Genomic DNA, 144,179 nt, shown 5'->3' on the forward strand with positions numbered 1-144,179 from the left:
GTGCTTTAATGCAGAGTTGACTGGTTAGCTCTGAAGTAAGCACCCCCGTCTACATGTGTGGCTCTATTAGGCTGGAATAAATTAGGGTGACCAGAACAGAGGACATTATGGTTTTCTGCAACTCTGTCCTCTATTGATACAAAACCTGGATGCCTTTAATGTCCTCTATTTTTCTCTTCAAAAGAAAAATAGAGGACATAAAGGCATCCAGGTTTCATATCAATAGAGGACAACCGAACTGTCCTCTTATGATGGCCACACTAAAATTAACTCACTCTGCCATAAGATAGTGCCTGACACTATGGCAGAGTTATTTACTCTGTCACAATGCATGTGTAGATGGTGATTGGGGCTGGCTGGGGCACAAGGGTGCTATAGTGCAAGGGCTGCCTGCCAGCGAGCCCCACACTAGCACCCTTGTGCCCCAGCCAGCCCCTCCACAACACGTGATGCTGGAGCAGAGCAGCTCTGAGCTGGCAGACTGACCCATGGTGCTCCCTGCCAGTCAGGGCTGCTCTGCCCGGGCTCAATGTGCTGTAATCACAGGTGCACATGTAAACACTGCGCCCGGGAGCAGTAAACTCCAGCATGAACTGCAGTTTGGTCACAAAAATGAGTGATTAAAAAAACAACCCTGCAATGAGTGTATCTTTTAATTGTTTATTGTATAATATAAAACTACAAAAGTAAGACTGCTCATTTCCATGTACATTTGTCCAATTGTTTTGATTACAGCCCATACCTACATGTGAATACAGTAATCTGGTTTCAGATGTATATGTCTGTAATATTGCATAGAAAAGGCACAGCTCTAAGGTCTGTGGGGGGGAGGGAGGGGGAGAAATACAGCCTTCTTTTTGACAATAACAAGCCCTGTTCAACAACCATGCACTGAACATGTCACACTATTTACACCTTTTCTAGAATCTCTGCCTTTTCAGACACTAGTATGGATTACACTTATCCCTCCCAACTTGTAGGTGGTGATTTTTTTCTTTCTTTTTTATTTTATTTTCTTTAAAAGGTTCCAGGACTTGCATTAGGCTTATTTTCAGCAAGAGAGAGAGCAAGCTTAAAAAGAGCTAACTTCTAAGAAATGTTCAGTCCCATTAACATAATCACTGAAAGCAACTTTCACAGAAGCAGGATGCTGAAGCCTGTTTGGAAAAGAAAAACAAATCAACGTTCACAACACTTTGGAGTGAATTAGACCGTTTGTCAGACAGGACTCTCTGCAATTTGCTCTCTTAGTTTCTGAAAAAAAAGTGTAAACTTTGGGTTCACAACATTGAGTTTTAAATCATCTGGGCTATTAACATGCAACAGGGAGAAACCGGCTGCAGCGCAAGGTAGTTTGTTCTCACAATGGTCATTTCAGAAGTGGTTCTTATTTTCTAACTTGCAGCAGGGAATGCGAATAGATCATACTCTGGATTTTTGTTGAACACTATCTTTCTTTGCAATGTTTCTTCTTTTCAAAGGAAGTGCTTCTTCCTTCACATCCAAGGCTGTACAGTCCACTAAGGCTCTGAGAAGCGACTGTATTAGCGGGCGCCCCAATCTTGCAGTCCCTATTGCAAGCCCAGGTCCAGCAGAGTACAACGTGAGTTGCATACAAACTAGGACTGCCTGATCGGGCCTGGTAAGCAATACGTTTAAGCCCATGCAATTAACACGTTGCACTTGGAAAGTGCATTTACAACTGCTACGCTGTATCTTACCATGCGCAAAGGTGGCACTGGTTCCACTCTGTTTCCTAGGGAAAGAGTACCGTCCTGCAAATGTACTCATTCATGCAGCCCCAGGGGCTTCGGTGGGGCTCCTTGCATACGTGGAGATTGCTTGTGTATCTACAAAATCAGCCCCCAGAGGAAGAGGTGGATCAAATCAAGTGTGCTCCCAGCAGACTTCCCAGGGTCGAATGGGAGTCAGTCCCCATTAGAAGGAACTGACACGTCAGGAGGCTGATAGCAATGGCTGATTCTGCATACTGAACTATTCTTCATCCATACCTCTTGAATATTTCACAAACCTGACCCATATTAGAACAAAGAGGCGAGGGGGGAAAGGAGGGGAGGAAATCATGTGAACCATGCGTATCCCGAATCAAACCCAAATCATTCTCTCTGAATGTAGCTCCCATCCCCTTTTCATACAGATTTACATTCCTACAAGAGAATACATTCCTACCATACATTCTGTACATGTTACAATCCAGATGTTGTTAGCTTCACAATAAAATAAATATATTTACAAAGGAAAAAAAAGGAATAAATAACTTATGAAAAAAAACAACAAAAAAAATCACTTCAAATCCAAAGCTCTTTCATTCTGCTCCCATCTTGTCATTTCATTGCACATCAGTGTCAATATACATCCTCTGGCATACCTCTTGCATAAAGAATACTTAACCTGACTGTTATTCTACAACCGTTGCAAAGATCACACTACTGACAGAAAGTTGCTGCAAAGAGAGTGAGATTCCAGCAAGCATTTCCATCTACAGAGGAAGAGGTTACAGCTCAGAATAAGAATTCCTGACCTTTTGCCTAATTTTACACGTTAGGTGCATCTCTGTGCTATCAATTGCCTTCAAGTACTATAAGACTGACTTCAGCACCAAGGATACACAGATTTCTTGACTGGTAAAACATATTTTGAAATTCTCTCTTCTATTTTGCAAATACCAAGAGACTTCAAAATTAACCCTTTTAGAGCTACGGTTCACTGCTCCAAAAATGGCGCTTATTTGAACTGTTGCCTAACATATGGTATCGGTTTAAACACACCATTAAATAATAAAAAAAAAAGGGGGGGGGGCATTTCTAAGTTATTGTAAATCAGTTTTGCACAATGGTAAATCAATATACTTACCAAATTATTGTTCTGGGGGGAAGAATTAAAACAAAAAAAATTAACATGCTTGTGTGGCTATGTGATTTTTGCACACGCACACCCCCCCCCACCCCCCTCACGGGCCATAATTTTCCTGGTTCCTCCAGTTCTAAAAGTTGCAGAGTCTGTGGCAGGGTTATCATCACAGAGAAATAAGGCTGGAAGGGACCTCAAGAGGTCATCTAGTATTCTCTTACAAGGTATGGAAACTGCAGGATGAACAATAACCACAAGTTCCTGAATGCAAAAAAATGGAACAATTATTCCTTACGCCTCCCCCTGTTAAAAATGGCCCCCCAATTCTACACTTGGTTGATGGCATTCTGTGCGAAATAGTAAATACTATTACAGTCCTTGCAAGCAAACAACTGCAAGTTCATCAACATTTTGTTGCTTCATTGAGTTAGTCTTTAAAAACAAACTGAAGCTGGCTGATTAATTAGAATCCAAAGCATTCCATAATTGTACACAACACATTTCATTCATATTAGCAGTTCCTTCATTGCAATATCTGAAATTCATTGCTTTGTATTGCATTTGTATGCATTATTCATTTACTAGTAAATATATATGGCCTGTTTTAAAGTGCCAATTTATAAAGCTGCCTCCTTAAAAGGCAGATAAGACCCAATTTTATTCATGACAAGAAGTGAGCAGAACTGGCTGAATATTGCCAAATGACATAAAACATAATTTAAAATTTCTTAAATAAATATAAAAGATATTCCTAAAGAAGCCATAGGCATGTTGACAATATAGGTTGTAACCTGCACTCAACAGCTAAAGTACCATTGGAAAACTAAAATGCCATAGCAACTTCAGCAACAGGCATGATACATTGCAAATCGTTTTTAAATTAAATGTACACCACAATGAGTTAAAAAAATGCTATTGGTGCAGTAATGAGAAGACTTCTCAGGTGTTACAGGGGAAGGAAACATGCATAGAAAGCTGTGTCTGTATATTCATTGTATAACAGGTCTATAAAGTGTAAAGCAGGTAACACAGTTGATACAAGAAACCAACCCTACAGGAGATGCCAAGTGATGTAATGCAACTGGCTCCAGTTTCAACAGCAATGGATATTAAAATTAAGTCCATCCAGTGCAGATAAGAGATGAGCTTCACTGCAGTAATACTGAACTTGCCTTTTTCAGCACTTATCAACACAGTGGGGGGAAAAATGCTCCAAGAAAGGGCAAGTGGAATCTTGAATGCAAATGAATTGGAGCAAAGAGCATGGATGCTGCTCTCCAATAAAAACTGCAAAATCATTTTTGTAACCGGTGTGTGTGTTTCCCCTTAAACTTGTTTGCAGTCATTTCTGCTGAGGAGTCGCAGGACTGCTAAAATGCTTACGCAGTTCAAGGAACAAAGAAAACATGATGTTCCAAATAAAACTTTCTTAAAAGGAACAGACATTTGCTTGGCATACTGGCATTAAGATTAAGCTCCCAGTAGCCTTGATCTCACAAGACACCACTTCCAATGAAGTTTCACAACTATTTCCTGCCAACTGTTTAACATAGGTGTTGGAACAGACATGGCTCTAAGTTTTAGAAATCACAGTAGTGCACAGGTGGTTACAGCAGGGAGCAAACATTTGTGAAACTTGTGAAACAGCCCTCGGCCCTTTCTCAAAGCACTTTTGTTTGCATTCAGGAGACCAACTGCAGGTTTATTTGATCCAATTTTCTCTTTGCACCATACACATATAAAACATTACAACTCTGTATAAAAGTACAAGTGGTTCTTGTACATCTGAATTATGCAGGAACTATGTGAGCAAATCCTATCAAAATAGCTATTTTTTGTGTGTATAAACAGCATTTGTTTTTAGAAAAAACAATATCATAAACTGCAGAATCTGTACAAAAATATAAAATAAATTTGGGCAGCAGTTTCTAAACAGCCATGTAAATGCAACACTTAAAGAGGAATAGTTAATGCCTCCAAAAGGCTGAATTGCTAAATCAACCTATACAGGGCTAAAATGGTACTGAGATTATCTAAATAATAAAATTTTTACCTCTTGCAATAAAACTTATAGAAAAAATAGACAAATATGCACATGCAATTTACAGCTTTTCCCAACATAATCCTTGTGCTTAGCTTTTACAATTTAATTTTTTTGTTGTAATAACATAGTAATATTGTCTACAATACGTATTCTTTCCTACACCAGGGTATTCGGTCTTCCTTGAGGAACCACTTTAAAAAAAAAAAAAAAAATACATTAAAAGTGGTCATACGTGGATGAAGGCACTCCAACTCTGCTTGAAGCAAAATCTACTGTGATTTTTTTCTTTTAAAAAAAGGCAAGCAAGGACGCATGCACAGTGCTGTGAATCGGGGGCAGCAGGGTAGGTCAGTGGGTGGGCAGGGACTGTGAAAATACTACCAAGTGAATATACTGGTACAGAAAGTCACTGTTTTAAGACCCAACAAGCACCTCCATTATGTGATCCAGTTCTGTGAGGTCCATTTTGAAAGGCTGATTTGGGGTTACTGGTTGACTGCTATAAGGGGCTAGAGTTTTTAGAAGATCATCTGCTGAGACGGGAGCCATTTTTGAGGCAGTCCCTGTAGCAGACGTGCAAGGGTCAAAATCATACATAGAAGTATCAATGTCAGCAAACAGAATATCATCCAAGGTCAAGTCTGTGAGGAAACCTGTGGAAGTTGTTATCTCAAAATTGCCAGGTAGGGAGTCCATTAGTTTTGATTCATTTGTTCTGCTCTCCTGGACTCCCTCGGGTTTTTGAATGTTAGACTCGCAGGAGTTATCTTTAGAGTCCTCTGCTGCTGCTTCTGCTGCTGCTACGACTGCCTCGGTAGAGGTAGGTGTTGGACAGAGCTCCTCAATTTCATCCAAGGCTGAGGAGAAACTGTCCTTTACAGGTTGGATAGCTGGAGGTGGTAGTTTTGTAGGACCATCATGTTGGACAGTCTGGGAAGTGCAAAAAGTGTCATCCTCAAGCAAAGAGGCTGGGGTGAGGCAAGACTCCAATGGTGTAGTGCTTACAAAGTCAGTGGGGTGAATTGACGGAGAGGCAAGGTGGCTGAACGCGGGCTGGGCCTCTCTGAAGTTGTCACCGAGAGGGTCAGTAGGCTGAGAAGTGGTGATGAACACAGGCCTCAAGCTGCCTTCTTGTTTGAGTTCCTCCTGGATTCGTCTCAACATGTTGTTAATTAAAACAGTCTTTTGCAAGCTTGGCTCTGTTAATGGCCTGTGGTTATAAAGTTTCATAAGGGAAATGTTGAAGATAGTCTGGCGCTGTAAGGTGTAAGACACCTTAGATGGACCGTCAGTAGGAGACACCACTTTGCCTTCCAGCCCATCTTCATGCTCGTCAAACTTCCGCTTTCCTCCTTTCCCCAACATATATCTGGAAAAGAGGAGGGGAAGTCATTAAAAAAAGAGCACCAAGTGAAAACATTTATCTTACAGCAAAATGCCTGCCTGTCTTCACACAGACATCTCAGTTTTCACATACTAGCTGCTCAACATAACAGCAAGGCAGACGGATCTTATTCAGACCGCATTGGTGCTGTTTCATACCAGTAAAACTCCATTTGCATCACTGAAATTTCTCCTGATTTACAATGGTGTGATAAGAAATGAAAGTGGGGTAAAGAGAACACCAACCCTAACACCACCAGGCTGCAACTGAAAATAAAATTGAATTTTAAGTTCTAGGTATGACTACAACAGCAACTAGCAGTCAAAACTCTGTAGTGTCTTGCACTCTGGCTTGTGTTAAATGTATGCTTTCATATATCTATACATAAATGGACAATGCTTGGTACAGGTGCTGTATTAACAATTTACTTGAATTTCCTGACCTTTGCATTTATGTTCCCAACAGTAATGCTGTAGTAGTCTGGGAAGTTTTGTACTAAATTTCCCAGATTATTTTAAACTGGGGAGGGGGCGAGGAGTGGACCCAAGCAACTGTACACTGAAAGAAAATCCTGCCTTAAGCCTGTAGATTTAACTCTCTGGCATTCCAGATACATGCAGAGCGGTTGTGGACTCTCTATCCTTGGAGGATTTTTGGCCTGGCTAGACAAAGCCTTGGCAGGAATGATCTAGTTGGGGTTGGTCCTGCTTTGAGCAGGGGGTTGGACAAGATGACCTTGTCCAACCCCCTTGAAGGCATCAGAAAAGCCAATGGCACTTTATCGTGCATCAGCAGATGCATGATGAATAGATCCAAAGAGGTGATACTTCCCCTCTATCAGGCGCTGGTCAGACCGCAGTTGGAGTACTGCGTGCAATTCTGGGCACCGCACTTCAAGAGGGATGCAGATAACCTGGAGAGGGTCCAGAGAAGGGCCACTCGTATGGTTAAGGGCTTGCAGACCAAGCCCTATGAGGAGAGACTGGGGCACCTGGACCTCTTCAGCCTCCACAAGAGAAGGTTGAGAGGCGACCTTGTGGCTGCCTATAAGTTCATCACAGGGGCACAGAAGGGAATTGGTGAGGTTTTATTCACCAAGGCGCCCCTGGGGGTTACAAGAAATAATGGTCACAAGCTAGCAGAGAGCAGGTTTAGACTGGACATTAGGAAGAACTTCTTCACAGTTAGAGTGGCCAAGGTCTGGAACGGGCTCCCAAGGGAGGTGGTGCTCTCCCCTACCCTGGGGGTCTTCAAGAGGAGGTTGGATATGCATCTAGCCAGGGTCATCTGAACCCAGCACTCTTTCCTGCCTATGCAGGGGGTCAGACTCGATGATCTATTGAGGTCCCTTCCGACCCTAACATCTATGAATCTATAAACCTCCTGAAGTCCTTTTCAACCCTCATTTTCAATTATTCTATATAGGAGCCTGTGGTTTTATTTAAATGATTAAATGTGAAAAAAGCTACCAGAGCAGGAAATGCAGTTATAACAATAATCTCACATCTCAAAAGCAGACACATTCTGGATGAAGCTAAAACTTTCCAGTTGTTCATTCCACCCTCTTGCCAATGGCAATTTCTAGAGCACAATCCCCTGTTTAGCATGGCTAAAGAGCATGGCTGAAGAGCGACGGCCAAGATTTGCGAGAAGACCAGTCACTCTCGATCTCTTACTTTTGAGATGCTTTAAAACAATCCAATTGTCCAAAAAAAATAAATAAATAATAATTAATTAATTAATTACCAAAAAAAAAAAAAAAAAAATCGCTGAGCCCCTGCCTTCTGATAATTAGGCAAATCCAGCATCTGGAAGCCACTTGAATAATGTAGCCTGTGTCTGCCAGAGTATTTATCTCTAGATACTTCAGCATCTCAAACAGGCAATGGCAAATATATAGATAAGATAGTCACCATGTCAATATGAGCACTGCTGTGGCCAGAGAGCTAGTCTGTACCACTTCCAAGCTCTGAGTGAGAAGCATTTCATGCCCACATGTGGCAGACAACCAGAACCACAGCTGATGTGTCTACCTGTTTGTATCACTGTGCTTTCAAGCCTGAGTTTCTGAAAGGTGCTGAAAGTCAGTAAGACTCAGATGCCTAAACCTAATGCTGAATAGTCATGACACCTAAATCCTTTGGATGGTCTCAGCCTTGAATTTCCACTTCGTATTAACCACTGGAGCCTACACTACTTTGTGTTACTTTCAGCCCAACAACAGAAAATATTTCCTAGCAATGCTGTCATTAGTTCTTTATTCAACTGCATCTTGCTTATTTGAAGTAATACTAACTGCCTTTGTTTCAGTAGATTGATAACCGACCACTGTCTGGGTATCTTTATCAATAGAAAAGCAATATCCCAAAGCAGTTTCTTCAATGAGGAACACATCCATGTCAAGCTTTAAAGGCACTTCTGAGATACCAGTAAAAGTGTTTTTGGTGTGTTTTTTTAAGTGGTCAACATGAACATAAATGCTTTAGATAAACAGTAAGAAAGGAAACAAGGAATTTTATCAAGCTTTCTCCTGAATATAAATCATTGTGCTAAGAAAAATAAAACCTGGTGTTCTTCTGGCCCAGACGTTCTCTTCCAGAAAGTTAATGAACACCTGAAAAAGGCTTTGAAGTGCTCCTCAAACTAGCTAGACTAGTACAAGTACAACCAGACTACTGTCAGCAATACTCATGTGGCAGAAAAATTACCACACCAGAGATGCGTAGCACTAAAGCCAGTGAACAAATTCTCAGGTTGTGACAATCAATGCCCCATACTATACACTGGCATGAATAACCAGGGGTCAAGGAACAAAAAAAAGTCACCTCCCTCTTAACAATGCACATCTTCCATAAGTTCTGAAAGCAAACGCAGAGTTTATTTTGTCTGGGTTTTATTGGAGTCTTAATTAACTCAGAAGAACAGATTCCAATCCCTGCTGCAGAATGTGTTTTTCTGCTACAGATGGCCTCCAGATATTCTTTCAGTGCTTGTGAGATTTCGGTCTCTCTGTCATTCCCCCACCCCCGCCATTAGGCTGCATGGAGCAAATTTACTAGACGAGATGTTTTATCGTATCTAATCTAAGCTGGAGAGAATAGAGGCCATTAGTACACTTCACTCGCCTGTCCCATGGGCTCCATCAATACAGCCTGGGGTAATCCTACAGGAGGGAAGAACTATGCTGCTTGCTGCATGTCATTCCCAACACACCAGCTCCTTGTGGAGAGAGGGGGAACCATGCAAACTCAGAGGGGGCAAGCGTATGGGTCCCTGGGGGGAGAGAAAGGGAGTGGGGGAAGCCAGATCAGCACAGAAAAGCCTCCGATAGGCTCCCATCATCCAGAAGCAGCACACTTCACACCCAGAAGCTGTGCAGCCACTGGCTCCCTGCCACACTTCCCCACTTGCTGGGATAGGGGGAGGGGGATTAAGCAGAACATGCAGAGCGGCAAACTCCCCAGGGACCCACCATTGTTTTACATGGGGATAACAATGCAGGGATTGGAGTTTGCCTTTCTCTTTCTGTAAGAGCACCAGCCTCTAACTGACAACAGATCTCGGGAGCGAAGGGCAAGAGAGAAAGGCAAAAAAGACAGCCCTATGGTGCAGCAATGAGCTTCCTGCCCACTCGCCTCCCTCCAGCAAGTTCAGCTGGAGGGTTTTTTCCTGGGAGGCTGGGCCAAGCACTGCTTCCCCAATCCAACATCACCACAGCTGCTGGGGCAGAAGAGGGAAGGGGCCTGGGGGGATATTTTTTCCCTTCAACAACAGTAATGGGATTGTTGAAGCCTCGCAAGTGTCTCATTTAAGTAGGACCAGCTCAGCCCTTCCTCTAGTTTTGCCTTTTCTATTAAAGAACATATTTAAGAAGGGGTGAAAATTTCAGTCTGCACAATAAAACCGAGTGATAGATGAGATCAGCTCAACATGCACAGCAGGGAAATCACAACAGAAGTCTAAATAGATTTTTAACCCCAAACCCGACTCCTCTCATACAATATTTACTGTGCAGCCAGAAGTGTCGGAGAGACGAAACCAGCTGTCCTCACTGGAGCACGATTCCCAGCTCACCTAATGGGAGTGAGGCCTGAGGAACACTGCCCTGCACGTGCCTGCTCACTAACTGGTTGTGCATCCTACACACCAACTGATATCACCAATATGACCTTTCTCCTTATCCCCGTACTTGTTCCAGAAGCAGTTCGAAAAGCAAAAAGGCTATAGAGGTCCAGCCAACGGTGCCAAGAATGCTGCAACACGTTTCTGAAGTTCACTTAACATAAAGCCTGAAACCAGTTTAGGGAAGTTAATCCTTTTTAGAAATAAATACCAAACCCAGATCTTTGAGTAATATTTTTTTTTCTCTTAAATAGAAGCGGGGGGAACAAACACAGAGGAACTGAGGAACCAGTAGGCTATAATCCAAGTTTCTTGGCTGGCTACCAAGAATCCCTGTGCCTGGAATCTCGGGTGAACGAGAACTCTGAAATTTAGCACTACCCCATGGAAGTCTGCTTTTTCTCTGCTCCCTAGTGCCAATTTCATGGAATGTGCTCACGCTCAATTGCTCCGCCCTTTTTCTTAATTTTATTTTTACATATTCTGTAGTAGCATGCTTTCTTTCCCTTCAAATGGAAAAGCCAGGAACAAAAAGGCAAGGCTAACAGACACAGGGTATATCAAATATGTATCCTTAAGCTTGGCAGTTTTAGAAACTGTGTTGTTTTTTCATAGCTTGTGGACTAAGAAAAGTGTTAAAAGTCTTCTCCTATGGAGAAGGGTTTGAAATTAGAAAGTATTTATTGTACAAAACAAACCCTTCTTCCCACTAACCAGAAAGCAGGCAGTTTGGGTGGCTGACCAGCAAGTTACTGTTTATTTATTTTTTTCCCCCCCAGTTTTGCTGGCTGATCTGGTTCCTACATTCAAGAACAAGAACTGTGGGACCTGAATCAGGTTTTTAAAATTGACCAACAGTAATGACAGGCTCATCACCAGTAAACAAAATGAGAACTCCTATACACTGTTTTCCAGGAAGCTCAAAAATGACTCAAGGCTTCCTGCACACATGACTGTCTAGCTTTCATGTATCGTGCAGGCTCTGTGTAGTTCAGTTCAAACAGAGTGATAGTGGGGTCCTTTTTAAAGGCCGATCAGGTAACTCATCTTTTCACTTACTACTTTACAAACATACTCCTGTCTGTCCCCCTCTTTATCAAGCAAGTCTAAATCTGCAAAGCAGGTACTTGGAGTCCAAATAGAAGGGTTCCTATATACCTTTGACAAGGGGGCTAGAATGAACACCATTAAAACATTAACTTTCTAAGACCTTGTTTTCTCTTGGCACAAAAGAGATGTTTTTGTTCTGCATAGTACAAAAATGAGTTGGCGATTTCATCCCAGTATCTGAGAGTTCAGTATTGTGCATCTTGTCTTGTTAAGGTGTTGACCAATTTAGGAGTTATTTGGGCAGTTTGTACTACCTCAGAAAGTTGCTCCAACTTAATCCTACTCATCCTGGTCTGATGGGGAGTGTAACTTACATCCTACTCATCTGAGATGTCTGATGGGGAGTGTAACTTACAGAGCAGGTTAAGCAAAGGGCAAAAATGAATATAACACAGAATATATTCCTACCTTCCAAATGAAAGAAGCCTTGGTGGGATGCAATAAACAGCTCCTGGGATAGGACTCACAGCTGTGACAAGTCCAGCAGGGTACTGCTTTATGACAACTCCCTAACTTATTAAGTTTATTATGGACTAGCCTACAATGACCTCAGGACCTCTTCTACAAGTATGTATATCCCATTTCTAGTCATCCTTTTCAATCTATTTCTTTAGCTATGCGTTATATCGAGCCCAGGGCTTGTGTTTGTCAGGGTCCCGTTTGCTATGGCTGGGTGCATAACTGAACTGGGTTTAAAGAGAGATAAAGCAAAATTGAGTAATTCATTCAGAGTAGAAAAATGACTTTGAGATTTTCCAGATTTCACCCACAAAGCAAACTGTTTTGGCTCCAGATTTGGAAGACCAGACACAAGAGCCTCTCATTCCATTCTGGTTCACGAAGACTTAATTATTTTCTAGCCCTCTAACCATTAGCATGACTAGGAAATACAAGAGCAATGTTGGTGTCATTTGATGTGTAGATTGTTTGTTTTAAAATTAAAAAGAAGAACATGATGTTTATCCATTTTTCTGCACTTCATTGTACATGCACTTATTGGCTCTGCCTTCTCCTCAGCTCTGGCAGCTTTGGATGGTTTCACAGAAAAGAAACCAACCAAAGGTGGTTCTCTAAAGCTAACAGTAAGATGATCAGCATGAGCAGGAAAGGTTGTACAATGTCTGCCTACAAGATTTCTGGTCCTGGTTAGAGAAACAAGCCCTTTACTTTCCAGGGAACAAAGACCCACACATACACATCATTGAAAAACTACTTTTCAATCCTGCTTACAGTGGTATTTCCTATTACTAGTCCCTCTGCTGAAGTCTTTATTGACTAAATTCATAACAATGTGTGTGTGGGAAGAAAGAGGGAAGAAGGGAGTTGGGTCATTTTGTCCCTAGATAGAATAGGAAGCAGTTCTATGTCCAGTTTAGTTTTAAATATATTTTATGCATAGGTACATTTCTTGAAAGTTTATTCCAGAGGTTAGAAAGCATTGCTGCTAAATGAGAAGCCAGGAATAGCTTGTCAAAAAAGCAGTTTAGCACCACAAGACAGAGTGCCCATACAGAATTCACAGAACTGGATAAATCCAAGAAGCCACATCCCTACTTCTTTCATCTATGCCAAGGATTCTCAACCAGGATGCCATGAGGTGCTGCTCAATATTAGCAATGTCAGGTGTGCAAACATCTACAAGAGATCCATAAGATAAACCCTGAGATTTCAAACAAGAATCCAGAGTGTCAAAAACATTCCACCCAGTATGGTCCTTCTGAATTCTGTGCAACAGAAAAAAGCTCTATTATTTTTCTGTAGTCAAAAACTGAATGAAAGTTAAGAACTGGCATTTTCCAAGCCATGCCCCGAGTCTAATGAGAGGTGACCTGAGTCTAAAAGGGGTGAGAAGGACTGATTTACACCACCCCATTTTAAAGGCCAAATGGTCTGAGACCCTGTTGGAGAACAAACACCGTTTTGTTTTGTTTTTCTAAAAGGCCCTCGCATCAGCCTCAGCCATCCACAGGCAACAAGCTGTCCCTGCAGATCCGGAGTTTGAAGGAAATAAGAATCTAGGAGGGGCTGCTGTGTGAAGTGTAGCTTAAAGTAGAGCTGGCAATGGCTGCTTCCTGATTGAAATCCTGGGTAACTGAAACCATAGCACTTAAATAAAAATTAAGGGGGGGGGGGGGGGGAACAAAACAAAACAGCACAAAACACAACACCGCATTATTTCACTTTCTTTTTCCTGGAAAATATTAAAGCTCAAACACAGCTGAGCAGAAAGAGAATCCAGGGTAATATGCCCATTTATCTCTGAAACCATGGCTTTTCCGACCCTCATGTGTAACCATGCCTCTGCTCGGCTCCTCCGAGATTGTATCCTGTATGTTTTTCAGGCACTTCCTGCATTGCCTGTCACATGAAATATTTTCCTTTCCCTCCCCTGCAATACCATGTCTCCGAGGACCAAATTTAGGTTCCAATAAAGCCAATGGGAGGTTGATTACCGACTTCAGAGAGGCCAGGATTTGATATGGACTGCCCAAAAACCATAATGAAAAGATATGTCATGCCAGCTGGCAACATTACGGCCCCAAATCTCTAGACCAGAGGTAGGCACCTGACAGGTGCCAAAATGTGGCACATGAAAGCATTTTGCTTGGCACGCACACCTTGGGGCAGACACTAGAGAAGAGACCAGGGTTGCACTGCCACAGCCAGGATCGGGCCCCCTGCAGCTCCTCCTCCGTCTGCCCCTGGCACTCCAACATCTTACAAATTGAAGTTGCAGGTGTTTTTGGCACTGCCCAAAAACATTGCCAACCCCTGCTCTAAACCCACCTGAGCTGCATTCAATACAAGGACTAGAAGCCATTTCTATACTTACAACTCCCACACAGGGCTGGTCAGAACAACCTAAGGACTAACTGTAAATTATAGCCAGTCACCTGTGACTTCAAGGGAGACAGTGGCACCCTTCAACCTGCCTCTGCCCTGGTCAGTCTAGCAAGGGCATGGGAGATAGAAACTGAAAGCTATATGGCACCTTTAAGCTACCCGAGAGCACCCACCAGCTGTGTGCCCTCAGAACAGGGTCTAGGATCTGACCCTTAATATTCCTGACAGACTCAAAGTCAACATCTGGTGGTGCTAGTCCTTGAGTACCTGCTGGTTGGAAAACTGAATTGGCCTATGTAGAGCAACTCTCCAACCCCCTCCAGGAGCAATGGATCCCCTTTTCTGCAATGACTTGAAGCTGGAAAAGGAAGAGTAATTCCCAGAGGTCGAGAAAGAGGTTGCTCTGCTCTGGCTGGGGAAAATGAATGCCAGTCTAGTGTCCATTTTAAAAAGTCTGAAGGGAAGTTACGAAATAGGACTGTTTGGTTTTAGCCCCAAATATCTGACAAAATAAACTGAGTTAATAAAAAATAGAGAGAGAAAAATACCTCACTTAGAAAACCTAAACCCAAAGCTCCCCGAACACATGCGCACACAGGCATGTGCACACCCTCATTTAAAGATTTGCGTTTGTTGGTACAATGGAGCCTTTAGATCGTGGTATAGCAGTGTCATGGTAGGAAGCCAGTACAGCATGTTCTGCACGACTAGATTTGATATGCTGCAGCTGGCTCAGGATTTGGACGTTAGCTGCTTTTGCAAGGCTTCTTGGTGCACGATTCTGATCTCTCATCTGTAGATTTCATATGAGCCTGACCCAGCTGACTCCCAAGGAGTTACTCTTGATTTGCAATCTTGCTGTTGAAAAATCAAGCCCAAGGATGATGTACAAGTGGAGGGTACAAGAAAAGACAGAAAACTGGAAGAGGTGTTCAGAAAGGGACAGTCTGAAGGCTCCTCTCAGCTCAGGTAACTAAACTCTCTCACTTACAGGGTTTGTTCTTTCCAAACACCAGCAGTTATTTTTACATGCATTCTGGGTTTGTTTGTTTTTTTAGTGGAATCATTTTTAAAGCAGCTTTTACAAAACTCTCTTTTGAATGCTAGAAAACCTCAGCCTCCTGCGCAGCTCTCCCCTGTCTGAGAGCACAGGGAATCATTTCGGCTTCGCCAGCCTGCTCTCCAAAGCCCTCAGTGCCAGCAAGGCTAGTGAATGGCAGGCATTTCCGGCACATATTTTATATGAACCTAGGCTGCCCATTTGCTTTTGGGGAAGGATTAAAATCAGGTCCAACTCTAAAACTGGGAAAGCCAATAAAATTCACCCCATGGAGGCCAACCGGGACCAGAACATTCAGAGGGGCAAAGCACCCGCACTCCTGCCACAGACATGAATGGTGGTGGTAGGCGTTTAGCCACTGAAAACCCAGCTGTGTTAATTCAGACATGGCAATACAGATTTATACCCTAAACTTGAGGCACCCAACTTTGAACATTCAGGCTTAACTGATGGAGCCCAGGTACCCAGTAAATGAAACAACAGTTACGTTCAAAATAAACTGAAGCCAACCCAAAAACCACAAGGGGAAATTTTCAGTAGCTGTCCTAAGTAGGTTTTAGTGTAGGAGCAGCATAGTGAAGGCTACAGCAATTGCAGATGGGACACCAGAGGAAGTTTAGAGTCTCAGCTGAAGAATGCTCAGAGCTACCTGGGTGGCTTTACTTGATGCCCAAAAACACATCCTGGTATTCTGAGGTCCCTACAGAAACATCCATGCTAATTGGAAAGTAAGGTGAAGCCTTTCCCTAACAAATAAGCAATGCAATTATAAAGCAAGTCAATAGTGTAAAGCCAGCTAACGTGTTCCAGCGATATTTTGTAACTGTAATCTGATACTACTGTTTCCATCCTCGTGCCTCGCCTGCACTCCCTTGTTGCATACTGTACTATTTGAGGCCCAGAGGGCAAAGCAAGCTCTTGCTGTTTGTTAATGATCAGAAACTGCATTTCGACTGAAAGCTGCATGCGTGCCGCCCACTCCACTTTCTCGATAGTTTCTTAAACTTGAAGACTACTGAAACCGAAGCAGGCAGTATACTTCTTGAAATACTGAAGCAAGCAGAAACAACAAAATGAAAACACAAAACCCACCCTCCTCCCGATTTAAAACTCCAACAAGTTTTTACTGGGTTAAAAAAAAAAGTAAGAAAGAAAAAGAAAAAGCCACATTCTAACTCAGTCTCTTTACTTACAGTCTGCTAACTCTTTCAGGAAGCATACGCTTCTATTAAATTAAAAACAGTTTCTAACGCTGTCAGTTTACTAAGTATAACCTTTTCTCTTGGAAGAAGAGAACCTCAATGTTTTTGACAAACAGCACCCAGCAAACAGAACTGTCAGATAAAGCAGGAATGGGCTCCAATAAATATCAGTTAGAATAAACTGCTAGCTTGTTAAATAATCATTTCAAAGGAGAAACAAGTTTTGTAGATCATAGCACTGTTATTAAGAGCGTTTATATTAGAACTTCTGTGAAGTTCTCTCACACTAATACAAGTTTAAATTGGACTTATTAAACCATTAAAAAGTACCCTAAAAATTGGAAGGTCTTGGCAACTACATAGCTGCTACACGGAATGCAGTCTGGGTATTTTTCATATGCCCTCTTAAGTAGAAATCAAAATCCAATAGCACAGACAGGATAGGACAGGTGAGTGAATTAGAAAGAGGACCTTCTCCTCCTTGATACAAAAGGACAAATGATGTGTTCTTAGAATACAGGATGAGTTTGCACAAAACAGTTACTGAAACAAGATAGCATTCACTTATGGGGAAGCATTCAAACCTGTTCCTTTCCAGGCAAGAATGAACTTTGGGGGGCAGCGTGCATTTGGTTTATGCCAGAGGCCACAGCTAGCCAAACTGTCACTACTCCCAATTTCAACTTTGGGCACAGAACTTCCCTTTTGCCTCCTTGCAACAGTGACCAAAGGCATCAGTCAGGTGTGACCAGGCTCACAGGACTCCAGTCTGTCCCTTTTTGGTCTTGTTTACCCAATGTGTGGGAGAGGTGAGGAGGGGTGTCACCATGCAGAAAGAAGCACCCTGTCATTCCTGGCACTGGCTCAACCCCACTCACCAAAACACTAGTGTTTGTGGATCCCACTTGATCACTGACATCATTTAGACCTGTTCTGAGTGAGATCAGACAAGCCTGTGTTACAGAGTCAGGCTACCAGTGCACTAGTATTGGGGGAAAGGCAAGGAGAGGGAGGGCCAGGACACACACAAAGCTTTAATCCCATGTCACCTTTGTCCAGACTCCTTACTACTCTCTTCCATAGAACAGCTGCGCCACTCTATGCCAATGACTGTCAACCACCGTGCTGTGGCACTCTGGGGTACCTGGAGATCCTTTCAAGGTGTGGCACTCCAATGCACCGTCTGCACTGTTAGGCATGCAAACAGGATTTACAAGACAAAGTGTGTGGCTTAAAGCTAAGGAGGTGTGTGCCTAGAGTCCAAAAAAAAAAAAAAACGTTGAGAAATCACTGCTCCGTACCAATGGTTCTCAACCTTGTCAGACTCCAGTCATCCTTGGAAAATGCCAGTTCTTAGCTGTCACTTGTTTTTTGACTACAGGAAAAAAACAGAGCAAGTCTTCAGTTGCAAAGAATTCAGAAAGCCTGTAACAAGGCAATATGTTTTGGCCACTATAGATTCTTAATTATTCTTATTCTGGGTTTATCTTGTGATCATGTTTAGGTATTTGGGCACCTAACATTGCTAAAACTGCAAAGCACCCTGCAGCACCCCTAAAAGGCATTCGGAGCACTCCAGGGTGCTACAGCATCCTGGCTGAGAACCACTGCTCTGGGCAAGCTATGCAGACAGAGGCCTTTGCTTCCAGAATCTGCCAAGCCAGCAGGGAGCACCTTAGATTAAGCAAGAGGGTTTTCTGTCCCCTGGCTGAATAAGGGTCAGTTTTACAACCCAAAGAGGGAGACACCAAGGTTATTCCAAAACTTAGGTCTCCACGTGGCAGCATTAAGGAAGTTGTCAGACCTGCCAAGCACGAGTCAAATTATATTATGCTGTGTACACATGGTTCAGACATATGGTACAGCAATTCTGCTGCCAATATCCAGTAACCTGCTGCCAATATCCAGTACCTCAGGGTCTATGGTCTGGAACCTTACACAGCTGATGAAGTAGAGAATCAGAACTGCAGTAACCACGCAGTCCTCAGGAATAGTTCACTTGCATGGATGTTAGGGAGTAAATCCATCTATTTGAACAAACCAACAAATGATGCTTGCTGTTACCTGAAGATATGCTATAGAGCCTAGTCAAGAGAGGCCTCTGGGGCTGAAGTTAGTCAAGAAGCCTCTATACCAGTGGTTTTCAACCTGTAGTCTGCAGACCCCTGGGAGCCCACAGACTACAGCTAAGGGGGGGACATGAAAGATGACTATGATCAGTCAAGAGTATGTGAATATCCACACTTACAAATCAAGGGGGCCGCACCTCTGATCGAAATTTCCAGAGGTCTGCAAATGAAAAAAAGTTGAAAACCACTGCCACAGACCATTCTTTCAGCAAGTCAGAGAATAAATGGGAGTCAATCCTTGATTTAGGCCCAAATCCTGCTAGTAGAACCACTGCACAGATTGCTCACTGAAATCAATGAGGCCCAGTGCAGGAGTCTGTTCACACATTTCTACCATGAAAAGTCAGGGCATAATCTCTTCAAGCAGCGAAGCAGCAACAATTAAGATGGCTGTGTACTGCTTTGGGGCCCAATACAGTGAAGAGCTGACTTCCCCCTGTTCCACTGGCTTCAGAGCCTGCTGGGAAGGGGCAGTTTAATTGTAATCTGAATACAAAGCCATCTGAAAGTGCTAGTAGAGACAGCAGTGCAAGTGACATGCACTAACAAATAAACATAAAGCCTTCACAGTCAAGAGAACCTGCAATGACAAGATGCCACCATCTAAAAGTGAAGGTGAAATATTACACACCTACCAACTTCTCTCTTCTTCTGCAATTTTGTTATTGTGCTAAACAATAGGTTGTTGCCGTGTTGTGTCATATTCAGCTGGTTAAACAAGATGTCTTTAGTGGCACATACATATCATGGTCTGGTTGATATATTTAGCATATTTAAGGCTCCAAAGTTTTCAGAGTCTCTTCTTTCCTGGATGCAGGCAATTCGCGTAAAGGTTAATGGGAGCTATGTGTGCATCAAAGGGAGAGTAGGCATTTCCACCCCCAGACCCCCTTGTGTATAACAGAAGACAGTTTTTCCTCAGGTATTCTATAATTGCTTGGATGGAGTTCTCGTTCTCAACCCTTTTTTAATGCCTTTTCCCCAAAGGGACCTTGTTTTCCCCCTCACGTTATAGACCCTTAATAAACACACTGGGAAAAAAACCCAACCCCAAAACAACATGCCACAGAGAACAGAGCTGTACAGGCTGCCAAAAAAGCACACTACTGCTCTGAAAACAGAGGACTGAATAAAATTACCACAGTTTAACTGAAAAGCAGCGACTAGACTTTTTTCCTAAAGAAAAGCACAATGAAAAATGCAAACTACATCTCAGCCACGGCAAATCATTCTAGCTAGTCTTGTAGGTTGTGTTTATTAACCAGTTTCTTGCCACTGAAAGTTAAGGGGGAAAAAACCTGAGCAAATTCACAGGAAGTGTTTCCATGGCATTCTTTATAAAGCAATTGTCCTTGTATATTTATGAGTCGTTTTTAGCTTTTTTTGATGTGAAGGTAATGAACACAGTACCAAGAACCTTAAACAGGCATGCCGCAAGGGAGTCCTCAGAATTGCTGGTTTTACAGCTTTTGTAGCCTGTAGGGGAGTGACAGGCTACACATCTGTAGCCTCTGTCCACAGAGCCTCTGTCTCTGTCCTCCTCTGTCACATCTGTCCAACTTGACTCCCCAGCCTGAATGAACAGGTACCTACACACAGCTGGGTCAGTTGAGGGCAACCCTGGGTGCAAGTCAAGCTCTCCAAGATGCCTTATCTGCTCTGCCAGGGTGCTCCAGTACACGTTATCAACTCAGAAGTAACTGGCAAGAACAGGTACCACTAATGGAGGACTCTTGATAAGTGCAAAAATGCACGGCTTCTTTATTAGGAATTCTCATACTACACAGGGAGAAATGTAGGCTTTATCAATTATTCCGAGGGGAAGATAAAGTTTTAACCTGTCCCCAGCACACGTAAGAGCAGGAAAATAGTGAAGATGTACCATGAAAGTTTGCTAAGACAGTTATGTGATGTTTGGTAAATGGACAACTGTTGGCTCTTTCAATCCAGCTTTCTAACGTTATGCAAGTGTTGAAATACAGCGCATGTTTTCCTGTTTCCTGAAGGAGACTTCTGAAAGCTGATAAAGGGAACCTTGGCTGGCACTGAACTACAGTGAACCCATAACTACGAGCAAGAGGCAGAGAGATTTAATTTTCACGGTATCTGATACCACAATCAAAACAACCAAGCAGACATAAAAAATAGTATAATTAAGAATATTAACCACTGAAGCTGCATAATTTGTAATGTCCAATAACTGAAATGCTAATATCCTCAAATCTGTCATGTTAGACTTGCAGTTTTAACCAACTGTCCTATTTTGCAGACATGCTTTTTAATCCCACAGCTCAGTTATCCATCTGTGTGTACATCTCATCTCAATTCCATATTTAAAAGACTGTGTGGCACAGTCAATTAACATAAAAAATTTAATTTAAACCAAGTACAGTAAGTACATTTGTGTTGGTGGAAAAGTCAATCTACATGTCATGACCCCCTCCCCAAAACTGATCAGAAAAGAATGAGGCATTCTAAACTGCATTCCTCCTTTAAACCAGACAAATCATACACCACAGCCAAGTTCTATATTAGCTTTCCTACAGTTACAGTGACCAGGGGGGAAAAAAAAATCTAACCCAAGGCAGCATGTGCATCATGTATGTCTTTTTGTGCTCATAACTGAGGGGAACAAACCAGACAACACATGGCTTCAAAAAAAAAGAAATATAATATTATCCCTCTTATTCATTCACAGTACTTTATGCAATAAACACTCTGATTAGAGGAAGGGTGTGTTTTTAAGAGGATAGTTATCTTAGAAGCACCGACTTCCCAAGCAGATAGAGGAGGAGTTTAACAGAGGCCATGCATGTAGTCACAGGAAGGGACAGAAGCAAAGTTATTGTACCCATGGGATGGTGAGGTATTAAAAGGCTCAGCTCAAAGTCCTTCTGACTGTAGTATTGCATGACATAACTTAGGTGACTTCTCCTGAGAAGGGGCAAAAGGATAAGGGTTGATTTGTAGCAAATCACACTATAATAAATGCTTAAATGTTATTGTCTCTCCCTCTCTCTCTCTCCCCCCACCCCTTTCAGGGCAATAAGGAAGAAAATGTTGCTACCACTCAAAACACTCAGTTGGAATTCACAGACAAGCCAAATCTCCTTTCATAATAAATTGACTTACACTAGTCAAATAAAAATGTTTATTTGCAAAAATACAAAATCTAATATAGAGGGGGGGAAAAAGATGAGTGCACACGCATGCTGAGGCAGGGTGGTAATTCCCTATAAATACATGAAAAATATGGAGTTTATGAAGACAGAAAAATGTTGCTGTATTTTATGAATTAATTTAAGAACTTCATTTTGCAGCTACCTGAAGTTAAGACAAAGCCGCCTCTAGGTATTTAAAACTAGTCAGACCTGCTGTAGCAGTTGCACAGTCTGTTTCAAATATGCCCTCGCAGTTCTTCCAACCCCCACCCCAACACATATCCGCATAGTTTACCTCCAACCATGGGCGTTTCTATAGCGCAGTTTACTCAACAGACTTATTGCCTCCCTGGCAAGGGAAAGAGTTTTAGAAGACCAATGTGAAAAGCTAATAAGAAAAAGCTAGTACATAGGAAGCAAATAGTGTGGTAAGTAGGAACCACCATTCTGCAGAAAGCCTGTTTGGATCCTAGGGCACAACTGTTTGCAGTAGATTGAAAATCCTGGATCAAAAGAAAAATGTTTTGTTTGTTACAGATAATCCTGGCAGGTATTAAATCTGAGCAAATGAAATCCTTTACTTAAATACTGCAGCACTGAATGCATACCAAATGGAGGGAAAGTCTAAATGATCCCATCCACATGTCCTTTGAAGAAAGACCAGTGTTACACTGTACTGCTTATTAATGGTATTGATTTTTAAATTAAAATTAAAATACCCTTTTCATATCCTAAATAAATCTTAAGGCGTTTCCTGCGCTGATACCCACTTTGAATGCAGAGGCTATAGGATCAAATCTAGCTCATTTTACTGATACAGGAAGAAGGCAAGTAGGATCCAACTCTTACTGATGACTCAGATTGTGACATCTGTCACTCAAAGCCATATAAAAACCACCCTCCAAAACGGGAAACTTCTCCCAGCCCCTATCCACCTTTATTCTCCAAAAATTCAGCTAGGTTGCAGACACGGATTTATAGGCATTACAAAACCAAAATTACACCCTCAGTTGTGAATGCACATAATGTCTGTGTGCTCTGTGCCTGCAGCAGAAGGCAGAATTTGGCCCTTTGTTTGGAGGGAGACTAGTACATGATCACGTAACTCAAGACTGCAGGCATGATTCCATTACACCAGGGTAAATCTGGAGTAACTCCAAAGACAAGGAGCTTCTGCACCGACTTCTCTGAGCTGCTGAGCAACAATCCACTCTGAGGTGGAGAAAGCAAAAGTTGCCTTTTCATTGGGGGCCTCTGTGGACCCCTCATCCAGTGGCCAGCTTGGCCTCCAAACTGGAGCTTTCGAACAGTTTTATAGCTGCTGACTTCATGCAGTGGCCTGAAGCCCCCAGACACCATTCCAGTTTTCCCCCAGGAATGTCCCCAGGCCAACTCCATACCACACAGGGAATCCCCTGTGCTGGTGGAATCTCCCTGCCCCAAATCAAAACCAGCTTTAGAGCTCCCTTAGGCCAAAGTGGCATAAAGCAGAGGATTTGGTCCACAGGCTTCAGCAAGTTACACTAGACTTACAATGGTGCAGAAGAGATCAGACTCTAGCCAGGTAACGTGCTTACGAGAACATTACTTCTTGTTTGCATTGTCACCAAACCTTCACATGGATCAGGGCCCCATTGTGCAAGGTGCTGCACAGAGAACAAAAGGGCTAGCCCTGCCCCAAAACACTTGCAACCGATAGGCTTCATGTTCACTTAGAAATTGGCTTCTCTCAACTTCTGAGCAACTAACTGCAACTTTGACAGAATTAACAGATTCTTCCCTTCTTCCCTCTGCCCCACTTCTGGTACATAGCTACCATTATCTTTTAGTTTTCACATTACTAATGATGAACAAATAAGGGGAAAAAATAAGTGAAAACCTCAGCCATGGCAAATATTAAAGGTGACTTAATTTACTAAAAAGTAAAACCTAAAACACATGAAAGGTCTCATTCCACCTATGGGAAGCAGGCACTTCTATTCAGCAGCAGCTAAATCTAGTTGCTATTCAATTTGTGTAGTTTTAAAACAACTTACTGGCATAAAATATAGGAGTGACTTCTATACAAAACAAGCAAAAAACAAAAGCCAGAAGCCACCCCTCATTCTTGGATTTGCAGATGCAGATGCCATTTTCTATAAACTACTAATTAGTGGGAGGATCAGCTACACTAGGATCTGCACCTATTGCCATTAGGCAATTTAAACTGGACCTTGCTCTCTCTTTTCTTCAGTGCATTCATGATCTTTGGACTCAGTAATCAGAGTCTGCTGTTTCTGGCACAGATTTTTTTTTTTTTTTTTTGCTAAAGAAACTGTTTCAGCTGGAGCTGTCTCCTCTTGTACCAGGACTACAAATATGAAGCAACTTACAAGAAAGCATAACTGCACTAAACAGACCTCATAATAAAGTAGTGGATTACCAGAGGATTTCTTTAAAAAGTGGTGGTGCATTTCTTTCCTCATAACATAAACTACTCTCAAACAAATAAAGGCAAAAAATGGTCACCCCTACTACAGAATGCCTACCTTGTGTTAACAACTCATTCTGAACTGTGCCAAAGTGTTGAGCATGAATGTGAAAAATATCAAAGCTCTAAGCTGTTTTTCAAATAAATGATTCACAGAAAAGAAAAGCAGCCGATTAATTGCCGGCAAAGCAATTTAACTAGATATTACATAAGATTTGCTGGATTTGATGGAGCTGAAACTTCACTAAAAGAAAACACCAACCTACAAAAAAGTTTGAATTTGCATGCTGATTGCTTTTGATACCTTATTTTCAATTGCTTGATGTCTTTTCAGACAGTCAGTTTCAATACCTGAGTCTTCTGGATTATTTATATTATTTTCCACAAAAAACCCTGTCAAACAGTCTCACCGTTTCATCTTCTCCGTAAATCAGGCTAAGAATAACAGGTGTGTAAGGAACACAATTACATTTCATAATAAATCAGCATATGTGTCTACTTAATGCTGTGTAGGACTGCTTTAAATAAGACAAACCTAAAGTACCTTCAGGCTAGCAAGTTTCTTCTGTTTGGTTTTTAATCAGCTTCAGAGTGAACAAGAAAGCAGCTTGACAAGGAAACGGTAGGAATATTATTAATAAGCTCAAAGAATAACTTCATTTCCTAAGCGTCCAATGCAGTTTCTACTGAGAACAATTGGGGGTTCTGCTACTGACTTAAATGGAAGTCATATCACTCTCTGAAGGAGGAAACTCGGCAGCTGTTACGTTATATGCTGCAATACTTGCCTGGACAATGGAAATGTTCCCTAGGATACATGCTCTAATGTACCTGTCTGGCACCACAAGCTGTTAATCCTCCTTCCATCTCTAATAAACAGTGATGGTGTTAATACTAGCTCATAAAGTTAATTCAGGTTCACAAGGTACCCATCATGCTTTACTATTAGGCAAATTTTCTCTTTTGACTTGGAACAGGAAAAGCTACTTGAAACTGGCCTACCTAATCAAATGCTTAATTTCTAAAGCCATATATGTATATTAAAAAGCAAGTTAATTAAGCAGGTACTTTATCATGTGAAAGACTTGCTAGCCCTGGAATGGAAAGCTAAGTAAGCATCACAACACTCCAGTCATTTTTACACCTTCCCCCAAGAGCTCAGAGCACTCAGTTCCAAGATGTACAACTTCAGGTGAGCACAGAGGGCTTATGCAGGTAAATCTGTGCGCGCGGAAAAGGAAACTATGAACCTGACTCTTCTGTCACTTTAACCCATGCAAATCAGAGGTAACTCTATTTACTTAATTGGAGATCCAGGAAAGTTAAACTGGTGCAAAGGAAGAATGGAGCCCTTTCCTTCCACCTTGTGAGCCTCAGAAGGATTCTGGGGAGGCCAAAGCCAAGTGGCCTGCAGTGACCATGGAAATGGACTTTGCTGAATCCAGCCCTAGATGAGAGGCAGATGGAGGCTCTTGTCTTGGACAATCCTAGACCTTTCTGAGGCATACAATGGCTCGCAGTTTTGGAGTGGCAGCTCTGCAAGGGCAGCCTATCACCCCTCAGGGCACAGGCAGGACTGGTGCAAAAAAGCAGTGTCTGTGCCTTCAGCTGCTCTGTAACTGGAGCTCCTACGGGGAGGAGCTCCTCTTGGGTCCCCTGGCACCCCCACGCTCTTCATCCCAATGCCACGGTGTACCACCTTTCGCCTGCCCGTGGGCGGGCATGGCAGCATCTCCTGGGCACCTCCAGCCTGCCACTTGCCCTATCTCTAGACAAGCTGCCTCCCCTCCTCTCCAGCTAGCTGGGAGCTCCTGCACTCCCCAGCCGAGGGGCACCAAAGAGACTCCAGCCCCTCTGAGAAGCTGAGAGCCCCCTGACAGAGCCTCAAAACACTTGCTTTCCTCCAGCCCCGCAGCAGCTAAGCTCCTCGCTGCTGCCTCCAAGAGGAGCCCAGTTCTGCTGTCTGACCCCCCACCCCCATTCCCACCCAAGCCAAAACAGCAGCAGCTGGCTGCTCCACGGCAAGCCATAGCCTCCCCCCCCACCCGCCCCGGTGCCAGTGGACACACTTGCAGCCTGCAGCAGGGCAAGGCGCGCCTCTCCGGCTCCCTCCGCACCCCCAGCCTTGCCCGTGCTGCCAGGCAGACTGCTGGGGGGGGCAACCCTGGGGGCAGCACGGTGTGCAGTGCACCCCCAACACAGACACACACCACACTGATACAGAGCCACACATACAACATGCACACACAAACACCCACCGGAGACCGACCCAGACACCACAGACAGACAGACCCCCCTCAACTGCGCGCTGTCCCTCGCCCCCCCCCGGCCGGGCACGGAGTTGCGCTCACCACATGCAGCTGCACCGGAGCCGCTACAGCGTGAGAGACCCCGCCGGGCGCCAGCTCCGGCTCTACGCCCGCTCCATGGCCGGGGCTGGGCAGGCTGGAGCCCGGGCGTCCGTCCGGCGGCGGCGCTCACGCAGCATCATACACGATACAATGGAGGTGGAGGTGGAGGCGGCGGGGGCGCGCGCGGCGAAGCGGTCCGTGCGCCCAGCGCTGGCCATGCACCCGAGTGACGCGGGGAGCGCCCCTGGCCCGGCCCTCAGCTCACGTCAAGGCCCCGCCCCGCCCCGCCCCGCTTGCCCCCGCGCCGGGGCGGGGCTCGGCCGGCGCCTTTGTCCCGGGGGACGCGGACCGGCAGTGGGGCAGCTGCAGGCGGGCGCCCTCCCCTCCTCTCCTCTCCTCTCCCCTGCCAACCCGCGCCGCGCCGCCCGCAGCTATGCCAGCTATGCCCGCGTGGGGCAGCGCCCCCGCCAGGTGCAGCCCGCCCGCTTGCGTAAGGCTGGGAGGGGGCGGGCGACACCGCCTCGTCCTGCCCGGCGCGGGGACCCCGGGACTCGCTCGCCTGCGCCCGCCTCCCTCCTTCCCCGCCACACGCACCCGGGGCAGGGACTTGCTGGGAGGGCAGGACGAGGGAAGCGGAGGTTAGACACGAGGAAAAACGTCCTCAACCTCCTAAGGGGGGAGTGAGGCGCTGGGACAGACTGCGGAGACCCCCTCGGCGGAGGGGTTAAGACCCGGTGGGGATGAGGATGGTCCTGCTTTGAGCGGTGGGTTGGAGGGGGATTACATCAGTGGGTCTCAACCTTTTTTTTTTTCTGTGCGCCAGGACCCATCTGTCAACTTCGCTTGCCAGTCCCGACCCCGTGCCCCCTCCCCAGTGTGTGGGGCATGGGGGCCCCCTAAGCAGCTCCTCACAGGCTAGTGCTCTGCCAGCTTGCAAGAGAAAAGCCACGTTTTTCTCCTTTAAGGAGAACCCATTTTTCAAAAGTTTGCCCATCCATGTTTCAAGTTTTTTCGGGACCCTTTCATATACTCATGTGGCTCGCTTTTGGGTCACCATGAGTACTGGACCAGATGACCTCCTGGGGGCCCTTCTAACCCTCATTTTCTAGGATTCCTGAACCCATTTTACAAAAGGAGACACTTCAGTGAGGTGAAGGCAACAGCAGGCAGCAGGGCTGGCAGGCATTCATTCTCCAGTGGCAGCCCAGCTCCAGTCCAGCCTTCCTGCCCCCCCCACCCCCCCCTTGGCTGGCCAGCTTTCCAAGAAAAGACTACTCTTCCTGCTTCCAGTAGCAGGGTAGGGGGGAAATGTTGGGCACCTTCATCCTCTCCCCCTCAGGCACAAAATTACTGTCTTACTTAGGAAATCAGTTTTGACAGGAATCTCTCTCCCCTCCACAGAAGCCTCGATTCTAATTTTGGCTTCCCAGACATAAACCCAGGCACAAAATTAGGCCACATGGATTGTGTTCTAGTGCCTTAAAGACTTGAGGGGGAGGAAAAGCTTTGAGCCATGTGTTATCTGAAAGGGAACAGTGTTATTATTTTAAGTTACCTAAATGATTGCATTTTAAAATGGAGTGCAATCCCAGGCAGTACTAGGAAATTTAACAGTTTGGCTGCAGCCCCAAAAAACATCTCAGATCATTTTGGCTTTTAATGGTCCGCCAAATTAGTTGTAACTGAGGGACAATAAAGCTTTAAGACTTAACAGAGGTGATTATTAGTCATTAATATCATGACACCTTTAGAAACTATGTTCAACATGTTCTGTAATGATTTGTAATTAATCAAATGGATAGTCTTATTACAATTAAATCCCATCTTCAAATCAGACTATTAAAAAAAAAAACCAAACCTGAAAAAAGGTATCATACTTTTGAAAAAAAAGTCCCAGAAGCTCTAAACCCCTGAAATCTAAGAAGTCAGGACATTTTCATAATCTATTTCTTATCACATTGATTACATTAGCGCAATGCTTTCATGAATGTTTAAATTACCATATAAAAGAAACGATATATTTTGTATTTTAAACTTCTCATCTTTGTTGTAGTTTTAGATTGGTGCTTTATTTGGCTATCTTAAAAAAATTTCCCCCCCACAGAGCATTGATGTTGGTCCAATTCTACAGGAGCTGTGTATTTTTGAGGCCTCAGCCTATCTTAAGCTCTGTTTCCCCTTCTGCTTTCATTATCAGCCACTCATTTTAGGACATACAAATTAAATAAGAGCTCTAATTGTATCTACTGTGATACAAAAGTTGCCCAGGCAAGATATGCAAAGCATTCGTGAACGCTTTATTGAATTTTGATAAGTGGCTTGTGAATTGATCAGAGGCTGGCAAAAATTTATAGTAGCCTTTCTGGTGACTGGATTCTTTCCGGCATATAGGGTACCAAAAGCAGGTCCTTCTGCATGCTTGAAGGAAACAAGTCCCTTCTTGAATTTAAAATACGAGTTTCATTTATTGCAGGCCTGAACTGTGCTGTAGAAGAGACTCTGGCAATTGTCAGTATTCTCCAAAGCCTCACAATTTTTACACACATTTTAAAATAAATATCATGCATGCTTTGTCTACTCAATTTTCAGGATATACTTTTCTCCCACTTACACCCATAGGCCACATCCAAACAAAGTGCAGATGTGCGGTATGTGACACCACAGAGGTGCCATACTGCACATGAAGGCATTCCCCACGCTGCTACTTTTGGGGGGGGGGGGGGAAGGGGAGGGCCAGCCTCCCCTACCCACCCAGGGTAACCTGCTGCACATCAGAGCATGCATGGCATGGGCGTTCCCCAGGGACAAGCACCAGCAGCACAAGGTGTGCCACTGCTACTTGTGCCCAGGGAAACACACGTTTGGACGCGACCATAGATACTTTCTGAATAACTGTGGATTTCAGTGGATTTGAATCAATATCTTTCCAAGTTGAATTTGATCCTCAAGTAACTGCAGTGTTGTTAAATCTAACTTATCTATTCGCTGTTGGAAATATATATTTGTCTAATGTCTTTCCTACAAAAAACCCAAGGCATATAGTTACTGGGTGCCTCCACAACTGCTGATACCCCTCCTACTACCAGGTGGTTAACGCCTTCTTTATAAAATGAGACCAGACTGATATGCATTGGATTTGTGTACATTTGAAATAATTCCACTGGGCCAAATTCTTAGCTATGCCAATGAAAATCTGGAGCAAATCCATTAGTTAGTGAATTTACTCCATACTGATGCATGGAGACTGGCATAACATGGCAGAATCTGGCCCTGAGTGCACTGTCTATGTTATGCATTCAGTCTGTAAAGGCCTGCATCATGGAATTCAAAGCCCACAATTAACTTACAGTTTCTGCACTTCAGGATGGACACTACTAACATTGTTACAGGCACAACCACAAATGTTTACTAAATAAGCAGCTGGGTTTGGTGCTGATATCTACACCTTGCATTTATGGAATATAGGGCCTGAGTCTGCATCATATTAATTTCAAACTGGTAAAATGCTACTGGACTTCGAAATTGCTCTCATTTTACACCGGTATAAACCACTTCTCCCTTTGCTAACTACTAAGGGTAACCTTGCTTAGTCTCTCTCTACAATAATTTTTTGGTCATGCTGTAATTCAGCTCTCCCTTCTATGGTGACTTTAGTACCATCTGCATCCATACACAGAAGTTAATCGGTTGACTACAGATCTTGCAACAAGGAGGCAGGGTACAAGACTGCACCTTACAGACTAACTACATAAGACATATACAGAGCAGCAGCTTTCAGGAATTTGAGTTTACTTCATGTATCGTATTTAGTTAGTCCATAGGGTGCATATCTGCCCTGCCCGCTGCCTGGCTTCAGACTAACGCAGATAACTACCTCTCTGATTTTGCAACAAGTCATGGTATGTAACATTGGGCACTTCCCTATACTTCAACACAACTGATGTTCTGTCCTGTCAGGACGCAAGTTACACTGGACAAGTCAGATGAGCATGCCGCTAGCCATTTCTCACGTAGCCCTGCATGCTATATAAATGGGGCCTCTTCAGGCCATGTAACCGAAAAAAACCTCCAAAAAACAAACTCTGCTGCTCCAAGATAGGTCTGACCCAAAAGTGCCTACAAGATCAAAAAGCAGTTTATCCAAACCTGTTGGGAAGTACAGAAACAACTTGCAACTGACCACATATTGATGTCCAGAGGAATTTGTTGACTGAGACTTTCAGAATCTGTAAGTATTCGGGAAATTTGACCTCTATGCTCCAAATTCTCCTAGGCACACAGTTTCTCCCTGAGGGCCACCTGCAATCATCTGCAACCCACCGCAGTTTGGAACGGTGCAAGCACAGCATGCCCTGAAGGTAATTCTACTAACCTGACCAACCACAGGATGCAGGGCATGACAATAAATCTAAGACTGTGTGAAGGGAGCTGAAGTGTGTTTTCTGCAACTAAGTTAAATAACACATTGCATACAATTGAGCAAGCAAGGTAGCCTAAACATAGCCTTACTCCATTGTCTGAAATAATAAACACTTCTGCAGAAAGGAATAGGGTGTCTTAGGCTTAAAATATTTGATAGCAAAGTATTACCATGATTATACCATCATAAAGCTCACCTTTGAACTCCCATTTGTAGACAATACTTGCCTGGGAGAGCTCTGTAGGAACAGGACCATCACTCGTATGCCATTCAGAATTCAGGTTGCTTTCTGTATGTTAAAGGGAAGATTTTTTGGTTTTCTCCAAGTAATGAATTAAATACATTGCAACCTGTCAGATGACATTTGAATATCAAGATGTGTGTCAATTAGGAAACAATAGCAACACTCAAGCTGGAATATGAGGTTGAACATCTACATCTTTTACATTTTCAAAAAGGAACAGTAAAAATAACAGGTTATGCTTTTAGCTCTGTTTTTATTTTTTTTTAAAAGGTAACCACTTTCAGTATTTTGTAAGATTTCACTAGGTATTATGTATTATGTAGTTACAAAGCACTGCTATACCTTTTGGCTCCCTCTCCAGATGCGTTCATACTAGTCTTAAGTTTTGTATGCACACATCATTAATGCTAACTGCTTAGCAGGCAACTATTCACAAATAGAAATCCCTGGGCTCATGAGACACTGAAGTGGTAATGGGGAAAACTAAAGAAAGACACATCTCTAAAGTATAGTGTCCCATTACTCTGGCACAAGCGCTGAATGCAGAGGTCACTACAGCAGCTGATACCAGGATGCCAGTGTATTAAGATCTATGCCAGTAAAAACTAGGGCTTTGCGCTGGTGCTTGGCACTTCCATTATGTTTCTGCGCTGGTGTATGTGCCTCAGTGCAGTTCAGCTAGTATGAATTTCCTAAAATATAGAAGGTATTTGTCAAAACCAGAGGACAAGGCTGGCCCTCTTGTGCTCCATTTCAACTTACATTTTTTCCTTAAATTTATTTTTTCCTTAATGTTTTTGGGAAATGAAGAAAAACAAATTCTCCAGAACACATAAAATTATTAATCATGAGCTCTTAGGTTTTTTTAAAGAAGAAAACAAGTGGGAAATTGTTGGAATAATTACAACCAAACACTGCCTTAAATTCTTATTCAGAATCGTTGTGTCCAGTTGGCCTCCTCTAGGTAAAATGAGATGCAAAGAAAGAAACAGGGAGACTTGTAAATCAATACTCTAAGCAAAATTAAACTCTGCTGTGTACTTGTGTTAAATAATTCCTGTAACTTCTAATCTAAGACCTGTTCTCATTGATATCAATAGGAAATTTCTACTGCCTTCAATAATGCAGGATCATACCTAGAAAAACCTAGCAAGAAGGACACCTGTACTGCAGGACAGGCTGCTAGAAAGTATCACAAGACGATGAATTCGTTGTCTGAAAATATTACATCCCAAATACATTTAGAAGATTAGTATTCTAATTGTTGTATCACATAACATATTCAAAAGTCACTGGGGTATCTGATTCTCACCTGGAAGTGGCACTTTGGATATTGTTCACTTGTCACCTATCATCAGGAAATGCAATGCACTATCCACAGAATAGTTTAACTATAGGTTTGCTGCAACTGTTATTCACAGAGACATTTCCCTCTCCTTAAAATTCCCAGTGCTCTTTCAGTCCTCTTGAGGCTACGGATGTGCAACATCCTCACTCCAACTAAAATAATCCATCCTCTACCAGCAGTTCTCTCTGCCCACCACCACTGATATCAGATCTTCCTGTCTTTACACACCCCTGCTCTCCCAAATCCCATTAAGGCCCTATCTCCCACAAGGCATGATTGATCTTCTATGCAGTCCATACTGCTCACACCAAGGTGTAGACAACACCAAGCTGCTCACCACGCCATCACCAAGATGTAGCCAACAGACCCTTAAAACACCTCAACAAAACTAAACCTCTTTTTCCCTCCCTAGAGCAAGCAAGCCTCATTTATTGAGCTGAATATGAAATCTGCTGCTATAACATGATGTGGTTATTCTCTCTCAGTTCACAGGATTTTGGACAATATTAAAAACACAAAGTTTAAGAAATGCTTCTTTTCTGTTTTTGAAAAAAAGGAAAGAAAAATCAATTCAGCAATGAGTCTAGGGGTAGGTCAACAGAAAAAAAAATCTTCAGAGAACATAACTGAAAACTCTGTTTTGCTATGGCAGAAGCAAAGAATATTTGCTAAAAACACAGGCATGGTAGAAAAACACCAAAGAAAGCAGTCAGTCTGTGGGGCCAATTAATAAGTGTAACTTCACTAAGGCTAGCCGGGTTGAGCCACTAACTATAGCTCTGCATTTAGACCTAGTGGATGCATCTACGTGTACAATCAGCATGCAGAAATAAACTCCAGAGCAGTTTGGGCTGGAGTTAATGGCTCCCCAGCACAGCGTATATATGTGCACCTGCGACTGCACCAGTTAGAGCCAGGGCAGAGAAGCCCCAGGCTGGCAGTGGTCCGGAGGTCAGCCCCAGGCTCCGGGTGATGGTGCCAGGCAACAGAGAAGCTGGCTGGGTCCTGAGGGTATTAGTGTGGGTCCAGCTGACAGCTAGCCCCCGCGCTGGAGCACCCTCATGCCCAGCCAGTAATGGTCATTGTCCTGGACAGTACTAGCCTACAGTGGAGTTAATTAAATTATTGTACCCGAATATGGGTGCACATGTAGATGGTGACACTCTACTGCGGAGCTAATTACTCAACTCCACAGTAAAGCACGTGTGTAGATGCACCCAGGGTGTGCTGAAAACATAATAGTGTTGGACTATATGAGAAAGCCACACACACACACACACACACACACACACACACACACACACACGTAAAAGGGTCATTGCTACTCAGGTCTGTTGATTCACTATCTACTTTTGGTTCAAAATCATAAGAAACTAACTTTGGTAACGCAGCTTACAATATTCTCTGCATGCAAATGGAAAGACAAATATGCACTAAAATCAGTTCAACAGTTCTGTAAGATGGATATATATGCTTTTTGTTCTGTAGATGTACTTCGCACCGTTTTTTAACCTATTTTGGTCTAGTCTACACAGGCAAGCCCCAACACATTATAACATAGTTAAGCCATTACCCTTAAATGGTGTTCAAAAGCCATAGATTTTGTAGCACTGATAGCACCAGATAAATAGCCATAAACAAGATTTTTCTAGCATGGTTCATAGGAAGAATGTTACTGCACAGATTTGCTAGCTTTAAGAGCAGCTTAAACATTATTACTAGTAGAATAGTTTTGGTTACAGTGATGATGGACAAAGTGTCAACGTAGACTTAAATGCAACGTGCTCTTGTTTAAATCTGCTACAAAGACAACATGGTGCGAGTGCCCAAGAATATATTGCACTCGCATGTGTGTGTGAACATGAGTACACATAAGCCTTCAGCAACTAATCCATCTCATGTATACTGCATTTTTCTTTCCTGATAATTGTCTCATATCACTGCCTTGGCAATTTATGTGACCGGGGATCCATTTGACCAGTCAAAAAGTTTGGTCAATTGACTGGTAAAATATCGATCAAAAATTGTAAAGAATTGCCAACAGGTCCAAGTAACACACAGAAAAAGCACAAGTTTTCCATTAAGAAATGTGTCAAAAAACAGTAAGAAAAACATATTTCTGTCAGGAAAACTATTTAAAAAATGTTGGGGTTATATATATATATTATTTATTTTATAAAATGGCTATAATCTTTGACCTGTCAAAAATATGCAGTCATTTGACAAGTCAATTAGCCAGCTTGCCAGCCCTAAACCTTTAATTTGAACATAGGGCTCGGCAACTTTTGAAAGTTTTACTTGACTTGATTAGAACACTAATCTTGAAAGTTTTACTCACAATGGAAAATTGTCAGATATCTGGTACTGCCCAGCAGCATGTTCACTGATATATATGTCCTTATTGCAATGTTTTATGGGCCTGATCCTACATTACTGAAGTCAGCAAAAATTTTGCCATTACATTGTTGAGAATAAAAACATTCCCATGGAAGAAAGTCTCTCTTCTACTATTAAGAATATCAAAAGTTATACCAGGTTAAGCTTCCACAGTGATTCTGAGGTTTTAACGTTTAATTAAAAATAGTGTCTATAGCTATATAGATGTACAGTTGCAAGTGGTGCCAGGCAAATAAAATATGGGAATTTTATTAATACAAATTAGCAACCATAAAATCCTTCTGTATCCACCCAGAAAAAAGAAAACAAACAAACAAACAAACCACACACAAAACATCTGTCCAGGTTAAATTATACCCTTCATTCAAACATGCAGTTATCTGAGGGTCTGATTTTAAGTAAACAGTGAGTGACCTATACAACTTCTCCTTTTACAAAAAGACCCAAAAAAACAGAAGTTGAATCTACAGCACCAAATTTAGAAGAAAAAAAAAAAAAGCTGGCAGCAAGTAGCACAAGAACATCAGATGTAGCATAAACTCCCACTTCCATTCTGTTTCATTGCAAATAAATGCACAGCATATAGAAACCAAATTCATTGAGTTAATGCAATAAACCATTTGCAAGTGTTTCATTCTCATTCCTTATTAAAAAAAAAAAGAAAGAAAATGTCCAATCTCTGACAGTAAAATGCAATGAAAACCTGTATGAGAACACAAAACATGACTGAAACATGTCAGGATTCTTCTACCTATTATGGCCTAGTAATGACTCATTTGACCTTGTTAGATTAACTGTGTTAGGGAGAGAGAATCAGCCAAATTCAGTAGTATATATGCAGTTAAATAAGACAGTGTAAGTGATATCTGTACTCCCAGAACTACTTAAAATCAGCATAAATATGTTAAAGACTAAATTATGGAGAGAAAAAAAAGATTATGTAGTTTAGAGATCCTCTATACAGATCTCTTAAGAATTTCTTCTTCTCCCTAACTTTAAGAGAAAGGGACCAACACTTCACTTACAGTAATAGCAATCAGAGAATAAGACTGAGGGCTCCACCAGTCACTATTCCTAAGATCACAGGTATTTCAGGCACGGCAGGCATACAATACAAAAGGGAAAGAAAGATGCAGAGAACCAAAAACTTATCCCAAAGGGCCCTGTACTCCTTTCTGCTCGTCTGTGCTAACTGACTGAGGTGAATCTGGGGAAGTGGCGTGAAGCAGCCTGGCTGTCCCCACCCTGCTTCATTCACAGCATGTGACTGGGGATTCGCAGGAAGGAAAGGCGATCCGTTGGAAGCAGGACAGCATAGCACTAGAAGGCAGCTGCTGCACGTGGTACACTCCTCTTTGAGCCCTGTGACTTTGAGCTGAAACCCACATAGCTTTCAAACAGTATTCGCTGCCCCCTTTCATTTTTCACCTGTGTTTGGGAAAGAATATAGAAACTTAAATGCATAAGGCAAAAAAGCCAATGACAAGGCAAGGCACTCATGCCAGGGGAGTCACAGAGCAAAGTCTCTTCAACTTCTCCTAGCATGGATTTTTCCAACCAAAAGGGATGATCAGACCCCTAAACCTTTGCTCTTTCATAAGCTCATCAACTATTTTTGTTTGCCTTTTGGTACAGTAACGTTACAAGTCAATTTCTACCCAAGAATATTTTTAGTGGGGAAATAAGATATGCCCTGTTAGGTGGTTGGGGGGTGGGGAGGTGCTGTTAATTGAATACCACAGACCAATTCTTTCTTAGCAAGGTGTTGGCTTGTAGGTAATGGATAGAGTAAACTTGGCCCTACAGGACCTTTTCTTCCTGGGACCATGTCACTCAGCACCTAGTTAATGCCCCAATGCAAGACAATCCATGTCCTATCCCACAGAACAGTGGATGTTCTAATTAGCCACACATCTACATACTCTGATATATACTCTATATAAATCCTCCTAAAAACTCCTGGATTCAGTGATATATGGAACTCCTTGCCACAGCATAGTCAATCCTTTACGTAGCTATGCTTTTTAAGTCCCTTTCTATGACCTTTTGCCTAAATATTTTGTCACTGTTCTCTTCTACAGATCAAATGTTCATCTCTGGTCACAGTGATACTGCTAGACACAGTGCAGACCTTGTAGTACTGATAATCTACCTCTCAATGTGGGCACATATGCCGACACACAGACACAGGTCAGTGGTCAAAAACCTCTTTCTCTGATGGCAGCTCCTCCACAGGGAAGCCATCTCTCAGCTGACCTACTGAGATTCAGAAAGTGCAAGTGCTGTATTTCTACCCTAAGTAGTTGTGCTGTCAATCGAAGTGCTGTCTCCAAAGAATGTCAGGTGGTACTCGCTGGTCCCTTAATGTTCCAGACAGCTTATTTATAATTGAAAAGGGAAACCTAGCAATTGTTGTTGTTTTATTTTTTTTAATGCACATTTGCTTTAAAAAAAAAAAAAAAAATTGTCTTCCACAAGATGTTCAGGTGAACACCCTTTAAAACTCCAACACATTTTATTTGCCTTTTGTTTGCTGCCTCTCTTGGCGTGGGAGGAATAATGAGAAGAAAATGCATTTGTTGTTTTGAACTTTTTATTGAGTGAAGCTTCATCTTAAATAAATTGAAGTAAAGGAATTTGCTTGAAATAAGCCTTAAAAAGTTTTAATCACACCATTTTTTGCTAGCTAGCAGTCATTCAGTAGCTAGGTGGTTCTAAATAAAGAACTCTAGTCAACAACAGGAAATAACTCCCACAGAAAAAAGGGCAGAATACAAACTCTCACCAACTCTTGTACACAGTTCACAACGGCCTTTTGTTCCATGCACATTAAGTCTAAAATTTTTACTTTTCAGAACATGTTCTTGCTCTTTCAAAGCAATTAAACCTTTTTCTTGCTGCAAAACAGTTTTCTTGCTCTCCTTCCTCCAAAAATAGGCACACTTAAGAATTAGGAAATGATAAACTATGCCTAATCTTTGACTTAATAGAGGAAGATGTGGCACAATTCAAATATTACAAAGAAGGTTTCTGAAAGGGACTAGTCATTTAGGATGCTTCAGTTTTTGGATTCTCAGCCTGCAATGTTTTAAAAGCACCTGATTTGCAAAGAGTGCTGAGCGAGCACCTGCCCTTTAAAAGTGAGGCATAACGAATCACGCACTCAGGCTGATATCCAGACTGATCCACTTTTAAATCATACTAAATACTATAGGCCCAACACTGTTCATGCTTCTGGGCATTTGCTCACTTTTGCATGATTGAAGTCAACAGGACGACATGTTTCCAACATCTGGCTCTACAATAGGACAAGTAACACCAGCAACGATACAAAGAAAGCACAGTCTATATGTTCTGGGGGAAAAAGGAACCATTTCCAAATTAAACACGGGATTCCTGTAAATCAGATTAGCCAGTCTGGATTGAGGAGCTACTCCTGCTTTCACTCCACAAATCAGACATGTACACAGGAATGAAAGCTTTTCACATTGACACTCACTATTCCTCCAGGTTCCCACTCAATCCAGGCTCCACTTCAGCCACTCTGTAAAACAACATAGACAAAGTGATCCTGTTTAAATGAGTCCACTGAAATAGAAGAGTTCTTTGTGAGGGACCAAGCGAAAGAAATCCAATTTAGCTTAGCCCAGTTATCCAATAGCAACAGTGGCCAGTATTGCTAAATAGAAGACCTTGGTTTGAGATCAGATGTTTCCAACCCTGCCTGGCATGGGGTGTGCTGCTCATCTAATGCTCAGTTACTTTAGGACAGAGTAAAGGAAGGATGGGCTCAGAAAGGAGACTCTTCACACATACACCTACACATGGAGATTACCACCAACGGATCTAGTATTTCAAAAAGGGGCCAAGAGAGGAGAGATGCGTGCAGATAGTGTGGCCAAATTTGCACATTGGACAACAGACTCTTACCTAATGTGGTTTGTACCTGGGGTGCCAGAATGGAGGCAGAGGACTCGAGACTTTGGCAGGACACTGATGCAAGAGAGATGTTGCTGGCAACATCCAGGTTATTCCTTCCTTGGCCTTGCAACTGCCAACATTTCATGTGGCAAGTGTCGGAGAAATTATTCACTTAAGCTCCCAACCTGGAAAGGGAACACCTGCAAATACTCCTGACCCCAACGGGGCTCGTTTCCCAGCTGAGACTCAAATAAGCAGGAGATGAGGGTGTGGTCTTTTCAGTTTATTCGGCCGAAGGTCCCCTGACATTAGAAAGGCAGAGGGGCCCCCGTTGCACTCTCACACACGTATTTATATTCTCTGGTTACATGATATTTCGCATGCGCAAAGCTTTAGCAGAAAATTACTAGTATTGCATGACTCTTCTTCAACCTGCAGGGTAAGACCAAATAAGGCACAGGTCTGCCGTTAAGCTTGTCTATCATGCTTAGTTACTATGGGGGAAGTTGTGGGCCCCTGAAGGTACAGGCTGTGCTTCCCGTATTGCCAAAGGAAACCCCTTTCTCTGTGCACAATTTCTAACACAAGTGAAGATCCAAAGCCCTAAATATGACAGTGGCTGCAGAGCCAGGGAAGGGTTAATCTAGATCGGGGTAGGCAACTTCCGGCATGTGTGCCAGAGCATGGCATGCAAAGGCATTTTGCTTCACACACACCTTGGGGAAGGGGCTGAGGCCACATTGCCACAAAGATCAGGCCGATCACAGCTCCTCCACTGTCCACCCCTGGCATGCCAACAAGTCAGGGTTGTGGGTGTTTTTGACACTCTGCCCAAAAACGTTACCAACCTGACATCTCCTCTCACTGCCGGCGGTGTCTCCACAGGAGGGGAGGTAGGATACTGAGGAGGGGACTCCTCAACCTATCTCCAATCTGTTCAGCTGGAGTCTCAACCCCCTGTGCCTCCATTCCTTTGCTTCTGAGGCTTATGTCCCATTCACTCACCTTTACTTATGCTATTGAAAAGAGGAATCAAGGGGGACACGACTCTGCTACTCCACCAATGCATATGGGTGAATTCAGCATAACAAGCTTCTTATTATAACAAATCTTAGGGCTATGAAAAAAGTACAGCCCAAAGTTGCAAGAGTTCCCTGCGTCTAGTCTCCAGTATCTAGGAAATGTATGCAACAATACACATCCAAAGCTATCAACTTCTATAGCATGAAAGAAAACTGGATCAACAATTCACACTTTAAAAAGTCTTTACTTTTTAATTTACTGAGTCTAATATTGTTTAGGTCTGGCTGTGGTATTTGCTGTGATCTGGGCATAAGCACACACCTTACTCAGTATAAATTGCGAGGGTATAATATTCTCAGCCTCCAAAAAGGAAGAAAAGTTTGCACTCCCTGGAAGACATTTTAGGCTAAAATTTCCTTTCAGAAGAGTTAGGGCATTTTTACATGTGCTTTGGAACATGGCACTCGGTCCTTTAATTAGCGAGTCATGCTAATTAAAAGCGCCCACGCGTCACATGCATCAGCATCCCCATGCTGAAAAAATGGTGGTGCGGCACCTTGAACTAAAACTCATCCAACATATTTTATTTCAAAGAGTCCCGCCGCCATTTTTTCAGCGTGGAGGTGCACAGGGACATGGATACACGTGACATAGAAGGCTGCCAGAGCACAATTTCCGTGTTCCAGCAGACTCAATTAAACGAGTCTGCTCTGACGCACTGGATTTCCAGCATGTCGGAGCAGGCTCCCCACATGTCTATAGGAGCCTCTAGACTGTAAACCCAACACATGACCTTCAAACACGCATGTGTATTATGGATGGAGGAGCTGACTCCACCACATTTATTCACATGCAGTGGTACTTTACTCTGTGAGAAATCCATTAGACTAGTCACAGAATAAGGTAGTACTTACTTATGAGAATGGCAGGATCAGACATTTAAAGACCCACTCCTGCAATCTAATCTTTACTCAATGACTAGTCCCATTTACATCCCCAGAACTACTCATGTAATTCAGAATAACAGAGATGAGCAAAGGTTGTAGCATTGGCACAAACATGAATATAGAGCTACTCCAAAAAATAAAATAAAAATAAAAACGAGAAAGAAAAAAGGAATGATCAACTGGCCCCAGTAGGTCTACTGTGCAAACATGTTGACAGTTTTAAAAGGTGTATGCAATCATGTATCAGCTCTCCCCAGGAAAGCATTTAGGCTTTTGGACATAGTTATAATTTGTTGTAACTATCTTTCTGGAATAAGATACTGTATAAAATTAGAAACCATTTTTCACAATTAAATATCTTAAACATTTCTCTGTCAAAATACCCAGTATGATTATACCACATTATAACCTAATCTCAACACAGATTTAATTTAAAAAATAAACTGTTTAAAGTAATACAACTTCAGGAAGCCAGTTTTGACCTGAAATCTTGCTCTTTATGTACGTGTTTTTTAAGGTTACCAAAAGACCAAATCAAGTTTACTTTTATTTTAAAAAATTACTCTCATACTGAAAATTCTGTACATCAAGGTTTAGCCCACAATGACATTTTATGGCAGTGTTGCAAATCCTTCCAAAAGCAGGTTTAGTAACAAAGGAGATGATACAGTCTTTGCTATGGTGGAGCAGCACTGATAGTCACTGCTGTAGGGACAGGTCTGCACTTCTGCACTTTCCAAAGGGGAAAAAAAAACCTGAACAAACAATTATCAAATAGAAAATGCACAAAAGTTTACAAGCTCTGAGTCTCTGGATGAAATACTATAAGTATTACAGTGGGTTATTTTTCTTTTGAAGAAGTACTATATTCCAGTGATATTTCAGCCCACATGCATTGACACATACAAGGTCTAAAATGGCTGTGATTCATCTTCAGCTCTAAGTCATGCTCACAAGTGATGTGGCATGCTATATGTGCCTTCAGAATGTGCGTAATTTAGCTTCATTTTCTCTGCCCCCACCTTGCATTAAGTGAAGTTCCCACAAAGCAGAGTCATCCACCTCCAACTCACCCTCCTACCTGCTTGGAGGATGCATGCTTGGAGGAAGATTTTGATGAATAAAATATGCATAATCTTTTTATATATATGATGATTATAAAGGTGCAGCGAGTTGTTAAAATGCTTTCTAACACCTTTCTGGAGCTGAAAATGCTAATGTAAATAGTCACTCCATAGTATACTATCATTACAGCCATATTGTGCTCATCTCTCTCTCTCTCAATTAACATATAAAATCTGAAACATGCACTATGACCCAGACTTTACATGAGTGTTTATACTGAAAGATTTTACTTTTTTTGTCACAATCACCCTCTCCCACAACAGCCTTGCAGTGAGCATTCACTGCAGTCCTCTGCTCTACATGGACTGCTCTGTAAGTACAAGAGTTTTTGCAACCCCCCTACCAGTCCAGACATAGGCTGCTTGCATCCAGATGCTGCCAGCCACTATGTATTGCATATGGTGGCATTGTGATATAGATTACAGACCACTTCTGAACTACAATTCCACTCTTTTGAGACATCAAGGCAAGTTTAAACAGAAGTAAAAGACAAGCTTTTTATTTGATAAAACTCATTATCTCACTGACATTTGAAATATACCTCAGATGCAGAAATGCATTACAACATACCTCTAGAATTACACAAGAATGGAGATGCTTAAGCACAATAATAAATGTGTGATTTAGAAACCGTTTATACCCTGTGCCAACATTTCCAATTTCTCTCATCCCTCTTGCCACCCACTTTTGAAGGGAAATAAACAACTGTTTTTCATTTATAAAAAAAAAAGGAAGAAAGAAAAAGAGAGGGAGAGAGATAAAAAGAAAAGGTCAGTCATGTTCTCTGCAGCAGCAGGAGGCCCCCGGACAGAATGAGTCACCTCACCTTCCTTAATATTGATCTAGATGGTCTCCACGACTTCCTTCCTTCCCCCAGCTGTTAGGAAACTGGGAAGAAGGGGCAATTAGCAGCAAAAAATGTATCGGAGAGAAGGTGCTCGAATGCTACGGAGCTGGGGACCACGGAGATGACTGGGCAGATCTATATTTGAAAAAAACAACTGCAGCAAACTAAGATGACACAAATTAGGTCCTCCATTTACAGGGATGCTGCATGTCAGTGTCGGAGTATGCAAGCGTGTGCATGCATATGCGAGTAAGCATGCAAGTGTTCACACCACTCTCAAAACCTCACATTGCTGCTTTCCCATCCGTGATCCTAGGGGGCTGCACACCAGCCAGCCAAAGCAGAGATTAAGTTCCCTACCTGCCCAGGGGCCCTCTTCTGCTCCCTGCTCACTAAGTTGTCATTCAGCTCTGCCTCCCAGTTTGCCAGCCTGCTTGCTTCCGCTGGGCACGTGATTGACAGGCATGAGTGCAATGCCTGTTGGGATGAGCAAGCTGGCCAACGTGCCAAGACCCAACACAGAAAGCTCGCAAAGCAGGCAGAGTCATCCAAGCCTGCAACACTGTGTCCCAGAAGCGGTGCCAAAATTGTGGGGCCACTCTCAGCAGCCTGGTTCAGTTCAAACCAGACAGGGAGCTGATCAGAGGAACCACAAGCCTTGCTTTCCCCCTCCACTACCTCTACCTGCTTCTGCCGTAGCCCCCAGACTGGCGAGAGTCTGAATTTTATTTTCTTCTGATACTTCCTATTACACCGCTTGGGACCAACAACTATCCAGCTGTTGCCACTGGGCATTAACTTTCCCTTTCAACAAATGGCTTCCTGTTGGGCTGACCCAGCATACATACCTTTCCTCACACGAAGGGCAACTTTTGCCTTGAAGTTTGTCCAAGATCTCTCACAACTATGCAGCTAGTCCCACAAAAGATATCAACCCCAAAAATTCTTGCAAAGATATCACCCACAAAAATCCTTGCCCCTCACGTTTCCTGGACAATCATGGCTACAACTCCACTCCAACACTATCAGAAATAAAGAGCATTTTCTTATATTCATTTGTCCTAGCTCCCTTTATCCCTCCCTCGGAAATCCTTATAAGCAAGCGGAAGAATCTCCATAGCTGCCTTGGTAGCAACCTTCGGGTGTCTGTTGGTTAGCTACCACGTGAGGGTAGGTGAAAGGAGGTAGCTGGAGTCTGACATGCTCTGGGCTCTGCAAATGCTGCTTAGGCCAAGGTGGCTTCAGAAAATGGCAGCAATAGCAGTAGAACAATAACCCCCACAACAACTGGGAATAACTGCACCAGGCCCTGAACAAACACAGAAGCAAATAGGCCATTTCCCAAGAGACAACAGGACATGTTAGCCTTGTTTTACAGGCAGGGGAATGAAAATACAGAGAAATTAGCTGACTTGCCTTCAGCCACACAAGCCTGTAGCGGAATTGGCAGTGAAGCTCAGACTTGTCTAGTATTCCAGAGCCTTGTCATACGGTCCATCCTTCTGTGTCTATAAACCAGATTTTAAAGATGCTCAGGACAAGGATCATGTCTCTCACTTGCTTTACTCCGTGTAGTCCACCCTGCAGGCTCTGTGAGAGCCCTCCCTTGTACTGCGTGACTGTTATGCACACAGAGACTCATTGGGAGACACTCTTAAAGTGGCCCAAATTGTGGATAGTGCCCTTAGGAACTAAACAACATTGCTTCCTCATTATTTTAGCTCTTCCTGTGTCAAGGTATGGGAGCTGTTGCTCTCTGGTGTGGTAATGCATTGTGCTATCAGCCCAGCCTAAGGAGTCTTTGTTATTTAATTTACTCAAGGAGGTAAAGTGGAAGACCTCTTTGTGCTGAGGCTTACAATGCGATCTGGAAAACAGCAGTTGTAATTAGATAAGATGGCAGCAAAACCCACCAGGGAAATAATGTTAATTCATGGGGATTTTCCTTTCCCTCTCTCCCCCTCCTTCCTCAAGTGTTAGAGATCAGAAAAATCAAAACAAGCCTCTGTTCAGCCTCCCTTGGTTGGGCTGACAAAGTGGGGCAGTGTTGATTAGCCCCCTATTTCCCTAATAATGGGGCTTACAGTTCTCAACTGGGCTCCTCTGGAGAATGAAGGAGATGCCTCAGTGCTTAGCTAAATATGGCAGGATCATCAGTCTGTGCCCACAAGAACTGCCCAGGCAGAGAAAAAGAAGCGCTCAGTCAGTGTCATAAGTTATTCCCAGTAGAGATAAAACAAATTCTCCCCTCCCCCCCGGCACCCCTGCCAAACTTTGCATTGTCTTGCCCAGGGTCTAACCAAGCTGCGAGAGACTTCTCAAGTGACAAACCACCAAAAATCAGTTCAATCATTAGTGAGGACTAACCCCAAAGGCGCATGCAGCCTCAAACCCATTCAAACTGTTGCCACAACATTTTCAGCAAAGATTTCTGAATAGGGAATGTCAAAGCTTATTGCTAAGCAAAGCACTACGAATATTGCACCACAATGGAGTCTATTCTTCTCTCCATGCACGTGCATACCCCATTCACATGAATGGGAGTCGAGTTTGCACAGAGGCATGGAGAAGATTGTAGCCCAGTGTTCTGCGGTCCTGAACTGTGCATGTTCCTTCACCCTGAATCGACAAGGAAAGTCAAGCTCCCTCCCGTCTGCTGATCTGCCACTTTCAAAATGGAGTCTAATTAGCCAACTTACTAGTGACTATTTTAAAAATTTATGTATTTATTTATTTTGGTAATTACTCTTCATTAAATAATTTGCATCCCTACTTGATTAGGTCACAACATACTGGTGAACAAACTGATGTAAGGGAGATATCTTTACCCAGCTAAATAAAGGCATACTTTCTCAATATAGAAAGCAACTTAATTGAAGTCATGCACAGAGACTAAGTGGTACTTATCCAAGCAATCAAGATACAGAAGTGTAACATTCACAAATAAATAATGTTAGCGCCTGTAAGAGAAACTATATACCATCTCCTTGTATATTAATTAAAAAAAAATAATAATAACCTGTGCATTTGGTTAATCTTGCTTTCTAGCTGAGCAAATTGGAATGGCTCCTAAAGAGTTACAGCAGTTATATAACAGCTCTATACTGCAGGCAGAGAGGTAGCCCATCTGTGGAACAGAAATAAATGTGAAAGGAATATGGAATAAACAAACAAAAAGATAACCTCCAGTCCAAAAAATAAGAAACCAGCAGAGCCCCATCTCCCCGTTTCAAATGAAGCCTATTTGTTACAATCATCAGAAATGTACAAAAGAATCATATTTGAATTGTTCTAATAAAAAAAAATATCGGATTTACCCAAAGAACCTTGTCTGCCTATGTCCTTAGACCAACACGGCTACAACCTACACCCCTAAAATAATTATTTTTACACCCAGGGCCAAACATGGCAGCATCCAGGGTGATGTAGTGCTGAGCCCTCTATAGGCTTCTGAATACTGGAGCATCACATAGACCGCTAGGCTGCAATCAGTGTTTCTAATAACTAATCCCTTGCGGTGAAAGTTATTTACTTCTTTAAAAAAAAGAAAAGAAAAGAAAAAGGATAAGCACTTGTGACTACCTGACTTTGTAAAAGGCTCTTGTCACATCTTATATTTAAAAGAGATTTTCTTTACAAGATTAGGGCTGTTGTGTGTAAACACTTGTGCACATGCTTAAAACAAGCAGGTGAGTAGTTCAGTTGAAGCAGAACTGGGGGGGGCAATGTCTTCTGAACTGTAACAAGAAATATTATAAAATTACAAGGAAAAAACAAAGGGTGCAGAGGTACAAACTGACTCGACACAGAATCCACCACCCCACAGAAAATCATTTACAATTTAAATATACGTGACAAGGACCTGGCTGGATTTCACCCCATTAACAGCTTTATACCATGTTGGTTTTAAAGTCTAAAAATGACTGGGTGTCATTTAATCTCCTAGATTAAATCACTTAGCGAATATTGTATTGTTTCACTGTTCTTGCTGTCATTCGGAGGCCTCCCCGGAGTTCTTCTGCTGGCTAGCTCACAAGCTAATGAAACCTAGCACAGGAGCAGCTGCCTGAATCTATGTCAGACTGCATCTGGCACCCATCTATCTTCCAGCCATCTAAATTCACCTCTGAAATCATACAAAAGCAGCCGCAGAGCTCCCTGCAGCCACTCCAACACACCAGTCTTTGTCTCATCAAGCCTGTTAAGCAATTTAAAGCAATTTATTTTTTAATTTGCCTCGTATTTTACAGTGGCAGCTTTTCAAAGGAAGGGGAGAAGTTAAAAAAAAAAAGGGGGGGGGGAGAGGGAGCAGGAGAAAATAAAGCCTTTTTTTCAAAGTCCTGTCAAGCTCTGGTAGACTATCATTAAACCAGTTTTGGCTGAAACTGTATGTTTAGGGGTTTTCCAATGGAGACACTCTGGTGCCTGTAACACTCAGACAGGGAGGGGAGACTGCTATACAATTCTTGAATTGTTGTCACGGCTGTTAAATATGCTGTAGTACAAATACCCACTAGGGTTGAAGGTTTTCAGTGTATTGGCTCTGGAGAGTTATCAAAAATACTGGTATTAAGTAGCAGGTAATTTACAGTTATACAAACACTGAATAGAAGATTAAGTTGTAAAAGGTTTATTAAATTCCCCCCCCCCTTTTCCAATTTTTTGGCATTAACATTTTGTAAATTTAAAAATAGGTGACATATCTGTAGTGTGAAGTTGACTCAACGTCCTTTAATGTTCGGGAAGATGCTTTCTGTCCAGAGAGCACGCAGACACTCCGCCTTCAGGGCGTAAGGCTTGTAAGGCTGAAGGAAGGTTGTGTGAAATGGTGCCATAATAAAGCCACAACTTGCTGACTAAAACAGAGTAATGAGTAAAAATGAAACTTGTTTTTTTCTCCCCGGAACAGGGTATATTTCTCAGCTGCTGTTCAAGACAAAATTGACTTTACTGCTTACAAGAGTAGCAGACAAGTCAGGTACAGCGGCAGTACAAGTGTCATCACATAGCCCAAGTTAAAGAGCATCTACAAGAAGCACAAGGCTAGTGCAGTGATTCTCAACCAGGGGGTCATGGTACCCTGGGGTGCCTCAAGATGCTTTCAGGTGTGCCACAGGATGCCACGTAATGTTAGCACTGTTAGGTGTGCAAACATGATTCACAAGATGAACCCAATAATTAAAATTAAAAAAAAAAAAGAATCCACAGGGTTAAAAAAATTCTGACCTGTTGTAATCTTTCTGAGTTGTTTGCAATAGAAAAAATGCTATTATTTTTCCATAATCAACAAAATAAGTGAAAAACAAAGACCTAGCATTTTCTGAGGGGTGCCTCAAACCTAAGTCTGAGAGCCAGTGGGCTAGCAGTCTGAACGCACACTTGGTGGCCAGGAACTCACTAAATTGTAATCCTGGCTTCGGTGTCATCTTCCATGCTGAAGACCACTTTTTTTTTCGGGGGGGGGGGGGGGGGGGGGAGAGAGAAAGCAGGCATTGGTTTTCAGAGATTTACATTGGCATTGAGGAAGACTGAAAAAAAGTGTTCAGAAAACTTGTAGATATACAGAGATAACCGCTGCATGTGCAATAGTGTCACCCAGCTGAACTGCCCTTTCCTTTCTAAGGCTACTTGTAGGTCAGACTTTCATTGTATTACTGGGCAACTGTGGATGAAACCACGTTTTTACCAAGTTGTAGGCTGAACGTGATAAGCTGTGAAATGAACAGGAGAGGAACTGGGTAAATTGACATCCCCCTTACACCATAGCTTACACACAGGCTCTCACTTTTCTTCAATGGATAGGACCCTTATTTCTTGACTTAATTCGGAAACAGCAAAAGCTGTTCACAACATTTCAGATTGCTGTATTAAATCGCTGCCTTGAAATCTGGGATCAGGGGGGTTACTAGGACAAGATGCATCTTTGCATAACTCATTTCTATCCAGATGTTTCATACTGTGCCTACTTGTGGCACACCTGAACTGCATCCTGGGCATACTCCCTCACCCCCTTTTTATGCCCCTCTCCTGCTTGCTCCTCAAGCAAAGAGTCCATGTAAGGATTTACACTACTGGTACAACCGGCTAAAAAAATGTGGCACTTTGTTTCCTAGCCTCTCTCCTCCTCCATCTGCAAAACCAGGATATATACTTACCCACTGCACAAGAGCACATGGATTAAGGCTTGTGAGGCACTTTGAAGATGAAAAATGCTGTTTCAGGGCTAAATATTATTAATGTGGTCTCCCTGCCATGCAAGCTGACAGCACCTCAGCTGAGTCTTGCAATAAGTTTGCCAATTGTGATGGTGGCCTTTAGTGGTGTAGACAGCTGTCCACTTGGAAAAGACTTGAGACCAACAACTCATTTTATGCACATCAGCGAGCTGACCCCTGGGCTGCATCTGAACCAGCAAGCCTAGGGATGGCCAAGCTCTGGATGCTATTATCAATCATCTGAGCCATCCATTGGAAAAATTCATGCACCAGTGGAGCTATATTATACTTAAATTTTTGCAGGGTTTTCTCCTCTCCCCCATTTATGCATGCATTTACAGCAGGCACTGTGATAAGCAGTCTCACATGCTGCTGCCTCTTGCTATGAAGCAAGCCTCCACTAAGAACCTGCAGAACATTTTAGCTCTCCACTGCATGTCACAGAAACAAATAAACAACTGGTATAAAAGTGATGATGCTTGTTCCCAAATCCATTTGCTTTGGACAACAGCATTAATTTGGTATCTATCTGAGCAAGGTTAATTTTATGTTACCTCAATCTCTCTGGGATTTCCTCCCCACTCTTGTTTTCTTTAATTTAGCTAGGCGCAATACAGATGAGAAACCCAAGTCTCCACCTCAAAGAATGTATGATCTAGAAATATTACATACTAGCAAAGGGTGGAGTACTGAATGGGTAACAAGAAACAAAGTCTCTATTAAAATGTTGTAATTAATGTGAGGCGAGGACTTATTTGGGTGATATTTTTTATTGGATCACATGCATAGTTGAGATAGAGTTAAGACAAGCTTTCAAATGCAAGACCTGAAGACAAATGAATGTCTTGCATTTGAAAGCTTGTCTTAACTTTACCCCAACTATGCGCTTGGTCCAATAAAAGATATTACCCAAAGAAGTCCTTGCTCCTTGCATATAATTTCTCAGCCATCACAGCTACAACATAATTCTAATGCTACCAACATTTTTATAGGCCTTGTAGAAAAATATATATTCAGGAGAGAGTAAAAGACCAGGCTGAAAGCACAGCATACTCAAGGCGTGTCTACACATGCATTAATGTCCATTAACTAAAGCACATTAAATCTAGTACTTCTGGGTATTTATACATGTTTGTGCCACAGCACCAGGTGCTTTTAAAAGCACCCAGTGCTGCGTCACATGCATTTGTATAAATGGTGAAATGCACATCAACATGAGAAAAATGGCAACAGTGTGCTTTTCGCCCAAAACACTCAAAGGTGTTTAAGTTCAAAAGCACACCATCTCCATTTTCTCAGCACCAATGCACATTTTGCCATTTATACAAATGCATGACGCAGCGCCAGAGAATCAGCTCGTATGCGGAGCAGACTCGATTAATCGATGCTCCGATGCACTGGATTAATCGAGTCTGCTCCGATGCACTGGATTTCTGGCATGTCAGAGCAGACAAATGTATGTGTATAAATGCCCTCTGCTGTGAACTGAGCATTAGCTTGGCTTAATACCCAATAACTAAAGAGCACGCTTTTTAAGTGTCACTTAGTGCGTGTTAACCTATTCTAATGTGCATTAAATAAAAAAAAAAACCAACACATTTTTAGTGATGCTTTAATGCAAATTAAAATAGACTAACACATATTAAAGTGCACATGGAGATGTGCCCTCAGGCTCAGGAGTGGGGGGAGGAGGAGGTACCAAGCATAATAAGGGACTCAGCTGGAAAGTGATCCTGTGATGCAAGTGAAAGAAACAAAAACAAGGTATCCTTTTGCTCCACCCATGCTGCACAAGAGTGGAACAGGAATCAAAAGTTAAACTGCATAGACCTTCAAGATAAAATAAATGGGTCTTCAATTTAACACTAGTGCACAAGCTTTCCTTGCAATACAAATATGCCACAACCCAAGCAAAGAAAAGAAAGTCTCAAGTTAGGTTATGCAGATGAAAAACCAAAATCAAGGATGCATAGCCAGTTTATCCTGGGAAGACTGGGAACTCCATCTGGGATGATTATCTGACATTATGACAGGGACAAGGGTAGCCCCCTTAGGAATGACAAATGTTTCATGCCAATTTAAATGGGTGCTAGATGTGGAATGTGCTACACAAGCCTGGTGCATTTGTATAGTTCCCTTTGCTCCCAGGCCCACCCAGAGTGTGGTTTCATAACCAGCCTGTGAAATCAGTGGTGTGAGGGTTAATGCCACAAGTTGGGGCTTTTCTTCCATCAGTGCAAGTGCCTTCTGAAAAGACAATTTTTTTCTTAAATATATTTTCCCCAACTGGCCATTATTTGGTGACACTATGATCAGCACTGCTATGAGCTATCCCAGGGCATACTATTAACTCACCAGACGTGATCCTGGAACCCCATGTTGACAATCTGGTATAAACAACAAATTTATGGCATGTGCAGCTTGATTTCTTTGACAGGTAGCGTATTTGTTTAAATAGCCCTCTTTCTCTCTCTCACTCCTACCCCCTCCCACTCTAAACATCTGATGGGCACAACAAAATTAGTTTCCTGGCAAATGCAAGGTGGGAAAATTTGACAGATAATTTTCAGCATCTTTTATGGGATTTTCTTTGGCATGGATCAAAGCATCCTTCATTCCCTTGCGGTTTGTTGCCAATTTTGCACAGCTTCTTAGAGCAACTCTTGTTGCCAGAGGTAGGGAGCCAGGCAATAGACATGTCTGTAGAGTGTTTAAGTTACACCCACATGTGTAAGGCCAGACTTCTGTCCAAAACCAGGATCTCATATCCGACTAGGCATCTCCATAACAGTGCTAGAATGTTGTGGGACAACCATTGTCAAAGGTTATCACATGAAGGGACGCAACAACTAGGCAGCAGCAGAAGTCTGTCTTGGTCCCACTGCATCTTCATGGGCAAGAAGGACAGGAGTTGAGACAGAAGATCTAAACTCGTCTCCCGATTGCTCAGCCCACTGCTCTGTAGCTTCTACATGGGGAATCTGTGGGGTGTTATCCTCACCACCCAGTAGATGGCCTATCCCAATCTGCTCATCTGCTCAGGGAAACCCTAGAGCAGCGGTTCCCAATCCGGTACGTGTACCACCAGCAGTACGTAGACAACCTCTCAGTGGTACGCATTACCATAATTATCATAAATTACTTTATATGACAAAAATTTGCTGGTGGTACTTAAGGTTGTATCATTTTAAACAGATGATGTGCAGTCTCTCAGAGTTTGGGCACTGCTGCACTAGAGTTGTAACCTGCACTATGTGGTAAGTGTGTGCTACACCAGGGGGGCCAGAATACCCAGCTCTTCCTTGCCTCCTCTGCATAGGGGAACTGTACCAGTTCTGCATCTAAGCGGCTGCTGAAGGAATGGGTGCTAACTGTGTCCCTCAAGGAAGAATTTGAGGGCGCTGGTGTTCAAAGGGAAAGCATTTTTTAAGAGAAAAGCCAGAAGGCTTTTGAACTGGATGGAACTGTTCCCTTATCGGGTGTTTGTTAGGTGAGCTTTCCTGTAACAGAATAGTTCTCAAATAGGGCAGCCAAGAACTCTCTTATCTAGTTATCTATAAATCAGGGTTGCAAAGAAGGGGAATGTGGTCCCATAGCGGTATGTTTCAGGTCAAGAGATTGCTAAACAAGCCATGCAGACAAACAGCTAAGAGACCCAGACAACAGTGGAAAGGGCCTCCTCCTCAGTGTTAACATGCAGAAACAAACTCTAATGCAGCAACAGACTGCACTTGAGTTTATTTATGCAGAGGGGAAGACATGCAATCAGCAGGCACTTTTCAGACAAATAGGAGGCCAAAGTTTCTGTGACAGAGAGTTTATAATCTAGAGAGACAGAGATGCAATACTGTACAAGAGTATTCCCACACGTTTGTGTTTGATTGATTATTTGAGTTTATTTTAACACCTCACTGAGGGGAGTACAAGAATTTTACAGGCCTCCTACTACAAGGAAATATCCAATGTTAACCCAGATCAAAGACTCTGGACTCTGAGGTCACGTGGAAGAAGGTGCAGAGCAGCGAGAGGTGCATTGTGCACACCAAAAGGAGCAAGCAAAAGGAGCAAGCAAACCATTGAGAACTGAGGTAGGCAGGGGCTAAGCAGGGCAGGGGCTTGAAGGCCAGAGCATGCAGCTCAAGGCTGCATGTAAGGAGAGGTAAAGCCAGTGAAAGGATTTGAAGAGGGGCTAGACATGATTAGAGCATCAGGAAACAAGAGATGATTTTTGCAGCAGTGCTGTGGATGGATTAAAAAGGGGCCGAGGTGAGAGAGTCTGAGAGGCCAGAGATGGGGGAGGTTGTGCTAGTGGAAGCAAGAGATGATCAAGTTTGGATGTGAAGTTTAGCAGAGGGAATAGAGAGGAATGAAGGGAGTTTGGAAACTGTAGAGAAACTGCATCAGGATTTAGCAACAATGCTATTGTAGAGGGGAGGGCAAAGTGGGGAGGAGAGAGGGGAGTCAAAGTTGCAAGCCATGTTTCATGGCATTATTTCAACTAAGAAACACTGACTCAAATGTGTGCAAACAATGGACTACTCATTAGAGGGCTTTGTTCCCTGCAACCCAGTGAACTATTGTCTAGAGATTTAAATTATATATATATATATATATGTATGTGTGTGTGTGTGTGTGTGTGTGTGTGTGTGTGTGCGCGCACACACATGTGTGTACATATGTATGCATACACACACATTAAATTGCAGAGAGCTAAACTAAACCCCAGATAAATCTCAGCAGTTTGTTTCAGAACTACTCCCCCAGACCAAGTCCAGGCACTGTGTGTTCTTTATAATTTCTTGATGAGCACAGACTAATAATGGCTGTTTGTGACAGTAAGACTGTGACCACAGTGCTGTTGTTTTAAAGGTGTCTTAAGTAAACAATGTTCTGGGAGCCATGTCAGAATAATGCACAAAAATGTTTTTTTAATTCTAAACCAAAAAAACCCCACACAGTTCTGCCATGGAAAAGTGACTATGGAAGAATGGCACCCTCTTACTCAACAGATGGGTCTGCTGCATGTGTCATATCTGATCACTTCAACAATGGTAGGCTTTTTACTATCGCTGCCCAGCCAAGACAGCTATAGAAGAATAAGCTGGACACTATAATGAATATACATCATCAACAGACTTTGCCAACTCTACTCAAGTGCCTTATCTTGCCTTTATTATATACCCCAATAGAAACAAGACACAATGGAGGACAGATTTGGCAAGAGAATGAGCTTACTATGGCTTTCAGAGCCTATGGTGAACATGTAAGGGCTGGCAGTTTGAAATCACCATTGCCACTTGGCAGAATAGTGATTCTCTAAATCAGGGGTGGCCAAAATGTGGCCCATGGGCCGGATGCAGCCCGCCAGGCCATTCTATCTGGCCTGCGGGGCCCCTAAAAATTTGGAAAATATTTATCTGCCCCTGACGGCCTGTCATGCGGCCCTTGATTGTTTGCCAAAACTCAGTAAGTGGCCCTCCGCCCAAAATAATTGCCCGTCCCTGCTCTAAATGCTTAGGGTAGGGCTATTTTCTTGTAAACTGAGCACGCCTGGATACTGAAATAGCAGGGAAATAAACCATGAACCTCACAATACCAGCTCCATTCACCAGTCGGGGACCAAACTATCTTTTAGTCATTGCCCTGGACTCTTGCACAGCAGCAATGCCTAGGAAAAGAGCAAAGGATGGGGGGTGGAGGGCTAAATAATATTGTTTTATGGCCCTAAAGAAATGCATACAGCTGTATAACTGCAGTTCTTGTAAATACAGGTAGTTTGGAATTCTGTTTTGTCCTGTGGTGAATTAAAACTTACCTTTCAAGTGTATCTGCTAGCAGCAGTGAGGAGGAGGAAGTTGTCCCTGCCACCTCTTCACCCAATAGATAAGCACTTGCCTAGGAAGCAGGAGCCCTAAGATCTAAAACTCTTCTTGACCCAGAGGAGGTCTGAACCTGTATCATCATTTCCCAGGAAAGGGGCTGTAACCACTAAGGCCATGGGCTAGACAGTGCCCAGGTCCTTCTTGAGTCCTACTTGCAAAACTGGCCCATGCATCTCTATCTCTCCTGGCTGTCTGGGGGACCTACTTCAAGAGGAGGGCTACAGCACTTGGCGAGGAAACAGGAGTTACAGATTCTCACCCTTTGGGTGGGATAGAGCTAGAACCTGGGTCTCCGGCCCCTGGGCAAGTGCCTAACCACTAAGCTGTTGGGTAAATGGTGGGAAGGCCTTACTCCTTCTCACTACTAACTACTCCAGATTTTTCTGTGCCTAAAACATTAGGACCTACACATGTTTTGCCATGCAGATACCTAGCCACTAAGCAGCCCTAGCAAGCATGCTCAGTGAGCATATGCTGGCTCATACACGGAACTGAATCACAAACTTTGCGGAAGTGCCAAAAACTGCAGCTATGCAACTGCTTGTGTGCCATCTAGGAACATAAAGGGAAACACAACGTAGCCCATGTATCTAAGATACAGTTCTTCCCCCGATAGTCCAGTGTATAAGGGTCATGGTTCCACCTCTTCTAGACCTCAGGATCATATGGGAGGGGGGAGAGCCTCATACTCTACAGAACAAAAGGGGCTGCAATGGAATAGGGATGTGGATATAAAGTGGGAAGACCATTTGTGCTTCCCTTCATTGTACAGACATGTCACAGCCTGACCTTCCTACATCAGTCATAGATGGGCCAAAAGGGACCATAACAGTCATTTAAATAGGACATTCTGAATGTCATATGCCTGTAACTTCTGTTTCATTGCAGCATAACTCTTAGTAAGAGACCCATCCTCAACATATTCTTTGCTAAAGATTATTCTCTGCCAGGCTATAATGGAAGTTTCCCAATAAGAGATTCTCTCATGGGCTTTCTGGTATTTCTTGGATTTCACTCAGACCACAGGTCCCACAGCAGCCCCTCTACTTGGTATTTAATCACCATTGCTGCCACTAGGAATTAGGGACTACAGATATGCATAAAGATAAACACAAACGCACACTTAAGCAAGTTTATCAAACTTCTCCAAACTTTAATCCATTCCACTAAAGACTAAAGGTAGGTGAGAGGTCCAATCTGTTCCTACTTCAATCCAGATACAGATACAAATCTATCCAATTAGTCCTGGAGGACATAATGCCACCTTACCCTTGATTTTTCTTCTGGGGAGTGCTGTATGCTTCATTCAGCCCTTGACCACACTAGCAGCCAGGGTCTCTCAGAAAAAAAAAAAAAAAAGGCAGCTCAAGTACAATCTTCATTTTTTGTGACTTAGAGTTTGTGCATACTACATATTGCACGTCCAGTACATACATAAAACAGGTCTCTGTTACTCTAAAGAGAAGTAAAGGCAGATGAGGTAAGAGCCAAAAAAACCTGTCCAAATCATCAAGATTACATTTTTATACACATTATGCATGCTTATTTCATATTCAAGGTAAATGTGGTTTATAAAGCATCTCAATACACAGGTCAGGCATGGTGAACCACGGTAGCGTAGGGACATGCTAATGACTGCCACATAAGAAGCATGCAACTAAGCACCAACAGAGCATGACATTAAAACATGCAGTTTTAGATCTGAATCCCCCCTGGGAACCTAGCAGTGCACAGGGTTGGCCTCTGGGGCACCAGGCCATGAGTCTTATGGCTTTTGGGGCCTCTAATATTTTACATTAATTTGAACTTTCATTAAGAAAAAGCAGCAATTCTGACATCATTTCTTGTGAAAACAACCAAACTCCTTTCCAAGTCATTGAGGGTCTTGACCCCAAGGCTAAGGGTCACTTAACAATTAGTTAATTAACTTTGGGTCCTAGAACCCTTCCAGAAAATCTTCACTGGGTTCCCATAATACATCTAGCAGCAAATTCAGTTGTGCAGAGAATGCCCACTTGCAGAAATAATGTAAGCTGTATACAATACACATAGATAAGTAGCTAGACCTTACCAGTCTGCTCTTATCAAAGCTGTCATGGCTGTATTACATATTCTTTTCCCTTCACCCACCTATACACAGAAAGAGGACTTTGCCATCACCTCCGTCAAAGCAAAGTACAGAGGGAAAAGATTCAGGTCTGTAGCGAGCTCTGCATTCCCTACAAGAACACTGCAATCCAGGGAAAGCTATTAGTCTTTCAATACAGCCACCAGTAGAGGAATAATACAGAGGAAAGGGAGGGTTGCAAAGAGCCAGATTGTGGAGGGAAGACCAAGAGGAGGCAGAAGAGATGAAAATGAAGGTAAGGTAAACCTACCAGGAGAAGGATTTGAGAAGAGATGAGAGGTGAATAGAGTGAAAGAGAAAACATGGTGAAGTTAAGAATAAGATAAAAGGTTCAATAGAAAAAAAAAAAAGGAAGAACAAAAAGGAAATAAAGTTTAGCTAGACAAAAAAAAGAAAAGAAAATACGCGCTTTCTCAGAGAAGAGGAAGAGGAGAGTAGGAGATGCAGAATCAGATATTTTTGCCTTCTCTTACACAGGTGCACTCCCATTCAAGTTCGTGTCTACAGCATGACAAATATGGGGCCCAGAATGAGAGCTTCAGCAGATACATTCAGATCAAGATTGGTGGCCCTCCCCCTCCAAAACAGATATTCTAACAATGCCCCCGAGAAACCGTCCAGCACTATGAAGGGCATGCAACATAGCTGGCTGATTTAAAAAATGAATAGTATTACAGACCAACTGACTTGCTTCAAACTACACACATTACCAGGTCAAAATATTTCAACTGATTATTTTTACTTACCAAATGTACTCTTATTGGTAGTCTGAATGCTGCAGAAGCATTGACTCTAGAAAGCAGTGCACTGCCCATGAAAATGAAAAAAAAAAGCTGGCCCCCCGCACACGCACGCACTCACACGCTGCCATTGTGCTGGGTCTCAAAACTCCATGGAAGTCTGGTGTGAACTTCCAGCTCAGATCCCAGGCTTCCCAAGGGCAGACTTAGAGGGAAGATGCGCTATTTTCCTTTCATCATTTGTATGTGGACTCTGGGGCTGACAAAAATGGCTGTGTAGCTGCACTGTGTGCAGATGAAGCTGCAAGCAAATGTCTTCACTCTTTCTGTTGTAATATGATACCTGGCCTCAGTGATTGCTTCAGCTCTTGAATTAGGAATGGAAAATGTGAGAGCTTCTCTTTTACAGAAAAGGTTTAGGGATGAGAAAAAAAAAAAATATCTGGGCTACTTTCTTATGATATTTGTTTTACAGTGGACTTTAACCCCTGACAGAAGTGGTGTGTGTGGGTGTGTGTATACACACAGCTCTATGGTGCAGAGAGATTGCCCAGTGCTCTCTCCTACCATAGTTTCATAGTAGGTAGGGTCGGAAGGGACCTGAGCAGATCATCAAGTCCTACCCCCTGCCATGGCAGGAAAGAGCACTGGGGTCAAACGACCCCGGCTAGGTGTTTATCCAGCCTCCTCTTAAAGACCCCCGGGGTAGGAGCCAGCACCACTTTGCTTGGAAGTTGGTTCCAGATCCTAGCCACCCTGACAGTGAAATAGCGCCTCCTGAAGTCTAGCCTGAATCTACCCTCTGCCAGCTTGTGACCATTATTTCTAGTCACTCCTGGTAGTGCTTGGGGGAACAGGGACTCCCCCGTGCCTGCTGGTCCCCTCTGACTAGTTTGTAACAGGCCACTAGATCCCCCCTCAGCCTTCTCTTGTGGAGGCTGAACAGGTTCAGGTCCCTTAGCCTCTCCTCGTACGGCCTGCCCTGCTGCCCCCTGATCATGCGGGTGGCCCTCCTCTGGACCCTCTTGATGCTGGCCACATCCCTCCTTTAGCGTGGCGCCCAGAACTGGATGCAGTACTCTAACTGCGGCCTGACCAGTGTCACCTTCTTGGACCTGCTCGAGATGCATCTGTGGATGCATGACAAGGTGTGGTTGGCCTTCCTGACTGCGTCCCCACACTGTCGGCCCATGTTCATTTTGGCATCAATAATGACTCCAAGATCCTTTTCTGCCTCTGCACTGACAAGAAAGGACTTTCCCAGCCTGTAGGTATGCTGCTGGTTCTTCCTCCCCAGGTGCAGCACCTTGCACTTGTCAGTGTTGAAACCCATCCTGTTCTCATCTGGCCACCTCTGTAACCTGTCTAGGTCCGATTGCAGCCTATTCCTCCCTTCTAGTGTGCCCACTTCTTCCCACATCTTAGTGTTATCTGTGAATTTGAACAGGGTGCTTTTTACCCCCTTGTCCAAGTCGCTGATGAAGATGTTGAACAGTGTGGGTCCGAGGACCGAGCCCTGGGGGATCCCACTGCCCACATCCCTCCAGGTCAAAAATGACCCGTCCACCACCACTCTCTGCATGCAGCCCTCTAGCCAACTAGGTGACCCATCTCACTGTGTAGGTATTGATGCCACAGTCTCCTAGTTTTTTAATGAGGATGGGGTGAGAGACAAGGCCTTCCTAAAGTCCAGAAAAACTATGTCCACCGTGACACCTGCGTCCAAGGATTTTGTGACCTGGCCATAGAAGGCCACCAGGTTGTTCTGACAGGACCTGCCTCTAATGAACCCGTGTTGGTTGCCCCTAAGCATAACCTCCCCTGCTGGCCCCTGGTGGACATGCGCCAGGATAATTCTCTCAAAAAGCTTACCCAGGACCGAGGTAAGACTAACAGGCCTATAGTTTCCTGGGTCCTTCTTCCTCCCTTTTTTGAAAATGGGAACCACATTGGCCATGGTTCAATCTTATCAAAGATAATGGTTTGAAGCCTGAACTTTCTTGCATTGCCACACTTTTAAAAACCGGCTTCCCCATTTTGCATCAACAAGCTGTAATTTTGTGGGTGCAAATAATGGCATTTCAAGAAACAGTTTCCACCAGCTGTTTACTCTTGCAAATCAGGGAGTTAGACATTTCATTGCCAAGAGAAGCTTCTGCAAGCTTTTCCTTGCAGTTGATGGCAAATGTAAAATGGGAGGTTGCATTAAAGTCCCTATTAGAACACTGTCCCCTAATCTTTTTTTTTTAATCCCTTCAATATATATGTTTTAAAGCAAAAATCAAGGCATCTTTGTACCTACTGCCTTGTTATGCAGCCTCCATCACATGACTGACAACTGTAATCGCCTAAGAAAGTGGAGGTAACCACCTATAAAACAAAACAGTCACTGTACTTTGCAATAACTCTCAACTGCTTGGCTTCCACAGGGTTATTTTGCATCGGTGAAGTGTACAGGCATATTCACATGGTTGTGAGGAGAAACATTCTAGCAGAGTGTTGTCTATAAGTGATTTCAATTAAACAATTATACTATTTGCCAAGCATTTTGCATCCTGTAACACACGCTGGAAGGCTTTTGATGGCAACCTGACTTACAGGCTTTCATTCAGGGACACATCTTCACCATCCTGCTGATTTCAGTGCTATAATGTAAGGCAGATTTAGGAGAAGCAGCAAGTTTCCTGCACCTTTCTTCCCTTCGGTGGTTTTGCAAGGCCCATCCCTTTATGCTCAAGGACTGCAGGAGAACGAAAGGATAGTCATTATGGGATGAGAAAATTTGTTTGTTCATCTGAAGGCTATCAAGTCACTTTCCTTTACAGCAGTCGCAAACTGTGACAGATTATGCACCACCAATTTAAAACGATACAACATTAAGTACCACCAGCAAATTTTTGCCATATAAAGTAATTATAATAAATCTGTTAACGTGTACCACTAGTGGTACGCGTACCACAGATCAGGAACTGCTGCTTTAGAGAAGGAGGCTTACATCTCCATCAGGCAGTAAATGAAGGGGAGGAGACAAATTATTTCTGCTTGGTCCTTAGTGAGACAAAATGAATTAGTGGCACAATTGGGCAATGATCATTTGATAAAGGCCAACGACTGGTTAATGGTGACGGCTTCTCCAAGCCATTAGAAAATGCAGGCAGGTTAAAGAACCAGGGCCAAAACAAAAAAAACAAAACAAAACAAAATCAGAAGGGGACTAAAACTGGTTTAACAACCTCTTCCCCTACAAACTTTTAAAAGCATTCATTCTTCTGATCAGTCAGGGGACTTTAGCATCACTGTAGGCGCTTTGCATGTGAGATTTACTTCTGTGAGATCTGCACAGATCAGCATAAATGCCTATACTTGTCAGTATGGTGAGAAACAGGGAGCTCCTGATACAAACTAATCATAAGCAATAAAGGCCTTCCTGCCGAATTAAACACTGAAAGGGGAAGAATCCTTCTCGGCTGTTGGTGCCCAAACTGCGGTTTGTGGAGAGCTGGCTGGTCACAGAGTGCTGGCTCTCCCATCTTGCTTCCAGCTGCTTCTACAGATGTCAAGGTTCTCCAGTGCCAAGAAAGAGCTGGGAAATCAGTAAAAGCAGCTGGAGAAAAAGGACAAGAAGCTAGACTAGCTGCCTCCAGTGAGGAAGAAGATAGACAGGAAGTAGGTATTGCCCTTAAACCCTACCCAAAACCACAAGTTTGACTGAAACTGTCAGCCACCAGTAAAGGTATAACATGCATGGGGAAAAGGGCCCAACAAAGCCCATATCTATTTAGGGGAGCTGGAGGAGAGGATGACCAAGCCCTTTAGTTCTGGGCACCTTGATAAAGCCAGGCAGCTTCTCAAGGAAGATGAGGAAGAAGGGAACCAAAAGAAGAAAATGATCAAGCAGCAGAGAAGTGTATGCAGGAGAGGAGAGACAACAGAACAGATGAGAGGAGGTGAGGAGAGATCATTAGCCGATAGCAAGAGCAACCCTCCCACCTTACAGATTTACCATGTTGAAGGCTACTGTGGCAGGGCACTGCAGGTGCCTGCCACTTCAAGGGCCTGAAGCCAGCAGCTGGCAAGTGAGGGCAGCCATTTTGAACCTAGGGCTGCCCATATAATCAGGGCACTGTTGCTGCTGGAGGCCAGGCAACAACATCACCTGGCTGCTGGTATCATCTGGAAGTAAGGGAGGATGTAGGGGATGGTCAGGAGGCTCCTGGTCCTGGGCATAACCCAAAACTGCACCCTGCTGGGAGTGGGTGGCCTGGTGGGGCTCTCAGTGGTGTGGGAGCCCCCAGGAAATGCCAGGCCAGTTACCACCCCGGTGAAAGGCGGGTCGGGGCGCCTTAACCCCTAGCCCCCACGACTGGGTGGGTTACCCCCTTTTGTAGGGTCTGGAAGGTGGGCCCCATAGAGAGAGAGTGGGGCCATAGACTCAGAAACCTGTCTTGACAACCCCCGACTGGCCCATGCTGGGGCCAGGACAGGAAGGGTCGAATGGCCGGGGGCCCACCGCAAGGGACGTCCAGAGCTGAGGACCTGGGGCTCTGACTGGCCTGGAGGTAGGCCAGGGCTAGTAGCCAAAGGTCCTGGTGGGGGGACCACACTCAAAGGGGAAGCAGCTCAGGGAGCTATGCAGCCCCGAATAAAGGCGGAATAGGTTGCCTGAATGGAGGGATCTGGGTGGGGTTCAAAGAGCAGGGTTCTGGGGCCCAATGTGGGGCCGGTGATGTTGGTAGCATCTGGATGCCATCTGCGAGGTTTGGGCTGCGGTGTAGGGGAGGAACAGAGCCGCAGATAGCGCCCCTGGCATCAGGGCAAGAAATGGGCAGCTTCCCGCTTAATTAACATCAATAAATTAATTAACAACAAGGCATGGCAGGTGAGAAGGTGGGCGGTTAGCCCAGAAACAGGTGGGCGGGCCACAGGAAACTCAGCCCCGTGAAGGCCCCCCGTTACAGCTACTAAAGAAATACCCTTTCCTACATTATCGTATTTTACCACTTGGACAAGTACTGTAGTCATGACATGAACAGGGGGACAGGGGAGAGATGGTCCAGAAAGCAGATTCTTGAAAGATGTGTTCCAAACTGTCCAAAAGCTTTTTCACTAGGAGTATGGGATGAGACCTCTCCAGAGCTCCTGATTACACTGGGTTCATCTTTGCAGTAAGGCCCAAGTAAACCTGAAGCAGTACAGTTGCCTCCAGCACAGAGTCACCCAAATGCTCTTGTTCCCTGCCTGCGAGGATGTGAAGGAAATAGACTTACCTCCTAGCGTGATTTGAATCTGCATCTTGCACTTCCCTGCATCAGTAGCCAGGAATCTAATCTCCTATTAGAGCAAACACTGCTCTTCTAAAGTGAACATTCATGGAGCAGCTAGAGAGGTTGCTCTCAAGGTTATTCAGCATGAGTGTGTGTGATGAGACTACTGCTATTACACAGATTGATAAAAAGGTATGCCCATCACCATGGTATCCAGACCCATTTTACATCATTTAGACCAAGGAGACAATTTAAATTTCAAGGAGACATTCCCACCATAACAGAGATCATGTACTGTATTCCCTTTCTCATGTCCATCTGTACTTATTGGGCCAGACACCACAAGACAAAGGAGAGGAGGGGGTAGACAGCAATCACAAAATTCCTATGCAGGACACAGCCACTTTTTAAATGCAGTCAAAACTGGCCTCAAATGGATTTCTAATGAGAGCCTACTGCTGAGAACACTCCGTGCCCAGCTTCTGTGAGCTTTTATCTTGGAATGGACACAGCAGAAGTATCTCTAAGCACAGGATCTGGGATAGGGACAGTGGGAAAGACTGTCCTTGTACTAACACTTTGCCGACCATGAACAACCCTACCTTGCATTTCTCCCCCAGAAGTAATTTGGCAGCCAAAGTAAAGCACAGAAGACAGGTATAACATGCTCTAGCCAATATGCCCTGCTTTCAAAGGTGGACAGCTGTGTTCTGCAATAAGAATGATAATTCAGGGGTAGATTTAGCTGCAGCTAGTCTTGAAAAAGGGAGTGGTGACTGTGTCTGACAGAAGAGAAGCAAAACCTTGGCAAACCAAAGATGAAAAGGGATGTTTTGCAGGTCACTATGGAGGATAAAACCAAAAGAACAAAATTGATCTACTCTACAGGCAGGCAAAGACCTCACCTGTGGGAACAGGCCTCCTTCAAATGACCCTGCAGATTCTTCAACACTTCTTCCACTGCCAACAGTCCTCACTTCCTTCTTATCTAGGACACGCCAAAGCCAACTGGGTTTATACAAGTCATCTCCCACCAAATCTTCAGCATTATTCCCAGCATTTTGATACCACACTATTATGCCAGGTGCTCCAGACAGATATTAGGGGAACAAAGAAAAACTGAACTCAGGTCTGATGGGAAGGAGACAGATGAATATCATCAGTATACTAACAACACAGACCTCACTACTTTGTGGTCTCTCTCATAAAAGCCTCACATATGTACAACAGACAAGAGAGATGGCAAAGGTAGACCCTGTAGAACTCTTCAAACAAGCATACTTTCATGACGCACAATAGCAAAAGTATCCTGGTCTGCAATACCTGGCCTCCAACCATTCTATTTTCTTCCTTCATCTCTCACCATTAATTGGTAACTTGTTTGGAGCTGATAAGATGATAAAGGAGCAAGAGGCCCTTTGGAGACAAGGAAGAGTTGTGGACAATAGGTGCTCCAGGATTAAATGCACTGTGCTGGACAATACAACCAGATCCAATGCCATAGGATCCATCCATTTCCAACTGCAGAACACCCCAGCAAATTCTTCGCCTGATCAGAAGGATGGGAAGGCATTTATTTTGTGGAAGAAGTGTTACATTTCTTGATATTCCTAGCACCCACAGGAAAATCAGGTCCAAACTATATTCACTTATATGATTAGAAATCAGTCGCACATGAGAGAGCACCCTATGACTGATGTGAAAGTCATAAGAACTCAGGTCACTGGGTCCTGGTGACAACAGTAGTGGCCAGTTCTATGCTAGTAACTGGCATAGAAAGCCTGGGAGAGAGAGGGTGAAGATTGTCAGCATAACTGCAGGTGTCACACACCAAATGCATGCACTTGAACAACTCTAGTATTGGAATGAGGCACCTTCCACATCAGAGGCCTGACAGAGAAAGCACTGCAGAAGTCATGGAGATAGTAACCACAAGCAGACCACCTTTAAAACAATGAGAATTCCATTTACGCCACACTATTTAGGATAGGGGATGGGGAGAGGAATACTGAAGGAACCCAAAACCTACAAAAAGCTTTATATATATTTTTAAAACCAAACACCATTATATCCAGGCTATAGGATTTGAGAACACTGTTCAAATGTGTCATTTCAATCACAGTTCATTAGGAAAAATGCCTAAAAAAAAAAAAAAAAAAAAAAAAAAAAAAAAAAAAAAAAAAGCACAACACAAAGCTTTGGAGATGTCATAAGCATTCACCGCCTACAAATCCACATTGGTCAGAAAGATTAACTGGATTCGGAAGAACACTTGGGGACCCTGGGTGGAGCATGCCCAACAGAAGTTGACCAGTACTACCGAGGGACTTAAAATAAAAGTGATGTCAGGAAATGGGTGGGGATGGGAAGGGGGAGAACGGTGAATGACATGGCCACGGCCAGGAAACTCTTGGCAAGGCTCGTGGAAAACAGAGGTACATAAGAGTAAACCGACACAAAGCGGTGTGCAGTCTACTCCCCATGCTAATCTGTTCTTATTATCAGAACTGTAAAAAGGGGACAATTGCCAGCTACCAAGGCTGGGAATAGTGCCGCTTCACCACACCCCATGCTTAGGTATCATGCAATATGGGTTTTGGTGACAGTGGGTAAAAGAAAATGAGAACTGAAAGGTACGTATTGTTGATATATACAGAGCACTGGAAGTTAAGAAAGAGAGAGAAAGAAAAGATGAGAAAAGAAAAAAGAAAACACCCTGCTAACAGCAATACATTGGAAACAGTGGATATCCAGTAGAGGGTTAGTTTTCCAGAGAAGACAGCAACCAGTAAAGTATTGCAGCAAGCAAGTTACCTACTAAATAGCCCTTTAGCAAGGGAGAATGAAGTAACACCTCACCTCAAGAGGGGAAAGTATTTTTTGAGAAAGCAATAAGGCAGAGGAGGGCGGTGATCATTGTGCTATTTTGATTCTGGTGCCTCAGCACGTCCCGAGAACTCCCATCAGAAAGCTAAAATCCAAAACGTACCTCTGAGGCCCAGTATTTACTATACACAGGGATCACCCCCTCCTAAGTTCGAGTGCACATGTAATATCAGCCAGAAACTAGCACAGAGCACCCAAGGAGTAAAAGAAAGATAAAAGGGAGCTACGTAATCCAAGAATATATTTTTTGCAGCAACTTATCACGGAGTGTATTTTCTAGTTCCCAAAATGAGTGGTTATCTTAAAGGCAGGCAGGCAGGCAGGCAACATATCGTGGAATGTCCAACACGCAAACACAATCGCAGTATCTGCAGAATCCTATTCTCATTGCATTTGTCTTCTCCCCATCCTCCCTCACGTTTGTCAAATTCAATGTCTTATTTACTATACAGAGTTCTGCACAGACACAGGCTGAAGCACAAGCCCTATCCCAAACAACTTGATCTCTGTGTGTAAGGCCAAGGATCAGAAAAAGGAAATGTTAATGGAGAAAAACTGAAATAGAAAGATTGAATAATTTGCTCGAGAACATCCAGTAAATATGCTGCAGGGCAGGAATTTAATTCAAGTCATTAGAGACCCAGACCAAGGATAGTCCCTTTGCCAGCAAGTAAATGACCATCATTCCTCCTTATTTTCTCAGTCAGATTACATATGTTCCTACAGGCAGGAGCCAATTCTCTCATTTCTGCTGTGAGGTGCCTGTTCTGGATGTTGTAAAAACTAACAAAGGCGATTTCTCCCTTAAAAGAGTCTCACTTGAAAGCAAAGAAACTGTATTTCCTAGCCTTCTGCCTACATAACCATTATTATATATCAAGATATATATGTTTTAGACAGTAAAAATAAAGATGTCAGCATATACAGTGTTGAAGAGAAAGCAACTCATGGAGGATAATCTACAATTCAGTAGGATGTGGCACATCAAAGGACACTGCCCTTTGTAGAAACAAATTTATATACTAAGCATTAAATATTGTGTGTTTAGTTTAAAACAAGCCTAAGAACATCTCAGATCTGAAGGAATATTGTAATAGACACCCAGTGCTTCTTGCTGAGAGACCAGCAACTTTAAATACTGCACAATAGTTTGTGCAAAATACCATACAGAAAGCAATTAGTATTAGTGAGGCTAATGGGCCAGCCAGGTCAGGAGGTTAGCTCACAGACAGGTAGGCCTGGAAGCATTCATGAGGCTGGAATTTTACAAAGTAATCTGGCTCTTCAACCTAGGGGTCCTTTTACCCCAGGATAAACCCATCCATCAAGAATTTACAATCATAAAAGGACACTCTGTGGGTATATCTTAGAGCAATGGTGTCAACGACATGGCCCACTGGCTGGATCCAGCCACCAGAGCTCTATCATCTAGCCCACTGTGCTGCTTGAGATTCTGGACTATATGCTGAGTGCATCCTGGACCAGCCCTGAATGCCACATGCAGCAAGTGCTGGCCTCAGCCCTGCGCACAGCACATGGAGCTATCCTGGCGCATGCTACACATGGTGCTGGAACTGTCATATGCACTGCATGTGGTGCACAGAGTGGATCCAGAACACGCGCTGCATATGGTGCACAGGGTGGATCCAGCCCACAGGGTCAGTCTGTGGGCCCAGTCCAGCACCATGCCTCTTATGTGGCCCATGGTGTCTGGTGAGTTTAATATCCCTTAGAGCACCCACTAATGAAGAAGTGCTATTTTTCAGAGATTTGTTTCTTACGGGAGTTTCTTGGAAACAATAAAAGAGTCTTAATGCAAAAGGCTACCACAAGGAGCTACTTACACAGCAGGTTTGACTATCGGATGTAACATGTAGGATTTCACATGCTTCTCTAACTTTCCAACTAAGTGAATACCCTTTGACAAGAATTAGCAGAATGCAGGTACTTGGTGACTGTCTTTTAAAATGGTAAAATTGCCTTAGAGGCACACAGTAAAAGCACCCTTTGCAATGCAGGCTGTAGTTTCAGAGTAACTCAAGGATAGAAGAATCCAGTTTAACCCCCTCCTTAAAATCTGCTATTTAATAAATAGGAAAACAATAAATTTTACCTATCTGGAAGGTGCATGGAAAACTATGGATTGGAGTTGTAACTTAACACACCTCGGTAAACTTGGTTTCTGCCATGCAAAACCAGCAGAGTCACTACCTGTAACAAGAATTACCAGTTCATTGCAATATTGCTTGCATACTATTCTGTATAGGTAGGGCCTCAATGTTCTCTCTCTCTGTCTCAGCATTCCTGGATAATTATCCCAAGTCACTGCCTTCAGGAAGCAGCAGCACTGCAGTCAGACACCCCCTAAAGGAGGAGTGCACCTTTCCAGGTGTTGCGAAAATTTTGAGTGAAATCCTGGCTTCAGTGAAGTCAAACAGATTTCTAAGAGGACTGGATTTCACCCCGTCTTTGGCCCACCCCCAGAAACACTGCTATACATTTCATCGTGTTTAGGGGAAGCTCATATTTCAAAGGTTGATGGTTGCCCAAACTACACTAAAATCTCAGTAAAAACCAAATATTGCTTTGGCTTGCAAGCTCAGAGGAGCCAAAACCTGAATGCAGAGCTGAATTTTGCTTGGTTTTGGTCTGACACTGGACACTGTTTAACCACAGGTTCACTCAAGTCACTGCCAAAGCTCCCCTGGTCACTCACTAACTCCAAGAGAAGCAAAAGGTTTTGCAACAAAATGTGTTCCATTTAGGTTTTGTTAAAATCTATAAAACACTTAATCTTCAATTAAGTGTTTTATAAAAAGACTATGCCTTTTCAAGTGGGCATACAGGTCACTAAAAATATTCTCGTGTCCGCATCTGTAGTTCTCAACCTTTTTAGACTCAAGGCACCCCTCATTAGATGCCAACTCTTAGCTTTCACTCTTTTTTTTTTTTTTTTTTTGACTAAAGAAAGATAATGGAGCAATTTTTTCTGTTGCAAAGAAGCATTCATGAAGCAGGAATTTTACAAAGCAGTTTGGGTCATCAACTGCAAAAGGTCAGAGTGTTTTTAACACTATTCCTATTTGAAATCTTGTGAAACATATTTGCAAACTTAACTGAGCTAACACTGTGGCACCCCGCAGCACCCTTGAAAGGATCTTAAGGCATTGTACCCTGGTTGAAAACCACAGATCTACACCAGGGGTGTCAAACATCTAGTGGTGCAAGCCAGATGAGTGGTGTGGCATGGCATGGGGCCAATCTACAGACCCCCTTCCCCTCTGCATCTCCCAGCATACTGGATCTGGTGGCCACTCCAGCTGGTCTGGGACCCACATCACGTGTGGCACGGATCCTGGAGTAGCTGGAATAGGTGCCAAGCATGGCAGGCTGGCTGGAGTGGCAGCTGTCATATACAGAGGCTGCCCAGACCAGATTACACTGTACACAACACTTGTTCCAGCCACTCCAGGATCTGTGCCACAGAGCACCTGCTCCAGCCAGTCTGGGGCCTACACTGCAGGAGGCACCTGTGAGTGCCACATACAGCACAGGTCCTGGACAGGCTGGAGAGGGCACCATGCAGAATACATCCGAGAGCAGGCACTGTGTGCTGCGGTCTGGTTGGGGTGGCCTCCATAATGCAGCATAGCTGCTGCTGCATCTGGACTGCACCACATGCGACACTCATTCTGACCACTCCACGATCCATGCTGTAGGCAGCACAGGTCCCAGACTTGCTGGAACAGCCTCCAGGAAAGGTATGCTGCAGGAGGCAGAGGGGAAGGTTGTCAGTGGGCCCAATTTGGCCCGCGGACCAGCTCTGCACCGTGATCCATGTATGTCTGATCAGATCCAAGGGCAGCTCCATGGGCCAGATGGCAGGGTTCCCCAGGTCAGATCGGTACCGTGGGCTGAAGGTCCAACACCCCTGGTCTGGACCATGTCTAAATGGAAATCAAAAGGACCAACCTGTGCCTTCAGTTACATCCAAAGCAGCCCCACCAATATAGCATGGCTTTAACCAAGAGCAGAATTTGATCCAGTCTGCAAAGTTCAGACAACTACAAAGCTGAAACGTAAATTAACCCCGAGGGGTTATCTAAGTCAGGGGACCAGGATGCAGTATGGAGCACTGCGTCACCTGTTTGAATCCAAGACAGACTCAGGACAAACACTAGATGCTGGCTTTATCTCTGCATATTCAAAGAAAACTTTGGTCCCCATGAGCTTTTCAAAATTTACTTTTCCAGTTGGCAGTAACAGCTAGTCTTGCCAGCACTATAAACAACAGAGGGACCAAGGCATGAATGGATTTGAAGGCTAAGCTACTCTCATCCCTAGAGACAGCTGCTTCAATTCAAGGTAGAGGTCTGCTGGCAAAACACCATGGGGCAGTCTGCACAACTGCGGGCTGTCACACCTCTTCTGTGAGTAAGCAGAGGGCTTCAGACTCCAGAGCAGTTGGTTAATCTGGCTCCTTTCACAGTCACTTAAAAACCAACTGCATTCAAAATAAATATGCTTTATTGATAATAGATGAAAAGGGAAGGAGGGGAAGGTTTGGCTGCAGCATTTATTAAAAGTGCATGTAACATGTATAATAACCTCTCTCACTCACTGACACAATCAAATCAGACCGTACATTTTGTGGCCTACAGCCATACCATCTTGGGCTATGATCTAGGCAGCTCTGCAAACTAAACAGGGTCAAACTGGGTCAATATACCAGGGAGAGACCTCCAGAGAAAAATTTCAGGTGTTGCAGGAAGTGGAACTAATAGTGATACAGTAGTAACACGTTCCCCTTTGTCAGCTTGTCTTCAAGGGACATCACTGCACAGTAAGCTAGGGGTGTGAATTTACAGGACATTAGGGATCCTGCAACAGCTCTCCATATGGACACTCAACATACACTCAGAGGCCTTGCTTCCCTTTTTAAAATGGGGAGTTAGCCATCTTGCCCTTACTGCCCAATAAATGCATCCACATGGGGAGTTAGTGAAGGCACACTAATCAGAACACTGTCAATTCACACTCTGGCTTACAGCACATGAACTCTCCCTCTATAGCCAAAACCCAAGTCATTATTATTCAGCCACTGACAGTCTTTTTTTACATCTCATTTTAAAATATGTCTCAACCACCTGATCATTAAAGGGTCTTTGCAGAAGAGTGAGCTCTGGTATTCTGACTGCCTTCCATTTTGGATTACTTATTTACTTACTTTCCTCCTCATTTCAAACAGATGCAGTAGTTTTTCCCACTTCCTGTCCTAATCTTGTTTAATTGTGCTGTAAAATAAAACCTATGTTAAATGTGGCTACATTTTGTCAGTGAGCAAAATGTTCTGTCTGTATGTTAACAGTTTCCAAAGTGCAACAAGATCCTTCCTGATTAACTCAAATCACAAGCGTGTACTACTGTTGAGGTACTTGCGTTAAAAGTTACCAACATCTCACCCACAAGCAACAGAACCAGATGGGTATAAACTAGACAAATACAACATCCAAGGTAATTCACCAGCTCTGATTTGTTTACAAGATTTAAAACTGGCTGCAAAAGCTAATTATTTTATTTATGGAAGTCCTGAGTATCTAGTAAAATGGTCGTGCTTATAGAACGTGTTAGGGTACACATGTTCATTTCTATATTCTTTGTAAAATCTTAAATTGCGATGCAACATATACTTGCAATCCGTTTACAAGAAGATTCCAAGGGTTTTAGCAGCCACTGAGCATCGGACAACTAAACCCCCAAACAACTCTTGAGCATCTACCCCATGGAGGCAAAATGATTTCATAGTCACAAAGCTTTAATAATGGGACTCCCTCAGGGAGACAGCATTAAACATTGATCATTAAACATTTACAGAGAGCATCCAAAGAGAAACACAGTGCAGTGATAACAACTAGACTTCTAATCTTTGCACTTTCAGCGAGTCAGCAGTGTTCAGAGTTACTCCTACATGACTTAAAGCAACTATATTTGATGTTCCACTGGGGGGGAGGAAGGGAATTCACATAAGACTTAGCTTCTCCTCCATTAATATTTCCTGTGGATAAAGTTCAGATTTTCATTATCTGTGACTTTATCAATTAATGTTTTCAATTTTTCAGTCCACTAGGTTGTTTTCTTTCTTAGAATATTAGAACTAGTGATAAAGAGCACTGTAAGAAACTCCAGTTTCACTTTCCACTGGTTGTGCAGTAAACAGTCTATCAAAGAACTTACCCTGCTACAACACATGACCCATGAGAATATGGGGGACAGGGTAAGATGGGGGATGAGGGACCAGAAACAGAACCAAACCCAGTCAGTTCTCTCATCCACAACCCTCCTGCATAAAAATGTAAGTCCCCAATCATTGTCACACTCATGGTCTGCATGCATTTAGAAAGAAAGGGATAACCGGATTATTGTACAGGGGTAGTTTTGGCAAAATATAGGGGCAGGAGAAGAACTAAAATTCTGGCACAATTTTAGAAAAAGCTGCCTTTGTACGATAAATGATAAAAAACAAACAAGCAAACATACACTTACAAAAAAATTCATCCAAGATCATACAAGTTAATGCATCAGGGGTTGAAGCAGAATGCTCCCCTGGCACTTTCAATGCAAGGGGCTGGGCAGCAAGACCAGCACGGAGATTAACAAGCCTGGGATAAATTCTGCCCTCAGATATGCACTGCTACCTCCTACTAGCTTGAATTTTACAATGTGAAATGATCAGGTCTGTACATTTATTTTTATTTTTTTTTAAAGGAAAGTCATGCAATTTAAAAAAAAAAACCCTAAGTCAAGCCTCAGGATATAGCTGAAAAAGCTGGATCCTTATGCCAAAACAAAGACACTTTTTTTTTTTTTTTAAACCAGGAGTTAAATGGGCGAGATGTAGGTCACCCCCCCCCCCCTACTTTTAGGTCCTACAGCTGCCCAGATGGTTACACACACGCATACCCTCCCCCCTTACTTTTAGGTTCTGCAGCTGCCCAGATGGTCACCTGTCAATTCTGGTGGTTTTACCATCACAATATTTCTAAATAAAAAAAAAAAATCTGGTTGTAAATTGCTGTATATAAAAAAAAAAACAAACTAACACAAGCAATGCCACTGGACACAGCAAAACTGGAACTAGCTACACACCACATGCTGTCAAAATGCACAAAACACATTCAGGGGTGGGAATCCCTCTGATCTTTCCCTTTTAGTATTTTTTACAACCAGAATTAGTTGGGTTTTTTTGGTTTTTTTGTTTTTAATCTAAAACCCTCTTTAAAAATCCCCATGTTTGTCCGACAGGTTTTTAAGCCCTTTCCATTCAACATGTTGAAAGGGCTAAGAAGCCATCTCTGGACGAAATAAAAGGCCCCAGCAGCAGCGCAGCGCGGCTGTGCTGTTATCACAGATGCAGTTCTGTTGCTGTCTGCTGAAGTCTTGGTCGTGCGAAGCCACACCCTCCGCTTGGCACGGTGCATATGCTGTTTCTGGCTCCCTCAGCAGGGCCCTCTCCCAGTACTGCGGAGAGGAAGTCAGCTTTGGCCAGCAGCTGTTACTGCCGCTTACTCCCTGTCACTCACAGAAAGGGAAAGAAAAATGTTGAAGAGGCAGCAACTTGCTTTCTTTGTGGAAGCTTTTTTTTTTTTTTTTGGCCTCAGATCTATTATTCATGCAAATTGCCTTTGTTAAGGCGCTGGTTGAAAGTCCTGCCTTTACTCAAATGTATTTATTATTTTTAAAAAACCAAAACAAACCAGGTTTTGTCCATTTTAAATCAAAGCGATTGGGGTTTTTTCACCACAACAGAAATAAGTGCTTCTCTGTGAAGGTGACAAGATTCAGCTGAAAACAGAGGGGGGGGGGGGGGTTTACATGCTGCTGGTCAGTCTGAAATCAGTGCCTTCTGTCCGCTCTGACAGATGGACGCAGGGCCCCACATATAGCAGGCATATACAGCTGTACGAGCAGCCACGTAACTCACCTGGTTGTCAATGACACCCACATTCCTGTTCAGGCGGCATAAATCCACAAGATGCCATTCGCTTCAGCTCATGAGTTTCCCCACCCTCTCATGTGCCTTCCTGACTTCTTCCTCCCTGTCTGACTTCTGTGGCTTTCCCTCATGGGGAGATCAGTACATTTCCTGTGCCTGACACTGCCCTTAAAAGGACAAAGCAGGAGGCAAGCAAGAAGGAGATCCTTTCCAGATTGAGGACAGCATCAAGGACAAGACTGACTGCCCCCCTGAATGGACCGTCCCCTAGATGTGCAATAGACTCCTTTGCTCCCCTCCTTCAGTAAGGCACGCAGCCCAGTACAAAGGCAATCCCAATTACTAAGGACAAATACACAATCAAAAGGGCCACAGGGGTAGGCAGGTATGTATTTGGTAGCCGTGTTGGTCTGAGACAAAAAGAAATGCAAAACTCTAGAGCTGTTGGTTCAGAAATTATACCTTTTATTAGACCAACTAAGAAACTGCAAAATATTTATCTTTTTCTACAAGTCTTCGGGCAGAAAGGGGTAGGCAAGTATCCAGGTTGTAGCTGTATTGGTCTGGAGGCAAAAGGAATCAAAACTCATGAAAGAGGTGATCTCTTTTATTAGACCAACTAGGTATTTGCAAGCAAATTATTTTATTACAGAAAGAGGCAGACACTGGGCAGAAAGGGGTAGGCAGAAAGAGGCCACATAAAAACCACATGAGTTGCCCTGTCCTTGTTCTGCTCTCCCAGGCTTAGGGGGCAGAGTACTCTCCAAAAAACCCCAGCAGCCGATGCAAAGCCACTTTTGTCCTCCTATGCTATGCTGCTAAAGCAGTAACAGAATTTACTGCCTTTTTGTGTTCCTTGGAGCAGGACTGATATTTGGTGACTGGCCAGCGTTCACCACTGACAACATACGTGCCATACCTACCCACAGAGAGGGGAGGGAAGGCTGGGCACACTTCTTGGCAAGCAGCCCGTATGCCTGTGAAACCGTGCCACACTGGCAGGTTAGTCAGGCATGAGGAGACAGCATCGTTTATTTATCCATGGAAGGGAGAAGGACAGAATCCTTCCTTCCTCTTACTCCTACAAAGCAGAGTGCAAGATCTGATCTTTGGTGAGACTGTAATGGAGAACCGAAACTCCTGGGTTGCTAGTTGGCGGGGTTCTTCTGAGGGGCCAGGAGTTTATCCACGGTGCACAGGGTCTACCCCGAAGCTCCTCACATTGCTTGAAGCTCCCATATAGGCACTGGGCAGTATTCTGAGCCCACTGGGGTCGGCAGCAGTACCCTTACTGATTGCAGCAGGGTCAGGATTTCACCCTCTGTAGATGTGCATAGGTGGAGGGCATAAATGAACCACATTGGACCCAGGAAGAGAGTTGACAGATGTCAAAGATACCCTTCATACCATGGGGCAACCTGATACTGAGTGTCTTTTTCCTACACATTTATAACATTGGCAACTTGGAATCAATGCAGTCTCATTCAACTGGACTGTTTAAGACACAGAGTGGACGAGTGCCCCGACAGGGCCTTGTGCAGCTTAAACAGCAGGAAGGAGCCAGGCGTTGGCCTCACAGAATGCAACAGGGCAGATGCCACATGATCCAATTGATGCAGACCTCTCGTACCCAGCACCCCTGCCATCCCTTCCTTAGCTGACATAGAGGGTCTGTGCAAAAAGATAAAGCCAGTTCACTTGCTCTGGGTTGGTGGAAAGGAAGAAAGAAGATGATCTATATTCCACTCACAAAAAACTTGAATATTTGGGATTTAGACAGATAGCAGGGTGGATTTTTCTAGGTATTTTTCAGCTGCCTTTTGCTTGCCAGCATGCTGCAACAAAGGCTATCTGAACATTTTGCTTATTCCACTCACATCTAAAAGATCAGAAGTTTTGATTTCAGTAAAAAGTGGACATATCCTGCTCATGGCAAGCACCTCAGGTGAGTCCTGAGCATCTTCTACCCAAGTGGTTTGAAGGGACAATCTGGCTTATAGCCAGTTAAGACTCTTCCACTTTTCAGGCACACTATTCTCCCATCTTCAAGGCCTAAACTATTCCTATCTTCCATTCTTTCCATAAAATGTATGGATATACCCAATGTTTGTTTTCAGTACATGCCAAGTGATTTATTTATCAATTAAAATCAACAACCCTATGCCCCAATGGTTGTGAAACCACCTAATAAAATAGCCCCCCAACAGATTAAGCATGTTTAGCTCAGAAAACTGTCACGTTGGCTGTTATCCTCATTGCCTTCCGGGATTTTACAGATTCCACAAATCTCTCACTACAGGACCTGCAAGGAATACATACTTTTCATCTGTCTCTACTGCAGCACAAGGAATGGAGGGAAACCTGATATTTTACACAAAACAAATACTTAAACATATTCTGCAAATCATTTGGTGGGAAACATTTTAATCCTGAAAAGTTGTTTTAGCAGATTTGTTAATTTTTTGCTGTAACAGTCCTGATTTTCTGTCAACCAGCACAGAGATTTTCATGTTTGTTTTGACCCTCCTGCTGTTACCAGCTCAACAAACCATTCATTTTTAACTGTTGATTTTGGCATAGGAATATTGTAAGTTCATATTAGAAGTGTGTTTTCAGCGGTAAAAATCTGAACAATAGAAAAGTCTCTTTAAATGTTTGGTTATGAGGAGAACTATCTTGTAATACATTTTAATCAGTGGCTTTATATCAGAAGTACAACGGAGGTTCAATTAATTCTACAGAAAAGGTATTTTTAGTATTACACTATGGTAACTGTTTACATTTTTCTATTTTAAAGAGAACTGATCTAAATGTAGGATAATCGGGGGGCGGGGTTTAATACTGCATACAGTTGGAGTTTCTCTGGAACTTAACATCTCTATACCCTGTTTGACATTTAATTCTGTCATAACCCAAGAGTATGATTTTGTGTGTGCTTCGGCACTGCAGAATTATTTCCCGCCACGAGGAGCTTTCTTTGCACGGTGCAATTCTCAGTTGCAAAGAGAAAAAACCCCGGTGCAAAGGAGTTCCCGCCATTTCCATGCAAATTTGTTCCCCACTATTGGCCAGTTCTAAATTATTCCCACGTGGCAGCTAGCGATTGGCTTGCTAGCCGTGTAAGACGCTTGAGCGGTTTCCGCCCAAGTTGGAGAACTCCAAGGAGAACCCCGCAAGGGAGGACTCCACAACCATCTGGAGGAGGAGAAAGAGGACTTCACATCTTGCGAAGATCTCTAAGCGCTGCAGAGCCTAACAAACCCAGCGTGTGCCTTAAGAAGGATATAGAGGCCTGATCAACCTCTAACCTCTTCCCCGTCGCTGCCTAATCCCTTGACGAACCCTTCCCTGCATGCTCGTTCCACGGAGCCTAGCAAACTTCGTGTGTGTATCCAGAGCTCTTTCCGAGTTATTTCAAGAGGCTCGAGTTTTTCTATGGGTCTTGTTCGTACAAGTTTTGTAACTGCAACTTAAGTGAAGTTTACTCCTGCCTGCACCGCGACCATCTACGGTGTAAGTAAAATAATCTTTAATCAACCGCTACGCATCCGTGCCTAATTCTAGTCTGCCGGCCTGCATTCCCCAACCCACGTGCCAGCCCTGAAAGCCTCGGACCGCTCCTGGCCCGCACAAATTCATTCAACGTATGTAAGATTAAAGCCTTAGCAGAGCATTGGTGTCTTAATTTTGGGTACGAGCAAAGTATAACATCCAAGCTGGAAGAAAGAGTCTTTATATTCTGGTAACAGAAAATAACATCTACATCCTAGTAAGAAGCTTAGTTATGCCAGGCTCAGTTCTTTGAACTACATCTGGACTAAGTAAAACAAACATTAAAGAAAAAAAAAAAGCCATAATGAAACAGCTTAACTTGACACAATGGGAAAGTCAAATTTCGTCATCTGCTTGATTAATTGTTATACAGTACTTTAACTGTGCTCTAATCTCTACTACAGCAATGTGGATTCTAAATAGCAGTAAATATTTGATTGCCTAGAATCACAACACAAAGTACTGTATATGCTGAGATCAGAAGCAAAATACTCTATAATATGGTACTTAAAGCCACCTCTGCACTGCCAGTGAAGTTATCAGGTATTGCTCTATTATTTCTGTCATTAACCAATCTATTTTTTTTGCACAGAGTCCTCTAAAGTGTAGCCAGAGATTATCAAAGCCAACGATAGGCTTTCAACAGCTTGGCTAGTTGAAAAATCTCTCAAATTGTATGGCTATCACCACTGCCTGAGCTGACGTCAGACTGTTGTTTACAGGAGATGGGATCCTGCCAATTTTGCTGAGCTGAAGACAGCAGTGTCCGGCCTCTTTTGGCTGAACACAAGCAAGAACAAACTCCTTTTGTGTGTGCGTGCACGTGGGAGAGGGCGAGTGCACATGCAGATATGCATGTGTGCGCACATGGAGCAAAATGCAGCTTGTTTTTATCCTCCACTAGGACACCAGAACAAACAGGCACACACTTCTCGCACAGCCTCCTCTCTGCAATAGCAAAGATTTGTTGCCAGATTGCAAATAACGCCCCCTCTCCCCCCAACCCCCCCCCAAAAAAAACCCCAAAACAAACTTGGCTTTGTCTTCAGAACAGATATTAGTATGAAAAGAAACAGTTCAAAACCAGAAAGAGAAGAAAGACAGTTTGGGGTTGTTCTTACTGCTGCTAGGGAAACTTCACCAAAACTATGCCTGTCCACTAATCAAGTATTAAGATTATATTTGAATATCCAGAACTTTACACCAAAGGGGAAAGCTTTACAGGAAGCACCTCATTTTCAGAGTAGCTACAGTTCCTTCCTCTTCTAAATTGAGGAAAGTCCCTTGCCAGTGCCAACAGACAAGCAGAATCCACTAGAGAAGTTAATTCTCAAATCTACAGTTAAGAGGAAAAAAAAAAAGGTATCTTGTTAATAAGAAATGCAGCACACTACTAAAAACATGTCTGGGGTAAAACAGGGACAATATCAAGCCAAGTCTTCAGGCATTTATTTCTTACTATACCTACTTTTTTTTTTTTAAATATAGTTTCAGATATCCCTATCAGGTTCAGGATATCCTTATCATAATTTAGTTTCTTCCTAGGAAAAAAGTTTCAGTACAGTCAAAATGTGACCAACAGTTTGTCTCTAAGTGACACCTCTTGGATTCACACTCAAGTCCTGAGGAACATGTTACCATGTGGCTGACAGAAACAAGTGTACAGCACTGAAGAATTTTTTGTTCCACTTCAACTTGCTTTTGACCCTTTCCGCTAAATTTATGGCTCTCCCATTCTTTCATTCCTCTCCTTTCATAAGGTACCTTTTCACGGACACATACCTACACAATAGTATTACTTCTACACTATTTCATCTTCTGATGCATCTTCTCTTTTAAGGGTTCCAAATATTCTCAAAGGGTTTCAACAAGAAGACCATCAAGGGGGGCTCTGTGGACCATGGGTTCTCTCTTTGCTGCAGTTTGGGAGCCATCAGTATAAACAGTATTTTCTTGAACAAAGGAGAAAAGTCAGAGAACTACTAGCTATAATACAATGGACACAGTGGGTAGTACTGTAATTTCTATAGATCTGGACCATGGACAAGGACCATGTTTCAATACATGAAATTGGAGCCGATGAGCAGAAAGTTTAATGTTCTACATTTGAGAGGTCTATTAATCTGCCTAAACCAGGGGTGCTCAACTTCTGGTCTGGAGGTCAAATATGATTCACAGAGCCTTTGAATCCACCCTGCAGGGCTCCCCGCAAGTAGGGAAATGTGGTGGTGGGGGAACAGCACCCATTAATATGACCACCCTCCCGCTGCAGGGCCAGACCACATCCCCTCTCTCCACATCTGGATCGGGGCCAGGCCGTGCCTTCTGCCCCCCACCCCCAGGGCCAAGCTGGGGCTGGGTCCATGCCCTCTTTTCTCCTGCAGGGCCAAACTATGCCACTTTTCCTCCATGGGACCAGGCTGTGGCCGGGCTTCCCCCCACCCACCTCCGTGGCCAGATGGTACCTACCACTTTTGCCCAGGTGCTAGATCAGGAGATGATCAGCCAGATCTGGCCCCCAGGAGGAAAAAGTTAAGCACCACTGGCCTACAACAGTGACACAACCTACGGTCCACAAACCATGTCATCCGGAGGCTTCCCACAAGTCCAGAAGTTTGGTGGCAGGAGAGCAATAGCAGCATTAATTACTGCTCCCCAGCTGCCAAGTTTCTGGACCTGCGGGGAGCTCCCCCAGGACAGATAATATGGCTCTGCATAGAAGACTGTGCCAGTACATGGCTGGATCCAGCACTTGCAGGTTAGGATCACAGACTGATCCATGTGCTAACCTGGTACAGGATCTGGCCTGCAGACTGACCCCATGCCACTCATCCACAAGGCCAGAAGGTTGTGCACCACTGGCCTAAACAAAATGAGAACCAGCATCTCTCTTCTAAGCCCATGGGGCAAACACCACAACAGAAAAAAGCCAAAATGTTTAGCCCAGTGATTCTCAATGAGGCTGACATGGCACCATGACGTGCCTTGAGATTCTTTCAAGGGTGTCTCACAGGGCACCCACAATTTTAGCACTGTTAGGTATGCAAACATGATTCACATGATAAGCCCACAGTATTAACTCTACTCTGGTCTTTCTGAGTTCCTTGCAATAAAATAATTGCTCTATTATTTTTCATCAATTAGAAGAAAATAATGAATGAATACTAGAAGCTGGCACTTTCTGAGGGGTGCCTTGAGTTTAAAAAGGTTGTGAACCAGTAGTCTAGCATTTAGCATAAAGTTTGGAGACAGCATGGACAGATCTGCATATCACAATACCACCCAACAGCTTTCTTCCACAAGATTCTACTTCCTCATTGCCCAAAAGCCAATAATGGCTTTTTCCCCCCCAAAATACCTTAAAACAGATTGGATAGGCTAGCACAAGGGATTCCAATATACTTAAAAAAAAAAGTGTTTAATTATTAGATTTTCTTTGAAGGCCAACAAAAACCCTTTCACCAACCACAAATGCTACTTTTTTAATAATACCAACTGGACAAGATTCCCACTTCTGGGTCTTGCACCTGTCATTTGCAAAGATGTGAAACTTTCTCAGCATGTCAACACGTGATGCTACCTTACCATTGCTAAGTCTCTATAGTGTGTTGCTTTGGCAGGCACAAACTGTGACGCCACACCTACATCGCTGTAGCAGTGCGCTCCCTCCCATGACGCAGTACAGGCTGTTATTGCACTGTTATTTAGTACTTCCAAAAGGAAATACTAAGTGACAATGCACGTGTAGATAAGCCCTGTAAGTATTAAACACTGTGGAGTTTCAGGACAATTATCCCTTCCATTCATTGCTTGGAACTTTTCAGTTAATTCTTGCAGCATCAATCAGTAAAAGAGCCACGTAATGAATGTGTAACACACCAGATATTCTGGTAAAAGACCAGACCCATTGAACAGTGCATAGTCAGGGCATGATGTGGGAGGCTGAATACATACCTCAAAAAGGATTTCCAAAATGAGTCAGTCATGAATAGCATGCCATTATCCATCATTAGCTCAGGTGGAAATGAATGATGAACAAGTTGCATAGTCTGCATGTCACTGCATTATTACTTGCTGTGTTGTGCTATAGCTCAATCAAAAAAAAGTGGCACTCTTCATACAAGGTAACATTGCCTCTTTAATTCAGCTAGATCTCAGCAAACCATGGACCAAATCCAACTGGAAATTTCATGTGGTGTTTTTGCATTTTGCCTCATGCATTTATTTCAGACTTCAAACTTATCTTCAATGGCAGCATGAATACTTGGTCAGAACAGGACATTCCAGCCTCTGTTCTTGCACTTCTCTGTACCCATACTGTGTTTGCATTTACTACCTCCTACTGCAGAATTATAGCTTCCTTTATATAGAAATTCATCATCTGCATCAATTTTATCTCTATGGCTCCAATATGTGTTTACACTCCAAGATATCCAAGGTTTTTTTTTCCTGTCAAATCACCATCATTCAAGCTCTTACAAAACTACCTCGCTCGTAGTCTCATTTCAGCTCGTCAAATTTTGTTTGAAGAAGAGGTGATTCTGAAGCCACACTTACTTCAAAACTTTTTTCAGTTTTTTGCTTTCATTATTTTATATACCCTTTGAAGTCTGTCTGCTAGCAAATGTTTCTTATCTATCCCATTCATTATAATTTCATTGGCTTTGTCCAAAATCTAGATGGTGCTTGATTTGTGCCAATAAAGATTTGTGAAATTCAACTAAAACCAACTGCCTGCGTTTGATTTTTCAGACTTGGTAAATTTTGTTTAAATCCATGATTTAGAAGCGTGTGCTACTGTGTAATCATTTTGCAGAAAGATATCCATTAATCTAGGTGAACTTCTATTGACTCAGAATCTAAGTCTGTTAGTTTCAAAACACTTCAATATTTATGCTTCTGAAAATGTAAAGTTGTTCATCTGACCAACAAAGCAATTGCTGTTCTGTACAGTCTTGAAACAGCAATCTAAGTAGAATACTTAATTCAGATTAGGAACCAGTTTTAGTTATATTAGCATGCCCAGGATTCTTTGATTTATGGTCTTCCCAATAGTATGAATGCTTCCATCTTTTTGAAGCCTGGTCAAACTTCTCTATAGTCAACCTCAGTCTGTGCTGCTCTGTTCAGTGAAAGGTTCTTTTTTTTGGTATGCTCTAAAACAGTGGTGCTCAACTTTTTTCCCCTGTGGGCCAGATGGGCAGTGTCCCATCTGTCCACAGGCCAAATCTGCCAGTGGTCCTGATCCGGCACCCAGGGCAGGAGTGGTAGGCACCATTCGGGGGGGGGGGGGGGGGGGGGGGGGGGAGCCCAGCCTCAACCCAGTCCCATGGGGGAACAGGGCATGACTTGGCCCTGCAGGGGAAAAAAACAGGGTGTGGCCCAGCTCCACAGGAAGAAGGTGGCACATCCCCCTTAGGGGGAAGAAGGGGGAAGTTGGCCATATGAATGGGCACTGCTCTCCTGCTGCCAAATTTCCCCGACACATGGGGAACCCCGTGGGCCGGCTTCCAAGGCTCTGCAGGAATCATTTGCCCATGAGCCGGAGGTTGAGCACCCCTGCTCTAATATGTTACATTGGGGACAGAATATTTTCATCCAAAACAAAACTGAAGACTGGCATGAGCCATGACTTCCTCATCTGATGACACAGGACAGAACTCTCATGCCTGATTGATGGCCTTAGTCCAGGGGTGGGCAAAATGGCAGAGCCAGCCAGCAGCCAGATTACATTTCCTAACAGCCCCTGCCTGCATGGCTGGGGTCGTCCCAAACAGGGGCAGAGCCACAATCCGCTGCCTGTGCACCCCTGCCTGGAGCATGCAGGCTGCAGATCGTAGCTCTGCCCTAGCCCTAGCCCAAGCTGCCCCCACCACAAGAACCCAATGGCTCTGGAGCAGCCACCTGCCCTGCTAGCATGGCTGGGGCCGGTCTCCATGGCAACCCCAGCCTTGTGCTACCACAGCGCAGGTGCGGCTGCGGTCTCCATGAAGACTGGCCTCAGCCATGAGGGCAGGGGCTGCTGGGAAATGGAGTCCACTGCTGGCCCATGAGTCAGACTTTGCCCACCACTGCCTTAGTCAGATCTTCTATATACATATACAAAGCAGTTAAATCACACATTTTGTCTGTAAACATGCACTATTAACTCAGTTGATATCAGTATTCAAATCAGCAGCAACAACCAATTTTACTATTTGGCCATTTTCGGCTTGTGCTTCACCTCCCATTGTAGAAATGCGTCACCTGATGCATGTACATTGGTGCTACACTTTGGACTTCTTGTAATCCCTTATAATATCATTCCTTTATTTCCTCCCTGATGACAAAGCACTTTATCACATCCTTCCAAGAATCTTTTACATCCTGGTCAGTGCACCAACTGGATCATCTTCATTTGCAACATGTTTTTCAACCAGTCACAGGAGACTCTCTTATACTAAGCATCACTGAGCAGAATCTGCTCTTAGAGATATGCCAGTGTGGCTTTGCCACATGGACTCATTTTGTGTCAGCCACACAAAAACTAGCTTAGTCTTATTTTAACAAGCTTGCAATCTTCCTGCTTGCTTGGATTTCATTGCACTCAGCTCCAGAACCTATTAGATCTGCTGAATAACTCTAATCAATTATTTTTAACTGCAAAATACTGGCTGTATGCATGATGCATTCTCTGGTTGTATGTTCTTGTATGTATTTTGCTTTGGTACTTGGAGCTTATGCTGAGTGACGACAGACTTTTGCCAAACAGTCACATATCAACATATCAACACATACACGCCCTTATCCAGGACCCCTTGGCTTTACATTACAGTTGCCTCTGCATTTGTTACAGGCAATTCTGATTTCTGCCATTCATTTACCTTTCCATTCCGTCTTTATGGTTAGATTTTTCTTTAGCTACCAAGGTCTTTCATTGTATTTTCTACTGGGAAAATAATTTTCACTAGCTATACACATTCATTTCTAAGCTATTCCTTACAATAAAAATTTTCACCTAGTGATCAGACATGAACAAGATATTCTGGTGAATAGCTGTATCAGTAAAACAATTCAGTTTTGGGAAACCAAAACCTATTCAAGAATCCAAGTGTAATTCAGTGAATGTTTTTAGACAAGAAAGAAAAAACCCCAGAAATATTAAAATCTTTTGCTGAGATTTTCCAAGTATTTGACTCCCCTCCCAAAACAAACAAAACAAAAAACAACCTGTGTGTGACGAAGCAAGGAAAGGTCGGTTCCAGGTAGATCCACAACTAAAAAATGTCAACAAAATAAAACCTCCATTTCAGATCAACCCGTTATTATTTTTGGTTTTGCCACTGAACTGAATAACTGATTTTCCCTACAGCTCTTATCAGTTGTAACAGGAATAATTCAGTGTCATCCATCTGCTAAATGCTTGAAGTTCACATAGGTTAGTTTTACAGAAGTATGTAATGTTATGGTAGATAGGTCTCACTTGTCAGCTAGCTCTTGTAAAGTTTACCTTTCCCAAGTAACATCCTTGTAGGATTTCAAGGATAAAATGAAGTATTTTAATGACTTTCTAACAGTTTATGGGCCCCTCCACCATGCTCTCACTGGAACCTGTTTTTAATCTCAATTCCTACATGAGACAGGAGTCAGAACCAATGCGACTTTCCAATTCCTCTGTGTTGCCACTTGTCCTTGAAAAATTTGGCAGGGCTACATTCATCTCCTCCACTCAGCCAGACTCCCTTGCAGACTGAAGAATGCAGGCAACGTCATTCGCTTGATTTTTGTCAATCATTTTGTTTATAATCAACACTATGTAATAAGAGCATCTAACACTCAGACAATGTATCTACATGAGACTCTTTACTGTGCAGTAGACTAATCTACTGCACAGTAAAGCATCACCATCTACATGTGCACACCATTTACTGGGCAGTAAATTAGTCTACTGCCTAAAAATAGTACATCCGCTGTGCAGTAGTGGATGTGTAGATGCTGATTGGCAGCAGGTTTGCTTCTGGTCAGTCCCAACGAGGGGCCCTCAAGGGGCAGGGAGCTCCCTCAGTCCTGGCACTGCTCATGTCCCATCTTCCCCCCAGGATGTCCCTGAAGCATTTCCTTTGGTCCCCATGTGTCCTTTACCCTTGGCCAAGTTAGGAGTACAACAGGTGATTTGATAAACATGCGTCAGGCATATGCACACAGTGGCCTGTCCACTGCAGCTGATGTTGAATAATCAACTCTTTCATACTGGTGGTATAAGTATCAGTGAGGACACTGGCATTTGTGTGACTATCCTCCTACCTTATGCCAAGGATCATCTGGGAGGTAGTACTGGATGGCATTTAAGACTCTTCAGGTGGTTCCTGTAGGCCACCCAAGCTATCAAGGTGTCAATTATTTCTTCAGCTCTTCAAACGTGGAGAAAGGCTAGTCAGTGACTTCAAGCAGTGCTAGTGAAGGCTCAAGTCCATAATGGATGAGCACAATCACTATATCCTTTGTAGTCGGGCACACTCTGGAGTTTAGAAAGTTGGTGTAAAGGGTTGACACCTTATTGTTTCTGAAGCAAGGATAGCATCCAAGGACAGACTCCCACAGGTCCACATTCGATCAGGGAGTCCAAGGAAGACTAAGAAACAACTTTGCCCTAGAGCAGCAATGTCCAACCTTCTTGCCCAGTGAGCCATATCAGTAGTGACTGATCTATCTGTGGGCCAGATCTAGCTGATGATCCTGATCCAGCCTCTAGGGATGGGCGTGCAGGCACCATCTGGCTGTGAGGATGGGCACGGGGGGCAGGTCAGCCTGAACGTGGCCCCACAGTCAAAAGGAGCTTGAACTAACTTTACAGGGGTGGGGAGGGGACATGACCCAGCCCTAAACTGGTTCCTCAGGGGAAGTGGGCTGTGACCTGCCCTACTCCAGCTGCACAGAGAGAAAAGGGGGCACGGCTCAGCTCCAATCCAGAAGCCGGAGGGGAAATCATGAACCAGTCTGGTGGGGGAAGGGGGCACGCACAGGTCTTGGGAATTTGGCAGAGGGGAGGGTGGCCAAATCAACGACTACTGCTCCCCTACTGCCAAAATTTCCAGACCTGGAGGGAAACCCCATAGGCCAGATGACATGGCTCTGCGGGCTGCCCCCCTGCCCTAAAGGAAACAGGCAAAAGATCTTATATAAAGGACTTTAATCAAGACACTTTGCATTCTCTTGGGCCCGTATACTGCAGGGGAGGGGCTGAGGACAGTAACACAGAGGGGTTCCTCTCACAAGACTGCCTCTCATGACCACAACAAGCTTCAGGCTCAGCACTCTCATCCTTCTACCCCAATCCGGAAACAGGAAAATAAAAACTCCGCACCAGAACAACCGAACACAAACCAAACGGTCCCGAGCCCTCATTACACAAGCGTCAAAACCAAAGGGTTGCCAAAGGACTCCACATCATTTTAAACTAGTCTACCATTTCCAAAAGCCTGCCAGGATTTCTTAATCCGGGTTGAGACTAACAGCCTTTTCTACCCTCAAAGGCTAAGAAACAAAAGGCCCTAAGCATTTTTCAGAGCAATGACACAAACAAGTGAAACAAAACAGCAAGTCCACAAACCCTGCAGATTTCCCTTCCCCCTTTCCCACTGCACTCCTAAGACTTCCTCTTAAATCAGGAAGAAATGCTGCAGGAAACATAACCCAGCCCTCCCTGCCGGCAATCCCAGTCTGAGCACCCTTAAATTAAAAGAGATTTGTATACTAGGTACTTGCTAAGGCTCCAGTTCCTCTTGGACTTAGGAACCTGAATCGATATCCAGTGAAAGAGGGATTCAAGGCACTGGGGTGCATGTCAGTGAAAGGCCAGGTTTGCGAGCTCCTGCTGTTGCGAGGTGACTGGGCCAACAGGCAGAGGAGAAGGTGGGAGGATGGAGCTGAAACCCTAAGCTGCGGGCCTATGGCAGGCTGCACACTTGGCACGTAGCTAGGGTTGGCCTTGCACACAGCTTATCCTGTCTGGGCCTTGTCAGGCTTCCAGGGTTGGAGACTGTTTAATTCTCTAGGGCTGAGGGAAAGCCCGGTGATTCGAAAGCCCCAGCTGCTACATCTTTTTTACAGTGTGGAAAACCGTAGTAATAAAGAGGTACAGAAAGAGCTGGCAAAGGGCTGGAACTCTCCTTTGCTGTCTCTTTTCCAAGCTATCACTGAAGCTTTTGTTGAGGAGCCTCAGGTGTACCGAACAATAGCGGTGGAGCGGGTTGCCATTGTGCTGCTTGGTGGCAGAATAGAAACGGGCTCTCTAGAGAAAGCTAGAGAAACAGGTCAGGCCAGTCCCAGAACCTCTTCATTCCTACTGGTTCATTCTGCATGACTGACAAGCAGGAGTGACTGGAAACAATTAGTCCAAATTACTGGTTATGCTGAATGCACTAATGCACTAAATATTCCAAAGATATAGACAATGTTTTTTGCCTTTTAACTGAGTAGGAGCCGTGATTCGAGCGGTCAGTGTTGGAACTGTGGTCCATCCTCTGTCTTATCCTCAGCTGTAAACTGGGGGGTGGTTTGACCCAATCCTCTCCATAAGCCAGATACTACTTCCTTGAACTTTTAAGCATGCAACAGACCCATTATCACATAACTGGATCCCCAACTCTGCCAGTAGTAACCAGCTCATGGGAAAAGAGGAAAAGTACTATATTCTACCCCAGCAACAACTTCCCCATATACCTAGACCGGATCAACTTCCAGCGAGAAGATAAGTACACCTCTCACTCCCAGGCCCCTAAAACAACTGACAAAATACATATGTGTATATATTTCCTCACCCCCACCCACACTATTGTTCCTGATTCCTTCCTATAGCCAGTATTGCTCACTCTGGTCTCTGAAGCAGGCAGTGTTCTTGCGAGGGGTAAAAACAGCAGGGGCAGGGAGGATCATGCCTCTCATGAAAACAGAAAACCAAACAAAAACAAACAAACAAACAAAAAAAACCCTCTTCATATTCAATTGCTGCCATAAAGGGTCATTGCATATTGTCCACTCACAGCAGGAGCCTGCCATATCACAAAGGCATCTGCAAACATAGCTTTTCCAGCAGACCTATCAAGGATGGGCAGAAAGAAGCTTCTCAATTACTAGCACCAAGAGTTAAGACCCAGGATGTTCTTCTTCAAAATGTTTTCACAAGCAAAGGCTCAGCCCTTATAAAACAGCTCTGTGGTAGGTAATTATTTTCCATACTTTCCAGAGATAGGGATATTTAGGGTTAAGTAACTTGGTTAGGTTGCAGAAGTCAATGAGAAAATGAGCATTTGAACCTCAAAAGGTCCTGTTTCCTCATCGTGAAACTAGGGTTATTTAGCCTAGAGAAGAGGCTGGCTATGAGGGTGGTCAAGCACTGATATAGCCTACCTAGAGACGTTAATGTGGAACCTTCCTCATTGAAAACTTTCAACAGTAGGTTAGACAGATACCTGATGGGATGGTTTAATCAAGGATGACCCTGTCTTGAGGAGTAGGGCTGGAATAGATGACCTTATAAGGTCCCCTCCAACTCTACTTTCCTATGATCCTGTTCTCAATGTCACACTCTTGTCTCACTATTACTTTAAATTCAGTATGATTGCCAATCAAAGAAACCAATTTCATTCGTGCTTGTTAATTAACAGGAATGGAATGTAAATGAGTAAGATAGTAAGATTCTGCTTTTTAGGACTATTCCTTGAACTCTACCTTAGAGATGTCTTTAGCTAACATCAATTTTGCAAGCAATATACAGCAATTTCCAAGAGAAAAATATTAAAACATTTGCTAGATGCAATTCTGTTGTCAAATGTCAACTTTTAATGACAATTACTGCACTTTTGTAAGTGGTTCAATAATAAGGAATTGCATTAAATATCTGACAACTCTTTCCTTGAGGACTAGGCTACAAGCATTATCAGACATTATATATACATATATGAAAACAGTACATGCAGTAGGAAAAATGTCTATTACATATACACGTGACTCAAGCATAGACCAAAATTTTTACCATCTCTCCCCCAGCAAAATTCACTCTTTTAAGACTCATTCCAATCTAAATGCACATTTAAAAAAAATAAATAAAATCTCTGCTCAAGACTTCTAGTTCTTGTTATTAAGTTTATAGACAAAATATCCTTTTCTTGCCTTTAATGAAATTATCATTTAGTTCAAAGCTATGATGAGTGCTTATCTCATTATGGTACCCCGTGATAACTCATTCACTGAACTTCACTTTCTGATGTATGAGAAACAGCAACACATGCTTAAATGGTTCTATTTAAACTAGCCCCACAGTTGAAACAAATCATTCCAACAGCATACTGAATTATGGATAGAACCATTCAAAATCTGAGGATATGATATTCTTCAGTATTCACAGCGCTTAATATCTTCAAACAGAAATTACTCAAGCTGATGTATCCCTCATTATTATCAAGTCACATTTCCTCCAAAAGGAGAAAAGCAAGTATAATAATGGACTGGAGATTACCAGGGCCAGAAGACACAGAGATTTGACTTTTCACAGCTATGGGTAGGACAAGAGGTTCATTCCTGCCTTCTTCCTCTACAAGCCAACAAGGCTGGGAACACAGCAAAGGAAGCATGCCAAGATATATGCTTCTTCAAGACTGATTCTTCTTGCGTCGACAAGTTACAAAGAGTTCTGTCCAGTCCACCTTAGCTAAAAAGGTGGCAGTGGAGATGCAAGTCTTCAATACTAGAAGGGATGTAGAAAAAGGGGGAAAGGCAGGGGAAGGTATGTACACTCCATAATAGCCCTCAGTCTTTCACCCTCCCCTACCGCTGTGAAAAAGTAATGAAATAAAAGACCTGTTCATTAGGCCAAAGTACACAGCTACAGCACCCCTCACTCAGCCTGTGGGTCTTGCAAAATATTAAAACAGAACAGGTCTAGGACTTTAGTTACTCCAAGTGGGCTGGCAAGAGGCTAGGGCCATAGAAGGGAACCCTCTGAAAAAAGTGGAGAGCTATGGCACTAGGCTAGGCAGCTCTTCAAAAGCTTCGGAATTCCAGATGCTTAAAAAGCAATAATTAATATTATGAAAGAAGATACAGGCTTTTCAGAGGCCAAAGTGGAAAGGTGGCAAAAGCCTCCAGCAAGGCAGCAGCCCTCGACTTCAGGAAGGCGGACTTTAACGAGGTGAGAAAACTAGTGGGGGAAGCACTGAGGTCCCAGAGCAGGAGGGAGTTGAGTATCCAGGAGGAGTGGTTGTTCCTTAAGGAGATGATCCTCCAAGCTCAAAGGAAAGTAATCCCTACATGAGTCAAAGGGGGCAAGAGGGCACAAAGGCCCCCATGGCTCACCAAAAGCATCCGGGAATATCTCCAAACAAAAAAGGAGGCGTACACCCATTGGAAGGGAGGGGCCATCACAAGAGAGGTCTATACCTTGGTAGCTCGGGAATGTAGGGAGGAGGTCAGGAAGGCCAAGGCGGAAATGGAGCTGGGACTACCGACCCAGATCAAGGACAACAAGAAGTCCTTTTTCAAATACATAGGGGGGCAAAAGAAGGTGCCAGGTAATGTGGGGCCTCTGCAGAACACGCTAGGAAATCTGGTCATCTCACCTGACGGTAAAGCTGACATATTCAACAATTTCTTTGCCTCTGTATTTCTGAGGAGGGACCCGGATATCTCCCCCACTGGCACCCCTGAGGGCCCTGTGGGTGGCACACCCAGGTCTAGGGTTAATGAGGACCTTGTCAGGGAACTTCTGGAGGGACTAGATGTATTTAAATTCGCAGGTCCTGATGATCTCCACCCCAGAGTGCTGAAGGAACTAGCAGGGGTCATTGCGGGACCTCTGGCACAGCTCTACGAGCACACATGGCACTCAGGCGATGTGCCGGAGGACTGGAAAAGGGCCAATGTGGTCCCCATCTTCAAAAAAGGGAGAAAGGAGGACCCAGGAAACTATAGGCCTGTGAGTCTTACCTCGGTCCTGGGAAAGCTTTTCGAAAGAATGATCCTGGCACATGTCCAGAAAGGGCCAGCAGGGCAGGTTATGCTCAGGGGCAACCAGCATGGGTTCATTAGGGGCAGGTCTTGTCAAACCAACCTGGTGGCCTTCTATTACCAGGTCACCAAGTCCTTGGATGCAGGTGTCGCAGTGGATATAGTCTTTCTAGACTTCAGGAAGGCCTTCGACACAGTCTCTCGCCCCATTCTAAGTAAGAAACTAGGAGACAGTAGTGTTGAGTAGTAGATGCCTACACGGTCAGATGGGTCACTAACTGGCTGAGGGCCTCACCCAGAGGGTGGTGGTGGATGGGTCTTATTCAACCTGGAGGGACGTGGGCAGTAGGGTTCCCCAGGGCTCGGTCCTCGGGCCCGCACTGTTCAACATCTTCATCAGCAACTTGGGCAAGGGGGTAGAAAGCACCCTGTTCAAGTTTGCAGATGACACTAAAATGTGGGGTGAAGTGGGAAAGCTAGTAGGAAGGAACAGGTTGCAAGCAGATCTAGACAGGTTACAGGGGTGGGCCGAAGAGAACAGGATGGGTTTCAACACTGACAAGTGCAGGGTAATGCACCTGGGGAGGAAGAACCAGCGGCACACAGGCTGGGGAACTCCCTTCTCACCAGTGTCGAGACAGAAAAGGATCTTGGAGTCATCATTGATGCCACAATGAACACGGGCCAACACTGTGGGGACGCGGTCAGGAAGGCCAACCACACCTTGTCATGCATCCACAGATGCATCTCAAGCAGGTCCAAGGAGGTGATCCTCCCCCTCTATACAACACTGGTCAGGCCTCAGCTGGAGTACTGTGTCCAGTTCTGGGCGACGCACTTCAGGAGGGATGCGGTCAGTATGGAGAGGGTCCAAAGGAAGGCCACCCTCATGATTACGGGTCAGCAGGACAGGCCCTATGAGGAGAGGCTGAGGGACCTTAACCTGTTCAGCCTCCAAAAGAGAAGGCTGAGAGGGGATCTAGTGGCAGTCTACAAACTAGTCAAGAGGGACTAGCAGGCATTGGGAGAGTCCCTGTTCCCCCCGATCACTCCCAGGAGTTACAAGAAACAACGGATATTAGCTAGTGAAGGGTAGTTTCAGGCTAGATATTAGGAGGCACCATTTCACTGTCAGGGTGGCTAGGACCTGGAACCAACTTCCAAGAGAAGTGGTGCTGGCTCCTACCCTGGGGTGTCTAAAAAAAAAAAAAAAAGGCTGGACAAACATCTGGCCAGGGTCGTTTGACCCCAGTACTCTTTCCTGCCATGGAAGGGGATCGGACTAGATGATCTCCTCAGGTCTCTTCCAGCCCTACCAACTATGAAACTATGAAGGTCACAACACTGATTCAAGCCAAAAAGGGTGGACCATGCCATATGAGAAATATGGCATCTCGGGTATTTAATATGTCATCTGAAGTACTTAAGACTACTTTGTGCCTCTGAGGTGCCTGTACTTTGGACTCTGACCCCTCTCATAGGAAATGAAGCATGGAATCTGTATAAATGGAGTGTGTGTCTTGCAAATCAAGCCTTGACACATACACAACATGAAGAAGGTTAAGATTGTCTGGGAATACATGAGAACCAGAACAAGCATCTAGAGGAGTGGTTCTCACACTTTTATTTTTTTTTGTGGACCACCTGAAAGTTGCTGAGGGTCTCAGCGGACCACTTAATAAATTTTTTTGGTTCAACGTATCAAAGCACACAACTCATATTTTAATATTAGTAGTCTTACTTTACCAGTACAGATATTCTCGATTCTTCCGCAACCTTTCCACGGACCACTTGAATGGAGCTTGTGGACCAGTGGTGGTCCGCAGACCACAGTTTAAGAACCTCTGATCTACAGCATGCAGCAGCCAGAAGTTAGCTTTAAAGGAAGCCAGTTTGAACTTCATGCCTTGTCCTTGTTGCTGCCCTCCCATTAAGCAGAACCAACTCACTGAAATGTTTGCACATGGGAAAACATTTCCTTACTGTCAGTGTATTTAAAAAAAAACCACAGGTACAATGATGGGCAATTCCTCATGTGCACATATGTAATACTTTACCTATATCTATATGCTGACCAAAATAAAATCAACATCAGTAATCATGTTTATTTTGGTAATGCTAAGAACCAACCAAGAATGAGGCCCTGTAATGATAGGCACTATATAAACACCACAGCACAATGTCCCTGGCCTCAAGAGTATTTTCTGAGCAGTTATATGACAAAAGAGATGGAAGTAGGAGAAGTTTTTTATTATGAAAACTAATGAATACATGGTATTAACTTGCACATTTGTTTTGCTGCGGACCTACTACGCCATGTGTTTTCACCCACACACCTATTCAAGAGAGTGATGCTCAGATAGTATGTATGTAGTAACAAGAGGAGCTTCTGCGTAAAGACTGAGATTGCTATTAACTCTACTTTCATGATCCAGCTAGAGTGCTGGCCCTCAATCACTGCAGTATGTAAGGGCCTTGCAATCTCTAGCTCTGCAACAGTACTGTGAGCTGGAGGTACATTATTATTCATGTCACAATGCATCTCTCAGGCATAAAGACTTTAAGGGGTAACTCACTAAAAGAAAGACTTAGGTCCTCAAAAGTCAGGTGCTGCTGTACTTGACTTTCACAGAATCATAAGGGAAGAGGGCTGGCAGAGACATCCACAGGTCATCTAGTCCAACCCCCTTGCTATTCAAACCATCCTATACAAATCCATAATCTAACTCTGTAAAACTACCATCACACAACACAACACAAGATCTAACATCCTAAACTGACACATGTAAAGCAGGGGAACTAGGGCAGCCAATGTCCTGCTTCTAGAAAAGGCTGTTAATTATATGCTGTAATATACAGTATATACATGGTTAATATTATACACTATAGAAGGCTGTTAATATACACTCAAGAGATCCCAGGTAGAGGGCTATGTCCCCCACTACAGAGGAAGACAAAAAAACCCCACAGTTTGTACTAATCTGACCATAGGATAAGATTCCTTCCTGACCCTAAATATGGCAACTGGTCTGACTCCGAGTAGAGGGCAAGACCCTCCAGCCAGGAACCTCCAGCTCTAAGTCCCAACAGGGGCATTGGGACAGCCCAGTCAAAATCTCCAGCCTTGGCTTTAACTAAAACCCAGTGCCCCCAAGGAAAACCCTTGCTTCCCAAATAGAATCAGGACTCCAGAGGGAAGCACCAAGGCTCTCAAAACAACTCAGGAGGACAGTCAGGCACCCCAGAATTGGCATCGAAAAAAGCTGGCATGCTGCACAGTGACCCAACTGCAGGGAGCACATCCAGCTGCCTCCAGGATAGCCCATAGGAAACGCTGAGGGCAGGGGTTTCTCTTAAATCTGGCCCCTTCCTCAACGGTTTCAAGGAGGTACTTCAATCCATTTGGGCTCCATAGCCTGAAACCCTCTCCTTAGGAGAGATTTTGGTAATGTTCTTTTTTTTTTTTTTTTTTTTAAAGATGGAGCCCTGCTTCCTTCTCATACATTAGCTAAGTAATTTTAATATTCGCCTGGGATGTAGGAGATAGTCCAAAACAATTTCAGCCAACACTGTTTACCTTCCAGCAGAGTGCCTTAACCTCTAGGCTACGAGGTTAGGCTGGGTGTCTGCATTGTCAACGACTTAGATTGAAGCTCTGCTCCTAAGCAGGAGACGGCTCTCACCAGTAGCAGAGTATCAACTCCTTGACTATGTTTTAAAACAGTGGAGGCGAACCTTTTTGTCAGGCATGCCACAAATTAGCCCCACGCTCTCTCAAGTGCCACTCTTATCCCCTTCCCCAGCCTGATGTGCTGCCCTGATCTCTGCGCCCTGCCCAATCTGCCACTGTGCTGCCTGTCCCCTGTCCAATCTGTCATGAGCCACACACACAGGCTGCTCGTGCCAATGTGCCTCAGGTTGGCCAACCCTGTTCTAAAGAGTCAATGGATTCCTCTCCCCCTGCCCCTCTGTATCTTGTAAGGAGCCCGATTCTGTCACTGTATATGCTTAGCACATTCAGAGAATGAGGACTATTAGATCCACCTCCCAGCTGACTCAGGCATTTCTCCATCTAATTCAACTTATGCATAAGCCAAGCTCTAAGCAGTGTTGCCAAGTCCACTTCTAATAAGCAGAATTGGGCTTGTTTGGGTTTCTTTAAGTTACTTTAAATTTTTTTTTTGAGTCGCGGGTTAATAAGCATCTCCACTCACCTCTCTTTAAAATGGGTTGGACTTGTTTTTAAAGGCAGTGCTGGGTTTTGGGTTGGTTTTTTTTTGTTTGTTTGTTTTCTAGTGAGACTGGGCAACACCGGTTCTAAGCTGCACAGCCCAGAAAGGACCTTTTTGACCACGCATTATTGAGGCTCTGGGAAAGAAGGAGGTAAAAAATTATGCCTCTGAGGTTTAGGTGTCTCCAAGGGTTACATACCTGCAGGATTAGGCAGCAGCTGAGCAGGGGTTTTCAGGTTCAGTTTAGGTAGCTAAACATCACCCAAGTCTTTTATTGGATTGGGTCCTAAATGATGTGCCCAGGCTTATACAGAAAGTCTGCGGCAGTAGAGAAACTAAACCTAGTGATCCCACAGCTCCAACAAGCACACTAGGTACTCCATCCATCACATACTTCTGGGCCACCTTTTTCTGGTAGATGCACACATTTCTCTCTTTCCATGCTCAGAAGCAAAAGAGAGGATTTGCCTCCATATACAATTCAGTCCCTTTAACAGCTTAGAAACAATGTGAGAAAACAAATGTACAATCACAGGGCATCAGATCAAAGACGGATGAATAAAACCTTTTTGTTATGTGGTATAGCTTACATTGTAAGCTAAGTACAAAATAAAATATTGTATCATTACCTACTGTATTCAGCACAGGGCATCCAAAAAAAAGAAAAAAAGAAGAGGTTAATAACTTAAGCAGCAGTTTGTTTGTTTAGTAAGTGGGTAGATGATGGAGTTGTGCTTAAAACAGAGGATTGAAAAGTTGGTATTTATATTCTTCCAAGTGAAAAAAAAAAAAAAACTTAAGCAGAATAGTTTTTTTCCTAATAACTTTGGTTTCATCTTAGCTAGCAGATAGAGAGAGACTATTTTCTTAATTTGGATTAAGTTTCTCAAACTTGCATGAATGACTTGGTATTTTGCAGGGGGAGGGGAAAAAAGGTAATTTTGGGGGGAGGAAATAAATAATTTTTTCCCAATCTATGAATAAAGATGTGGTGAGAGTGATCTACTAAATCTAAAAACTTAAATATGAATCAGGTGTTCAAAGGTATTTAAGCAAATCAAAAAAGATACAAGCAAATTTTAAAGTATGTTTTCAAAAGTACCTGCTCTGCTTCAATCACTTTCAGCACCAAAATACATCTGAAAGCCTATTTTTGGTCACCATGGACCCATCTATCAGTTCACTAACTATTGATAACACTTCCTTTATTAAATAAAATTGGCTAGTTTAAAATGCAAAACGGTTTTTGATAAGCTTGCTTCCTAACGTATAGTAATGTGCATCCAACACATTTATTTTTTATTAGGTGGATCTGATTTGGTCCAGATCATGAGTAAAAAACATAATCAAGAAAATGAGAAGCGTTAGTAACCGATATTTAACATTATAAGAAAATAATTATTAAGAATCTGATTAATTTTTTTTGAGCGATTCATCTGCTTAAAGGAGTTATCTTTTTGGTTGGCAAGAAATACAAAATTTAATGTAAAGGCTAATATTCAACAAATCAACATGTTTTAATGGTTATATCAACCAGCAAGAATTAAAATTTCCTTAGGAGAATAACTAAAAAAAGACAAATTCAAGATTAAAATTAAATTATTTAAATTAAGGTTTCCTGATTGCTTATTTAAATGATGATTAAAACCCAGCAATTTAACTCACTTTGATTCCTCTTACACAAGAGAATCAAACATAGCCCCTCAAAGCCTCCAGCATAAGAGTTTTTGGGAGATCAAACAAAGGCATCCAGGGCTTCCTATCTGGAAGGCATTCAGCTAACTATAATGACCAAGAGAAACAAATAGCTAGGTATTCTATGAAACTCTACTAGGAAGGTTCATGCTCATCTCTGCTAAAAAAAAAAAAGACAAGCGCAGGGTCTCATTAAACACTATATATTCAGGTACCATATTGATAAGCAAATTGCCCACACTATTTTTGTAATTAAGGCTCGCTTCAGCTTTCTTGACTTGTGGAAGCTCAATATACAGGAAGTGCTTTGACCAGGCTTTTTGCCTCCATCTGGGTTTCCAGTTTGAAATCAATTGGTTTTGTCCTCATAAGTCACTAAACTGTCTACATAGGAAGCTCTTATATTTTTAAAAGATATCGCTTGTCCATAAAAAAAAGTTTAAGAACTTTGATAACCAAATTCTAAACAACATTTAATTCTTAACACTGAAGCAAAAATATTGAGATGACGCCACTCAAGCAAAACTGTTTAATAATAAAAATACAATTTCAGCTGCTTGAAAATAGTGGGATAAACAATCCTGTGGATAAACTAAAAAAAAAAAAAAAAATAACCTGTTCACACATTTGCAGGATCAAGGTTTTATTTTCAAAAATTCTGATTTTAGCCTCTAGTCATTTTGTAAGTCAAAGATTACACCAAAACAGTTAGCAGTAGCAACGTTTATATACAACCCCCTCCCAAAAAAACCCTAAACAAAAAGCCCCCACAGCAATGGGAATGTATAATTGGCTAAATAATAATCTACTGCCATTATAGCACAAAATGTATTAGTTTTAAAACCCATGACCAGATTGAAATTAATGATTAAAAAAAAACAACTGATATTCAAACCAGTAATCTAAATCACTTTGAATTAAATTACTCCATCAATGCACATAGTGATATCATGGTATTAGTTTGTTTTATGCAAGTCATATAAGGCTAAAAGTGATCCACTTCTACATCCACTGCAATCCCCTGTCACTGACGATCACAGACGCTACTTCCCCTTTTTACTCACCCCAGGTTACTCCAACATCTGCTCCAAGGTGAGACTCCTCTTGTTCCCACCCCTCCCGTAGTTCATTATTGCTTTCATCCCCCATTCTGCAGTGACTGAAGAGGCAGCACAAAATAAAAGCGTGCCATATGTAACCATACTGTTCACATGTTCCCAGGACTGGCTCTGCAGCCTGAAGATTAAGCAGGTTGCAAAAGTATTAGGTTTCCACTGGCAAAACAGATGGGAAAACTGCCATCCACTTGGTGTAACCCAAGAGTGCCAAACTCTTTTCCCCCTGGGGGCCAGAATAATGGTGCAGCACCAGTCTATGGGCCAGACGGATGGCACAGGGCCAGCCCCATGAGCCATATTGGACCCGCAGAATGTCCCCTCCCACACTGGATCCAGCCAGCCTCTACTCTGGCCAGCCCAGGACCCAGCAGGACGAAGCCTAGCATCATAGGCGCTTGGCTACAGCCATGGGAACAACCAGCCGTGCTGGGCTTCCTCCCACAGTGCTGCTGGTGTTCCAGCAACGCAGCCTTTGCCTGGACACTTGTCTGCCTCCATGGGAAGAAGCTGTGGTGCTGCTAGGGTTTCAGAGCCATGGGTCTCGCCCAGGCACTTTGCTGCTACTGCAGAAAAGGTCCCCTCAAGGCTGTGGGCTGGATGATCAAGCTGTGTGGGCAGGATCTGGCTGGCGGCTGCACATTTGACATCCTTGGTGTAACCCTACAACATACTGGCTGCCACAAGCTACTTTTTGCAGAAAAAGTTCCAAATCTCATCCTTCCAGATGGAAGAAAGATGATTCACACACACATACAAGTTATGGTAGAAACAAGGCTGAAGAGGATTAAAAAAAAAATTTGTACAGCAGTAATGCTACAGATCCCCAAGTGCTACAGAAACAAATCAAGAGGCATTTCTTGCCCCAAAGAGTTTACAGTCTTAATCCTAGTTTACAGGCAGTTACTTTTTTCTGGGAAAGTTCCTCTTCGTACAGATGTTTCTCATGATTTTTATCAGCCCAAAGGCCATTTGAAATAAACAATGCCATGCACCCAATCAACACATTTTACTGCTTCTAGAAAGCCTGGTAAATTAGCCACAAAAGAAAACGTTATAGTATTTGTTTTAATGTAGGGTTAAGTGTAGAAGTGCTCATTGAATAATCCACCTACACTGAGGCTTGTACACTGTTACTCAACCCCTCTTTTTTTTAATCCTTTCTCTGGCTCCCCAAGCAACATAACAAATTTAAACGTAAGCTTCTCGTCACCTTCCTCCAGCTTCTCCACTGTTTTAGCCTCTATTTACCATTCTTGTTACCTGTTTCATCAAATTTTCACAATATCATCGGCGCTTTCACTAGCCCCATACACATGTTAGATCGCAATTCTGTGACACCTACCTTCAGTATATGTAACTGAGTTAGAGGCTCTTAGGGTGACTATATTACTTTTAAGAAAATCTGGAAGACTGTCCTGTCATTTCCTCCCCCACCCGACCCAAGTCAGTGATACTGAACTGCAGTGTCTGCCCACCCGTCTGCCTGGCTCACCATGCTGCTCCACCTTCCTATCAAACTGCGCCCTGCACCCTTGTGATTCCAGGACTTATGTTTTAATTTTCTCCAGCTGGCTGGGACCAGCCCACAAAATACTGGACTGCCCTAGCCAAACTGGGATGTAGGGTTACACTACTTCTTAGAGGTTCACCTCTGCCATGACGCTTACAGCAAATCTTGTCCATTTGTACACAAGCTGTGTATAAATTGCCTATTGTTATTTTCCTTCCCCTGACCTCTGTCTTTAAACTGTGATCTCCCTGGAGTAGGAACAATTCTTATGAGTTTGGAGAGTGCTGGGGACCTAAGTGCTATTGCAATTAAATTAGAGCAGCATATTTATACGCACAAGATATATGAAGACAGCTCTATGCCTGTCAAATGTGACAAAAAAGGAGGGGGACAGCTAGTTTCTAGCAGGCAAAATGAGGAAGCTACATCACTTGATTTAATCTAGGGATTATAAAAGAAAAAAATCCAAAAAACAAAAAAACCCAACAACATTCTGAGTAGCTTCCCTGCCCCAACCTCGTTACCAGTCTCTAAAGTGATCTATTGCCCGCTTTTTATTATAATTATTCTAATCAGTTTTGTGGCATGGCAAAAATCCAGCATACCCATTTAAAAAAAAAAAAAAAAGGGCACATGGAAACCACACACAAAAACTGTCTAGTTTCTTTACTTAAAAGAGAACCCTCTTGTGTGAAAGGCAAGCACACAACCTGGGAGAATTTAGTCCAGAAAAATAACCCCACCCCCTTCTGGCCCTCATCTTTGGTTGCTCTTGAATAGGGGGTTGGTATTAGTATCCTTTTTCTTTCCCCTTATGCCCTAGAAGGAGGAGTTTTCACTGTCCTCTCACAGAAGCCAGAGGAAGGGATGTAGGAGTAAAATCCTCCTTCCCCTCCCTCTTGGAAGCAGAGGGATCTGATTTCAGAGCAAAAGCGAACATTCATTGACTAATCCCATGGGAGATCATTCTCTGCCATCCCAACAGCTGGTCTTGAGGAAGCAGCAGGAGAGCTAGACTGGGTGATCCTCCCCCCTGCTCTGCACGATTCCAATAGGTGCAAGGGGAGAAAAGAAAATAGATGAGGAAAAAGTATCAGAATTGCTAGCGAGCGTTCTTCCCCTCCTCAGGCGGTAAGGGAAAAAGCACTTGCTCAAGGGTCCATCCTGCAGTACCTGAAGAAGCCTCAAGTAACAACAGGAAACAAGTACTTTCTGGGAGTCGTTTGTATGACAGTCATTGCTGTGGTACCTTAGGAAGCACACACACAGAGGCCATGGTTCTCTACAAAGCTGAAGTGGGTTTCTTAACCTAAGATAAGAAAAGAAAAGATGATTGGGTTTGAAACGTAAGTGAGAAGCAGATATCAATTAGATGTAGGCAAATCATCCAATCTCCAAGGCAGCCCTGGACAGCAAGGTATATGGACAGCAACGGTCATAAGGTACAGTAATACCGACTACTGTTGTTTGTACGCAAGGCACACAAGCTATCAGTAGCTAGAAGAGCCATAACTGCATTTTCTGTACTATTAAAACTCCTGGCCTCAATGGCATGGCAGCATAATTGTGTATGGGGTAAAACAGTATGCCTGGATGACATGAAACTGCTCCTGCAAAATAATGAAGCATATTAGCAACAAGGCATTTCATCCAGGCACGTAGAAAGGCCAAGGAATCCAAGATTAACCCTGAAAAAGATGTCATCTCTTCTACATTTCAAATAAAGTAGGCAGAATGGGGAACAGAAGAGAAGGAAATAAATGCCTGTGATGGGGGGAGGGGGGGTGTGATTTTTTTAAATGCCATTTTGCTACACCCAGCAATCAGAAAACTGTAAAGAAAGAACTTTCCCAGGAAAATATTGGAATATAGGGAAAAAATATTTATTGTATTTCAAATTAATGAGTTGCTGAAATATTTTGAGTTTTATGAAAAGAATTGTTTCAGTTTCAGAGGGAGGAAAAGAAGAAAACTGCTTATTTTACATTTTTCCTCTCTCAATGTCAGTTAGCAACCCTCTTTCACAGCTGATTTAACTATCTATTGCAGTGGCTTCCTAGTCCTATACTACTAGGGTCATCATAAAAAAAAGATGACCACCACTAGCAGCAGACTTACATGTGTCAAGTCTATTTAGAAACTTCATTCTCAAATATGTTACTCATCATGGTGAAAAGTACTGCTTACCTTTCAATTTTTCAGACTACTAGGCTCAGCAGAAAGGTTCTTGCATTCTTTTAAGAAGGATTAATGGGAGAAGACATACCTTCTACCTTGAAAGTATTACTCAGAAGTCTATTTTCTTACAAGCCCTAATTTCCTACCTGCACAGTGCCCCATATAGGGACCTTTTCCCTGACTACAAACCCTTTTGTATTTTGGTAGTTCCCACAGAGGTTATCCCTGGTATAGAGAGCTGAAGGGCTTTATTCTGATCTCATTTATGCTTTTGTAAAATCAGGTGACATGGCATTTGAAATCACTTATGTTTACACCACTAGATGCAAGATGAAAGCATAATTATTTAGAATTTTGGAGTCTGCGAAAGCAATCTGAAAAGTTGCTAGTACTTCCATGTATTAAGAACAAAAAGGTGAGATAATCATAAAAGTAAAGAGAAGAGAGAAGGAATAGAAAAGAGCTGTAAGGCAGTTACTTGAACTGGACAGGAAGTATGGTAGCCGCGTGCTGTTCTTAGTTCTCCTAGTCCAAGGGTGTTAAACATATGGTTTAACACTTTCCTTGAACCTACTGCAGGTGCTGCTGGAAACCTCAGTACTAACACTGCTGTGGTGGCCATGACAGCTGCCCTCATGCCCCAGGCTGGATATTGCCTTGCAGTCTGACTCCAGGCTGGGACCTCTGATGAGTTTGACACATCTGTTCTAACCTATGTGACCCTGGACAAGTCACATCCCATCTCTCTGCCTAGGCTGCCCTTCCTTTGTGCATCTTATCTTGTCTGTTTCAATTGAAACTCTTTGGGGCATCACCCATACTATGCGTTTGTTTGGAGCTCAGCCCAAGATGACCACAATTCTGACTCTCCAGATGCTAATATAATTCAATAAGTGATAATAATAATAATTATTATGTGAGTGTTAAGAGTGATGTTGCAGCTGTGGTGATCCAGGAATTACGTGAGAGGCAAGGATTTCTTTGGGTGGTATCTTTTATTGGATCAACTGCATGATTGGGATAGTCAGAAAAGCTTTCAAATGCAAGACATCCTTCTTCATATAATAATGAATGTAACCAAGAGGGGGAAAGAAATAAAAACTAATGGAGGAAAGAAGGATGGAAGGAATAGAACTTGAAAAGAAAGAGAGAGAGACAAAGAAAATCAGGGTGCAAGAGAAAGAGGAGGAAATTGAAGATCAACAAGACAGGAGAGAGAGAGATAAGAAAAAAAAGAAGATATATGAATGTACTGCATTTTATTTTAACAAAAACAGGGGTTTAGATCTTCACCAGGGGGTGGAAATTCCTGAAAAAAAAATCCCAATTATGCAAGTGCTTTGAAATCTATATGAAAATGCAAAAGAAAATTCTAAATTCACAAGCAATTTGATCTCAAAATTAATGCTCTTTTACCTACTGGTTAATGGCTGAATAGTTTACAAGGCAGGAACAACAGTGTAACTACAATTTCCTCTCCATTTAGACGCCTCATGTTTTTGTACCATTGTCACTACTATAATGATTCCATTAGGAAAACCAACATCTTTTGATACTCCTTAGGCACATCTACATGAGATACTTCTAGCACGGTAGACTAATTCTACTGCGCATTAGCACAGCAGGTAAAAACTGTACTAACGTGCAGTAGAATTAATCTATTGCACATTAGGTGTGTCACTAAAAAAGCATGAACTGGTGCTAACGCGCAGTAGCACTGATTACAGTGCATTAAGTTAGTACCTGTAATTACAGGTACTAAACGCACCATAATTAAGATGCATTAATGAACGTGTAGATGTGCTCCTTGAAATTTTGGTTTCATGCTGCTGGAGTTAAAGAGGTTTGTCCTGGTTCAGTTAGGATTTCTTTATCCTTATTTTTCACTTCTTTGTTCTTAAAATTATCCTTAAGCTGAAGCCAACAGCACTCAAAAAAAAGATAGCCAAGGCTACAAGATCATAACACTATTCCTTTTAAAATAACCACAGACACTATTTTGGAAAATCCAGAGTTTACTTCTAGTATCTACTAATTTATACTTCCTTGGTCTTTCTGGGATCCAGCATGTCCATAGGCACCAGAAGATAAACACAGGTTCTCAAAACAACATCAATATCCATCCAAAGGCTAAGAGTACAGGTGCATCTACATGTGATGCTACGGTGACGTAGCAACATGCTATGGCAACATGGTGTCCAGGGACATCTACACATGATCAGCAGCTACTTTGCCGTAGTGACGTGCTCTCCTGGCATAGTGCGCTGCTACAGCAAATAGCTGCTAAAAAGACCTGTGCACCACATGCATGGCGCAGTATGGGCTCTTACTGCATCATGGTGCAGTAACAACATCATTATAGCGACACGTGTAGACATGCCCTACCATGCTGACCTTCACTGGTTCTATTTAATTAGCGATAAACAACAGACAACAAAATAGAGCAAATTACAATATTTTTTTTCCTTTCTGGTAAAAGGATCTTACTGGGGCAGGAAAAGGCAATACTGCTTGTTTTGTGTTTTTCAATGCATCAAAATTCCATGTCCATTGGAACCACAGGAATGAGAACAGATTGGAGGGTGCCACACCCCCAATCAGCATTCCCTCAAATGTCAACACAAACCATATTATTAATTTTCCAAGTTGGTGACCTTTACTGTTGCATGCATCATAAATCTGGCATTTTGAACAGTTTCTGTTCATACAAGAACAAGCTTTGTAAGCCCCAAAGTATCATGCTGTACTCAGAAGGGTACTGAACTCAGTAGGGATAGTGTTCACATGTGTTATGAAGTACATTTTATAGTAAAATTTCTCATGAAGCAGCTAACTTGGAGTTCCTTAGCTCCACTTGAACCCATGGGTATCCATCGGTTACATAGCATCCAACTAAGAAAGGCAAGTTTCCTGGCTCCCAAAAAGAAGGTTTAAAGTGTTGTTTTGCTTGAATACATGTCTTGGAGTATCTCAAGAAGATTCATAACAGTATGGAGATTTTAGACAAATCCCCCTACTTCATGAAGTTAATTTTGATTTCAGCTGCAAAACAAAAACCAAAATCCCCTTAAATTAAGAGATAACAGTTCCCTGTTTCTTCCAATTAAAAAATGTTTCATGTAGGTCACTTAGTGCCATACACATGCTACAGAGAGCTCAGAGTGAGGCTGTCAATTCATAATTTTTTCTCCCTAAGTGCTTAATGTGATAGATGGTCTAGTTAGTTGTTTCGTAAGGGAACAGGTGACCCTTTGAGACGAGGAAATGAAGGCTAACCTGTATTAGGGATCCTACTGAGATCAATATAATCTTCTCTTCCCCACACTCTAAAATAGTTAAGGTCATATTTTTTATTTTTTTTTTTACAGTTACACATTGGGTCTGACATATATCTGAATATACTGGAAACCTTACACCTGGGTTACATCCCAGCTCTTGATTTGAAGTAAAGAACATACAGCATTTGGATGATAGGAAACAATGTTACACCAGCACATCATCAAAAAAAATGAGTGACCTTCACTCTTGATTCTGCTGACAAACACGGACACTGAACCTACTTGCAGCCAGGATGCTAGTGTAATTTCTGGAAGACAATCTAATATAGATCCAAAAAATGTTTTTCTTCATCTATACACAGGTTGTCTGAACTGAAGAACATGGCTTTTTAAAATCAACTGTTTAGCATGCCAACATGAAATGCAGCCAAATAGTCTCTTTTTCTTTTAACATGGAATCTGCAATAGCAAAAAAGAAATCAGCATTTTTATTGATTTTCATAATCATCATCTCTGGGGCTTAAACTCGCTAGATTGCTAAATGGTAATTCTCTAATGCTAGGGAATCTTTCCATTTAATTATATGCCCTTCCTTGTAGAGGGTACTGTTCTTAACTTTCCAAAGGGCCATTGTAATGAAAGTCTGGCACAAATGCCGCCCCCCTCGCCCCCCAACTAAGTAATTCCCCAAAATTGCAAACAAATTCTTGTATTTTTCATATGGGAAATCAAAGGGACTTAAGTCTTCTTAGAACAAAATAATTTCCCAGTGTCTTACAAGATGCAGACACCCCAACATTTCAGAATTTTGATATGGTGTCAAAGATCTCTGATTAACTATTCCCTCCTCCAGTTTTTCCTGTAGTAAGCATATTGTGAACATAAACAAAAACAGACCATATACTGCAGCAATTATGACTTCTAGAGAGAAAAAAAATCTTCCTTGTATGTCAAACATTTTAAAGGGGTAATTCAACCTCAGGTAAAAGTGTCTATGAATTTCGCCATAATTCATTTGGAGAAATGAATTTGATCTCACTATTGCTGTTTCTCAGTCATTCTTCAGAAGAGATGCACACAAATAATCACTTTTTAAACAAGAAGTTAAGAAGGGCTTTTAAAGTTCCTCCAAACTGATAGCTCTTGAAAACAAAATAAATGCTAATAATCAAATTAAGCAAAAATTGTCTATTTCATTAGTTTGTCTGGACAATTTACTACTAGCCAAATTCTGCGATTCTTCAAATTTATTTTAATGGGAACTTTGTTCAATTACGACCCACATATTTTGGTCCAATTAATGTAGTTCTGTCTATCTGGAAAAAAAGTGGAGGAACACTACAGTCTAAATACCCTTTGAGTGACTATCTACTTCCCTTTTTTGTTCTCCTGTTTACTATGTCTTGGTATTTCAGATCCAACTGTATTACTCACCAACACTACTAAATAAAAACTTGACTTACTGTTTGAGCTAGAAGCTGAAATTTTGCTTTGGTTTCCCACATGTACCTATTTTGTGATGAGCAGATACAGCTCTTGAAATGTGTGTTTTAATAAATACTATGCAAGCTGACAGTATCAATAGAATTGGAAAGCCTCTAAAAACAAATCTAGTTTGCATAATTAATGTTAATTACAACAACATCTCAATCAGTGACACAAAAGCTTAGCAATGAACACAGTCATACGAGGAAGTGAAAACATGAAACAAACATGAAATACTTGTTTCTCTTTCTGAGGGAGTTTCAAGAACAAATTTCAAGAGACAAAAAGTGTACCTAATACATTAAGGCAAGGAACTATACCACTTGGCTAGACATGTTTTCTAGACAGTCTATTTAGTACAGAGCTTTCCACTGAGACAGTAACAAGTCAGAGGCCAAAAACTGTGGACGCTCCAGATAATAGTATCTTCCTACAACGTCAGATCCAAGCTACTATCAACAACTCTAGGAAACAGACTAAGAGCCTGATCCTACCCCTCACTGAATTTAACATTAAATTCTTCATATCATATTGTTTCAAAATACACACACACACACACACACCATGAACACTGCATTTAGGTAGCATTGCCAGCTCCCCTTAGCTCTAGAAGAACTTTGGTATAAGATAATTAATTTCACAACAATCTTCTCTCTGCCTTCCACAGCAATAGAAGAAACCTAAACATATAAAAACTTATTTAAAAAAAATTGTTGCATAAAAATGATCAACTCCAACAGCTGTTTCTGATGTAATAATGTATTCCTATCATTCATTAGAGCAGGTTTACCTTTATTTTCAGAAAAGCTTTTGGTGAATTTAAGAAAAAATTAGTTGGCCATCATATTCTTATATCAAGGGGAAAAAATATGAAATATTTTAAAGTCCTGATCCTGCCTCTCTCTCTTATTGGTGGGTATGTTAATATGAGGATAATCACACTGAAATCAAAGGGCTTACTCACGTAGTTAAATGCCACTCAGCATGAGTAAGGGCCTGATGATGGCTGAAATCATAGATTGTTGTGTCACTAAGTATTTGGGGGCTTTTTGGAATCATGGGACTGTAATCACTTGTCACACAGATACAAAGGAGTTAACTTAATTAAACTTATTAGAGTTACAATAGCAGAGGAGGTAGCCTGTGTAATGTTGGCTCAACAAATCTTAGCTAAAGGGGTTTCATGAATGCAACCGTAACAAGTATTCAGAAAAAGTTAAGATATATTGGGCAACTTCATCTGTATTGCAAGGACATTGGTTGTGGTGCTTTTTAAGCAAGGGACCAACTGACATGAAAAGTAAAATAAAATAACCAAAACATTTACTACCTATGAATAACAAGCATTTTCTTAACTGAGTATGTCATCCATCTAAAATTTCTCCCCTTTTTCAATGGCAATGGTGACAACCTAAGATTTTTTTCACCTGTAAGTTTGATTTTCCCGGGAGAACCATTTAAAACTTACTGTGTTACCTTTTCATAGTCATTGACTAAAGAAAACATGGCTCCTTCCATCTTCTTTACAAATATGTTTTATAGGGGTTCAGCTGAAATTTAGGTGCAAGATCTTGATGTGGTACAAAGAATTTCTTTTACCAAAGTTTAGTGGAAATTTCTTTTGGCTGTTTTTCAGCTACTGGTGAGAAAGAGACAAGGTTGGAATGTTGCAAGAGCGCATAGTTAACATCCAAAGCCCACAATTAAAGAGCTACTTTGTTTTCCCTACTTAACTTCTGTGACTTAATAGCCCACTAGTTTGAAAAGAAAAAGACTATAAAATGACATGGTACTGAGACTGTAAAAGCATTTTCAGAAGATACAGTGTAACTACTTGTTGGAGTTTTCTTTGTTTTATGTTAATTATTTTATACAATGCAAAAATGTAATTTAAACTACATATTTTTTTTTTAATTTTCAAAATACTCTACGAAACAAATTAATACAAATCACAGAGGCATCACCATGTCACACCAGTATTTCAAATCTAAGTTCAGTCCACCAAAAGGACATTCCAAGTGAAGGCTAAAGCTCCCATCTGATATACTCATTTTCCTGTTATTCAGTAATGGGTGTCTTGCATTCCATGTGTGTTGAAATACCTAGGCACAGCAGGTTGTGCTAAAGGATGGAGCATCAGATGAACAGATGAATTTGGGTTCAGACACTAAAATTATTTAAGGGTTGCATACTAATAAAAGAAGGACATGAAGGTAAGCTTTCAAAGAGCTGCTCTGCAGTATCGTTTGGACTTGTGACTTGTCTACTGCTCCATCAAAATACATTGCAAAATATAAAAGGCTTTCAAGAATTAGCTGTCTTATATTCAGTCATTCCCCCTCAACCCATAATGTCCAAAGAAGCAGTTTTAGTCCAAAACAGTGAATGAAGCATCACTAGCAATTTTACTTAGTTATCACCAAGATCAGATAAACATAAAAAAGTAGGAGTCTAGACAAGCAAGGTGGAGGTGGAGTAAAAGATAGGAAAAAAATGGTAAAGAGAGTAAGAAAAAGTATCATCTTTGCTCATGACAGGCTTCACGTGAAGGAAACCAGCTCAACTTCTGGACACTTGACAGTCACCAGACACAGCCGATCCATGATCCATTCCGCATGTAGCAGTACTAAGGGACAATGGTCACATTACACCATTTCTCCCCCTGTTTTCTTTCTCCTTTCTCCCACTGACAAAGTACCCCGGCTACTCAAGCCAAAAGGAGACTTCTTGTTTTTCTTTCACCACCCCCCAAAAAGTGACCCATGACTCCACGCATCTTAAGGCAAAAAGGCCATGTCTTGTACTCACCCTTTTCCCGAAGGACTCAATAATCCAGGCTCCGAGACAAGGGGAAGGGGAGAGGGAGGAAGGAAGGAGGAGGAATAAAATTAAAAAAAAAAAAAGGGAGGGGAGGGAAGGGAAAGAGGGGAAGGGGGAAAAAAAAGGAATGAATAATAAGAAGAAGAATAAAAAAGAGGAGACAGGCTGCAATGAGTAGGCGCCCAGGTACTGGAGTGGCTTTGCTCTATCCCATCACTTGGCAGTAGCCCTGGGCAGGAGGAGACTAGCTGGGGGGGAAGTTGGTGTTGCAGCTGGTAGGGAGGATATGACACTGTAACAAGTACAGCCAGCCAGCCATGTATCAGAGGAGGAGGAGGAGGAGGAGGCAGCCCATGCACAGTGGCTGGGGCAGCCCGGGGAGCAGCAGAGGCAGCAGCACCGCCTGCCTGCACAAGGCATTTAATGGGATTGATGGGTTGTGCAGTGACTCACAGACTTTAGTTAGCCACAGGAGGGGGGATCGCCCCGCCCACCCTGCTCCTGGGAGCCTATGCGCACGCCGGCTTGGTGGAGTGACAGCGCTGCCAGCCAATGTCCGGGCAGCTCTCACCCAAGGCTGGAGCGGCCCCTTCACCCAATGAGTCTTCTGAGGACACTGCCGCGAAGTGAAGGCGGAGGGGCGAGAGGAGAGCCCTTGGGGGGGTGGGGGGAGAGGGAAGAGCCTCCCGTGGCAGCCTGGCCAATCCGGTGAGGATTTGGGGTGACGGGCATAGCGCTGCCAGCCAATCAGAGGTCAGGCGGAGGCGGAGGGGCGGGTTGCGGGGGAATCTAGCGCTTTCCTCCTCCTCCTCCTCTGAAGCGGCGGGGGGAGCGTGACGGGCACAGGCTGAGCTGGCGCGCGGGGGGACACACATGCACACCCCCCGAGTGGGGGCGCGTGTGCGCTCACCTGTGTGTCTGCGTGTGCATGCATTGTTCGTGTTCACACATCTGCCTGCGCACATTGCGCTTACACCTCTGTGTGTGTGCGCGCGCGTGTGTGTGTGTGTGTGTGTGTGTGTGTGCGCGCGCATGCACACGCCTAATTGCATCCAGCACCTGCCAGGAGACTCAGGCTCCCCGGGGCTCGGGGTTGTTCTCTGACAGAGGTCCCCCCCACTTCCCCACACCCGGCACTCTCTCTCTTAGACTAGGTACAAACGTTCAAAAAGCCGAAGTTGGAAGCGATCTAAGTTGTACTGTTTTCCGTTCGCGGCATAGTTTCGATTGGTAGTGGACCGTACATACATTTGCCCTTTTGAGGGGGGGGTGCAAATATTAGATCAGGTTCCACCATTTTTAAACCAGACTCTGTGTGTCGAACTTCTGTTCTGGGTATAGACCAGTTTCCAGTCACTTATACCAGTAAAAAGGTAATGTCTGTACCGGGTCCTGCTGCACTGGCTGCCGGTACATGGCTGGGTTGTCCCCGGCAAATAGTCCCCATGTAATACCAACTGCTTCTGGTATTCCTGGGTAGCTGCGCTAATTTTCCTCAACCCCCAGAGAGCACATACACCACCCACCTGGACTCCTCAAAATTGTGGAAAACAGTGAGGGTTCATTTCTGCAGGGCAGGAATTCTCAGCCAGGGTGATGGGGCATCCTAGGGTGCTAGAGAATCTATTCAAGGTTACCACTGAAGTGTGAGGAAGTGAATAAGATCAGGCTTAGGCTTGTGCTGCCTGGCTGCTACCCCACCTCCACTTCCCAACCCCTCTGCAAGGAGGTGAGCATTGTAATCAGTTTGATTTTAAAGTGGGGTGCAGCTCAATTCACAAAAGTTATGCTCTGAGTCTAAAAAAAAGGTTGAAAACTACGGCTGTAGCAGCTGTATAAGACAACCATCAAGAGTTGTGATGTGATCTTATACAAGACTATCAGCAAGGAGCCATCCTGGTTTGCTTCAAGACTGAGAGTCTTAACTATTATATACCAGAGAGGATATGGCATTTCTGCCCTTTCTCTAACACAATAAAAGGAAGTCTGAAAAATTTAAACCCACAGTAATAGATTCTGCTTGTTTTTACCTTAGCTCTAGGTGAAATAAGAGTTCTTCCTTGCTTTTTTACACAGGACTGGTATTTGAAATATCCTACTTCAGCTGAAGGAGCAGGGACAGTGAGCTGCAAAATGCTTTTCAACGAAAATTTTTTGTGTCTTAGTTTTTGAGATATCAGCCTACTAATTCTCCAGTCATTCATAGTACCTTCCAAGAAACACAGAGTAAACAACATTTTAAAAAAGGAAAGTAAGTGTGTGTGTGTGTGTGTGTGTGTGTGTGTGTGTGTGTTCAGGCCATTTTAATCTTACAAGAAATAAAGAGCCACAAAGAGTGCCAGTATTATAATTTTATTTCAGAACTTATTGTAAAGACCTCTTGACTCCATTGCTACATATTTTCAGTTTCACTTACCTCCCCTCACTCTTAGCAACAGCATTTAACATTGTAGAGTGCTGATAGCACTAATCTGTAGAATCAATTCTTGGTTCCAGAATTTTAGGAGGTTTTTTTGGTTCCTTGACCATGTCAAATATCATTTCAGAGTTTGTCCAAAACGTTCATATGTACAAAGCATGCCGCCTGGGGTAGAGATGTAATTAGCCAGGTTAGTCTGAAGTCAAGCAGAAAGCAGTTAGATATGCACCTTATAGACCAGTGATTCTCAAAACAGGGTGCCATAGCCCCTTGAGACCTTTTTAAGGGTGATGCAGGAGGCCACACATTGCTAGCACTGTTAAATTTACAAGCATGATTCACAAGATAAATCCTGATATTTCAAGTAGAAATGCATAGTTGTGGTCTGAGTTCTTTGCAACAGAAAAATTGCTGTATGTTTCTGTAGTAAAAAAAAAAAAAGTAAAAAGAGCTGGCATTTTCTCAGGGGTGCCTCAAGTCTGTCCAGGGGTGCCTTGAGTCTAAACCACTGTTATAGACTAACCAAAGCAGCCTGCATTATCAGACTCTTTGGAGAGGGTGAAACTTCATTTTTAAAAGCAATTGATGAGCTGTGTTTTGCATTTACAATATCTTGCTCTCCTCAGTCTATGGCGGAATGCTCACAAATGTCAATGGGATGTTTCCACAGTGGAAGCATATTACCAGTACTTATTTGATTTATATGCTGCTTTTCCCAAAAAGGGTCAGGGCAGCTTACAATAAAAACAAAACAAAACAAAGAAACAAAGTCCACAGAACAAACTTGCCCCCCACAAAAAACCCCAAATTTAGAAACTATACACTCCCTGGCTGCATCCAGATGAGTAAGCACGTGGCTCTTGCAGTGCCTCAGAGCAGTTTGAGATGCCACAAGAAGCACCCTAAGAATGAAATAATGTTCCTTGTGCTGCATATTTGCTGTGCAGGCTCTACATTTGATACTGGAAAATCCCTGTTGGCATGGAGCCGGCCTGGCCCGACAGCACACGGGGCACATGGAGGCAGGACCTGGCTTAGCTTGAGGGCATTCAGCTTCTGCCTGCAGTGCTGGGACCCTGGGTGACAGCAAGAGTGGCCTGGTTGTGTGTTGAGGGTGCACACCAGTGGGCCAGGCCTAGGCCCTGCCAGGAGCGAGCATGAGTGACCCAATAGCCAGTACTGCTGCTGCTGTGGAGGGGAAGGGGGCGGGCTGTGGGGGGTGGACAGGGATCCACCCCTGCCGAGCAATCCTTCACACCCCCACACAGTCCTTCCACACCCACAAACTCCCCCACAACCCCCCCCACTCACATACCCACCCACAAACCCCACATCAGCACAAACCTAACCCCTGTAAACCTCACAGGTGCTGGCCCCAGCCTCCTGCTCCCCCTGGCTGAACATCTGGGAGGAGCTGGGCAGGGTCAGTTTGCCCCAAGTGGTACGATTTGCCCCACACCAAAGTGCATGTTCAGGCATGTGTGCTGAGGCACAAATCTCCAGCACAAATTTGTTGATTCCTATTTGAGCTGCTGCAAGCACATGTGTGGACACACCCCTTTTGACTCCCCTACCTCTGACTAGGGAGAGCATCCCACCCTTCCAACCCCCAGTTCAACCCAACCTCACTTCTCACACCATGGGTGTGTACAGAAGTGCTCTGTGCACATTTTACAGTGCTGTAATTTAGAGCAATTTTTATAGCATTATAAAGTTACAGCACTCTTAAACATGACAGAAGTGCACTTTCCATGTTAGGGGGTAGGGGGCGCTCCTCAGAGAAGCAGCTCTGGGCAGGCTCCAGTATACAGAAGTTATTAAAGTGCTGTAGGTTGCCAAAGTGCTATAAAACACAGCACTGCAAATTTAATACCTCATATAACAAGGGTTAGTTTAAAGCACTGTACCCATTTCTAAAGTGCTGTAATGCTGTGCACTTCTGTTATGGCAATAAAGCACTTTAGGTAGTGAAAAAAGCAACTTCTGTAGACACCCCATGTTCCTAACTAAATTTTATTGATTACCATCACTTTTTCACACCCATTCATATATCCAGAGCCTTAGCAAGAGAAAACACATTCTTCTTAAGCCACTAGTATTTTTATTCTCTTTTTTTTCCTGTATCATCATCCTCTCACTGTTTTTCCCTCTCCCCTGTGTAACTTATGCCAATACTATACTTGAAACACTGCACATTGCAAAGATTAAGCCTGAACCTTGAGATGAAAAAACAAGACGTTGTAGTTTGAATTAGAGTACCAGATTTGTAAGCTCAAATATAAGAGCCAAATTAAACCCCTCTACGTAGTATAGCAAGCAGAAGGGTATAAAGACCCATACAGTGCTAACTTAATTTACATATGTTTGTTAGTCTCCCTCTTTACTTCCATTTGCATTACTTTCCTTAAGACAACTCCAGAGCTCTATCTCCCTCCCCCCCACTTCCATTTTCTATGTGCAAGTTAATTCATCTGTCTGCTGATCCTGAAAAGCATCCTTGTATTAGTTAAACTCAGTTCACACTTGAGTTTTCATAGTCATGAAAGCTAAACAATAAGGCCAGGCCTGTGCCTGTTTTTCCCTACTCAGCTGTGGCAGTAAGGAAGAATGAGGTGTGATTAGTGTCTGGACTAGCAAAATTTCCAATGTAGATGCAGTTATACCAGTAAAATTGACCTTTTGCTGATGTCAGGTTTTTCATGCAGGGGTGGAGTGTAGTATGAGCCATGAAGACAAAGCAATGTTTGTCAGTAGAAGCTATGTCCATATGAGCACACTGCTAGAACTGGTATTTGCTGATAGAGCATACTGGTATAACTATACCAGCAAAGTCCATATTACGCAGACTTTGCCTTAGAGTGAATTTTAGGCCCCAGACTTTGAAAGTCAGAATTAAATTATTTTTAATACAATTTAAATATGACATGAGGGCCACAAATACATCAAGCCAGCAAAGTCTGACCTGTGGTCCACAAGTTCAACATCTCTGGTGCAGATGAAGGCAGACACTGGAAATCCTACTGAAACATTCCTAGAAACCCCAAGATCCTAGAAAAAAAGTGAAAAATACAATGACATTTTTCTGCACGTGTATTGAGGATGTTAGGGTATGTTTTTGCCTGCTCTACATAAAAAGGCACTGGCTTTTTTTAACCTATAATTTTGATTTGTCTTCCAGCCTTGCTTGGCAGACATTTTGTGCCAAAAAACCCTCAAAGCAAAGCTTCTATTGTAGTCAACACAAGTGCTTTATAGGGAAGGGTTGCAAGATCAGCTACTATCTACATAGACAGGCGGGTGATATTAGTATTTGAAGTGATTTTAATGTATCACTTTGGATCCTGTAACTTGTAAGTGTTCAGTCACAATGTAACAACACAGAATTTTCCCCAAATCTTTGCCTGCAAACCTTAACTGGCATCTGAGTGAAACCTTGTAAAGCCCAGGTGAAGTTAGTGTTCATTCAGAAATATTTCTATTTCTCTTGAAATACATGAGAAATATGAAACAATTCTGTAGCTGTACAATCTGGTACGGAAAGTACTGCTTCAGATAATACAGGATTAGACAAAACCAAAATCCTGAATCAAAATCACCCTATCATTATCTCATTTAATTTAATTTCATCCACATCAATTTTTGATACTCTTTTAAATTACTATTTTTCTCATTAAAAAGTGTGTATGTGTTGGGGGAGGGCAGAAATTGGAAGACATTTTGCTTGGATCGGGCCCATTTTGCTCAAAAACAAGGCAATTTATACTGATTAAAAAGTTTACTTTTAAGCCTGAAAAACCTAAATTTCTTGGTAAATTGTAATACAATCAGTCATAAAAAGATAAAAATCAATTTAAAGGAATTTGATATTATTAAGAATTCTGACCCCCTCATGACTAAGACTTTTAACAATATTTGTATGGCTTTTCAAGCTCAAACATTTCTGGGTGATGCACAAAACATGCTTAACATCATACAGGCAAAAGACTACCCTCCATGTATGGAAAAACCCCTTCAAATAACTAGAAGAGGGAAAATTGGGGTCAGGTTATTTGCTCATACCAGTTGGACTCTGGTGAAACTTTACTAACTGCAATGAGAGAGGGAGAGAGAAAACCAAGTTCAAAAGACAAACATAATCCAAGTACATTACAGAGAACACCATTCCATATTTACATACCTTTGGTGGAGAAAACCAAACCTTCTTTCTTCTCAAGACTGTAACAGCAGATGCTGAGTCAGCAACTTTTCTTGTTTTAAAGATCTTGGTTTTACTCAATTTTTTAAAACAAAACATAGCAATGTGAAGTATTGATTACACACAGCTACAGCCATGGGACAGATTCTCCAGCATGATTAGTTCTGTACTCTCCTAGCAAGCCCCTTAGGTACCTCTGTTGGAATACAAGCAGTTAATGCAGTTCACTAATCACTTCAGTGGGTGAAAGCCCTTCAGCAGCCATTCTGCATGCTGCCACTGACAAGTGGGTTTCAGATGCATAATCCCAAATTAAGCACTTATAAACACATGATCATTGCAACACTGCCAACTCTGGAGATTTGATTGTAAGCCTTACAAATTGTGGCGTTTTTTCTTAAAGCCCTGTTCCTTGAGGAAAAAGACTATATGAGAATTTCAGGGTTTTAGGGGGCGGGATTAGGTTTTTTAAAAAATCTTCTCTCATAGTGGCAGAGACAAAAGCTTGAAACCACATCATAACTGTACTCAACCAGCACAAACCATCTTGTAAACATGCTTATTTTGGTTTGGAAATGGTGTGAATGCGTAACAAGTCAATTGAGAATTTGCTTAAGCTAAACTTAAATAAGCTACTCCTGAAGCAAAAGAAGCATTTTTCTACTGCACTGAGGTTTGCACCAGTTTTACTAGGCTAGTTAAAAATGTTTTAAATTAAGCCAGTAAAACTTTGAAACAGTTCGACAGATAGCTCTGATTTCTAACTTGGAAGCTCAGTTACTTGCTAGCCACAATTTGGGTGTGGTCTAAACTTTGATGGAAGATTGCACATCTAAGTTTTGGCCTCACTGCCCCCCGCTTCTTTGCTCCAAAGTTTCCATTGTTACTACTGCAGAAGGTATAAAAACAGGATGGAGGCAGCGGTGAACAGAAGTGCAGCTTTCCGATCAGGGTAGTTTGTAACAGAGGCATAGTGAGATATTTCAGCACTTGGGGCAGAAGTGGGAGGAGTATTATGCTAAACACTGCAGAGTGGTGGTGCGGGAGAGGGGGACGCAGGGAGAGCTCCTGATGTAGCAGTGAGAGCAAGGTATGTGCTTGCTAGTAAAGCAGCCCAGCTGGCATAGACTTCCTGAAGGCCATTCCTTGTGGCCCATTAGCTCCTCCTCTCTCCACTATGCTTCCAGGTAGAGAGTGGAGCCTCCCACAGCAAAGCCTGGGGTGGGGGGCTCATATTCTACTTGTCTCACTTATCCCCCCCAGTCTCCCACAGATACATGGTCTCCCCCCTCCTCCTAGGAGCTGTCCAGAAGTCTTTACCATGGCAGGGATACCCTGTGCCACCTGGTCATAAGAGCTGGACAGGCACAACCCCAAGCCCAGTAGTGTATCTTGGTGGCAGGGGGTGGAATGATACTCCACCTGGGAGGCTTTGCCACAGGGGGCACAGCCTGGGGAAGGAAAGGGGGGCAAGGGGAAGAAGGAGCAAATGGGGCACTAGGAACAGCCCCCAAGAAGCCTGTAGTGCTGCCTGTCTCCTATACCAACCCCATGCTACTACTGCCACCAGAGTGAAGAAAGCTGGGCAGGTTAAGACTTCTCTCCCCCTCCCCCTGTGCCAGTGATGCCAGCTTCCACACTTTATTTGTTACTTCACACTTTCCATCTTGCCCTCTGTGCATGGAATTCCTTCCCTAAACTGAGCCAGATCTCACCTCAGACTTACAGCAGCCCACCTCCACAGATCACAGTCTGAGCCCTGCAACATAAACCTTCTAGCTTCTTTATTCAAATTCCATTTGAAACACAACATGTACTATGATATCCATAAAAATTACCTGGTTATAGCAAGGTTAGAGGCACTTGGACATGGGCTGACTATAACAAAGAACCAACATGATCTTAACCAAGTTGTAGCCAATTACAGTTTGATCACTTATATGTTCACCCCTTTTTCTGTATTCTGTCTGCAAGCTATTTGGGGCAGAGGCTCCTCTTGTGCTATGCACAATGAAGATACTAACAGAATGGTAATAAATGAGCACATCTAACATGCCTCATCTCTTCAACACTGAGTATTCATCATTTGGATGCTTTTGTTTGATCCACAGGCGAAGGGTTAGATACATAAAATACTTGGCAAAAATGTTCAAATAGAAAAATTTCAAGCAAATTGTAAGCTGTCTGTGAACAAACAAACAGGCTAAATTTGTGAGATATTTCATAGCAGATAATTTATTTGCTCAGCTTTCACCACAAATCCCTCAGAAGCAGGATTTTATAAAAGGAAAGCCATCAGACCTCTAACTGGAGCTGCTACCACCAATTACTTATACACTGGAATTAGAGAAAGTGGAACATAAATGAAAGGAATTATATCAGGCATAGGTCAGCCTAGGTGAAGCAATTTTTTATCTTAATTATGTTGTGGAAAGGTCAAATTTGGATCTGTGTAGATGGATGGATAATTTGCTTTTATAAATAGTTTATATATTAATCTCTCCAAAACAAAGGAACTGAGAATTAAAAGAACAAAAGGAGGCTTTCCTCCAGAGATCCTGGGTTCCATATCTGGTTTAAAACAGTCTTACAAAGACATTATGAAGTTTTTCTATTCCAACCCCACGCCTGCTTGCTTAGGACCTGAACCAGCATTGGGAACTGCAGGGGTGAATCACGTGGTCCTCGCTGCAGAACTGGGGCCCTCCATCTTGATGAAGATGTAAAAACACATGTGAGTGTAAGCATTTAGTCATGGCCTTGGTGAGGACTGTCACCCCCTGGAGGAAGCATTGCTTTGCCTCCGACAGTGCCTGCTGGGGCATTCTAGTTCTCTGGACTGAGCACAACGTATTACACTCCTTAAGGCTGTCTCTCCAGAAACAGACTACCAGTTGCTGAAAAGCCCCAGTTCTCCAAATTTCCAATTCTCCTCAAGCTAACAGGCTTTGCTACAGATGCAGATGCTAGTTGCGCCCTGTCATCCACACAGACCACACCATAGCTGGACTTAACCACATGAATGATAACATCCAGAGTTTGTTCACCTCCACCTTCACCAACATCATGTACACCAGGGCTGTCCATTTCCAACTGGTGGCCCCTGAGGGGTTAAGGTGTGGCCCCCCAGCTCCCATCCAGCTGTGACTCTGCCATCACTCTGGCTGCCACAGCAACTGGTGTCTCTGGGCTCCCCCTCCATCCCAGGTGGTAGTGCAGCACCATGCAGGGCACTCAGGGTGAGGCCAAGGCTGCAAAGTACAGCAGTGTGGCGGTGCCCATGTTGGCATGTGCTTCAGGAGGATGGGAGGGGGGGTGGAAAACATCCAGGAAATTGCTACAGAAAAGGCTGTGCATCAATTTTGAATCAATTCCAGAAACATGTAGAAGCCCATAGCAGAATCCTTTAACCTCCCTAGGCATTCAATCACTGACCCCAGAGTACCTGTCCTTCAAACAAATACACTTTAAAAACCAACTTGAACAAGAAATCATCCATAGACTGGACTGCCTTTATCATGGTCTCAACAAGGACTATGGATTCTTATCCCATTACCTAGACTAGCTGTTAACTCCCATGTCCCTTAATGTGTTAACTACCTTGTTAACTGCCCTATTGATCTACTCAACCCAGCCTCTGGCAGCAGCACCGTCTCCCCTGCTCCCTTTCCCGTACATTTAAAAATACTTTCTACTAAAAACCCCTTCTTTCTGCAAGTCATTCTTAACATCTGGCAAAATAAGCTGTTACTTACAAATGCTCATGTCTCTTTGAACCAGTTAGAGTGAAAACAGAGGGTAGATTTGTCCCAGGACAAAAGTTTTTATTCTAGGATCCTTGAATAAAATCAGAAGTTACATTTGAGTTCGTTCTGAGGCTGGGAGTGGCACACAGTTTGTCCCTAGAATGAATGCCAGTTAACTCAAATAAGCTGTGATTGCTCTGGGAAAAAAGTGTTCTCAGATACTTTATAGGACAATAGATTTGTGGTCTGCATGGCTAAAAGCAGACATGGTGTTTATCCTGGGGCTGATTTTCCTGGGTTTTGACTGGCATCAAAATAGGCATGGGGCAGCCCTGTAAACAATCAGTTTAAAGCCCCAAATTATTTTAGGAAAATGTGTTACCTTGTACTTCACAGGTACTTAATGTGGTCTAGTAGGCTTGTACTTCTGTAGGATCCCATAATAAGAGGCTTTGTTCCAGGAGAAATCCAAAGTCTGTTTTTACTCCTATAGACACACAAGTCCATTGTCCCAATTTAAGTACCTGTGGAATATCCAACACTCCCTAACCCCCAACATTTGGAGCAAATTCCAATTAATTGCCATTCAAACCACATGTATAAATGATTGTCCTCCCCTTTGACTTTGTCAACCAAGAAGTACTGTGGAGGATCTTTCTGAAGTATGGATGCCCACTGAAATTTGTCACCATTCTTTGTCTGCTCCATAATGGTATACAAGTGGTGATTCTCAATAATGGATCCCTTTGGTTAACATAGAAGTTATGCAAGGATGCATCATCACACTAACACTGTTCTTGATATTCCTTACTGTGATGCTACATCTAACTACCAACAAACTTCTAGTCCAGTGGTCACCAACCCATAGATCTCAATCGACTGGTTGATCGTGGATCAGTTGATCAGTTGGCCGACAGTTGATCTCAGTCTGTCAGAGGTTCCACAATCAAGAGTGGCAGGATGCATGTGGCTAGGCTGAGCCACCCCACCTGGGCCAGGCTGGGTGAGTGGGGCCAGAGCCTGGGTGACTCGTTGGGGGGGGCAGGTGCAGTAGATCCTGGGGTGCCCTTTACTTACAAAAAGTGACCTTCACCATAAAAAGGTGAAGAGTCAGAGTGGAGCTAAACTACCATACAGATGGGAAACTGTTTAATCTCATGTGACTCTGAGCCAAAACTAAGACCACCCTGGTCTCAATCATCGAGGTCCAGTATGCTGGTGATTCTGTTGTCTGTGTTCACTCAGAAGCAGACCTTCACAGAATTGTTGGCATCTTTACTGAGGCATACAAGAAAAATAGGACTGATGCTTAACATTAAAAAAAACTAAGGTCTTCCATCAACAAGCTCTTAACATGCAGTCTGTAGCTCTGGTAATTCAGATTCATGGTGAGACTCTGGAAAACATTGAGTGTTTCCTATACCTGGGAAGTCATTGCTAGCAGAAGGCTGACATTGATGAAGAAATCCAACATTGCTGCAGATGTGCAAGTGCAGCTTTCAGATGCCTGAGGAAATGGGTGTTCGAAGATTGTGACGTCATATCTGAAACCAAGCTCATAGTTTATCAAGCAGTTGTGATCCCAACCTTACTATATGGAGATGAGATGTGGACAAGATACAGGAGACATCACAAGCCACTGGAGAAATACTATCAATACTACCTGTGGAAGATCCTTCAAATCCAGTGGGAAGACAGATGCACCAACGTTAACATCTTCTCACAAGCAAACACCATGAGCAACAAGGCAATGATCATCCAACACCAACTTCACTGGGCTGGCCATGTCATCTAGATGTCCAACTCCAGATTCCCAAATCAAGTTTTATTCTCCTAGCTCAGTCAAGGCATACACTTAAAAGGAGGGCAGAGAAAGCACTTCAACAACTTCAAGGCCAGCTTGAAAAAATGCAACATCAACATCAATTTGTAGGAGATTATTGCCCAGGACTGCTCCAAATGGAGGAAGTCTGCTGCAAGGATCTTAGTACTTTGAAACTTTACTACAACAGGAGGCAAAAAAGTGGAAACAGCAGAAACAGTGTGCTGCAGACCAAATCAAGAACCTGGAACTATCCACCTCTCATGGAAACATGGGCCAGAGCTACAAGAGAGTCTATCAATCCCAGATAGGCCTTGTCAGCCATTTTCAGACCCACAGATAAGCCAATCATGGAAGACAAACCTTCTTGACTGCAAGGGATTGCCACTGATGATGATGATATGATGATGATTGTCTACCCCTTGCCCTGTTTTGATCAGTCAAAGGCCTGGACAATTAGACCTAGGATAAACCCAACCTCTGTTTTTACCTTAAGGTGCCACACTGCCCTACATTTTACCTGACTTCTTTAAGTATTACAATATATCTGGCTCAATGTAGCCAGTTAGCCATATATGTTTACTCTCTCTCTCTTTACCCTTCTCACCCACTTTCAGGCAGATTTTTGGTGAGCAACTCAACCACAGGCCCTATACTCCCTGAACACAAACACCATAATTATGAGAGGCCTTCAAAGAGCTGCATAACAGTGAAGGGAAATTCCTTAACTGTTCTCCTTTTGCACCACCTATAGCAAGGATCAGTTGCTCAGTGATATACAAAAAGATGGAACAACAGAATACAGTGCAGTAGAAAACTTACTAGCTTAAATGAGAAAGACACCAAGCTAAGCTAAATCAACTCTTTTTGGGCTATAGCAGTTTGTCTGTACATTTACAGGACCAGTGATGAGAAAAACAGGCTGGGAAAGTTGTCTATAAGGTGACCTTACCCTTGGAAGTCTAAAAATAAAGATGACCAGTTTGTAAAGAGGAAAGCTTCTAAGAAAAGCTAAAGGGGCCTGGTTTCTGAAAGCAGATTAAGAAATGTTTCCAGATTTAAATTCTATACTTAATGAAATAATATCTTTTTGCTGATATTATGCTTCTGTAGCAAACATTGAATGATATCTGGACAGCAGCTCTTTGCTATATAAAATACCTGTATTTTTTCATATACAATACATAGCTTTTCCCCTTAAAACAGCCTCCCAAAATTGGAGTATGTATATTAAGTGGGGAAACTGATTTTCAACCTGGGATAGATGCACCCTGCTTTGATACTTGCTCCACAGTGCAGCAACTGTTGTATTACTATTACAGCAGCTGAGGTCAATTGACTTAATGGCTCCTTGTTTTTCACTCTACAGGATGTTAATGATGGTCTCTCTTATGCAATGATCTTGATATTTCACTAATCAAGATAACTTTGTTGGGAAAATTTTGCTGCCTGCTAGCTGCGCCATGTCTTTTTCTCCTCTTATTTCACAGCCTTGGAGACTAGCCCTTTTCAAAATCATAGTTCTACCCTTGGAGACCAGTCTTCAGCAACAGCTAGGGTTTGACTTTAAGCAGAAAAGGGAGAGTGAATCAGCTGGGCTAGGGACAGACATGACACATAAACCAGTTTAAGTGATCAGAAACTGCTTTAAACCTGTAACAGAGCAGATGTTCAGTGCACATAAACCAGTTTGAAAATGGCTGAAACCAGTTTGAGCTAAACCTAGCTGAATGTAGTATCAGACTTAACTGATTTGCCTCAATGGCAGAAGCCGCAATAGGGTCCCGGCTCTGGAGCGAGACACGTGGGTGAAAGCCCGCTGCGCCCCCATGAGCCCAAGGACCCCCAGGTGAGACCCCAGGACCCCCAGAACCCCCGACAAGCCCCGGCCTGCCTGCAGGTAAGCAGGGGCCTGTGGTGGGAGGGACGTAGTCAGCTGGGAGGCGGGTGAGTGGAGATGAGGACGGTCACCACCCTGCCCCCCCGGCTCCTACTTCGCCCATTCGCCCAGGGAGCCGTGCGACTGGAGCCTTGCGAACAGGCCGCTCAAACAGGAGTGCTTCTGGGCCCAGCGCACAAGTTAGTGAGGGAGTTTGTGCAGGAGGGTGAGCGGAAGGGCCTGCAGCCCTGCCTGTGAGCCCCCCTAGGGTAGGCAGTCCCAGCCACAGCTGACCTACTAGTGACACAATGTGGATGGGCACATGCCACAACCCGAGGGTCCCCTTGGGGTCTGTGCCCCCCTCCCTGCCCCCGGGAGGTCCCCAAGCACCCCCAGCTGGGTTATGAAGTGCCACAGGGATTTGGGAGTGGGGCTTAAGGGGTTGGGGGTGCAGGTGGTGTTTTTATCGATCCTCCCAGTTTCGGGCTATGGGCTGAGGAGAAAGAGGAGGATTGAGGTAGTGAACCAAAGACTGTGGCACTGGTGTCATCGGGAAGGCTTTGGCTTCTCTGACCACAGTCTGCTCTTTGGTGACAGAGGCAGCGAGCTGCTGGGAAGGGATGACCTGCACCTCTCTCCGCTGTGGAGGAGGCTCTTCTCAGCCAGACTGGCTGACCTCCTCCACCAGGCTTTAAACTAAGTCCACCAGGGGATTAAGGGCTGGCCCACTGAGCAACCCTTGCAAAGCCAGCAGGCCAAGGCATTTAAGGGAGCCTACACCTGCCTCAGCCCTGGAGCGAGCTGTGGGCAGGGCAAGGCAAGAGCCCCCCAAAGGGATGCTTGCCTGCCTGTACACAAATGCTAGGAGCTTGGGGTATAAACAGGAGGAACTTGTCCACCTACTTAACACAAATAATTATGACGTCATAGGGATAACAGAGACCTGGTCAGACTCCACTCATGACTGGACCACAGGTATAGACGACTATACCCTGTACAGGAGGGATCGAGTGGACAAAAGGGGTGCGGCTATAGCTCTCTATGTCAAGGAAAGCTGCAAGCTGACATTGGTGCTCAGGGTGGAGGGCTGGAGACCCTCTGTGTCAAAATCTGTGGGGAACATGGCACAGGGGACACAATAGTGAGAGTCTACTACAGACCTCCCACCTAGGATCAAGAGCTTGACCAGGAGTTTGCCAGGGAATTGGCTGAGGCTGCACGCTCCTGGTGCATGGTTTTCATGGGAGACTTCAACTACCCAGACATCTCATGGGAGGAGCGCTCAGCCAAATCTGAGCAGTCACAAAGCTTTCTCTTGTGCGTGGATGAGTTCTATCTGATGCAGGAAGTCTGCAGGCCGACGAGAGGTAAAACGCAGCTCAACCTGATTCTGGCAATAGGGGACGACCTAATCAGTGACATAATGATCAAAAGGAAGCTGGGTGACAGTGACCATGAGCTGATCACCTGCACCATCTGCCGCAAAGCTGGCAAGTCAGTCAGCAATACAGAAGTCCTCAACTTCAGGAAAGCTGGCTTTGACAAGCTCAGGCAGCTTGTCAGTGAGGCACTAAAGGGCCACAACCCAAAGGGGAGGGGAGTTCAGGATGAGTGGTTGCTCCTCACAAACAAAGTCTATCCCTTCTCAGAGGAAAGTGAGCAAAAGGGCACAGCAGTCTCCTTGGCTCTGCAGGGAACTAGCGGACCTCCTGCATCTGAAAAGAAAGACCTACAAAGGATGGAGGACTGGAACTGCCACCAAGGAGAAATACTCTGCTCTGGTCCAGACCTGCAGAGAGCAAATCAGGAAAGCCAAGGCTGCGATGGAACTCCAGCTAGCTACAAATATCAAGGACAATAAAAAGTCCTTTTTTAGATATGTGGGGAGCCAGAGGAAAAGCAAGGGCAACATTGGACCCCTGCTAAACCAGATGGGGCAACTGACAACCAACACCCAGGAAAAAGACAACTTGCTCAATGGGTACTTTGTGTTGGTTTTTCACCAGTCCCGTGAGACGCCCCTGCCCATTACAGGACAGGGAGGCCTGGGTGAGGGAGATTCCTTACCCTCCATCAATGCTGACCTCGTAAAGGAACACCTTGGGAGGCTGGATACCTTCAAGTCAGCCGGCTCTGACAGGTTACACCCCAGGGTACTCAAGGAGCTGGCAAACATCATAGCTCAGCCCCTGGCACAGATCTTCGAGAACTCCTGGCACTCTGGTGTAGTGCCCGAAAATTGGAAGAAGGCCAATGTGGTGCCTATCTTCAAGAAAGGGAGGAAAGTGGATCCAGCAAACTACAGGCCCATCAGCCTGACCTCTATCCTAAGGAAAGTCTTAGAAAAAATTATCAAAGAGGCCATTCTTAGCAGACTGGCCAATGGCAACATCCTGAGGGATAGCCAGCATGGGTTTGTTTTGGGTAGGTCTTGCTTGAGCAATATTATTTCCTTTTATGACCAGGTGACCTATCACCTGGACAAGGGGGAAGAGATTGATGTCATATATCTTGACTTCAAAAAAGCCTTCGATCTGGTATCCCATGATCACCTCTTGGCAAAACTGGCTAACTGCAGCCTCGGCTTCACCACGATCCACTGGCTGGGGAATTGGCTCCATGGTCGGACCCAGAGGGTGGTGGTTGACGGAAGTCAATCATCATGGTGCCTTGTGACCAGTGGAGTCCCTCAAGGCTCTGTCCTTGGGCCTATACTATACAACACCTTCATTAATGTTGAACATTGGTGTTAGAAGCAGAACATGAGAGGCTGAGAGCCATGAACTGGTCAAGTTTGCTTTTGACACCAATCTGTGGAGTAAAGCGTCCACACCTGAGGACAAGAGGGTGATCCACGCTGACCTTGACAAGCTCAGGAAATGGGCGGATGAGAACCTGATGGTGTTTGTCACCAAAAAATGCAAGGTTCTCCACCTTGGGAAGAAAAACCTGCAGCATGCTTATAGGCTCAGCAGTGCTACGCTGGCTAGCACTACAGATGAAAGGGACTAGGGGGTCATGACTGACCACAAGATAAACATGAGCCTTCAATATGATGCTGTGGCTAGTAAAGCAAGCAAAAAGCTGGCTTGCATCCATAGATGCTTCTCTAGCAAATCCCAGGATGTCATTCTCCTGTTGTACTCGGCCTTGGTGAGGCCACAGCTGGAGTACTGCATCCAGTTTTGGGCTCCACAATTCAAAAAGGATGTGGAGAAGCTTGAGAGAGTCCAGAGGAGAGCCACGCACATGATCAGAGGTCAGGAAAACAGACCTTATGATGAGAGGCTGAGAGCCATGAGACTCTTCAGCCTGGAAAAGCGCAGGCTCAGGGGTGATCTGATGGCCACCTATAAGTTTATCAGAGTTGCTCACCAGGATCTGGGGGAATGTCTGTTCGCCAGAGCACCCCAAGGGATGACAAGGTTGAATGTTCACAAACTCCTCTATGACTGTTTCAGGCTAGACATAAGGAAGAGCTTCTTTACTGTCCAAGCCCCCAAGGTTTGGAATAGACTGCCACTGGAGATGGCTCAAGCACCTACATTCAATCCCTTCAAGAGACATTTTGATGTTTATCTTGCTGGGATCCTATGATCCCTGCTGACTTCTTGCCCCTGGGACAGGGGGCTGGACTCGATGATCTTCCAAGGTCCCTTCCAGCCCTAATGTCTATGAAATCTATGAAATTGGTTTATGCAATGTCTGTCCCAGACCCCTTCCTGGTTTAAGTTAAATCAGAGTCCTCCAGCATCACAGATGCTTTGCAACTCTGGTTGGGGCTCTATTTTCTGCTCTAGCCCAGCAGGGCTGGCCCCTCCCCTCTGCTCCCTGGCTGTAGCTCTGGCAGAGACTGTAGGTACAGCAGCATCTGCCTGACTTCCTCCTGCTCCCCGCCTCCCTCCCCGCCCACTGCCTGCTGAAACAGGGATTCCCCCTTGCCCCCTGCCTTACACAGACACCTCTCAGCATTAGCTAGCATACCACATGCTGCCTATGGTCCATGCTGTGGGAGACAGGATAAAGGCAGACAGGACAGTGTCAGCTTAGGGCTTTTTGGAGCTAATCAACAGGTAGCTGACATTGTCCCTCCCTTCCTGACTTGGAAAAAGTTGTTTAAGAAGAGCTTGAACTAATGAGAGGGCCTGTTGTTTTGCTGATGGGACGATAAATGCTAACAATTCCCTGTGTAACTCTCTGCTGTGTAATTCAATGCTCTGTTATCAACATCGAGGCGGGGAACCCCTCCCTAATCAGAGCACCCTGCTGGGGCCTGGCCATGCCCCCCCTCAGCTCAGCACCTTAGAAGGGAAGGGAGGGCTGCTCTAGTGCCTGCATTTCTTCAGTCCAGAGGGGATGTCTTTACAGTTACAAACCAGTTTAGCCTAGCCAGGTTAAACTAACCTGCAAATATTGAATCAATTCAGGCTCAGACTTTTTGAATGTCTGTCCCTAGCTCAAATGATTAGGCTGTGCCCCTGTTCTATGCAGCCATAAGCTCTGGAAAAGCCTATTTTCCCTTTCAAAAACAAAGTTGTGTATTATATTCCAGCATGTGTTGTGTATGAGAAAATACAGTAGTATTTATTCATTCTTACTCTTTTTTTCTCAGAAGGGGCAAATGTGAAAAAAAAGTTATTTTTACTGAAGTAGAGAGTAATGGTTCTGACCACCACTGGAGTATCATTGCACTAGGCAGTGTACAAACAGAGTGCAAAAGACAGTCCTTGGACTTTATAATCTAAATGGAAGGACAAAGAGTGCTACAGAATATTGCTCCAGTGAAGTGCAATGATTAGTTAAGGTCATGCTGTGGGATAGGGGCTGAGCAAAGGCTGGAACTGCAGACATCATAAATCCCAGACCAAAGTTGGTCTTTTAGATTGCCTTACTTCTGCATGGGCAAAGACGCTATGATGCATAAATTGTTTCAAGTAAACCAATGGCTAATATAATAAAATATAACAAAAAAAGGCCAAATAATTTTCAGTAGACTGAATCTGGGTAGAAGGACAAGACAGCTGTCTTCCTTCACAATTATTAGAATTTGAGGGGTCTCCTGCTGACACAGACATGATTATTATAGGGAATATCCTAAAAATCAGTATCCTATCCTTAAATATATAGAGGATAAACAAAAATACAGAAGCCTTTAATTATCAATTTTTCACCTCATTTGAGTAATTAAAAGTTGTTTAGCTTCTCCTTTTTGGTGGATAATGCTAATCACTTTTTTTCTTTCATACACATTGTACATTTCTGCTTTAATATTTTATTCACCTATCAAAAAGCAAGCCCATTTTCCTCACTGGAGTTTTGCATGAGTGCAGGGATCTGTGTGAGCAGAGAGATGTATACCTGGTTGGAAAAAAGGGGAAATAAACACGTGTTACAAGTTGTATTGGTGGTTAGCTGTGTTAGTCTGAACTCAGGTGGAAAGCAGAGTAGATTTGCACTTTGTAGACTAAATCTGAGATGTATAGCCCAAGCTTTCATGATCCCAAGCCTGAGCTCAGAGCCTTTGTGCATGTCCTTTCACAGAATCTGACGAAGTAAGGTTTGGCTCACAAAAGCTTAGGCTATATATCTTTGATTTAGTTGGTCTATACATTTTATAGACACATTCTAATTAAATAACTATAAAATGTTGATGTATTGTCCACTTCCATCTATAACCCAGACTAACTATTGTCAGTTAGCTTATGGGTGTTGTAACAGAAGTGGGCTTTGAGAAGGAATCTGAAGGCAGAGAGGGTGAGAAGCTCACAACTGAGGCTGACCTCACTGAGATTCAGGGGTCAATGTGATAAGAGACCAGAACAGACCAGGATGAAAGGAAGCATCTTTGACTGGAGGACAAGAAACCTGAATGTGTATAGAGCACGGGCGGACGGAATCAAAAAGAGGAGCCATCCAAAAGATCTACCAAACCTAACTGAAAACAGAGAGGTTTCCATTCCCCCTTACCACCGTCAGTAACACCAGTTTTATTTCACCATGGTTAAGAACCCAAACAACCTTACCATCATGCCTGAGAACTGGAAAGTTAAACTGTCTAGAAATGGAGCTGTAAAAAGGAAAACCAATGACAGCAAGGGAACAAAGCGGGGGAGTGGAGCATCCCTGATGGAGCGTTTCAGGGATTTCTTTTGGGTAAACTGTGTTGTACAATTGGTAGCAGAGGCTCAGAAATCCACTTGGAAAACTGCTTTCTTTACAGCATTTCTATTTTTCCCTCCCGTGCTGAGCCAGAGCCAGCAAGGGAGAGACAGAGAGTGTTCTGCGGTCGGTGCAGTGTCTATAAATAGAAGGTGAAGTATTCTAATACCAATAGGGTGCGTCATGATATCCCTCCCTGAGACTCACTCCTTGCAGCTGTAGTGGTGATGGGCAGAAGCAGTGGAACCAGTAGCAGTGACAGCAGCAGGACTCACAGAGGAGGCTCCTTACTCTAAGCACTGCTGCTGGCTCATTTTGAAGAGCCCCTTTCCTAATGCGAGGAGGAGAATGCATGAAGAAGGAGGAGGAGAAAAGGAGCCTGCCTACTGACTGCTACAGTCAATCACAGGCGAGAATGAGCTGTGCTTTGTATTAGCCTGAACTCCATTGCTTGCTTTATATACACACACGCACATGCACACTCGCACGCTGCTAAGTAAATTCCAGTTCTTGCCCTTGTGGCTGCGTATCACTGCCAGAGAAATTCCTCTTTCTGACCTATTTGAATCCACCTCCTCCTTACGAAATGGGTGGAGGCGCATGTCTCTGCCTGTGTCTGGGATTTGCTGGAAGCAGTGCTGATTGGAAGCCCTGGATTTCAGTTTGTCTCCCTAGCACTGTGTCAGAGGAGGAGGACATGCCGCAACATTAATTTCATGGGAGTTCAGTGATCCCTGGCAGTAGGTAGTAGCATGCTACCTCTGCTGGAGTTTGAGCACCATTCTCACAAGTGACTTGGTACTGAAGTCTTGTCTGTACTAGCAGATTTACTGGACAAATATTTCTGCTCTTGCTAACTAGCGCCAGTGCCCCTAACCATAAAGAGGTTAAGTGCAGATAAAAGTCCTGGATATGATTGTACAGATTTAAATGACAAGGTGCTAATAATTCAGTGTCTTCAGGAGCCTTGTCTACACTAAGACTCCTGCCATTAGCTTTCTTTCTCAGTGCCCGAGCTTCAGCTGTTCTTTTAAATCTGGCACCTGTCTTGAAGTTTCTTTTTTCTCCTTCTACCTTTTCTGCTTCTTTCTGCACTTACCTTTCCCTACAAGGTCTCCTGGGTACTAATCCTACAAACGCTACATGTGTGCTTAACTTTTAGCCTGGGACATTACAGCATATATAGGAGTTTGCAAGACTGGACTGTCTATTGTGTATCTGGGGCATTTATGCTCCAGGAGTGCGGGGTGGGGGGCAGGCACTTTAATTAGAGAAGCTTTGAGAGCCACTCTAATTAAAGCACCCAGAACGTCATGTGTATCAGTGTCCCTGCATTGAAAAATGATGGCAGGGGCACTTTAACTAGAGCTCATTGAATGAGCTTTAGTTAAAATGTCCCTATCACTGTATTTCAGTGCAGGGATGTTGATACACATGACACTGGAGTCTGCTGGAGTGCGGTAATTACCATGCTTTAGCAGACTCAATCGAGTCTTCTCTGACGCACTGTAATTACAGTGCATCGGAGCAGCCTCACTGCACTTGTATAGGCGCCCTGGAAGTCCTCTCTTTCCCTATGTTTAATAGTTTATTCCCCTTCTTCTGATACAACTACAAAATGCTATTTTTCCTCCTTCCTTTGCTTTGTACCCTTCAGCTGCTTGTTGATAATTTCTGTAAACTGGAATATATTTTGATGTATATCACCAGTGACACAATTCATGTGATACCATTATCAGGTCCTCTTTTTAGTGGTTAGTAATAGTAAGGGGGAAAAGGGTTTTTAGACCAAACTGGATATAAATCTTCTTCCAAAAGACATTTCTTATTTTAAAAGACTGGGGAAAAATGCTCAACCACAATAATATGTAGCAATTGTAATTATTTTTGTTTATCAGCCCACATTTGTTACAATTAAAAAAATAAATTGTCAGGCACCTAGACTGAAACTCTCTCCATCAGCAGAAATGTAACTCATGGATCTCTGTGGAGCTGCCTTGTATGACTTCAGGAAAGCTTTCAGAAAGGCATGTTCCCCTTTGCCTCAGAATAAGTGAATTCAGTGTTACAAGGTGGTGAAAGGTGCTGGGCTGACAGCACAGGCATTACCAGTACCATCTTCCCTGCACCACTCAGCAGCCATGCTTTGAGTCTGGGCTCACAAAATCAAAAGACAGCTCAGTCACCATGTATGCTTTCAGGCTGCCATCAAAAAAGCTGACTGTGCTGAGTGGTGTTAGTAATGTGGGCTCCTGTATTCTAGAAAATAGAGTGAGAACATGACATCATTTTACACCGACCCCTCAACAGCTGTCCAGGGCAGAATATGGTCTCTTTCAAGGGGTATAGCTCATTACTCCAGCTCTTTGTCAACCAGAGAACTCCAAGATGTTGTGTGAAGGGCCTTGACATACACTAACTTATACTAGTATAACTTTTTACTGGTTTTGTACACGGCTGTACGTCACACTGCTCACCAGAATGGACAACGACCAGCTCCTACAGTATGTGCTATTATAGCACCTCGCCACTAGATGGTAGGGAGCTGACAATAGCCTGTTAGTGTAGATGAAATGATGATCACCATGGGATGGGTACAGACAGGTGAAACCTGATTTCTTCCAGGGAATCTCTAAACTGATTCTAGTAAGTTACATCATTGTAGGACATATATATATATGTCATGTGTCTACATCATCTTTTTTTTTTACACCAGTTTAAAGGGTATATTACACTGGTATAAATGTTATGTGTCCAGGCCCAGGGATACATTTTTTCCTACCACTGCTGCTCATGAGGCATTGTGCCTTTGCACCGAATCTTCCAGTGGGCTCTGACAAGCACAATTTTAGCCCCTAATGCAGTAAGCACTTTTTTAAAACGGTCCCTTTAAATGGAAATGAAAAAAGAGTAAATCAAGTATTAATGACAGACTGGGACATCAGATGAAAGTTCTAATGAAAATAACTTAACAAAAGAGTGTAAACACCAGAGAAGATAGAGCTATGGAAGGGAAACCATGCTGTCCCTGGGAAACATTCTGGCAAAACTACAAGGGTGCACATACAGGGAACGGGCCAGGAGACAGCTATCTCTTGGCTGGGACTGGATCACTGTACCCTGTTGGGGGGCTGCCTACTGCCAGGGTGGAGACAATGTCCCCCTGCCTTGGCAGCAGGGATCTTCTGGCCCTGGCTCCCCAGTAAGGGGCAGGGGACTTGGAAAGAGCTTCAGGGGAAGGGCAGGTCCTAGCCCCCTGCCCCAATCTGCCAGTGGGGCAGCTAGCAGCTAGCTCACTGCTAGCTGTCTCACTGGCAGATTGGGGTACAGGGCCGGGACCTACCCCACCACCAGTGGTGATGCATAGGGGGTGCACGGGGGTGCACGTGCAACCCCTGAGTGTGCTGGTGCACCCCCTGTGAAGCTGCACTCCTTGTTTAGGCAATGGGCAGAGGGGCAGGTGGGAGTGCCGGTCCCCTGCTGTGAACACCAGCTGGGGAGTGGGGCCACCAGCAAAAGTGGCCATGCTGCTTTTTGGTGAGTGAGATTGGCTGCAGGGCACCCTCCACCCCGGTCAGTGAGATCAGCCGCCTCGGGTCAGTGTGATTGTCAGCGTGATCACTGACTGGTGTCAAGGGGGGCACGTCCCCCCCCAACTCAAGAGGCACCAGTCACCCATGCTCACCACTGCAGTTCTTTCCAAGCTCTGTGCCTCAGTCACCTAATCAGGGCACATGGCTGGGACCTGCCTCTGGCTGGGACAGTTGCCAGCCCCTGCTCTGTGACTGCAGGGTGGGGGCTGGAGATCCTGTTCCCCACTCAGCCCCACAATTGCAGAGCTGAGCAGGAAACAAGCTCCCCAGCCCCAACCAACAGGGAGCTCCCAGCATAGGTCCTGCAGTCACAGAGCTGGCGCTGGGAGATAGGATCTCCCAGCCCCCTGCTCCCTGAGGTGAAGCAGGGTCTGGGAGGTAAGGATCTCCCAGCCCCTGCTCCCCACTCACGATCTCGGAATAGGGGGCTTGGAGCTCCTTGCTGCTTGGGTTCTGGTGGAGAAGGCCGCCCTGGCAGCAGGCAGCTCCCAGAGGCAAGGAGCAATCTTCCGCTCCCTGGTGGCCAGTTGACTGGGAGCAGATTTGCTCCCAGTCAGGCCTCTACGTGAGCACTGCTGCACAGTAAGTAATCACAAGTAAATTTGCTACATGCATGTGCAGGTATCAAATTTATTCATGATTAGTGAAGTTTACTGTGCAGTAAATGTGCATGTGTAGATGCACACGTTTACTTCATAGTAAACTACACTACTGCACAGTAAAGCATCTTGTGTAGATGCACCCTGTGATGTGTAAAGCATAGGAACATAAGAACTGCCATGTTGAGTCAGAGCAAAATCTATCTAGCCCAGTACCCTGTCTTCACCAGCGGCAAGTAGCAGATGTTTTGGAGGAAAACTACAAGACACAGGGCATGAGCAGAGTGATACTGTCATACCCTCCAGTAACCAGCATAATAGGCTTAGGGATGTGCTGAAGTTACTTCCCTGACTTTTATGTTTAATAAGTCCTGATGGACCTGTCCTCCATAAATGTGTCTAATCCCTTATTGAATTTGGTTATACTGTTGGCCACTACAGTGCGCTGTGATAATGAGTTCCACATGTTAACTATGCATGTTGTAAAAGAGCACTTCTTTTTGTTTATTTTAAATCTGCTGCCTGATAATGTCATGAAGTGCCCCTAGTCCTTCCATTATTAGCTCCCTATTCACCTTTTCTGCCTGAGTCATGATTTTATAGACCTGCATTATATCTCCCTGAGCTGTCTCTTTTCCAGGTTGAAAAGTCCCAGCCCTTCTAGTGTTGTCTTGTATGAAAGCTGTTCCATATTCTTGATCAGCTTTGCTGTACTTCTTTTTACCTTTTCTAGTTCTTTGAGATGAGTTGACTAAACTGCAGAGCATTCAAGATGTGGGTACACTGTGGATTTATATGATGTTTTCTGTTTTGTTTTTAGATCCTTTCCTAATGATTCCTAACATATATTATTTGCCTTTTTGACCACTGCTGCACATGAAGCCAATACTTTTAGAGGGCTGTCTGCAATCGCTCTGAGATCTCTTTCCAGGCACTGAATTGGAATTCAGAAGCTCAGTTCAAATAAAACACCTGACTTAATTTTAAAACAGCAGTTCAAAGAGCCTTTGTATAATGACAGGGTCCATTCTGGTAAAAGCTTAAATATAAACTCAGATCTGGCCAAAATCTACCTTTCTGGATTGAAGGCACTGGGGCCATTCATATGTTTAAAAATAAACACATGCTTAAATTCTTGGCTGCACTGAGAGTAAAACCCTGTAATTGTCACTTTTCCCACCAGTCATAGAAATACTTTATTCTTGCCACTGCCTTACATAAACACAATGTTCATATTGCTGCATAGTTATCAGTTGTTTCTCTTCATGTAATTGGAAACTTTCCATATTTCCATGAGTTAACTGGCCATTTTGCTTTCTGGTATTTCTTTCTAACCATTTCAATATCATCCCAGTGTTGTCACTTTCTCTACGCGCACTGTGTTGTCTATCACATCTCTGTTGACATAGCGCTTGCCTCATTTCCCCCGCCCCTCCCCACCCTAACACACAATGCATACAGAGATTGGCCATCTAGGGCACAGACAGAAGTGACAATTTTCACCTGATCTAGCCACAGAAAGCAGCTTACTAGAGTACCTGTGCTGAATTCAAGGGAAACAATCAAATGAGACAGAAAGGAAAAGATCCTGCTGGTGTGCTGCTGTGTCCCGGATACAATCATTTATATCTTTCTATCAATGATCGTGCTGCAGCAAGGATTTTTGTGGGTGATAGCTTTTATTGGACCAACTACAAGGCTGGGGTAGACGTAGTCAAGCTTTTGAATGCAGTGCATTCAAATTCAGGTCACTTAATGACAAAACTATAAACTGCATGTTGCAAAAGGACCACTTCTCTGCAGGCTCATGGTGAAGATATTATGCTTAGGATGAGCTTATCTTAGTGTGAGAAATTACTGCTCAGCCAAGCTACTGAACTCATGGCCCTGGAAAATGAAGCCCTTATTCAGTCTAACAAGTGCAGCCCTACCAGCTCCAGCACAAGCTTCTTCCTACTAATTTGCTTCAACTTACAAGGACTGCTTCTGAGCCAAAGGACAGTTTTCTTCTGCAGTCCTTAGCTTCTCTGCTGAAGCCACCAAAAGGGGAGGTACTTATGATATCAGAAGTTATTCACTGGCAGCTTGCCTGAGATCACCAAAGTGATGTCACATAGGCTACCCAGTAGCCACCGGATGCTAAAGGTGTCAATTGCTACTGAGCTGGGCCAGATTTGAATAGGAAACATTGTGATTAAAGGTCCATTGCTACCACTAGCCACTAAACCATCTAATAACACAGATCATTTAAAAAAGCCAAACAAATGCACAAAACTTCCAGGCGTGCTGAGGCAGCTAAAATGGTTGTCCTCAGAGACAACTTCACTCTTCGCCACCAACAGTATTGTCCTCATTTCCTAGCCCAGTGATTCTCAACCAGGGTGCTGTGGCACCATGGGGTAGTGAGCTCACTGAGCACCTGGGGCAGAGGAGGTGAGGGCACAGTGGACAGGGGAGGAAGGGCAGGTGAAGCAGCATAGATGACAGGAAGGGAAGTTTTACCTGCCTGGGCTGTTGCTACCTCTACTCAGTATCAGTGGTGTCAGGTCCAATGGCCAGGCTTCTTCACAGCAGATCCTGGGGCACTGTTCACTTCTTCCCTGCCCCCATGCATACCTATTGGAAGAAGGGCTAAGCTTGCTTTTGTAAAGGCTCTGGGGGCTGGGGGGAGCTCCCTTCTGTTTACCCCACTCACCTCCCACCCCCAGATATACTGCTAGGTGTGGTGATGTGCTGCAGTGCCCAGCTTCTCTGGCTGGGCAGGGGCAGGACATAGCTTCTTCTGCCCCAGCGAAGACTCCTGAAGTGGGGTATCCTGGCACCTCCTCATAGTCAGCACCCAGTGCGGGGGCCCTCCTAACCCCACCATAGTTACTCTATTGCCTTGGGATGCCTTGAGATCCTTTCAAGGCTGCCACAGGGCACCCTGGGATATTAGCACTGTTATGGGTGCAAACATGATCACATAATAAATCCAGAGCTTTCAAACAGGAATTCATAGTGTTAAAAACATACTGACTTGTTGTGGTCTTTCTGAGGTCTCTGCAACAGAAGACTTGCTCTTTCTTTTCTGTACTCAAAAAAATGAGTGAAAACTAAAAGCTGGTATTTCCTGAGAGGTGCCACAAGTCTATTGAGGGGCGCCTTGAATTTAAAAAGGTTGTCCTAAACTGTCTTGCCAATGATCCTACTCAACATCCAAGAAAATGACAACTCTCAGCCTCTCCACCCTACCCTTCTGTCAGCAATCATTCAGCTCCAACTACCAAATGAGCAGGGTGCAACTGCAACCAAAGCTGCAATGAGAGGTTCCTGGGTTAGTGAAGGTGTGTTGTGATTTGGAAATTAGAATAGTTAGACATCTGAAAAGACCAGTATTACCCATTCAGAGAGGGGCATTTAACTCGAAGGAGCTGCAGCAATGCTCTGGAGAGCGATTACTGCTGTTTGTTTATGGCAAAACCAAAAGGCTGCAACCATTTCTGGTAACAGCTCCAGAAATTGCATTGTCTGCTCCAACAGTTAGTTTTATACAAAGCAAGAATACCTTTAGGTGAATAACCACATGATTTTATGGTTTGCCTAATCTTTTGATGGCTTTTGGTGATGCTGCTACTATAAATTTTGACAGTGCACGTTGTTTCAAACTTACTTATGTGGTTAGCTGCTGGAGTTCAGCTAATGAAATGATGTTTTTCCTCTTGAATGCAGCAGTTTTCTTCTGCAGCCCACTTGTAAGAAGTTTATTTTAGTTGCTATCACCTTGCAGTAGGCCACTGGAACACAATAGCTATTAATACTGTAATACATGATTTATTCACTTTCCCTGTTCTGTGATAACAGCTAAAATAAACACTCTGAATATGATCCCTTCTGGGCCCCCACCTGGTGGAAAAAGTGTGACTGAAGGGGGAACTCTGATTTGGTTGTATCTTACACATGTACATGTGTAAAGTACTACCAAATCAGAATTCCCCCTTCAATCACACTTATTTGATGATGAGCTCTACATTAACTATTATCACACAGGAAAGATCTAGGAGTCACTGTGGACAGTTTGCTAAAAAATCAGCTCTGTACTCAGCAGCTGTCAAAAAGGCAAACAAAGTGTTAGGGATTATTAAGAAAGGAACTGTAAACACAATGGAAAGTATCATCGTGCCCCTTTATAAATCCATGGTGCAGCCACACCTTGAATACTGTACCCAGTTCTGGTCCCCACTCCTCAGAAAGGATATAGAAGAACTAGAGGCAGTCTAGAGAAGGGCAACAAAGATGATTAGTGAAATGGAGGGGCTTCCATATGAGGACAGACTAAAGAGGCTAGGCCTATAGTTTAGGAAAGAGTTGCTAGAGAGAGAGCATGGTAAGGGTTTAAAAGTACTGAATGGTGAACAGAAAGTAAATAGGGTTTATTATTTACTCTCTCTCAGAATATAGGAACTAGGAATTATAGAATGAAACTAGTTGATAATAAGTTTAAAATTAACAAAATGAAGTTCTTTTTTGCACAGCATGTAATTAAAGCATGGAGCTCATTGCCACCAGATGCTGTAGAAGCTGACAGTTTAGCTAGATTCAAAAAGGGATTGGACAAATTCTTGGAGAAAGCTACTGAACATGGGAGTTAGGGGCACAGCCTCTGAATCAGGACTTCCTAGACTTTAAATGCTGGAGGCTGCAAGTGTGAGAGGAACAGTGGAAAAAACCCTGGTCAGACCCAGTTCACTCTCTCTTTCAGCATCCACAGTCTGCCATTGTGCGATACAGGCTTATTTGATGTGCCGAGAGTCATGGGCTTTGGCCCATCACGAAAAATCTATTAGCATCCCTTAAGAAGGGAAGCCACTGGGGACACATCAACTAACTACCTGGGACAACAACAAAAAAAACACAGAAGTGAGATTACACTTTAATAACAAGGGATTCAAAAGGGGACATCAAGCACAGCACACCGGCCAGTACCCATTGCCCCTTGAATTCGTCAAGTGACCTGTGGACCCCAACTACTGAAACTCTGCCCAAAGATGTAAGCAAAGGAGTGACAGGAAGAAGATCGTTCTACACTTGCCTGGGTTCCCCCCCAGCCAAAGCCTTCTTCCTGGTCTTATTGATAGCCAGCTTGGCCAGAGTCAGTAGGAGGTTGATCAGAAGGTCCCGGTGCTTGGTGGGCTGTGGATGGTAAATGCATAACAAAAATTGTGCAGGGAGAAGTGCAGCCAGAACCTCAGCAGGAGGTTCTGGAGGAGGTGGAAGAGGGGCTACAACCTGCTGCACTCAAGGTAGGCATGCACCAGGATCTCCTTCCGTTGGCAAAAGGGACGGGTGTCAGGGGTGTCTGTAAAGTGCACCAGATACAAGCCCAGGCTGACGGCTCAGTGGAGGAGCTACCAGCAGAGGTCCCTGGTGGCTCATGGGATCACGGTTAAATACAGACTTGTCCACTGGGTACCCTTGCCCCTGCCTTGCTTAGAGTGTCCCGCCATTTGTTGTCAGGGCAGGACACAAGGATGGGATGATGGACTGTGCGGAGCATGAGCATCTAGAGCTGGTGGTTGGCTGTTTGGAGGCAGACCAGTTGGCTATTCTCCAGTCTGCCACTTGTTACTGGGGCAGGACATGAGGTCAGGATGATGGATCGTGTGGAGTACAAGTGTGTAGGGCTGGTGCAGGTGGGCTGTTCAGAAGACCAATTGAGTATCCCCCAGTCTGTGTAATATAGGATACTGAGCAAGATGGACCTATGGTCTGACCCAGTAAATGGCAATGCTTATGTTCTTATCTCCTTTGCAACACTTCATGTTATTACAGAAAGGAATAGGACATGCCCCTTATGGGTACTTGTACAGGACAATAAACACCTCCTTAAATGCATCATGGAAGCAATCACAATCTGTTCCAATGCCCTTCCTGTGCCTTCACTTGACTAAGTGCTTCAGCCAGGATGCATTTCTAAATACCATGGACCAGATTCTGCTCCCAGTCTCACGCCTAGTTGTGACTTTCACCAATGGAATCAAAGTTAGAATCCAGGCCCCCATTTCTACATAGCTATATGCTGCTATTTTAGTAACACAGGTTAAAGAGTTCATTTTCACTAGACTAGGGATTTCCTGCCATTCCACGCTACCTGGGGATCTGGCTTGTGTTCTTATATTGAGTTCTACAGGCAACTCTTCCCATCACAAAACCCCTGCCATCACACCTAACATCAGCTGACTCCCCAGGTTGACAGATTCTCTTTATTGTCATTGTTGTGGGTGCCAGATGGGGGGGAGGGAAGAGATTAAATGGGACCAAGAACCAAATAGCACTTCTGACTCTCATCATTCCAGGGTAGGCTCAGAGAAATGAGTGGTACAGCATGGAGGACGCTGCCTTGTGCTTGCTCCTGCTGACTCAGTTCTATGAATAAGGAGTCCTTTATCTCCTGAATAAGGAGAGGTGGAGTCTCTAGACAGTAGCAAATCATATCCTCCATCCATCATCCACACAACAAACCTGCTCTGAGCAGACACAACTCTATGGACAAAACCCAGCACCACAAGTCAGCTATCTCTTTTTCCTCATGCTTATTCATTATATGCCAATGCACCTTAGTAACCCCAGAAATGGAGAAGGCAAAATCTTGCACATACACACTTAAAAAGACTTGGGGAAACTGTTCAGCATTAAAAAGAGCACCTAAGCAAGCAAGGGTGTAAGTTGTAGCTGTGTTGGTCTAAGGACACAGGTTGGTCTAATAAAAGATATCAGATTCACCCAAAGAACCTTGTCAGCCTAAGCAAGCAAAGCAATGAGACTTCTCTCCGTAGCACTTACATGCATTTTACATGCACTATTTGTTTGTTTTTTTCCCCTAACAAACTGTCCCACAATTAAATGTAATCCAGTTCTGCAACACAGAGCCTAATCCCATGGAACACGTGCATTGAATCTGATGCAATACGAGGTTTGGCACTTTTCACAATGCTTTGCAAAAAATCCTCAGCTCAATTGACATTCCTTACGATGGTTTTAAAGTCCTATTGATTGGATCGGTTTATGTGCACATCAGGTAAACTGACATTTTTATAGCACCTTGCTTGCCATGTGTGTGCAGGATCAGGGAATGAATGGAACTGTGACTGGAAGAAGCAACTTAAATTTAACTGTATGTACCTCTACACTAGGGATTCTAGCCCCTTTCTGTAACTGTCCTGGTTCTGCCTCCCCCTATAGACAGGCAAAGACTTCATAAGCCAGTGTAGTTCATGCCTCCCTGGAGCTAGAACTGGTGCAGAAAGCAAGTTAACCTGTTAACACTGGGGATTTGCAAAGGTGTAGCTTCACTAAAGGCTTATTCCAAGCACAAGAAAAGGCTGCGTATTCCTGGCCATGACCGAGAGGGGAGCCCAATAATAGAAGTGGACAACGACGATCTACGTCCACTTGTTTTGCAATCTCAAATCTCAGTGCCGCCATTGCCGAATGCTCAGATTTCTGTAGCATACAGCCCAGAGATGCAACAGCAACAACAACAACAACATATTAGCTCAGGCTCTCCCAAGACAAGGACATACAAGCAAATATAAGCCAACACTACTACTACTAATTTGGAAAAGGACATTTTTCAGATGTTGGTTAAAAGCAGCAGCAGGTAAACAGACCTGGCTGTGAAGGTGTCAGAGTCCTTATGACCAGGTGGCATCATATTTTTACTGGTATAAATGGAAACTGGTCTATACCCATAATAGAACAGAAGTTCAGCATAAATAGACTGGTTTAAAAGTGGTAGAACCCAGTCCAAGATTTGCCTCTGACCAAAGGGCAAGCAAGCATGTGTTCTGTTCCCTACCAATCTAGACTATGCCTCTTACAGAAAACAGTGTAACTTAGATTGATTCCACCTCAGGCTTTTTGAATATCTGTACTTAGCCTATGACAGAAGACATCTCTACCACAGCATGATTTCTTACTGACTCATGAGCAGAGAGATGTAGGTAGCTATGTTAGTCTGAAGTCAAGCAAATTAATTATATATATATATATATACCATAAGCTTTCTTGAGCTGGTACTTACTTTATCAGATGTTGTGAAAGAATATGCATAAAGTAGTGTATAGAATGGAGTGAGTGTGACTTGAATGCAAAATGATCATAGGAAAGTAGGAATGAAAGGGGACCTTGTGGGGTCCACTAGTCCAGCCCTCTGCTGAAGGCAGGATCATTCCTGACTATACCATCCCAGCCCAGGTCTGGGTTGGTGTCTGTCCAACCTGCTCTTGAAAACCTCCAGGGATGGAGGTTCCAAAGTTTCCCTAGGTAGACTATTCTAATACTTGACCACTCTCATGGAGCAAAGGGACCCTGTGCAGGCCCCAGCAGCCTTACCTGGGTTCCTGGGAGCCACCTGGGGCGGCAGTGGCGCTGAGCTGGCCGCTCAGAGCCTGGCGGCACACACTGCTGCTATGTGCAGTATGCTGCTTTTTTAGCACTAATTACCAGCACAGCATACAGGTGTACATGTGCTGGGTTTTTGTGGTGCCCCAAACAGCTTTGAGGTGCCACAAACCACGCATGCATGCTCATGGGGACACACCCCAAGAGTGCATCCCATTTGGCCCTGCTGACTTGAAAGCATCTAGCTGCTCTAAGTAACTCCTAACCTGTTCCTCTACTACTCTAGGCTCCTTGTCTTCTTCCCTGCTTTTGCTGCCAACTGCGCTCATCGTCTGGTAGCTGCCCCAATTTGTGAAGACTGAAACAAAAATGGTATTAAATACTTCAGCTTCTCTGCATCACGCATGACTAGATTGCCTTCATAAGAGACCTATGGTTTCTCTGGTCTTCCTCTTACTTTTGACATATTTGTAGAATCCATTTTTATTGCTTTTTATGTCCCTTGCCAGCTGCATTTCAGGTTGTCCCTTGGCCTTCCTAACTTTCTCTCATTGTACCTATGTAATACTCTTATACTTTTCCCTAGTACTATACCCAAGTTTCTACTTTTTATAGGATTCCTTTTTGAGTTTCAGCTCATTGTAGAGTTTGCTGTCTAGCCAGGTTGGTCTCCTATTGCACTTCCCATTCCTCCATTGCATCAGGATAGCTCACTCCTGCACCCTTAAAAGGGCCTCCTTAAAGTACAGCCAGTTCTCCTGACTCTCCCTCCTCTTCCCCCCCAACTTGCTTCCCAGGGGATTCTGCCTACCAATTCCCCAAGTTTGCTAAAGACTGCTTCTCTGAAGTCTAGTGTCCTTATTCTGCTGCTCTCCTCCTTTCCTCCCCTTGATCTCTAATATTTCATGGTCACTGTCCCCCAGGTTACCTTCTACCCTCACATTCTCAACCAATTCCTCCCTGTTTGTGAGCAGTAAGGCAAAAAGTGCTCCTCCCTAGCTGGCCCCTCTACCATCTATATCAAACAAAGTTATCCCCAACACACTCCAAGAATTTGCTGGACCGCTCGTGCATGGCTGTGTTTCTTCCCAGCAAATGTCCCAGTAATTAAAGTCCCCCATGAGAATCAAATCGTGTGGTTTGAAAGTGTCCATCAATTGTTTAAAGAAGGGCTAATCTGCCTCCTGGTTTAGCGGTCTGGTTTGAACTCCTACCTTGACATTTCCCCTGCTACTCTCCACTCTGATCTTTACCCAGAAGCTTTTAACAGGCCTCCCTTTCACCTCAGACTGCACTTCACGCACATATACATTGTCTTTATACCTCCTCCTTTTTCCCCTTCCTGTACTTCCTGAACAAGCTATACCCATCCATGGCAGCAAACTGTTCCACCACATCTCCATAAT

General features: G+C 43.6%; 1 protein-coding gene across 5 annotated transcripts; it reads right to left on the reverse strand.

The window, feature by feature from the left end:
• Positions 1-646: 646 nt before the first annotated feature.
• SERTAD2 (SERTA domain containing 2) lies at positions 647-110,407 on the reverse strand. 5 transcript variants are annotated; one of them, XM_019500800.2, is made up of 3 exons: positions 109,968-110,407; positions 31,396-31,457; positions 647-6,284 (listed from the first exon to the last, which is right to left on the reverse strand). In XM_019500800.2, the coding sequence occupies exons 2-3, from the start codon at positions 31,422-31,424 to the stop codon at positions 5,330-5,332; spliced, it is 984 nt and encodes a 327-aa protein (XP_019356345.1). In that variant the 5' UTR covers positions 31,425-31,457; positions 109,968-110,407; the 3' UTR covers positions 647-5,329. The 5 variants fall into 5 exon arrangements, with proteins under 5 accessions (XP_019356345.1, XP_006264967.1, XP_014450531.1 ...); XM_006264905.4 differs by lacking the exon at positions 31,396-31,457; XM_014595045.3 differs by lacking the exons at positions 31,396-31,457; positions 109,968-110,407 and adding an exon at positions 57,992-58,270.
• Between the last annotated feature and the right edge of the window lie 33,772 nt (positions 110,408-144,179).

The sequence above is a fragment of the Alligator mississippiensis genome, chromosome 1 (assembly GCF_030867095.1).
Source record: "Alligator mississippiensis isolate rAllMis1 chromosome 1, rAllMis1, whole genome shotgun sequence".
Classification (NCBI taxonomy): Eukaryota; Metazoa; Chordata; order Crocodylia; family Alligatoridae; genus Alligator; species Alligator mississippiensis.

What these genes read in the sequence shown, in the direction of transcription:
- SERTAD2 (XM_019500800.2), bottom strand. Translation starts at nt 31,424, where the DNA reads ATGGTCCTGTTCCTACAGAGCTCTCCCAG. An exon ending in TTCCTACAGAGCTCTCCCAG is followed by an intron (nt 6,285 to 31,395) that starts GCAAGTATTGTC and finishes CCTCTTTTCCAG; the next exon opens with ATATATGTTGGGGAAAGGAG.